Source organism: Pantherophis guttatus, chromosome 4, assembly GCF_059756535.1.
Source record: "Pantherophis guttatus breed Tessera chromosome 4, ASM5975653v1, whole genome shotgun sequence".
Taxonomy (NCBI): Eukaryota; Metazoa; Chordata; class Lepidosauria; order Squamata; family Colubridae; genus Pantherophis; species Pantherophis guttatus.
The window spans coordinates 20,666,522-20,795,264 of NC_142066.1; the positions used below are offsets into that span (position 1 = coordinate 20,666,522).

The window sequence follows — 128,743 nt, forward strand, 5'->3', positions numbered from 1 at the left end:
CTCTTGCTAGTGGGCCAGGAATGGGGATATCAGACATTGTAGCCCAGTTCTGTATATGAGCTATGATTGAATGCATATCACTCCTCCAAGTGAAGTGATCCTGAATCCCATCTAGGTTATCATAACTAAGCATGCCTTATGATCATTTTTCTCTCTGATTTGAATATAAGATAATATATTCTAATATATAAGACAATATCTAGATAAGACTTATTGTAAGCAGTTTAGTTTAGTCCCATAGCTTCTAAACTAAACAAGAGCCTGAAGATGACAGGGTTGTGAGCCTGACGAAACGTTGCTAGAAAGAAAAACTTTTAAGATACTGGTAGGATTTTAGCTAAGGTTTTAAAGGACCTTGCAGAGTGCTCTGTAAGGATTTTTGGAAGATTTTAAGCTAGGATTTTAACCAGAAGTTTAAACATTTTAACTAACTTATTTAACATGACGCGGGAAAACACCCGATATTTTAATTTTTTGCATATATACACATATATCAATTTAAAGATCAAACCTTACAAATGAAGTTGAATTAACTATTATGAATCCAGTAACTATATATCTCAAATTGATCCCAAGATATAAATCTTAAATTAAATCAAGTTAAGCAAATTAATTTCAACTTGTCAATCAATCATATCTTCACAGAATCTATATTATCTATATCTATATCTAATATTATAAAGTATAATTATACTTTATGAAGTATAAATTTTATCAATATTAATACCATCTAATATTCCTTGCAAATATTTATGATTAATGTAATTAATATAATTATTAATGCCAGATATAAAAATTAATTCACAGTTGTTCACTTAATCACTAAGAAATTGTAAAATACATTAAGTATACATTAAAATTCTGACAACCAATTTCTTGGGGGTATAAATCTTGTGTCTTCTCTGGTGTCTTCTTTCAAATACAACTCTCAACTCCTCCCAAGTTTCTTGTACTTTGGTCGTGTAAATAATATACAATATTATGGATTTTATAAAATTCATAAATAAGTGAAGGCGTTATATGATCTATGCAGGAACCAAGAGTTTTTTCTTCCTCCTTACATTTTACTTTCACCTCAGTGCTCTTTAAATCCTCTGCTCAAAAGTTCAAGTAAGACCAAAAGAGATTCTTTCCTTTCTTTTTGCAACTCCAACACTCAGCCAATCCGCTCCTCTTGCTATGCTGAGTCACAGCAATGTCGGTCCTCACTTCTTCTTCTCCTTTCAGATCCATTCCTGTCCTTTTCTATCTCTTCAGTGTCTCTCTAGTGTGCCAGTTCTCTCACCTTCTTTGTAATCCTCAGTTCTTTCCAGCTGTCTACAATCGTGCCTCCTCTTCATAGTTTTCACATTTTCTCTTCTTTGCTGCCTTGACAGTTAAACGCATTCTGCTGACTCATTCCTCCTTCTGCCAAATCGCCGCTCATACTCTCCACTGGAAAACTTGTTAACTCACAAAGACCGGACTCAATCTTTCAAAATGATCTTAAATCTTGTGGTAATTGAAGTAATTGCTTGAAATGACACCGTCTGTTGAAAAAATCTTCTCTTCCCTTTACTCACTGGCTCATCGCAGCCTCAGGTCTGCCATAGCCAGCTGACAGACACATTCATGCTGGATCGACAGGGATGTCCATTAGTGCAACGAATGATTGCCCTTCACTTCGCCATGCTCTGGACTCCCATTCTAGTCCGCAATGCCCTCCAGGCTTTTGCACCCTGAAAGGTCCCCAAAATGTGAAAAGTTCAATGTTGGAGAACAAAGACCATTCTCCTTCTACTGCACCACTGCGATACCACCTACGGAACCCCAAGTACTTATCAGTCCCTTCCAACTCTATTCTGATTGATTGATGGATTGGTTGGTTGGTTGGTTTCCTGCCATTAAAGTAGAATCATCTGCTTATTTGAGGTTGTTGATATTTCTCCTGGCTAGCTTAATTCTGGCTTGTGATTTATGCAGCCTGGAATTTCATATAATTAATTCTGCATATAATTTAAATGAACAGGGTGACAATATATATCTTTGTAGTACTCTTTCCTTATTTTGAATCAATCAATTGTTCCATGTCTGGTTCTAACTATTGCTTCTTGAACCTGCATACAGGTTTCTCATGTGGTCTGGTACAGTGATGGATTTCTACTGGTTCGCCCTAAATCGGGTGAACTGGTAGTGGCAGCGGAAGGCTCCGCCCACTCACCTGGATGGTTCTGCCCCTATATCCTCTGACTTTTTAAAAAAATCATGTGTACTTGTTGTAGCGCGGGAATAACGAGAGGCACAAGCAAGCTAATGACAACAGCTCTTTAATTCAGGGTAAGACTTCAGCAAAGAAACACAGGCAACAGTCCTCTTTATATACTTTTCAGAGGCAACCATTAACCAATCAGAATTCACTTAGCATTTGAATTTCCCGCACAAAATAGATACATACATAACACCCCTCCACTCCCAGAAGGCACTTATCCTATCTATTTACATATTTACGTACAAAATCATGCAGGTGACCAGGGCGTGTCTTAGTCCTGGTTGACCTGCGCAGTTCAGTTGTTGGCGAGGCATCGAGCCAGTCAGAGGGACCTCCTGTCTCTCCTGGCTCCGCCAATGGAACCTCCTGGATTTCTCCGGAGGTGTGGCTATCCCTGGCTGGGAGTGTCAACTCGCTGGGGCGGCGCTGGAACTCTGTGCTGCCAGATAAGTATTCCAGCTTACTCGGGCTTGAGGTAGCTGTGTCAGGAAAACTTGGGTAGTTAGGACTCACAGTGATTGAGGTTTCGTGTTGTAATCGTCTACACAATTGATCTATATGTCTCCTCCAAGAGGAGGAGACATATACCATGCCCTATATCGACTGTATATGATTTTGGACCGGTAATTCCTACGATGGTTCCCTCTACCCACAATGGCCCATTGGTGTAGTTTCTGGCAAATACTGGTGTTCCCACCTGAAATTGTCTTAGTCCTCCCCCTTCCCCTTTGAAGCTATCGGGGAAGTAATTTGGATGCAATCGATCGAGAATGCACCTTAGCTTTCGACCCATTAAAAGCTCGGCTGGGCTGTGGCCCGAGGTAGGGCACGGGGTAGCATGCTGTACAGCTAAGAACTCATCTATCCTAGCCTGCCAGTCCCCTGCATCGAGCTGGGAAAGTGCTTCTTTGGCCGTTCTCACAAATCTCTCTACAAGGCCATTCGAAGCCGGATTAAAAGGAGCAGATAAAGCATGTCTAATCCTAATTTGGCCAGGTAGCCCTCGAATTGAACCACCGTGAATTGGGGCCCATTGTCCGATACCAGGGTGTCTGGCAACCCGTGTGTTACAGTTTTCTGAGTACTTTGATTACGGCCTCAGAAGTTGTAGATGGCATTAGAGCAATCTCTAGCCACTTCGAATATGCATCCACAATAATTAGAAAGTTCTGGCCGTGGAATGGGCCAGTGAAATTGATGTGAATCCTCCCCCATGGTCCCTTTGGCTTTTCCCATTCCCGAACGGGAGCTATAGAAGGATCTGGGCAGGATTCCTGGCAGGGCCTGCACTTCCCCACCCACTCAGTGACGTCTTGGTTGATATGTGGCCACCAAACATAACTGCGAGCTAGGCCTTTCATGCGAACTATACCAGGGTGTCCCTCATGCAGCATTTCTAAAACCCTGTGCCTTAACCGTGAAGGGATGACCACCCTGTCACCCCACAATAAGCAACCCCCCAACATTGACAGTTCGTTTTTCTTGTTAAAATACAATTGAAAATCCCCACTGTCCACCTTTGTAGGCCAACCCCGCATTACCCAGCCCATTACAGTGCACAAAACAGAGTCTTTGGCAGAAGCCTTTGCCATCTCGCTTGAAGAAATGGGGCCTGGGGACATAACGTCAATGAGTAAAACTGGGGCTTCTGGAGTCGGGTTGTCTAACAGTTCGGGCAAGGGGCATCGGCTGAGGGCGTCAGCATGTCCCAGAGTTCTGCCCGGCCGGTGGAGCAGTCTATAGGAATAGGCGACTAAGAAAATGGACCATCTGGTCATCCGAGGAGAAAGAGCAGCCGGGGTCGGTTTATCTCCAGCCAAAAGTCCCAAAAGAGGCTGGTGGTCAGTAATGAGTTCAAAAGTTCGGCCAAACAAGTACTCGTGAAACTTTTTGACCCCAGCTACAGCCGCTAATGCCTCCCTGTCCAGCTGGCTGTAGTTCCTTTCGGCACTAGATAAAGTGCGAGAGTAATAGGTGATGGGCGCCTCTAACCCATTCGGCAGTCTATGGCTCAACACTGCACCTAGCCAAAGGGGGACGCGTCACACACTAAAACTAGCGGCAGTTCTGTATTCTATTGAATGAGGAAGCTGTCCTCAGACAAAAGTTTCTTTACAGCATTGAATGCAGCTGCTTCTCGTTTGCCCCACACCCAGGGAACATTTTTTCCTGTGCAGTGGCTCCGCAATGGTGGCTTTTTCTTTTAAAAACATGGTGTAGAAGTTAAGAAGCCCCAAGAAGGCCTGCAGTTCGGGCTTTGATTTAGGGGTGGGTGAGTTCTGGATGGCCCTGACCTTGCTTTCTGTTGGGTGAATGCCTGTGCCGTCGATTCTGTAGCCTAAGAATTCTACTGATGGAACCGCAATCTTGCATTTAGCTCGTTTAAGTCTGAGTCCCGCTTCTCTGAATCTGGTTAGGACTTGTCTAACCCTTTCTCCTAGATGTGTCTCGTCTTGGCCACTAATTAGAACGTCGTCAAAATATGGGACGACTCCTGGGAGGCCTTGTAGAAGGCGCTCCATGGTACTCTGGAAGAGCCCTGGGGCGATGCTAACCCCAAACTGTAGTCTAGTGCATTTAAAGGCACCTCTGTGAGTTACTATGGTCTGTGATTCTGCCGTAGCATCATCTACTGGCAGCTGTTGGTACGCCTGCACAAGGTCTAATTTTGCGAATAGCTTGCCAGGCCCCAGGGAGTGTAGTAGATGGTGGATGATTGGAACGGGATAGGCACTCTGCTGCAACGCCTTATTTATCGAACACTTGTAGTCAGCGCAAATTCTAATTGACTCGTCCGATTTAACTGCCGTGACTATTGGGGTTTCCCATTTAGCGTGATCTATGGGAACTAACACTCCTTGCTTAATGAGCTTGTTGAGCTCTGCATCAATTTTGGGCTTTAAAGCAAATGGAACCCGTCTTGCCTTTAGCCTGATTGGCACTACGTTGGGGTCTAAATTAAAGGAGATAGGGGTCCCCACGTACTTGCCTAGAGTCTCCTCAAAAACATCCCGAAACTCGTGGAGAAGGGTTTCTTTGAGAGATGATCCACCGATGCTGTGGACGCCCATGAAGCCCATGCCGAGGGCTCGGAACCACGCCATGCCCAGGAGACTTGGTAGCGGCTTGCTTACGATGGTCAAGGGTAGCTCTTTCTGGAACTCACCATAGGTGACCTGGAACGTGCCCACGCCTTTTACAGGAACTCGGTTTCCCTGGTGAACTTTTTGTCGAGACAGCTGGGCTTTCTGGAACTTAGGCAGGAGTGCTTTGAGTGTTGTCCAGGACATGATAGACAGTGTAGACCCGGTGTCGATTTCCATTTCGCATGGTCTGCCTTCGATTTCTACTTTCGTGTAGACTTTCTCGTCATCGGTTGTGCTGGCTTGGCCGATTCTCGTGCTGTAGGTCTCCCGCTTTTGATTCTCACACCGTTTTCTCACGCCGTCATCTTTGATTGGCTGTTTTGAACGAGCTGGTTCTGGTTGGTCGCGGTAGTCACGTGGCTTGCGACTACGCAGAAATTGAGCTCTGCAAACTCATGCTAAATGGCCTTTCCTGTCGCAATGCCTGCAAATGGCATCTCTATATTTACACGATTGTCTCTCGTGATCCCCGCCACAGCTAGAACAGTTCTCGTGGTGGCAGCTTTGTTCGCTCTTTTTCTTCTCCGTGTGGAAGACGTCCTCATCCGAATGTTCCTCCGTGCCTCCTCTCTGTGGAAGGGGTCTGTTTTCAGGGTGTCTTTGCCTAGCAGTGGCCGCTATAGCGCTTCAGAAGTCTTCGTTGATGCCTTGTGTGCTCGGGCTTCATCAAGCGCGCTGGCAAGCATTAGATCTGGCTTAGCCAGAAGGCGCCTTTGTAAACAAGTGTCTCTAACGCCACAAATCAATTGCTCGAGTAACGCATCGTTGAGGTCTCTGTAGTAGCAATGTGTGGCGGCTTTTCAAAGTGCGGCCACATATGCACTAACCGGTTCTCCTTCCCTTTGTACACGTTGCCGGAGCTCATAGCACTGTACAAATTTCGAAGGAACTGGAGCGTAGTGGGCTCTCAGGTTTGCTTGAAGTACGTCCCAGGGGACCGTCTGAACTGGGGTTGGCTCACAGAGGGACTCGGCCATCTTGAATACGTCTGGCCCGCAGTGGCTTAAGAACAGGGCTCTTTTTCGGTTCGCTGAGAGCCCCTGCATCTCGCTTGCTTCCAGGGAGCACATGAACCTGGTTAGATACGATCCCCACTTCTCTCGGGTCAGATCGAAAGGTTTGGGCGGGACGTAGGCAGACATCGCAATATGTCTCCGTAGTCCGTTCTTTACCCTGGCTGGAAGTCAGAGCTCTTTTAGTTTGCTTCTTGTGGCCTCAATCCCACCTTCATCGCCAATGTTGTAGCATGGGAATAACGAGAGGCACAAGCAAGCTAGTGACAACAGCTCTTTAATTCAGGGTGAGACTTCAGCAAAGAAACATAGGCAACAGTCCTCTTTATATACTTTTCAGAGGCAACCATGAACCAATCAGAATTCACTTAGCATTTGAATTTCCCACACAAAATAGATACATACATAACAGTACTCCTTAGTTCTCGGTTCACATACTGCTGAAGCCTAGCTTGTAGGATTTTGAGTACAATCTTGCTAGTGTGCGAAATGAGGACAATTATATGGTAGCTTTAAGCATCTTGGTATTTATTATATATTTATATTTAAGCCAGCCATCTGGCTTAATTAGCTTTCACAATTAAACTACAGAGCTTAATTTTATTTTTATTTTTTTCCTTTTTTTATTTTGCAATTCTATGTTAATTTTATTTCAGTAATCTGATAAATTATCTTTTCTGCTTTGTTAGAATGATTGTTATGTTGTTTGTTTGATACTGGCCTACAACTTAAACAAAAAAGGGTTTATATTATCTCCCTCACTTGATTTGTTTCTCTCTGATTGCCTCTGTGTTTCAGGTTCATTCTTTTCTGAGAAGTGTCAGATTCAACAACAGTGTTGGTGAAAAGATCTCCTTTGATACAAATGGAGAATTCATTGGTGGATTTGATATTATCAACTGGGTCACATTCCCAAATCAGTCATTTGCAAGGATTAAAGTTGGAATGGTAGATCCCACAGCTCCAGCAGAGAAGTTCTTCAATATTTCTGTAGATTCCATCACATGGCCAGAAGATTTTAATCAGGTTAGCTCTTTGAACCTACATTTGTCTACCTTCATTTAAATATAATTATTGATGAAAGTCTCAGAGCATCATCTCTGAATAACCCAGGTACAAATCTCCTGGGGAAGGAAAAATATCACTACATTTTCTAACAATTGCTATTGAATATTAGGAAATATAATGTCCGTAGCTCCCTTTTAACTATGGACAGTAGTTTTCATGGTTTTGAAGTAAAAGCTAAAAGCCAGCACACTAAATCTCATCAGTTACCTGACATCAAAATTCAGAAGTTGAGAAAACCAACTTTTTAACTACTGAGCACATAAATTTTCTTTGAAGAGTGGTGATGATGGTTATTGAAGGCTATAAATGCAATTATTGTAGATATTTAATTAATTATAATTTAAGAGCAATTACATCTAAAATTATTTCATCCCACTACTTAATTTTTAATCTGTTGATTCCACAAAAACTCTACAAGTACTTCCTTTCCTCTCTGTATCTTAATATATTCTTCTTGATTCATTGGTAGGCATTACCTTTATCTTTGTGTAATGATCCTTGTGAGACAGGACACAGCAAGGCCAAGAAAGAAGGGAAGTTGTTTTGTTGCTATGATTGCCATCTATGTCCAGAGGGGAAAATATCCAAGGAGAAGGGTAGGAAATTTCCAAATATATTGGGATTAAGCCAACACTATAATTTCCTATATCAACTCACCTGCATTATTTTTCAGATGTAGATGACTGCTCTCCATGTCCAGAAGATCAATATCCAAATCCGGGGAAAAATATGTGCATTCCAAAGCGGATCACCTTTTTGTCCTATGAAGAACCCTTAGGGATCAGTCTGACTGTTCTTTCCCTTTGTTTTTCTTCAATGACATCCTTGGTAATCACAATCTTCATGAAACATAAAGATACTCCCATCGTCAAAGCCAACAATCGGAATCTCACTTATATACTCCTAGTTTCCCTTCTCCTCTCTTTCCTTTGTGTCTTTCTATTTGTGGGGAGGCCCAATACGATTGTGTGTCTCCTCCGACAATCAGCTTTTGGCCTTATCTTTTCTGTGGCAGTTTCTTGTGTCTTGGCCAAAACCTTTGTTGTGGTTCTAGCATTCATGGCTACCAAACCTGGTTCCAAATTGAGGAAATGGGTCGGGGGAAGAATGATAGGTTTCATTCTACTCACCTGCTCCCTTGTTCAAATATGTGTTTGTGCTGTGTGGCTGATAACATCCCCACCATATCCAGATTTTGATGCACATTCAATACCTGAAGAACTTATCCTGGAGTGCCATGAAGACTCAGTCATGTTCTACTGTGTTTTGGGCTTTATGGGTTTTCTTGCTCTGGTTAGCTTCTCTGCTGCTTTTCTAGCCAGGAAGTTACCTGACAGTTTCAATGAAGCCAAATTCATCACCTTCAGCATGTTGGTCTTCTGCAGTGTTTGGTTGTGTTTTATTCCAACCTATCTAAGCACAAGGGGAAAATATACACTGGCTGTGGAGATCTTCTCCATGATCTCCTCTAGTGCTGGCTTATTGGTGTGCATCTTTCTTCCCAAGTGTTTTATCATTGTTATGAGACCTGAACTGAACGATAAACACCAGCTCATGAAGAGAAAGTTTTAAGAAATCTTTATGTTTGCCTGATATTCTTTCTATGTACATGTTGGAGAATTTCCCCAGTTCGACATTTAAGCTAGAGAACAATGTACAGAGACAGTGGTGTTCTATATTGCCCTGTCCCCTGAGATTTGGATAGCTAGGAAAGTTTTTTTTTTCCTTCTGGAAGACAATTATAACTGCGCTCTATAAAAACATAAATAACAGCACAAATTAATGTATTGACATATTTACTGACATTATTGATTTATTGAAATATTTTAGTATGTTATGGTGAGCTGTGATTAAATGTATTGATTAAATGTGAATTGTAAATTTGTCTTTGTTGGTCATCTTAATTCATATGCAGTAGAATGTATAAAAAGAAATGCAGTTTAATACAAATGAGTTTTTTTTAAACAGGGAAGGTCTACGATTTTTATTCTGAAGCAATTGGACAGATGGAATTCCGTGATGCATACCATTTGCAGTAGTCTCCTACAAAACATCGGGTAAATTCAAAAACTGGCCATATGTCTTCTTCTCAATAGCAAAGATCAAAGAAATTTCAGGCACAAAAAATAATTCTAGTAAATTCAAATAAATTCCATCAGAAGTCCAACACATGCTCATATCCAATTTGCATAATAGTCTCCTTTTAAGAGATTCAGTCGAGTATGATGACTGTGTAGAACAGCATATTTCATGGTTATAAGTCTGTTTGAGTAGTTTTGCAGCACTTGAATGAGAGGCACACAGTGAGTCAAAGTGCCAGTTGATGACTCCAATGGGTTTAACTGTTTATGCATGCTGGCAGTAGAGGTATGCTCTGGATCCCATTGGTCAAGAACTTTTGGCTGACAGGGTACAGAAGAAGAATATTTTCTGCTGTGGCTTCTGTACTTCAGAATATCATGCCTGCTGAGGTGATTAATTAGTTGCTACCTTCTCCTTGTACATACTTTACTCCCCTCTGCCATCTTTCTTAATTGCATTTTAACTGAATTTTAAATTTTTGCTGTTTCAGGATTTTTTATCATATTTTAATCACATGACTATAAACTGCTTAGGGTCATCTTGGCAAGATGGATGGCATAGACATTTAGTAATAAATAAATCTCATCTTGCTAATCTTATTTTCCAGCCTGATGTTTCATTTTGTTGGCACGCTGTTTGCCTTTTTCCTCAATCATGCAAGTTCACTGTGGAAGAATCAGCCATTCTCAATGGACAATAAAGGGTACCACTGCTTCTTGGGCACTAGGTTTTTAAAGACTTTTATGGATGAGTATATGTTAAAAACACATAAGCAAATTCAAAATGTCAGAACAAAGCTTGAAGCAAAGTTTGATTCACTGGCAAGGGAACTCCAGGAAGAATTCCAATGTCTGAAAGGAGATATGAAACAGGAGAAAGCCAGAGTAGATTGTATGGAGCATAAATTGGAAAAGACAAACTCTTTATGTGAAGTTGAATTGAAAGAGATAATAATTCTTAAAGCTCAGATTAAAAATTAAGGATGGTGAAGGCCTTGGCCCAGTTAATTAATAAGGAGGAAAAAGAAAGGGATATTGATTTGGACAAGATTTAAAGAATAAATTCCAGATTCACCGTCACAAGAAAGTTACTAAGGGATGTTCATTGTATAAGAAGAAGTATAAGAGATCAGGTTCTGGACTGCCATTTTAAACACAGGTTGAGAATAAAAAATATAGATATTCTTGTTCTGAAGGAAATTCCAGTTTGAATTCCTTACTGACATCTTGAAGCAGAGAAAAAATTATTCCATTAGGATAAGTTGGAAGGAGTGATACTCACCTACCATGAGACTGAATTCAACACAGAAAGCTAAAGACTTTGATCAAACATAAATTAATTTCAGCTCCAGATGGAGCTGAATGGGTATAGGAAAAAAAATCAGCGGTTGAGCAAGCTCAAAATGGTGGCATTGAAGAAGACGATGTAGCAGAAAGAAAAAGAAGGAAAGAAGAAGATGTGGCCAAGATAGTTGTTCCGGAATCTACTATGTTGCTCAAAGATGGAGATTAAGTTTATCATATGGAATATTAGTGGAGCAAATGCCCCATCTAAGCATAAAAATATTTCATTATTTGAGGAAACTTAATATTGATAGAGTCTGTCTCCAAGAAACACATATCAAGAAACAAGATAAGAAATATTTGACAAATAAACAACTAGGGGATGAATTTATATCAGCTGGTGTAAAAAAGATCAATGCAGTTGTCTTATATATAGAACCAGTTTAAACCCATGCTACTTATAGCAGATGAATATGGTAGATTTGTAGTAGTGGAAATTGAACTCATTGGAATAAAGTCGATAGTGATGGATGTGAATAGGCCAAATGATAATAGAAGCAATTTTTTGAATATTTAATGGACCAGTTACTTCCCTTTTCATATGGAAACTGGCTTATGATCGGGGATTGGAATTGAATGACTACACCAGCGTCGGATAGAACATCTATCAAAGAGATTAAACCCTCACAGGGTAAATTATCAAAGACTTTCTTTGAGATGATGGACAATCTAATATTAGTAGATTCATGGAGATATAAAAATGGAGATGCCAGAGAATATATCCTTTTTTCTGAAAGACATAAATCTTTTTCAAGGATTGACATTATATGGCTATCTAACAATCTCGCAAATAAAATTCTGAAAGTGGACATTCTGCCTAAATCTTTTTCTGATCATAATACTGTGTTTCTTGGAAAGAGCTCTGAAAAAGACTTTTCAGATATCAGAAGAAAATGAAGTCAGGAAAAGCCCCAGGCCCAGATGGTTTTACAAGCCCATATTATATGTGCTTCGATAATGAACTTCTCCAACTAAAGGACACAATCAGCGGTGGTATTCAGCCAGTTCTGACCAGTTCTGGCAAACCAGTAGCAGAAATTCTGAGTAGTTCAGAGAACCAGGAAATACCACCTCTGGCTGGCCCCACCCCGATCTATTTGCTGCCTCCTGAGTCCCAGCTGATCGAGTCCCAGCTGATCTGGGTCTTCTTTTGTTGCCCTGCACAGGAGAATGGAGCTGGAAAGCAATTTAGTGAGGTGGGGTGGGAATGGAGATTTTACAGTAACCTTCTCCCTGGAGTGGGGTAGAAATTGAGATTTTACAGTATTCTTCCCCTTGAGTGGGGTGGAAATGGAGAGTTTGCAGTATCCTTCCCCTGCCATGCCCACAACGCCATGACCACAGAACCATTAGTAAAAAATTTTGAATCCCACCCCTGGACACAGTTGAATGATATACTATAGGGGGAAAGATACCCCAGACATGGAAAGAAGCGAACATTGTGTTGCTACCCAAGGAGGGTCAGCATGTTACAAAGACAAAGAATTGTAGACCAATTTCATTACTCAACAAGGATTACTAACACTTTACAGCCATTTCAGCAGAAACACTAAAGAAGATTTTACAGGCATATATAAATGAATACCAAGTGGGTTTTCTGCCAAGAAGACAGCTAAGTGATATTGTGAGGATTGTCTTAAATATTATTGAATACTTAAAATATCCCAGTAAGAAACAGGCAGCTTTAATATTTTTAGAAGAATAGAATAGAATAGAATAGAATAGAATAGAATAGAATAGAATAGAATAGAATAGAATAGAATAGAATAGAATAGAATAGAATAGAATAGAATAGAATTACAGTAATGCCCTTACACATACATATATTTATATCTCTATTTTACTTTATGGATTTAATGATTTTATTTTTGTATCTTGTGGCTCATGTGTTTCTGCCTCTGCAAGTCCTCACATGTTTTGAAGTTGTTTACATATGTGACTGTCTTACTATCATTATGAAATTAGTCACTTTTCTAAATCCTATGGGACTCCATGAAAATAGGAGCAATAACACAGAATAATGGTATTTATTATCCCCATCCTATTCCAACCCATGAGTGGGAGGCCCAAAACTCTGTGAGTTGATTTGTTAGTATGTTGCACTCCCTAGATTTGTCTGAAAAACAGAAGGCAGAACTGTCTGATCTACTTCAAAGATCTTGTAGCAGACAGAGGTATTTGTACACAGAAAGAAGACACTCATGGAAGATGTTAGTATTGGTGGAGTTACTCTTAATAGTATTGCCTAGTGTGGTGTGCAAGAATCCTAGCCTTCAATGTGACCTTAATGAGCCTCTTCCTATTCAGCACACCTATCATCAGCTCGGAGACATTAATATTGCTGGCATTATTTCTGCCTTCTTTGCAACTTCTAATCCAATTAAGTTCATTCAAGATCCTTCTCAGGCATTTCATGATGGAGTTATGTAAGTACATCAATAATTTATTGTCAAGATCTGAGCTTTGCTGGTAAATCACATGATGCTCTATTTTCCTCTAATGTCAAAAACTCCAGAAAAGGACATCTAAACTAGGATGTCTAGGTTTATTTTATGTAAAGTCATATTTTTCTTCAGTTTGCAGTTAAAGTTGAAATAGTCGCAATAGGGATCAAATTTCCATTTATAACAAATCACATCTAAATATCTATTAATATACAGGTATGTATGGCTATATTTATGAAGCTGTAACTAAAATTGAGAAAGGCTAAGCACATATTTCCCATGATAAATTTTCTCGTTGATATTTCTGGAACCAAAATGTAGCAATTTCCTTCTGCATATAAGCTATTCTTAAACACTGTGGTTTCGTAGTGGACAATTCTCATATATTAGAACATAGAAATAAGAATTATTAAATACAATCCACAAGATATGCTGGACTGAAGGATTGCAAGGCACATAATGTGAAACAGGCCTTTCTTAATATATTTTTTAAAATTGTTTTACAGAATAGTTTTTCAGAATTACCAGCATATCCTGGCTTTAGCATTTACTATAAAACAGATTAATGAAAATCCCCAGATCCTACCCAACATCACGCTGGGCTTCCACATTTTTAACAGCAATTTTAGTCCAAGCTGGACTTACTTTGCCTCAATGCTTCTGCCTTTCACTCAGGGAAAATTCATCCCTAACTACAAGTGTGGGATCACAAATACTTTGGCTGCAGTCATTGGGGCACCTGATATCTCTCTTCACATGGCAACTATATTGTGCAACTACAAAGTTCCTCAGGTAAGATTTGTTGTAGAAGTACCTTATGCCATTGCTCTAAAGACATCTATATGCTTCTCTCTGTATAAAGGAGAGACCCTTTGGATAAGTAGATATTATTTTTGCTTGATGAAGTTGGAATAATAGTATGAGTAGTCATAAGCCTGAACAGATGGTGAGGCTATTTGACATAGCAAATTCTAGATATTGAACTAAAGTTCAAATCTGAAATATTCACAATGAGGCTACTTCCACAAAAATGTATTTAATGATACTTCAAGAGTGACATCTTGTCGATATTTTCTAATAAACACAACTAGATGCATAATGTCTCAGTATATAAAGATACCCAAAGACTCAAATGAATGTAGACAGTTTCAGAGGCTCACATAGACCTTTGCAATTGCATATGTTTATCTTTCTGTAGTTGATATATGGCTCTGCTCCAGTCATGGATAAAGACACTCAAGCAGTTTTCTTCCAACAAATGTTTCCGAATGAATCCCATCAACGTAAGGGCCTCCTGCAGCTATTGGTGTATTTTAGATGGATCTGGATTGGAATTCTTATAGTAAAGGATGAAAAAGGAGAGAAATTCCTCCGGGAGATGCTCCCCACATTTTCTGACTATGGCATCTGCATTGAATTCATAGCAGAGTTACCAAATGTAGCATTTTACAGTGATTTTACTGATACCATGGATGAAGGATTGCATATATACCATGTTCTCATGAACAGCACAGCCAATGTGATAATCTTATATGGTGAAACTCAGTCCATATCAGTCCTGAGAAGTTTCCTCCAGTTTTCTGAAGTGGAGGACATTCCAAAGAAGACTAAGATCTGGCTCATAACAGCTCAGACAGATTACACTTCAGTTGCCATTCATAAATTTTGGGATATCCATTTCCTACATGGGGCTTTATCTTTTGCAGTTCACACAAAGGAGGTCCAAGATTTCCAAGAATTTATTCAAAACTTGAATCGAAACAACAACAACCAGCATGATCATTTTCGAAAAGATTTTTGGGAACAGGCATTCGATTGTTTCTTCCCAAACTCAAAAACTGAGACCTCTGAGAAGAAATGTACTGGACAGGAGAGGCTTGAGACTCTTCCCACATCTGTGTTTGAGACACTAATGAGTGGTCAGAGTTACAATATTTACAATGCAGTCTATGCTGTGGCACATGTTTTGCAATCTCTGCACATATACAAATACAGAGAAACAGCAATCGTGAAAGGAGGGAGGAAACAGTTTCATAACCAAATGAGATGGCAGGTAAGTTTGTGGTGCAGAAACCACCATATCTGCAATGGGAAGATGTGTTTTTTTGAGGGATTGACACTAGGTTTAAATGTGAGATATAGAGTAACAGATGAACCAACTGAAAACATTTTATGCTTATATTAAAATTGTAAGTTGTAGTCTAAAAAATTGTAACCACATCTCTAGAATATACTTCTGTCCATAAAATTAACCGCCTCTAAAGCCCAAAATTTAGAATGGCATATGGCGATTCCTCCAAGCTGCTTATTTCTTGTTTCTTTCTTTTTTTAAATATACTTTATTGATTTTTTAAAAAAAAATTAAAAAAGAAAACATCAAATCTCTATTAACATCCGAGGTATCGTGCAATTACATATTTACATTATATACATATCAAATATCTTCAAATCTACCATTATTGAAAATAGACATACCCTTACAATCTCATTCTATTATTCCACCATTTGTACCACCTTTCCCATACTGCCTTGAATTTTGAATTCTCATCATCTTTAAGAGCACTTGTTAATTTTGCCATTTCTGCGTATTCTAGAATTTTGTTTATTATTATCACCTCTGGAGGAGTTTGTTTGTCCTTCCAGTATTTTGCAATGGTTAACCTGGCCGCTGTTATGACATGAATGATTAGATGTATCTTATCTTTGGAGAGTCCATCTCCCATCATTCCTAATAAGAAGATTTCAGGGGAAAATTCTATATCTTCTTCCACTATTTCTCGTAGCCAGTTTTGTATTTTTGTCCAAAACTTTTTTGTCTCGGGGCAGGACCACCACATATGAAAGAAGGTGCCAACCTCCTTTCCACACTTCCAACATATTGCTGAAGCACTGGGAAATATTTTTGCTAATCTAGCTGGGGCTAAATACCATCTATGAAATATTTTGTAATGGTTCTCCCTATAAGTTGCTGATTTAGTCAAATTATAATGTCTATTCCAGGCCTTCTCCCAGTCATTGAAATTTAACCTATAACCAATGTTTTTTCCCCAAATATTCAATTGTTTTCTGGCTATTCCTTCTGCTCTGTCTTCGCCTAATAAAAAGTCATAAAATCTCGCTAGCATTTTCTTTTCAATCCCCAACATGATTTTGTCCAAATTGTTATACTTCACCTCTATACCAAATTGATCCCTATCTTTTTGATATCTTGAGCTTATCTGTAAGTAGCTCCACAAGTCTAGATTGAAGCCTTGATTACTTAATATTTCCCGTGATTTAAGAATACCATTATCATCTAATATGTCTTTATACGTGCCGAATTTTAAGGTATCTCTTTTGTTAGAGGCAGTCAGAGCCTCCATAATTGAAAGCCAGTTCGGTACTTTCACATAATATTGTTGCCTAATTTCTTCCCATGTTTGAATAAGGGTCTCTCTTAATTTGTGTTTGTGGAAATACGAGTTCTTTTTGTTCTTTAAGTCCCATAAATAAGCGTGCCAGCCTGCCTGTAGATCGTGGCCTTCTAACGTCAAGATTCTCTTGTTTTGTAATGTAACCCATTCTTTGATCCATACTAATTTAGCCGCCTTCTGATATACTTCCCAATCGGGTAATCCAAAGCCACCCATGTTTCTTTTCCCTTGCAGTGTTTTGTATGCAATCCTTGCCTTCTTCCCTTCCCTTAAAAATTCTTGCACCTTTTTTTCCAGATCTAAGAAATGTTTTTTATCAAGATTCACTGGTATAGTTTGGAATAAAAATATAATCTTGGGGAGAATGTTCATTTTAATTGCTGAGATCTTATCTGTGAAAGACAATTTTAGCTTCTTTCATCTATCTATATCCTGCTTTATTTTTTGTAATAATGGAATGTAGTTATCCTCCTTTAAAGAGGAATATTTTGAGGTAATCCATATTCCCAAATACTTTATTTTCTTCACTATCTGAAGATCTAAGGACTTTTCTAGCTCTTTCTTATTTGCCTCTGTCATGTTTCTTGCTAAAATTTTAGTTTTGGTTTTATTAAGCTTGAAGCCGGCGACTTCTCCATACTGTTGTACTTCCTGGAGTAATTTGGGGCCAGATTTCAAGGGATCTTCTGTTATTAAGGCCACATCATCTGCAAAGGCTTGTGTTTTGAAAATTTCTTTCTTAATTTGTAATCCTTTAATTTCTTTGTTATGTCTGATCTTTCTAAGTAGGATTTCCAGCGCCATTATAAAAAGTAGAGGGGACAAGGGGCATCTCTGTCTAACTCCCTTTTGTATCCAAAATATCCGCGTTTTGTCCCCGTTTATTAAAATGCTTGCTCTCTGTTTATGGTAAATATTTTCAATCATCTTTCTAAAATTTGTCCCAAATCCCATTAAATCAATTTGGTTGACCATAAATTTCCAGTTCAAATTATCGAACGACTTTTGGGCGTCCAAAAACACTAACACCAGCTGTTTTTCCGGGTGCTGCTCATAATATTCTATGACATTTATTACAGTCCTCACATTATCCCTCATTTGCCTCCCTGGGAGGAATCCCTTCTGGTCATTGTGAATCCAGCCATTTAGAATTTTTCTTTAGTCTTTCCGCAATTATACTTGTAAATAATTTGTAATCTGAATTTAACAAAGAAATAGGCCTATAATTTGCTATCTGTTTCGGATCAGCACCTTCTTTCAATATGAGTGTAATATAAGTTTCTTTCCAAGAGTCTGGGATTCTTGTACCAACTAAAATCTCATTAAACATTTCTAACAGTTCTAATTGTAATTCTTCCTCAAATTTTGTATAGATTTCCCCCGGGAGACTATCTGGGCCTGGTGTTTTATTTTTCTTGATTTTGGTAAGAGCCAATTTGAGTTCTTCTATTATGATTTTGTTGTTTAACATTTCTTTCTCTTCTTCCGTTATCTGTGGTAGGTTAGCTTCCATCAGGTATTGTTCAGTTTTGTGTGGGTCAATCGCTTCCTCTTTATATAAGGCTTCATAAAATTCTCTCGCTCTTTCTAACTTATCCTCTTCTTTTGTCAATATATCGCCATTGGAAACTTCTAATGTAATAATTTGATTTTTTTCCTGTTCTTTTTTTAATCTGTATGCCAGCCACCTTCCCGACTTGTTGGCGTTCTCAAAGTGGTAGTGTTTTATTCTTTTGATATTTTGCGCCAACTCCTCCTGATCCAGAATATTGAGATTATGCCTTGCCATCATCCATTTTTGTTTGGCCATCTCGTCTCCCGGGTTTTGTTGTAATTTACTATCCGCTTCTTCTAGTTTCCTGTTATAATCCTCTCTAACTTTCCTTTCTTCCTTATTTTTGAATGCCATATATGATATCGCTACTCCTCTCAAATACGCTTTCATGGTATCCCATACAATTTCCTTCGCCATGCCTTGCTTGCCATTCTCAATAAAGAAGCGCTTCATTTCTTCATTTAATTTTATTATAAACTCTTTTTCATTCAAAAGGTTAGTCCTTAGACTCCATCTCTGTTGCTTTCTCTTGTTAGTATAATGCCAGTTTACTTCAAGAAGTTTATGATCTGCCCAAGTATTTGTACTTATATCCACTTTCTTAATTTCTAGACCTAATTTTCTAGTAGTCCATGCCATGTCAATTCTGGACCAAGAGTTCTGTGAAGTTGAGTAAAAGGTGTATTGGGAGGTTATTTCTTGTTTCATACCTATAGACAAAATCTTGCCAGACTGAACTCTTTAACATATGTGTCTACTACATAATCTGTGAATTATTCAGGAAGGGGAGTTTTCATTTTCTTTCTCTCACACATACTTTTAGAACTGAGTTGCCTTTTACTTGTCTGAAATATATCCCCTTCCTTTGGAGAATTCACCTCCTTAGTACATTCCATAACTCTTCCATTCACCTGATGTGCAGTAGTTACTTTTTCTTCTGTCTTTGGAATAATTGCTTTTAATCATGCACAGTTCTTTAATTAATTAATTTAATTTATTTACTTTATTAAATTTTTATACCGCCCTTCTTCCGAAGGACTCAGGGTGGTGTACAGCCAAAAATAAAACCCACAACTATATGAAAGTTAAAAGACAATTTAAAAATATTAAATAATTTGGCCGAAAGAGCTAAAATTGAAACCACCCATTAAAATAGCATTTAGGCCAGCCCTGCTTGGTGAAACAATAGCGTTTTGAGGGTGCGGCGAAAGGTGCGAAGGTCGGGGATCCTAGAAATCTCTAGGGGCAGCTCATTCCAGAGGGCAGGTGCCTCCACAGAGAAGGCTCTCCCCCGGGGGTCGCCAGTTGACATTGTTTGACCGACAACACTCTGAGGAGTCCCTCTCTGTGGAAGCGTACTGGTCGATGGGAGGCTATCGGTGGCAGAAGGCAGTCTTGTAAGTACCCAGGTCCTAAGCCATGGAGCACTTTAAAGATGGCAACCAACACCTTGAATCGCATGTGGAAGACCACCGGGAGCCAGTGCAGCTCGCGTAGGAGCGGTGTTACATGGGAGCGTCGAGTCGCTCCGATAATCACCCGTGCGGCTGCATTCTGGACCAGCTGGAGCCTCCGGGTGCTCTTCAATTGAGCCAATTGAGGTTGGCACCGAGTCAGAGGCCGCAAAGGCATGACGTGATCCAAAGCTTCAGTGGCTGCCCTATCCCAGGTGGCCACTAGTTCTTCACTCGAGCCATGAGCCAGAGCCTCAGGGAATGGCCCAAGCTCCATCAGGAAGCTATCAGGGTCCATCAGGTGCCTGGGACAGAACCATCTAGTTGGTTCTGTCTCTAGGGGTAGCAGTTCAAAAGTCCATACAAAGGAGAGAATGATCAGACCATGACAAGGGTTCGGCGACTAAATCCCCTATTTCTAGATCATTCTGCAGAGACAAAAATCAAATCCAGAGTGTGTCCCCCCATGTGGGTAGGGCCTTGAACTAACTGGGTCGGGTCCAAGGCCGTCATGGAAGCCATGAACTCCCAGGCTGCCATTGACATTTCACCGACAGATGGCAGGTTGAAATCCCCCATAACCATAAGCTTAGGAATATCAACCGCCTCCCCGGCTATCAAGTCACGCAGTTTGGGCAGAGCTGCTGCCATGCAGCAGGGAGCCAAGTATGTAATCAGCAGGCCCATCTGCACCCCATGACCCCACTTCACAAGGAGGGACTCTGAGGTACAGTGGCCTCCTTCGGACATAAACTTTCTTTAATAATAACCACCACTCCCCCGCCCCTACCGTGGGCCCTTGGCTGATGGAATGCCTGGAAACCTGGTGGGCACATTTCAACAAGGGGAACCCCCCCTTCCGGACCCAACCAGGTCTCGGTAACACCCACCAGGTTCGCTCCCCCCTCCTGAATAAGGTCATGAATGAGGGGCATGAAAGTACAACCATGCCTGCTTTTTTAGGCATTTCCAGATGAGGTCTACAATTCATATGTGGAAGAGGAAGAACTGATAATTATATTGTGACATTCCTACTAGGAAAGATTCAAGATGCTGAGATATTCCCTTTCCATCAGGCGTCGGGTCCCCACCTCTTCACGTACCATTAGAAAGTCATCTGTATTTGTACGCAGAGAAAATAACAGCAAAACACCCATAGTTTTAGAGCAAATGAATGGAGAAGAATGAGAACAACATTATATGCTTCCAGGAAAAGGGTTATAGTGTTTTTAACATCTCAGGTGGCTTCATAAAAGAGGACCAAGGTAGAATGTTATTTTGAGCCTACTTTTTATGAGACATATCTACTCACAAGTGATGAAAGAATCATAGATTTAAAAGTGGATATTTAAGCCATCAGAACTAGCTCTTGCTTAGTGCAATATTTCAAATTCCAGCATCTCAGCAGTTGTTGATTCTGCCTCTCTATGAACACATCAAGTGAAAGAAAGGGCATTGTCTTTTCATCATCAGTTCTCACTGCTTAATCTCTTCTATTGAGACTTTATTTCGTGGGTAGAATATAGTTTCTAAAAATAATTTTCCAGATTTATTTTAGATTTTACATTTTAAAAGTAAGTTTGTCTTTCATTATATTGTACATTTTACAGATCATCCTTACATAACTATGTAATTAGAGGCTCAATTTCCTTTAGTAAGTGATAAAATATGCTGTCATTTGACCATGAACTTTAGCAAAAGCAATTCCGGCAGTGCCCAGTTACCAATGTTAAACAAGGACTGCACAGGTTTTTAAGCACCTCATGGACTACAGCTTCCAACTTATTTCCAGCTTGTTTGAGAAATGCCAGCAAGAAAGGTTTCAAATCATAATCATGTAACATTGGGATGCTGCAAAAGTCAGAAATCCAATGGCCAATTCCCAGTTTTGTGATCATGTGACCACAGGGGTGTTCCGACAACTGGAATTTCAAGGAAGTCATAAGGTCCATACATTCTGCAGCATTGGAATTTCAAATGATTGCCGAACAGGCAACCATTGAATGAGGACCACCTGTACTTAAATATTTCTGTGTTGTCTCGTACGTACAGACCTCAAAGACATTTTCAGCCCCAAAAGATAGACCAGACTGAGAAATCAACATTATGTAGGTCAGGACTAATTTTATTGCAAGAGCTATAGAACTGAATCTTGCAATGTGCTCAGCCCTCCATTACATTCTCTTTGTTTGATATAGAATGGATTCTCTGAAATGTTTTCTCAATTCATATTTCTTGGTCAAGGTTCAAGCTCTTCTTATTTGACTGTTGCCTTGATAGTGTCTCTCCCTCCTGTCATTTAAGACCATTTATATGATCTTCAGGAATGTAAATATTTCCACATTCATAACACATTAGCTGGAGGAGAAGGAGCCTGGCTGCCTTTGTCTCTTGGTAGCTGACCAGGAATGGGGATATTAGAAATTGTAGCCCAGTTCTGTATACGAGCATGATTGAAGGCATACCATTCCTCCAAGTGAAGTGATTCTGAACCCTGTCAAGGTTACCATAACTAAGCATGTCTTATAATCATTTTTCTCTCTGATTTGAATATAAGATAATATATTCAAATATATAAGACAATATCTAAATAAGACATATTGTAACCAGAAAGGGGTTTGTATGTGTATATGTATGTATATCAGTGGTGTGTTGCTATCAGTTCTCCCCGGTTCTTGCGAACCGGTAGTGGAAATTTTGAGTAGTTCAGAGAACTGGTAAATACCACCTCTGCCTGGCCCCGCCCCCAATCTATTCACTGCCTCCCAAGTCCCAGCTGATTGGCTAGAATGAAAAAATCAGGGCTCACTTGACAAAGTAGAGGTTAAAAAAAAAAAGACACCTTAGCTTTAAATTGAGAAGCCAAGAAGCCTCCCAACTGATAGGCTAGAACTGATCCACTCCTTGTAAACTGCTCAGTGGTGATAGATTGGCAATTGAGGCCAAGCTGCCTGAAAATGGTTTCTGATGCTCTTGGTGGTGGCAGAGCGGCAAAAAACTGTTTAAACTCTTGCCGCGGCACTTTAAAGGACTGCCCTAGAGCTGATCAGCGGTAAAAGGCAGTGTGGTGGTAGACCAGTGCACTCCAAAAACAAATGCGTAGACCGGTGCACTCCAAAAATAAATAGGTAGACCAGAATGCTCCAAAAACAAATGGGTAGACAGGTACGGCTCTTCAAGCATTTAAAAGCCTGGTAGACAAGTACCTCTTCTAAATCCTAAAGAATTGTTTGTCACATGACCATCAAACCACGCCCACAAAATAAGCTATGCCCACAGAACCAGTAGTAAAAAAAATTAGAACCCAGCCCTGATTTATATGTATATGTATATATATATAGATAGATCTTTTTAGTTAGATTTTGTTTTATCTTGTTAGTACTTTAGTCTGGTGGATTTTAACTGTAATAATTTAAATCAAATTTTAGCATGGCTACAAGAAGTATAAGAATCTTTATTAGTAAAAAGAGTAGTCAACTCTTATAGCCCTATATATTCTCTTCTTGTTGTTTAATCATTAAGTTTAGTCTGAGTCTTTGTGACCTCATCGACCATCACATCCCAGCCCCCCCATCCTCCACTGTATTTCAGAATTTGCCCAAATTAATTAATTAATTAATTAATTAATTTTTGTCAAGCATGTATTAGATAACAGATATCATTATAAACCTAATTACGAATATATGAAATGGATACAAAAAAAAAGGGAAGATTAGGACAGGGATGGTAGGCACACTGGTGCGCTTATGCACACCCCTTAAAGACCTCTTAGGAATGGGGTGAGGTCAACAGTAGACAGTCTAAGGGTAAAGTTTTGGGGGTTTGGGGAAGAAACCATAGAGTCATGTAGTGCATTCCAGGCATTGACCACTCTGTTACTGAAGACGTATTTTCTGCAATCAAGTTTGGCGTGGTTTACCATAAGTTTGTATCTATTATGTGCTTGTGTATTGTTGTGTGTGAAGCTGAAATATTAATTAACAGGTAGGATGTTGTAGCAGATAATTTTGTGTACTAACCTTAGGTCAGACCGAAGGCAGTGTAGTTCTAAGTGGTCTAACCTCAAAATTTCAAACCTGGTTGCATAAGGTATTCTGTTTTGAGCAGAGGAGTGGAGGACTCTTCTCGTGAAATATCTCTGGACTTGTTTGATTGTATTAATGTCCAATATCCAGTGCGGATTCCAGACAGATGAGCTGTATTCAAGAATTGGTTTAGCAAAAATTTTGTATCCCCTAGTTTGCAGTTCAATATTACCAGAGAAGAAGCTATGCAAGATTAGGTTAACAACTTTTAATGCTTTTTTTTGGCAATGCTGTTACAGTAAGCTCTGGCACTTAGATCTTTTGAGATGAGTAGTCCAAGGTCCTTGACAGAGAGAGGGTCATCTACAAGATCGTATCCACCCAGCTTGTATTTTGTGTTTTGAATTTTTTTGCCAATGTGTAAGACAGAGTATTTGTTGCTTGAGATTTGGAGTTGCCAATTATTTGACCATTCTGACAGATAGTCAAGGTTTTTTTGTAGGGTAGCAGCATTTTTGGTGGTGTTGAATAGTTTTATATCATCAGCGAAGAGAACGCAGTTGCTTATAATATGATCGCATAAGTCATTTATGTAAAGTATAAAGAGTGTGGTTCCTAAAACCCTGCCTTGGGGGACACCGCTCTTAACTGGTGCAGGGTTTGATAGGGCGCTTCCTATTTTGACTACTTGTTGCCTGTTTGATAGGAACGCAGCTATCCACTTAGGCAGGGATCCAGAAATGCCATAAGATTTTAGTTTTAGAAGTAGCTTGTCATGTACTACTGAATCAAAGGCTTTACAGAAGTCTATATAAATTGTGTCTATTACTTTACTCTAGTCGAGTTGTGAAGTCCATATGTTTTTGCAGTGTAAGAGTTGCAGATTGCAGGACAATTTTTTCCTGAAGCCAAACTGCTTGTTAGAGAGTAGGTTGTTTGTCTCTAAGTAGAGGGTAATGGATTGGTTTATGATTGATTCCATGACTTTGCATGTGATGCAACATAATGAGATTGGTCTGTAATTTTCAACTAGGCTGGGGTCACATGTTTGAAGATAGGAATGACCATGGCTAGTGACCATAAATTGGGCAAGGAGCTGGTTATGAAAAAATATTTTATAGATTATGCTAAGAGGTTCTGCTATGGTGGTTGAGAGCTTTTTTAAGTAGGCACATAATCCATCATAATACTACCTTAATTCTGGCTTGTGATTTATCCAGCCTGGAATTCCATATAATTTATCCTGCATATAATTTAAATGACAATATACAGTTTTTTAGTACTCTTTCCGTATTTTGAATCAATCAGTTGGTCCATGTCTGGTTCGAACTAAAGGCTTTAACATGGTCAATGAAGCAGAAGTAGATGGTTTTCTGGAACTACATTGTTTTCTCATAATCCAGCAAATGTTGGCAATTTGATCACTATATCCTCTGCCTTTTTTTAAAAAAAATCATTTGTACTTCATAGTTCTCAGTTCACATATTGCTGAAGCCTAGTTTGTAGGATTTTCAATACAACCTTGCTAGTGTGTGAAATGAGCACAATTATATGGTAGTTTAAAGCATTCTAGTATTTATTATATATTAATTACAAGTCATCTGGCTTAAGTAGCTTTCACAATTAAACTACAGAGCTTCATTTTATTTATTTATTTGCTGTATTTATTTTCCAATTCTATGTTAATTTTATTTCAGTAATCTGATAAGTTATCTCTACCTATTTGTTAGAATGATAGTTATGTTATTTGTTTGATACCTGTCTACAATTTAAATAAAAAAGTGTTTATATTATCTATGTTTAAACAAACATTCATATGTATATTTTGAATATATGAATTATTTCTCCCTCCCCTTGTCCTGTTCTCTCTTTCTTCCTCTCTGAATATCAATGTATTTCAGGTTCATTCTTTTCTGAGAAGTGTCAGATTCAACAACAGTGTTGGTGAAAAGATCTCCTTTGATACAAATGGAGAATTCATTGGTGGATTTGATATTATCAACTGGATCACATTCCCAAATCAATCATTTGCAAGGGTCAAAGTTGGAGCGATAGATCCCACAGTTCCAGCAGAGAAGTTCTTCAATATTTCTGTAGATTCCATCACATGGCCAGTAGACTTTAACCAGGTTAGCTTTTTGAATCTACATTTGTCTGCCTTCATTTAAATATCTTTATTGATGAAAGTCTCAGAGCATCATCTCTGACTAACCCAGGTACAAATCTCCTGGGGAAGAAAAAATATGAGTACATTTTTTTTAACTTTTCTAGCAATTGCTATTCAATATTGTATCCTTTCTTGCCTGCCTATTAATTATGGACAATGGTTTTCATAGTTCTGAAGTAACTGCTGCAAGTCAGCATTCTGTCAGCATTCCAGAAAGTCCTCAGCTCCAAGTAAAAATGCCAAGGCTGGCATTTCTCAAAGTTGTCAAATTGGGGTTTCCTGGACAGTGCATCGGCCAGTAGGTTTCTCCCCCTCCCCTCCCAGGATGTATTTTAGCTTGAAGTTAAAGCGTTTAAAATACTGACCCTAGTGAACCTGCTTGGGGGAAAGCTTCCGAGGGTTTTTTTTTTTTAATTGAAAAGTTTTAAAATGTTTTACTAACAAATTCCTCCCCTTCCCCCACCCTTTCCCCTCTCCCTCCCCCCCCCCCGACTTCCCAGAGCAAAATACAGGGTATTGCATTTAACAAACATAATCTAACATAAGCAAACTAACTATAAACTCTTAACTTCCCCTTACTCTTTAATTCCGCCATAGATACTAAGATATCAAAGTAGAAGAAAAAAATAAAAAAAAGGAAATCATCCGAATAGTTCACTCATAAGCTATTTGCAACTTTTTAGTCCCGTATTTGTTTTGTATACAGTCAATCCATCTTCTCCATTCCAGTACATATCTTTCATTCGAACGGTCCTTCAAATATGCAGAAATTTTAGCCATCTCCGCCAGATTGGCTACTTTTAATGTCCATTCTTCAACAGTAGGTATTTCTTCCTTCTTCCAGTATTGCGCCACCAAAAGCCTGGCTGCCGTTATCAAATTCAAAATCAAATTAGTCTCTAAAACTGTACATCCTTCAATTATACCCAGTAAAAACAACTGTGGAGTAAATTTTATCTTCCTTTTAAGAATATTTTGTATAATCCACCATATCTTAATCCAAAATGCCTTAATTTTCTTATAAATCCACCATACATGAAAATACGTTGCATCATCACATTTACATCTCCAACATGTAGGTTGTAAATTCGGGTACATACAGGCTAACTTTTGGGGATCTAAGTGCCATCTATAAAAAATTTCTCTTAAATTTTGGGTTTGAGTAAACTTCACATTTCTAACCCATATTTTCTCCCATACATCCATAGATATTGATTCCCCAAAGTTTTGTGCCCATTTTATCATACAATCCTTCACTAGCTCAGTTTCTGAATCTATTTCTATCACTGCATTATACAACCTTTTAATATGCATTGGGCTTTGGTCTCTAATTTGTTTTATTAAATTTTCCTCATTTTGCACAATACCAATTTTCTGATCTTCTTTCCATCTAGTATACAATTGCCCATATTGAAACCAGGTTTGAATTTTCCTTTCTTCCTTTAATACCTCTAAAGATTTTAATTGCAATATACCTCTTTCCAAAATAAGAAGCTCTTTATAGGTAGTCGCATCTTGTTTCTGCTCCACACTTATATTTTCTATCATATGTCTAGGTATTGTCCAAGCAGGTAATTTGTTATTTAATTTATATTGGTACTTTTTCCATATACGTAACAATGCATTTCTTAATATATGACTTTTAAAATTCTTATCCACCTTTTTATCATATAGTAAATATGCATGCCATCCATACAACAAATCATACCCTTCAATATTCAATATTCTCTCTTCTGTTAAATTAATCCAATCACTAATTGCTGAGAGCACAACTGCCTCATAATACAATTTAAGTTAGGCATTTCCTCTTTCACGTATATCTTGCATTATTTTCCATTTTATCCTTGGGGTTCCGAGGGGTTTTAATGCCTCAAGGTTTTTATGATCAGTCCATGCCTCAAAAGGCTTCTTAACCCCCTCTAGGAAGTGTCTCCAGGATAGGAGAGTCCATCACACAGCAAAAGCTTCCTTCTCCCACACCACCCACATGTGTTCCATGTCCGTTACTTTTTTGGACACATACGCACAAGGCATTAATTTGTTTTGGGCATTCCTCTGCAGTAGGATGGCTGCGACCACTACGTCACTGGCATCGGCTTGGACTATGAAGGGTTTGTCTGGGTTAGGTTGTTGGAGGATTGGCTTCACTGCAAACTGCTGTTTTAACTGTTCAAAGAATTTCTGACAGTCCATTGTCCAAGCTAGGGGTTGGCTAGGTTTTGAATTGGTTGGAGATGGACCGGTGTTTAGTAATTCCATCAAAGGGAGTGCAACCTCGGCAAAGGAAGGGATGAATTGTCTGTAAAAATTTGCAAACCCCAGGAAGTTCTGAAGTTTCTTACTTGTTTGTGGGGGTTGCTAGTCTAGCACAGCCTTCACCTTTCCCAGGTCCATTAGGATCTCTTGATTGGATATCCAGTAACCCAGATAGTCCAAGGACTCCTTGTGGAACTCACATTTTGACAGCTTCACATAAAGTTTGGCTGCTAGGAGTTTTTTCAGCACCTGTCTGGCTAGTTTGATGTGTTCTTCCATGTTCTCACTGAATATAAGACTGTCATCAAGGTAAACCAGGACCCCCTTATATAGGTGCTCATGCAGAACCTCATTGATCAGCTGCATGAACACTACAGGGGCCCCTTGAAGCCCAAAAGGCATGATTCACAATTGGAACCTGCCTAGCAGACAGTTAAATGCCATTTTCTGTTTGTCCCCCTCCTTTATGTGGACTCAGTAGTAGGCTTCCCTTCAATCTACCTTGGTGAAGATTTTGCCTTTTGATAAGATACCCTTTCATTAAGGGTAGGGGGTAGGTGTTTTGTATGCAAACAGCATTGATGTTTCAAAAATCAACACACAATCTTAACCCCCCATCTTATCTTTAAACAAGTCAAAACCCCAAATCAAGCCCCTTCACCCATTAGTCTGTCACATGGTGCAGTCATCATCCGTCCCAACTGGAGTCATCCCTGCAACCACTCCTCTTCTAGATGCATAAACACCGTGACCTTGACTGAAGGGAAGAATGCTATTATGTCTAACTATATGCACTTTCCTAAATCCCCCCTCTTACTTTCCCAGGCACATGGACTGGGCAGCATCGAAGCTTCTGGTGTTAATATGGCTTCCAAAGCTGACACGTTCTAGATTTCATCAGTCTGCTGACTTCAAAATTCAGAAGTTGAGAAAACCAAATTTAATTATCCAGCATAGAAATTGTCTTTGGACAGTGGTAATCACGGTTATCGGAGGCCATAAATATCAATAATTGTAGATATTTAATTATTATTTCAGACCAATTATATCTAAAATTCTGTCATCACACTACTTCGTTTTTCATCTATTGATTCCATATTAACAGTATCTCTCCAAGCACTTCCTTTCCTCTCTGCATCTTAAAACATTCTTCATTCATTCATAGGCAGTACCTTTATCTTTGTGTAATGATCCTTGTGAGACAGGACATAGCAAAGTGAAGAAAGAAGGGAAGTTGTTTTGTTGCTATGATTGCCGTCTATGTCCAGAGGGGAAAATATCAAAGGAGAAGGGTAGGAAAATTTTTCAAATATAATGGGATTAAGCCAACACTATAATTTCCTATATCAACATACCTGCATTCTTTTTCAGACATAGATGACTGCTCTCCATGTCCAGAAGATCAATATCCAAATCCTGGCAAAAATATGTGCATTCCAAAGCAAATAACCTTTTTGTCCTATGAAGAACCCTTGGGGATCAGTCTGACTGTTCTTTCCCTTTGTTTTTCTTTAATGACAACCTTGGTCATCACAATCTTCATGAAACATAAAGATACTCCCATCGTCAAAGCCAACAACCTGAATCTCACTTATACACTCCTAGTTTCCCTTCTCCTCTCTTTCCTTTGTGTGTTTCTATTTGTGGGGAGGCCCAATCCGATTGTGTGTCTCCTCCAACAACCAGCTTTTGGCCTTGTCTTTTCTGTGGCAGTTTCTTGTATCTTGGCCAAAACCTTTGTTGTGGTTCTAGCATTCATGGCCACCAAACCAGGTTCCAAATTGAGGAAATGGGTCGGGGGAAGAATGATCAGTTCCATTCTTCTATCCTGCTCCCTTGTTCAAATATGTGTTTGTGCTGTGTGGCTGATAACATCCCCACCATATCCAGATTTTGATGCACATTCAATACCTGAAGAACTTATCCTGGAGTGCAATGAAGACTCAGTCATGTTCTACTGTGTTTTGGGCTTTATGGGTTTTCTTGCTCTGGTTAGCTTCTCTGCTGCTTTTCTAGCCAGGAAGTTACCTGACAGTTTCAATGAAGCCAAATTCATCACCTTCAGCATGTTGGTCTTCTGCAGTGTTTGGTTGTGTTTTATTCCAACCTACCTAAGCACAAGGGGAAAATATACATTGGCTGTGGAGATCTTCTCCATGATCTCCTCCAGTGCTGGCTTATTGGTGTGCATCTTTCTTCCCAAGTGTTTTATCATTGTGATGAGACCTGAACTGAATGATAAACATCAGCTCATGAAAAGGAAGTTTTAAAAAATCTTTATGTTTGCCTAATATTCTTTCTATGTACATGTTGGAGAACTTGCCCACTTCGACATTTAAGCTAGAGAACAATGTACAGAGACAGTGGTGTTCTATGTTATAATGTATAAGTGGAATTATCCACTTATACATTGAAGCCAGAAAGCCATGTGCAATTAGATTGGACTTCTATGATCCCCTGTCCCCCAAGATTTGAATAGTTTGAAACTTTTTCTTTCTGGAAGTCAGTTATAACTGGAGACCATAAAAATGTATAAATAAATAGGACAAAAGATGAGGTTTCAGTATGTGATAGACAAAACTGACTAAATATGTAGATTAAATGTGAACTATGTCTTCATTTTTACTGGTCATCTTAATTTATATGGAGACCAGAATGTGTAAGAAGAAATGAGGATTAAACACAAATGAGCCTTTCATTTAAACAGGGAAGGCCCATGAATTGCTACTGAGGCAATTGGACACTGGGAATTCTCTGGTCACCTACAAAACATGGGATAAATTCAAAAGATCTTCCAGCTGGCCACATTTCTTCTCATTAGCAAAGACAAATGAATCTCTGGCACAAAAACAATTTTAGAAAATCCCAATAAATTCCATCATAAATCCAATACATGTTAGTATCCAATTTATATAATAGTCTCCTTCTAGGAAATTCAATCTAGTAAAATGATTGTGTAGAACAACCCATTGCAGGGTCATAAGTCTGTTTGAGTAGATAGAGTTTTGCAACACTTAAATGAGATGGTGATTCAATCTATGTTGCAATCTATTGCCATGATCACCAATGTCAGATACAAACCTTCCAAAAAATTGCACTGATGGATGAAAAGTTACCAAAGAAAGTGGTGCAAAATGATACAGCTGATTACAGATGTGCACCTCAACTTAAACAAATATCAAAGGGAAAATTTCAAGGAGCAACCAGAACAGACCATCATACCAAAGCATATAGAGAGACCGGTGGCCAACATCAAGACTACTTCCCAGACACTTGCTGGAAAAAGGAAAAACAAACCACAAATAACACTACTCAAACAAAACCCAGAATAAAATAAGTACTGGAGCCAAACAGGTGGTCAATTTATCCATCTGCCCTCTATCTACTACAGAACATAAAGTTTTATGGAAAGCCTTTATTTTCTCCTAACTTCATTTTTGCTATCTAAAATAATATTTTTTTCATATGCTTCTATTTTGCCTACATGGAAAAAGAAGTAGTATGCCCTTGGTGTTTTCTGTGGGCATTTTTGAGGGCTGCTCTGTTGTCTATCTCAGTTAGTTGTCTCTTCTTCCTCTGGTCTGTGGTGTGATAGTTTGTCTGATTCTTTCTTGGTTTCTGCGGGAGTTCCTGTGGTTTTAAATTCTACTTCTAAGCCTGCAAAGAATTCTATTTGATTAGCATCATCTCTGTTGAGTTTAGTTAGAGGAAAGTAGATAAACTGAGTTGCAAAAGCTGCTACTTGCAAAAAAGGAAAGGAAAAAGAAAAGGAAAAATGATCATCCCACAAATGGTGAAACAAAACCCTGGTTGGTTAGCTAAAGTTTTATCATTTATTTACTATATTAAAAGCTCATTACAAATCCCCAAGGAAGGGACCACTTCTATTGAAATGTCAAAAAGGACAACAAAGCCAATCCAACTCAATCAGCTAACAACTGTCCTAGCAGCTAGCAATTCATAATTAGCAAATGGAACAATCCAGGTTAAGGCCAGGTTTTTCTATTGTGGACCAGCATCCAACAGTCTTGCACCAACAGTCTGCAAAATACATTAACCCTCCTGAAGAGGTTCTCTGTGCTATTTTCATAAATCTGAAAGTAGAATTTGATTGACAGATTGTGGCAAAACTAGCTGCTTCCTTCCTGCAACTAGCTTTGTTGTTGCTCAGACTTTCTAAGGCCCATTCGACTTCACATTCCAGGATGTCTGGCTCGAGGTCAGTGACCACCCCATTGTGGTTATTAGGGACATTAAGCTTGTTCTTGTATAATTCTTCTGTGTAATTTTGCCACCTCTTCTTAATCTCTTCTGCCTCTGTTACGTCCCTGCCATTTTGGTCCTTTATCATGCCCATCTTTGCATGAAATGTTCCCTTCATATCTCCAATTTTCTTGAAGAGATCTCTGGTCCTCCCTATTCTATTGTTTTCTTCTATTTTTTGCACTGTTCATTTAAGAACGCATTCTTATCTCTTCTAGCTATTCTCTGGAATTCTGCATTCAATTAAGTGTACAGGTGAAACTCGAAAAATTAGAATATCGCGCAAAAGTTCATTTATTTCAGTAATGCAACTTAAAAGGTGAAACTAATATATGAGATAGACTCATTACATGCAAAGTGAGATAGTTCAAGCCTTTATTTGTCATAATTTTGACGATTATGGCTTACAGCTCATGAAAACCCCAAATTCACAATCTCAGAAAATTAGAATATTACATGAAATCAATAAAGCAAGGATTGTACATAGAACAATATCGGACCTCTGAAAAGTATAAGCATGCATATGTACTCAGTACTTGGTTTGGGCCCCTTTTGCATCAATTACTGCCTCAATGCAGCATGGCATGGATCAGCCTGCGGCACTGCTGAGGTGTTATGGAAGACCAGGATGCTTCAATAGTGGCCTTCAGCTCTTCTGCATTGTTCGGTCTCATGTCTCTCATCTTTCTCTTGGCAATGCCCCATAGATTCTCTATGGGGTTCAGGTCAGGCGTGTTTGCTGGACAATCAAGCACAGTAATCCCATGGTTATTGAACCAGGTTTTGGTACTTTTGGCAGTGTGGGCAGGTGCCAAGTCCTGCTGGAAAATGAAGTCAGCATCCCCATAAAGCTTGTCTGCAGAAGGAAGCATGAAGTGCTCCAAAATCTCCTGGTAGATGGCTGCATTGACCCTGGACTTAATGAAGCACAGTGGACCAACACCAACAGATGACATGGCTCCCCAAATCAACACAGATTGTGGAAACTTCACATTGGACTTCAAGCATCTTGCAATGTGTGCCTCTCCATTCTTCCTCCAGACTCTGGGTCCTTGATTTCCAAATGAGATGCAAAAGTTGTTCTCATCAGAAAAGAGGACTTTTCTGATGAGCGACAGACCAGTTATTTTTTTCTTTAGCCCAGGTAAGACGCTTCTGACATTGTTTGTTGTTCAGGAGCAGCTTGACAAAAGGAATACGACATTTGAAGCCCATGTCCAGGATCCGTCTGTGTGTGGTGGCTCTTGATGCACTGACTGCAGCCTCAGTCCACTCCTTGTGAAAGTCCCCAACACTTTTGAATGGCCTTTTCCTGACAATCCTCTCCAGGCTGCTGTCATCCCTGCTGCTTATGCACCTTTTTCTTCCACACTTTTCCCTTCCACATAACTTTCTATTAATGTGCTTTGATATAGCACTTTGGGAACATCCAACTTCTTTTGCAATTACTTTTTGAGGCTTTCCCTCCTTGTGGAGGTGTCAATGATGGTTTTCTGCACAACTGTCAGGTCAGCAGTCTTTCCCATGATTGTGATTCCTACTGAACCAGACTGAGAGACCATTTAAAGGCTCAGGAACCCTTTGCAGGTGTTATGTCTTAATTAGCTGATTAGAGTGGGACACTTTGAGCCTAGAATATTGAACCTTTTCACAATATTCTAATTTTCTGAGATTGTGAATTTGGGGTTTTCATGAGCTGTAAGCCATAATCATCAAAAGTATGACAAATCAAGGCTTGAATTATCTCGCTTTGCATGTAATGAGTCTATCTCATATATTAGTTTCACCTTTTAAGTTCCATTACTGAAATAAATGAACTTTTGCATGATATTCTAATTTTTCAAGTTTTGCCTGTATCTTTCTCTTTTTCCTCTGCCTTTTGCTTCCCTTCTTTCCTCAGTATTTGCAAAGCTTCCTCAGATAGCTGTTTTGCTTTTTTTACATTTCTTTTTCTTTGGGATGGTATTAGTTGCTACCTCTTGTACAATGTTGCAAACTTCCATCCATATTGCTTCAGGCACTCTGTCTATCAGATCTAATTCCTTAAATCTATTTGTCACCTCTACTGTATATTCATCAGGGATATGATTTAGTGCACATCTGAGTGGCCTAGTGCTTTTCCCTACTTTCTTCAATTTAAGCCTAAATTTTGCAATGAGAAGCTCATGATCTGAGCCACAGTCAGCTCCTGGTTTTATTTTTACTAACTGTATAGAGCTTCTCTATCTTTGGCTGCAGAGCACATAGTCAATCTGATTTCTGTGTTGACTGTCTGGTGATGTCCATGTGTAGAGTTGTCTCTTGGGTTGTTGGAAAAGATTATGACCATCATATTCTCTTGACAAAATTCCAGAACCTGAGCTCTGCTTCATTTTGTAGTCCAAGGCCAAACTTCCTGTTATTCCGGTTATCTTTTGGCTTTCTATTTTAGCATTCCAATTGCCCATGATGATAAGGACATCATTTTTTGGTGTTAATTCTAGAAGGTGTTGTAGGGCTTCATAGAACCGATCAACTTCAGCCTCTTCAGCACCAGTGGTTGGGGCATACTGTGTTTTCCCAAAAATAAGACCCTGTCTTATATTTTTTGAACCCTGAAATAAGGGCTTGACCTTATTGTCGGGGGTGTGTGTCTTATTTTGTGGGTGCAGGAGACAGCGAGCGTGATCATCTCATGGCTTCTGCTGTGTTGCGCTGCTGTGGTAACGCAACCCAGCTGCTCGTCAGCTGTTCACTGGGCAGTTGCCTGCTTCCCATCCATCCATCCCCCTTGTCTGAAAACTCCTGCCCCACTCCCACCTCTCTGCCGGGCAACCCCCGACAGCCCCAGATGCCCAAAGCCTGTGCCCGCCTGGCTCCCTTTTCCACAGCACTGGCTCTTTATTGACAGGAGGTGGCATGTGGGCTGGGGGAGAAGCAAGACGTACTCTCTTCTCCCCCCCCCCTTGCCAGGGGCTGCCGTCGTGTATATCGCTGTTGTCTATAGGCAAACACTTAGGGTAAAACCAAACTTTTCACAAGTTCAAGAAGTTTGATTGAATTCGAGGTTTTTTTTACCTTACGTGTTTGCCTGCAGACAATGGCAAGACACATAATGGAGCTGCAAGGCAGGTAAGACAGCTCCATGCACCCCAATGGTAACAGCAGTCTGGCTTCTGCCCTTTCCTGCTGTCTCTTTGTCGAGGGGGATGGCAGGTAGGGAGGGAGAGAAGCGAGAGGCATGGAATGAGACAGAGCTCGCTCTTCTTGCCATCTCTTCTTCCTCTCTCTCTGGACATGGCAGGGCTTCCTGTCCCTGCCCAAATTGGATGCAATTTGGGGATGGCAGGTGGGGAGGGGTGAGGCCAGGGATACACGAGATTACTTGCCTTGTAGCTCTGTCGTGTGTCTCACTGTTGTCTGCAGGAAAACACGTTGTAGGGTAAAACCAAACTTCTCATGAGTTTGAGAAGTTTGATTGAACTCGTGAGGCTTCTTTTACCCTACAATGAGTTTGCCTGCAGACAACAGCAAGACATGCAACGGAGCTACAAGGCAGGTAAAACACATTTCACATCTCCCCAGCCCCACCCCTCCCCACTTGCCATCCCCAAATTGCATCCAATTGGGGCAGGGACAGGAAGCCCTACCATGCCCAGTGAGAGGGGGAGAAGAGATGGAAAGAAGAGTGAGCCCTGTCTCACTCCATGCCTCTCACTTCTCCCCCACCCCCTCAATAAAGAGCCGGGCACTGTGGAAAAGGGAGCCAAGCAGGCATGAGCTTTGGGCATCTGGGGCTGCTGGGAGTCACCCGGTGGAGAGGCGGGAGCAGGGCAGGAGTTTGCAAGGGATCGTTTCCCCTTTGCCTTCTCTCCCAAAAGCGCTCCTTGGGCGCAGCCACTTCTGCAGCAGGAGACTTGCGCCTTGCACCGGCCTTTTAAAGGGTACCATAGCAGCAGCTATCCACAATTTGTTAACCCTTATTTCATCCTGATCCACGTAGCCCAGTACAGTCGGGATGAAATAAGGGTAAAAAAATTGTGGATAGCTGCTACTACAGTACCCTTCGGAAGGACGCACAAGGCACATGAGGCACATTGCTTGGCCTCCTGCTGCAAAAGTGGCCGCAATCCATGACAAAAATGGCTGTGCTTGCTGGAGGGCTTATTTTGGGGGGGAGGGCTTATATTTATGCCCACCCCAAAGACCAGGCTTGGCCTTATTTTCAGGATATGTTCTATTTTTGGGAAAACACGGTAGACTTGGACTACACTGATGTTGAATGGTTTGCCTTGAATTCAAACTGAGATCGTTCTGTCATTTTGGGGATTGTATCCCAGTACTGCTTTTCCTACTCTTTTATTGACTATGAAGGCTACTCCGTTTCTTCTGAGAGATTCTTGCCTGCAGTAGTATACCTGATGTTCATCTGAATTAAATTCACCCATTCCTGTCCATTTTAGTTCACTGATTCCTAAGATGTCAATGTTCAGTCCTGTCATTCCTTGTCATGTGCAGTAGAATGTATAAAAATAAATGCAATTAAATACAAATGAGAATTTCTTTAAACAGGGAAGGTCTATGTTTTTTTTCTGAAGCAATCATACTGAGGGAATTCCCCAATGCATACCACTTGTAGTGTTCATCTACAAAATATGGGGTAAATTCAAAAACTGGCCTTATGCCTTCTTCTCAATAGCAAAGATCAAAGAAATTTCAGGCATGAAAAATAATCCTGGTAAATTCAAATAAATTCCATCAGAAGTCCAATACATGCTAGTATCCAATTTGCATAATACTCTCCTTTTAAGAGATTCAATCAAGTATGATGACTGTGTAGAACAGAATGCTTTATGGTCATAAGTTTGTTTGAGTGGATAAGAGTTTTGCAACACTTGAATGAGAGGCACACAGTGATTCTAAGTGCCAGTTGATCACTCCAATGGGTTTAACTCTTTATGCATGCTGGCAGAAGAGGCATGCTCTGGATCCCATTGGTCAAGGACTTTTGGCTGACATGGTACAGAAGAAGATTCTTTTCTTCGGTGGCTCCTGTACTTCAGAATATCATGCCTGCTGAGGTGATTAATTAGTTGTTACCTCCTCCATGTATAACCCTGTGAGGGTTTAATCCCTTGATGGATGTTCCATTCAAAACTGGTGAAGTCACTCCATTCTAATCCCCCATCATAAGCCAGTTTCCATATGAAAAGGGCAGTAACTGGTCGATTAAATAATCAAAAATTTGCTTCTATCATCGTTTGGCCTATACACACCCACCACTATTGATTTTATTCCATTGAGTTCAATTTCCACTAACGTGTTTCCCCGAAAATAAGATCCTGTCTTATATTTTTTGAACCCCAAATTAATTGCCTGGCCTTATTTTTGGGGATGTCTTATTATTTTGGGGATTATGGAGCAAGACGGGGCTCCTCTTGACATCTTACCTGATTTCCAGCTCTGCCTCCCTAACCCTAACCAGAGGAAATGGCGGGGACCAGCTGTGCATGTGTGCATGTGCTCAAAAGCTTGATTGGGCTTATTATCAGGGGATGTCTTATTTTAGGGGAAATAGGGTACTACAAATCTACCATATTCCTCTGCTATAAATAGCTTGGGTTTCAATTGGGGCTTTATATATAAGACAACCCCATTGATCTTTTTACACCAGCTGGTATAAATTCATCCCCTAGTTGTTTATTTGTCAAATATTTCTTTTTTTGTTTCTTGATATATGCTTCTTGGAGACAGGCTATATCAACATTATGTTTCCTCAAATAATGAAATACTTTTTTATCCTTAGATCAGGCATTTGTTCTACTAAGCAAAGGAAGCAGCAAGTGACACTAAGCAAAATAACATCAGATACCTGTACAATTAGCACAGCCTCCCCCCCCTCCAGGATGTTTGCTTTCTCCACTTCTCTTCTATCTATATACCAATGACTGCATCTCAAACGATTCATCTGTTAAACTACTGAAGTTTGCAGATGATACATCATTGATTGGTCTCATTCAAGACAACAATGAATCCGCAGACAGACAGGAGGTTGAACAACTAGCCTTGTGGTATGACTGGAACAATCTGGAACTGAACACACTCAAAACCATAGAAATGGTGGTAGACTTTAGGAAAAGCCTTCCCATACTACCACCTCTTACAATACTAGACGACACAATATCAACAGTAGAGACCTTCAAATTTCTAGGTTCTATCATATCTCAAGACCTAAAATGGACACCTAACATCAAAAATCATCAGAAAAGCACAACAGAGAATGTTCTTTCTGTGCCAACTCAGAAAGCTCAAACTGCCCAAGGAGCTGCTGATACAGTTCTACAGAGGAATTATTGAGTCTGTCATCTGCACCTCTATGACTGTCTAGTTTGGTTGTGCAACCCAACCAGACAGACACAGACTTCAGAGGATAATTAGAACTGCAGAAAAAACAATTACTACCAACCTGCCTTCCATTGAGAACCTGTATAATGCATGAGTCAAAAAGAGAGCTGTGAAAATATTTACAGATCCCTTGCATCCTGGACATAAATTGTTTCAACTCCTACCCTCAAAATGATGCTATAGAGCACTACACATCACTCTGCTAAACAAATATTTCCCTCAGCACTGTCAAACTATTCACATTAGACAGCATTACCATTGCTATCGGTCTTCTCATTGTTCCTGTTGTCCATTTCCTCCCACTTGTGACTGCATGACTATAACTTTGTTGCTTGTATCCTTGCAATTTATATTGATATTGATGGTTCCCTAGTATGATTTGATTGCTTATTGTACCATATGATTGTCACTGGGTGTTGTGCCTTGTGATTCTTGATGAGTGTATCTTGTCTTTTTATGTACACTGAGAGCATATGCATCAAAGACAAATTCATTGTTTGTCCAATCATACTTGGCCAATAAAGAATTCTATTCTATTCTATTCTATTCTATTCTATTCTATTCTATTCTATTCTATTCTATTCTATTCTATTCTATTCCATTCTATTCCATTCCATTCCAATATTCCATGTGATAAATTTAATCTCCATCTTTAAGCAACATAGTAGATTCCTGTACAACTTTCTTTGCCACTTCTTCTTCCTTTCTTTTTTTCTCTGCTATGTCATATTCTTCAATGCCACCCTTTTGAGCTTGCACAACCACTATCTTCTTTTCTATACCCATTTCTCCATTTGAATCTGAAATTAATTTATGTCTGATCAAAAACTCCTTAGCTTTCTCTATAGAATTCAGTCTAAATATTTGTTCATGGTAGGTGAGTATCACCCCTTCCAATTTATCCCAATGTAATAAAAATTTTACAATGTAATAAAAGCATATGCTTTCCTTTTTGTCAAAATTCTAACTGGAATTTCCTTCAGAACAATAATACCTATATTTTTCATGCTCAACCTATGTTTAAAATGGCAATCCAGAAACTGGTCCCTTGATATTCTTCTTACAAAATGAACTACAACATCCTTTAGTAACTTTCTTGTGATGACAAATTTGGAGTTTATTCCATAAATCTTGTCCAAATCAATTTCTATTTCTTTTTCCTTTTTATTAATTAACTGGGCCAAGGCCTTCACCATCCTTAATCTGATATCTTCTCCTGGTTCTTCAGGTATTCCACAAAATTTTAATTGAGATTCTTTAATCTGACCTTCCAATTCAGCTTCACATAAAGAGTTTGCCTTCTCCAATTTATGCTCCATACAATCTACTCTGTATTGTTAAAAATGAAACCATTCACCCCCTCCTCACAGCAGTCTCAGAACTTTGTGCAGAGAGTTCTTGTTTAAACTCTGAAAAACAAGTCTGTAGAGTCAGCTAATAATATAAACTTATCTGAAAGCTTTAAGCCAAAAATTACAAAAGTATTTTCAGGAATAGTTTCCAAAATGCTTTAGTTTCAAGTTATTTCTAGCTTCTTTGTTTGGCTCAGATATTTCCAGTAGGTTCTAACAGGTTCTGGAGAACCAGTAGTAGAAACTTTGAGTAGGTTGGAGAACCAGTAGCGGAAATTTTGAGTAGTTTGGAGAACCGGCAAATACCACTTCTGGCTAGCCCCAGAGTGGGATGGGAATGGAGACTTTGCAATATCCTTCTCCCAGGAGTGAGAAGGAATGGGGATTTTGCAATATCTTTCCCCTGGAGTGGGTTGGGAATGGAGATTTTGCAGTATCCTTCCCCTGGAGTGGGTTGGGAATGGAGATTTTGCAGTATCCTTCCCCTACCATGCCCACCAAGCCACGCCCACCAAGCCAAGCTACGCCCTCCAAGGCACACCCACAGAACTGGTAGTAAAAGAAATTAAATTTCACCACTGCCCAGATTCTCCCCCTTGCCATCCCAAAGCCTCAAAAATGACAACAGCTCCACAAAAATGGAAACAGCAGGCTGCAACTAAAGAAAGCCTCTTTCATCATGAAAGGTAAATATGAAAAAAAACAAAAAACAAACAAACTAGTGCCTAAAAAGCAGAACCCTTTAATATGATATCTTCTCCTGGTTGTTCAGGTATTCAACAAAATCTTAATTGTGATTTTTAATCTGAGCTTTCAGAATTATTATCTCTTCCTATTCAGCTTCACATAAAGAGTTTGTCTTCTCCAATTTATGCTCCATGCAATCTACTCTGGCTTTCACCTGTTTCACATCACCTTTCAGACATTGGAATTCTTTCCAGAGTTGCTAGCAAATCAAACGTTGCTTCAAGCTTTGTTCTGACATTTTGAATTTGCTTATGTGTTTTTAACATATACTCATCCATAAAAGTCTTTAAAAACCTAGTGCCTAAAAAGCAGTGGGCACCCTTTATTGTCCATTGAGAACGGTTGATTTTTCCATAGTGAACTTGCTTCATTGCCCTGCCCTAGTCAGGGACTCACCCGGTTACCTCTTTTTCTTCAAGAAGCAGTCTGAGAGTGCCCGGCTGCCCAGGGGAGCAAAAGGGTCAATTTCCAAAGCCTCCCCCTATTCTGCAGGTGTAGGGTTCTTCTGGCTTAGAAAACACTCTAATCCTTAAATGGTGGAGGTTCTGGAGGAGAGCTAAGAACTCCCCTGATTTCAAAAGTGGGAGGTTCTACCAGAAGTGTCTTTGGTAAGGATTTGATATTCAGATATGCAAATAATATAATATAATATAATATAATATAATAATATAATATAATATAATATAATATAATATAATATAATAATATAATATAATATAATATAATATAATATAATATAATATAATACAATACAATACAATACAATACAATACAATACAATACAATACAATACAATAATATAATATAATATAATATAATATAATATAATATAATATAATATAATATAATATAATATAATATAATATAATATAATATAATATAATATAATATAATATAATTTATTTATTGGTTCGATTTATATGCCACCCTTCTCTGGAGATTCAGGGCGGCTTACAATGCGCTAAGCAATAGCCTTCATAATTTTGTATATACCTGCTTAGAAGGGCTTTCGCCCCCCTCCAAGTGGTGTTCTTTTTTTGATACAAAGTCAGCTTATTGCCCCCACAAACCGGGTCCTCATTTTACCTACCTTGAAAGGATGGAAGGCTGAGTCAACCTTGAGCCTGGTGAGATTTGAACTTGCAGTAATTGCAGGCAGCTGGTGCTATTTAACAGCACTTTAGTTTGCTGTGCCACCAAGGCTCATAATATTTATTTATTTTATTTTTATTTTATTTTTTAATTTATATACCTGAGGACTCAGGGCGGTGCACAGCCAGAATTAAAAACATGAAATACAAATATTAAAAACAATTAAAATCTATATAAATTTGGCCCAAAATTTAAAAAACCACAAAATTTAAAAAACCACAAACCAATTAAACATTTAAAAATTTTTTAAAAAATTTCTTCCTAAGCCAGCCCGGCTTGCTGGAAAAAGTGGGTTTTAAGGGCACGGCGGAAGGCACTAAGGTCTTGAATTCTCCTTATCTCTGGGGGCAGCTGATTCCAGAGGGTAGGTGCCCCCACAGAGAAGGCTCTCCCCCTGGGGGTCACCAGCCTACATTGTTTGGCTGATGGCACCCTGAGGAGGCTCTCTGTGGGAGCGCACGGGTCGCTGGGAGGTCGTCGGTAGCAGTAGGCGGTCTTGAAGATAGCTAGGCCCTATGCCATGCAGCGCTTTAAAGGTGATAACCAACACCTTGAAGCGCACCCGGAAGACCACCGGGAGCCAGTGCAGCTCGCGCAGGAGTGGTGTTACATGGGAGCGCCATACTGCTTCCATCACTACCCGCGCTGCTGCGTTCTGGACCAGCTGGAGCCTCCGGGTGCCCCTCAAGGGGAGCCCCATGTAGAGAGCATTGCAGTAGTCAAGGCGAGAGGTGACGAGGGCGTGAGTGACTGTGCACAGGGAATCCCGATCAAGAAAGGGCCGCAACTGGTGAATCAGGCGAACCTGATAAAAGGTCCCCCTGGTTACAGCCGTCAGATGTTCCTCCAAGGACAGCTGCATATCCAGGAGGACTCCCAGATTGCGAGCCCTTTCTGTGGGGGCCAAGGACTCGCCCCCAATAGTCAGTGATGGAGTCAACTGACTATATCGGGATGCCGGGAGCCACAGCCACTCAGTCTTGGAAGGGTTGAGCTTGAGCCTGTTCCTCCCCATCCAGATCCGCACAGCCTCCAGGCACTGAGACATCACTTCAAGGGCATCGTTGGGGTGGCCTGGGGTGGAGATGTACAGCTGGGTGTCATCAGCGTACTGATGGTACTCCACCCCAAAACCACAGATGATCTCGCCCAGCGGCTTCACATAAATGTTGAACAGAAGGGGTGAGAGGACCGATCCCTGCGGCACTCCACAGATGAGAGGCCTCGAGGTCGACCTCTGCCCCCCTGCCAACACAAACTGCGACCAGTCAGAGAGAAAGGAGGAGAACCACCACAATACGGTGCCTCCCACCCCCAACTCTTCCAGCCGGTGCAGCATAATACCATGGTCGATGGTATCAAAAGCCGCTGAGATGTCTAACAGGACCAGAACAGAGGAGCAACCCCTGTCCCGAGCCCTCCAGAGATCATCAACCAACGCGACCAATGCCATTTCCGTGCTGTGCCCAGACCTGAAACCCGACTGGAATGGATCTAGATAAGATGTTTCCTCCAGGAATTGTGGAAACTGTCGCGCGACCACAGTCTCAACAACCTTCGCCATGAAGCGAAGGTTGGAGACAGGACGATAGTTGGCCAATATTGCCGGATCCAGGGACGGCTTCTTGAGGAGAGGCCTCAACACCGCCTCTTTCAAGGCAATATGATATGATATGATATGATATGATATGATATGATATGATATAATATAATATAATATAATATAATACAATACAATACAATACAATACAATACAATACAATATAATATAATATAATATAATAATATAATATAATATAATATAATATAATAATATAATATAATATAATATAATATAATATAATATAATATAATATAATATAATATAATATAATATAATATAATATAATATAATATAATATAATATAATATAATATAATATATGCACATATATAATATATGTACAAAATTGGAAAAATAATAATACACCAATGGAAGAAAATTTGTTTAGAAAAGTTTTGGAGTATGCAGAGATGGATAAGCTCACAAAAGAAATAAAAGAAAAGGAGGAAACAGAATACTATATGGCAGGGGTGAAATCCATCAGGTTCTGACAGGTTCTGGAGAACCAGTAACAGAAACTTTGAGAAGAGAACCGGCAGCGGAAATTTTGAGTAGTTTGGAAAACTGGCAAATACCACCTCTGGCTGGCCCCAGAGTGGGGTGGAAATGGAGATTTTGCAATATCTTTTCCCAGGAGTAGGGAGGGAATGGGGATTTTGCAGTATCCTTCCATGCCACTCCCATCAAGCCATGCCCACCAAGCCATCACCCCATGCCCACCAAGCCATGCCCACAGAACCGATAGTAAAAAAAAAATTGGATTTCACCACTGCTATATGGTATGGGAGAAATGGTATGACTGGTTAGAGGAGAGGTATGAAGGGCAAGGAAAGAGTAAATGAGGAAGAGATAGGAGTTGAAAAGTAGTAACAAACAAGTGGAAATGGAACAGACATAGAATGTATGATTGAAATTGAGTACATTGTTATCTTCATGTATATAAATCAATATTAGAATCATATGTATAAATGGTAAATTGAAGTAAGGGAGAAAAATGGATATGTAAGAAATGTTTACTGATGCGAAAATATTGAAAAGAAGAAGATTGTAAAAAATTCTTTTTTTGTTTTAAAAAAACCCTGTTTAATAAAAATTATTTTAAAAAATAAAATTAAAAAAAATGCTAAATCCAATCTGAACATCTGGTGATTGTGTGACCAAACATAGTAATACTCAGTGAGGCAGTTCCTTGAGTGCCAGTGAGGTACTACCTTGATGTAGTTGTGCTCTGAGGAAGGTGAGATCAAAGCCAGAGGTTCAATATTTCTGGACAGGTGTCATCAGAAGAATCAGACAAAAAGGGTCTGTCCCATTAAATATAGTGAAACGTAAGAAACAGAAACCCATACGTCATTGCCCGTGTCAACAAGGACCATGCTAAGGTTTTGTACTTACTGGACATCTTGTGAAAAATGGCCTACAGGACTGTGGACTAAGCAACCAGGGCCAGCATCTGCAGAACTACTGGAAGGAAAGGTGTTTACACATCACAGTGTTGACACAGTGACTGAAATTAAAGCAATAACGATCTATTAATACAGATCAAGTCCAGGAATTACAAGATATTTGAAATGAATGCACCATTTCTGGAAAATAAAACAATATCTAGAACTGGAAATAACAAAACAGAGGCTAGCAGATGAGTGATGATTTATAAGGGGAGGAACAGGCTCAGGCTCAACCCATCCAAGACCGAGTGGCTGTGGTTTCCGATGTCCCGATATAGTCAGTTGACGCCATCTCTGACTATTGGGGGCGAATCACTGGCCCCCACGGAGAGGGCTCGCAACTTGGGCGTCCTCCTGGATTCACGGCTGTCTTTAGAAGAGCACTCGACGGCCGTGACCGGGAAGATTTTCTATCAGGTTCGCCTGATTCGCCAGTTGCGTCCCTTTCTGGATCGGGACTCGTTACGCACGGTCACTCATGCCCTCGTCACCTCCCGCCTGGACTATTGTAATGCTCTCTACATGGGGCTCCCCTTGAGGAGCACCCGGAGGCTCCAACGGGCGCAGAGTGCGGCCGCGCGGGTGGTAATGAGAGTGACATGGAGCTCCCATGTAACACCTCTCCTGCACGAGCTGCACTGGCTCCCAGTGGTCTTCTGGGTACACTTCAAGGTTTTGGTTACCACCTTTAAAGTGCTCCATGGCTTAGGACCTGGGTACTTGCGGGACCGCCTACTACCACCAATAGCCTCCCACTGGCCGGTACGCTCCCATAGAGAGGGGCTCTTCCGGGTGCCGTCAGCCAAACAATGCTGACTGGTGGCCCCTAGGGGGAGAGCCTTCTCTGTGGGGGCACCTACCGTCTGGAATGAGCTCCCCCCAGAGATACGGAGGATCCCGGATCTGCGCACCTTCCGCCGCGCTGTGAAGACTTTTATTCCATCAAGCAGGCTTGGCCTAATCTCCTCCCTCTTTTAATATATAAATTTTAAATCTGTTCTTAAATTATTGGGGTGTTTTAATTTGTCTGGGCCAAAATGATTTAATTTGATTTTAACTGGTTTTTTAAATTTTTGTATTTATGTATTTTATTGCTTGGTTGTTCACCGCCCTGAGTCCTTCGGGAGTAGGGCGGTATACAAATCAAATAAAACTAAACTAAACTAAACTAATATGAAATAAAGTATTCACAGAAGCTGAATTGGAAGAACTGAAAAGGTCTACTCAGAGCAAAGAAAGCTAAGCCTTTTCAGAGGTAACTCATACAGTAGAGGCAAACCAGGAAGAATTGACAATGCAGGAAACTATGCTTAATGCATTGTAAGCCGCCCTGAGTCTCCAGAGAAGGGCGGCATATAAATTAAAGGGAAAAAAAAACCTAGCACAGCTATAGAATTGCTTTCATTTGGAAACCAAGTACCCTATTCTCTGCCTCAAAAAGAATAAAGTCCTGTAACTGAAGAACCAGGAGAATTGAATCAAAGAATAATTGAGCATCTAGAAGAGCACAAAAACCTAAGAATAAGGTTGCCTGCATTGAAGTTTGTTCCAAATAAACAACTAGAACAAGTGTTAAGAAACACCAATATCAAATATAAGCACCAGCTCACTGTAAGAAACAACCCAACTAATCTAGAGCACAGTTGCAGTTTTAACTGAATACCTAAGATGCAAAATCAACAAAGAAGAATAAAGCCAAACAGTGTGCCACCAAAATGAATGATAAGGCTGGAAAATAAAATTAGCAAGCTGAGATTGATTTATTACTAAGTGTCTATGCCATCCATCTTTCCAAGATAATCCTAAACCATTTATATTCATATAATTAAAATATGATAAAGAGTCTTAAAACAATAAAAATGCATATATTTCAAATTTGGTTAATATTCAATTAACCAAGATGGAAGAGGGGAGTAAATTATGCATGAGGAGAAGGTAGCAACTGATTAATCCATTAACCACCATCAAGACACCAGTCCCTCATTGGGGTTCTTGCCCATCTTTCAACCTTTCAAAGGGCCAGAAGGTTGGATGTGGATCTCACCTCAGCAGGCATGATATTCTGAAGTAAAGGAGCCACAGCAGAGAAGACTCTACTCCTGTACTCTGTCAGCCAAAATTCCTTGACCAATGGGATCCACAGCATGCCTCTTTTGCCAGCATGTGTGAACAGTTAAACCCACTGGAATGAGATGGTTCCTCAGATAACTTGGTCTCAAATTCTTTGCAAATTTCAGCCAGGGCTCACTGAGACATCTCATTAAGTGGCACTGTGTGCCTCTCATTCAAAACTATCTGTAGAACTATTACAAAACTGCTATAAAACTATCTACTCAAAACAGATTTATGACCATTGAACCTCTACACACTTATTCAAGTGTTGCAAAACTCTTATCTACTCAGAGTTATGACCATGAAACATGCTGTCCTACACAATCATACTTGGTTGAATCTCTTAAAAAGAGACTATTATGCAAATTGGAAACTAGCAGTGGTGAAATCCATTTTTTTTACTACCGATTCTGTGGGGTGGCTTGGTGGGTGTGGCTTGATGGACATGGCAAGGGAAGGATACTGCAAAATCTCCATTCTCACCCCACTCTTGTGGGAAGGATATTGTAAAATCTCCATTCCCACCTCACTCTGGGGCAAGCCAAAGGTGGTATTTGCCGGTTTTCCGTACTGCTCAAAATTTCCGCTACCGGTTTTCTGAACTGCTCAAAATTTCCACTTCCGGTTCTCAAGAATCTGTCACAACCTGCTGGATTTCACCCCTGGATACTAGCATGCATTAGACTTCTGATGGAATTTAATTGAATTTACTAGAATGATTTTTTTTTGCCGACTGCAGTCCTTTTTACACATTCTACTGCATATAAATTAAGATGACCAGTAAATTTACAATTTAATTGATACTTTTAGTCAGAGCTCACCATAAGATACTAAAATAGGTCAATAAATCAATAATGTCAATAAATATGTGAATACAATAATTTGTGCTGTAATTTATGTTTTTATAGAGCCCAGTTATAATTGCTTTCCAGAAGAAAAAAAAAACTTCCAAGCTCTTCAAATCTCAGGGGACAGGGCAATATAGAACATCACTGTCTCTGTACATTGTTCTCTAGCTTAACTGTCCAAGTGGGGAAGTTCTCCAACATGTACGTTTAAAGAATATCAGGCAAACATAAACTTTTCTTAAAACTTTCTCTTCATGAGCTGGTGTTTATCGTTCAGTTCAGGTCTCATCACAATGATAAAACACTTGGGGAAAAAGATGGACACCAATAAGCCAGCACTGGAGGAGATCATGGAGAAGATCTCCACAGCCAGCATATATTTTCCCCTTGTGCTTAGATAGGTTGGAATAAAACACAACCAAACACTGCAGAAGACCAACATGCTAAAGGTGATGAATTTGGCTTCATTGAAGCTGTCAGGTAACTTCCTAGCTAGAAAAGCAGCAGAGAAGCTAACCAGAGCAAGAAAACCCATAAAGCCCAAAACACAGTAGAACATGACTGAGTCTTCATTGCACTCCAGGATGACTTCTTCAGACATTGACTTCATATCAAAATCTGGGTATGGTGGGGATGTTATCAGCCACACAGCACAAACACATATTTGAATAAGGGAGCAGGATAGAAGAATGAAACTGACCATCTTTACCCCAACCCATTTCCTCAATCTGGAACCAGGTTTGGTAGCCATGAATGCTAAAACCACAACGAAGGTTTTGGCTAAGACACAAGAAACTGCCACAGAAAAGATGAGGCCAAAAGCTGGTTGTCGAAGAAGACAAACAATTGTATTGGGCCTCCCAACAAATAAAAAGACACAAAGGAAAGAGAGGAGAAGAGAAACTAGGAGTGTATAAGTGAGATTCCGGTTGTTGGCTTTGACGATAGGGGTATCTTTATGTTTCATGAAGATTGTAATAACCAAGGTTGTCACTGAAGAAAAACAAAGGGAAAGAACAGTCAGACTGATCCCCAAGGGTTCTTCATAGGACAAAAAGGTGATCCGCTTTGGAATGCACATATTTTTGCCGGGATTTGGATATTGATCTTCTGGACATGGAGAGCAATCATCTATGTCTGAAAAAGAACACAGTGGAATTGATACAGTTGATTACAGACAGTGTTGTATCCCAATGTCTTAGTCCCATTATATTTGGAAATTTCCTACCCTTCTCCTTTGATATTTTCCCTTCTGGACACAGATGGCAATCATAGCAGCAAAATGACTCCCCTTCTTTCTTGGCCTTGCTGTGTCCTGTCTCACAAGGATCGTTACACAAAGATAAAGGTAATGCCTATCAATGAAAGGAGAAGAATATATTGAGATACAGAGAGGAAAGGAAGTGCTTGGAGAGTTTCTGTAGAATCAACAGATTTAAAATGAAGTAGCGGGATGACATAATTTTAGATGTAATTGCTCTGAAATTATAATTAATTAAATCTCTACAATAATTGTATTGATAGCCTTCGTTAACCATTATCACTCTTCAAAGACAATTGCTATGCTAATTGGTTAAAGTTGGTTTTCTCAACTTCTGAATTTTGATGTCAGCAAACTGATGAGATCTAGTGGTTGCAGCTTTTACTTCAAAACCATGTTAATTATGTCCATAATTAACAGAGAACCCGTAAAGAATACAATTGCTAGAAAAGTAAAAAAAATAAAAAATCAGGGGTGAAATTCAGCTGGTTCTATCTGGCTCAGGTGAACTGGTAATGCCGACAGTGGGCAGCTCCGCCCACCTGCCCAGACATCGTCATGTCCCGTTTTAGACTCTCTGTGCATCCTCAGATTTGCGAACTGGTAGTGAAGGTAAGTGAATTTCACCCCTGGAAAAAATGTACTGATATTTCTTCACCAGGACCTAGGTTAGTCAGAGATGATGCTCTGAGACTTTCATCAGTAAATATATTAAAATGAATGGAGACAAATCTAGATTCAAATAGCTAACCTGGTTAAAGCCTACTGGCCATGTGATGAAATTTACAGAAATATTGAAGAACTTCTCTGCTGTGGGATCTATCACTCCAACATTGGCCCTAAGAAAGGATTGGTTTGGGAATGTGATCCAGTTGATAATATCAAATCCACCAATGAATTCTCCATTTTTATCAAAGGAAATCTTTTCACCAACACTGTTGTTGAATCTGACACTTCTCAGAAAAGAATGAACCTGAAAAACACTGATATTCAGAGAGGAACAAACAGAGAACAGAACAAGGGGAGGGAGAAATAATTCATATATTCAAAATATACATATGAATGTTTGTTTAAACTTAGATAATATAAACACTTTTGTATTTAAGTTGTAGACCTGTATCAAACAAATAACATTTATTTTATTTATTTATTTATTATTCCAATTTATATACCGCCCTTCTCCTGAAGGACTCAGGGTGGTATACAGCCAAAAGTAAAAGCACACAAATATAAAATTTAAAAATGATTTAAAAGCATATTAAATAATTTGGCCCAGCTATTCAAATAAAACTCCTGTTTTAAAATTTTTAAAAATTTAAAAGTTAAAAAATTATGCCAGCCTGGCTTGTTGGAATAAAAACATTTTGAGGGCACGGCAAAACGAGCACAAGTTGGGAATCCTCCGTATCCCGGGGGGCAGTTCATTCCAGAGGGCAGGTGCCCCCATAGAGAAGGCTTTCCCCCTGGGGGTCACCAGTCGACATTGTTTGACTGACGGCACCCGGAGGAGCCCCTCTCTGTGGAAGCATACTGGCCGGTGGGAGGCTATTGGTAGCAGCAGGCAGTCTTGTAAGTACCCAGGTCCTAAGCCATGGAGCGCTCTGAAGATGGTAACCAACACCTTGAATTGCACCCGTAAGACCACCGGAAGCCAGTGCAGCTCACGCAGGAGAGGTGTTACATGGGAGCACCATATCGCTCCCACAATCACCCGCGTGGCCTCATTCTGGACCAGTTGGAGCCTCCAGGTGCTCTTCAAGGGGAGCCCCATGTAGAGAGCATTACAGTAGTCCAGGCAGGAGGTGACGAGGGCATGAGTGACCATGCGCAAGGAGTCCCAGTCCAAAACAATCATTCTAACAAAGAGGTAGATATAACTTATCAGATTACTGACATAAAATTAACATAGAATTGGAAAATAAATACAGGAAATAAATAAATAAAATAAAATAAAATTAAGCTCTGTAGTTTAATGGTGAAAGCTACTTAAGCCAGATGAGTTGGAATAAATATATAATAAATACTAAGATGCTTGAAAGTACCATATAATTGTGTTGATTTCACAAACTACAAGCTAGGCTTCAGCAATACATGAACTGAGAACTAAGAAGTACAAATTATTTTTTTTAAAGGCAGAGGATATAGCAATTAAATTGCCAACATTTGCTGAGCAAAGTACTTCCAGAAAACCATCTACTTCTGCTTCATTCATGATGCTAAAGCCTTTAGTTAAAACCAGACATAGAACAACTGATTAATTCAAAATAGGGAAAGAGTCATTTAAATTATATGCAGAGTTAATTACATGAAATTCCAGGCTGGATGAATCACAAGACAGAATAAGCTGATATTATTTTAAATGCAGGAAACCAACCAACCAACCAATCAGAAGAGGTCTTCTAATCAAACCCTCTGCTCAAGCAGAAGATCCTATACCATTTCAGACAAGTGACTGTCCAATCTCTTCTTAAAAACTTCCAATGATGAAGAAGCCCCAACATCTGATGGCAAACTGTTCCACTAGTTAATTGTTCTGACTGCTAGGAAGTTTCTCCTGAATTCCAGGTTGCTTTTCTCTTTGATTAGTTTCCATCCATTGTTTTTTGTCCTGCCCTCTGGTACTTTGGAAAATAAATTGACCTACTCCTCTTTGTGGCAGCCTCTCAAATACTGGAATACTGCTATCATGTTCCCTCTAGTCCTTCTTTTATCTAGACTAGTCAAACCCTGAAACCATTCTCCTTATGTTTTTGTCTCAAGGCCTTTGATCATCTTTGTTGCTCTTCTTTGCACTTTTATCTTGATCAAGAACCTCTTGATGAGAGTAAAATGAGAGAGTGCCAAAGTAGGCTTGAAATTCAACATTAGAAAACTAAGATCATGGCATCCAGTCTCATCACTTTCTGGCAAATAGAAGGAGAAGAAATGGAAGCAATGACAGAATTGTTTTTTTGGGATCCAACAGATGCACTTGCTTCTTGGGAGGAAATCTATGGCAAACCTACACAGCATATTAAAAAGCAGAGACATCACCTTACTGATAAAAGTCTATGTAGTGAAAGCTATAGTTTTCCCAATAATAATGTTTCACTGTGAGAGTAAGACCATAAAAGACCATTACAATTTATATTGATATTGTTTCCTGATGGCTTATTTGTACCCTATGACTATCATTAAGTGTTGTACCTTATGATTCTTGATGAATGTATCTTTTCTTTTATGTACACTGAAAGCATATGCACCAAGTCAAATTTCTTGTATATCCAATCACACTTGGCCAATAAAAAACAAATCTAAATCTGAAATATTTATGCCTTTGAATTGTGATGTTAGAAAAGAATATTCAGAGCCTCTTGGTCTGCAAGGAGAGTAAATAAATTCTGAGTGTCCTTTGGAAGACTGATACTGAACAGATACTGAGCTCAAATACTTTGGACACCTAATGAGATTAGAGGACTCATTGGAAAAAACCCTGATATAGGAAAGATTGGAGGCAAAAGGAGAAGAGGACAGCAGAGAATGAGATAGTTATATAGGGTCATCAATGCAATGAATATTAATTTGGGCAAATTCTGGAAGACAGTGGAGGACAGTGGGGGTCTGTGATGCGATGATTGATGAGGTCATAAAGACTCAGATCCAATTTAAGGCAACAGTCAAATAAGAAGAGCTTGAACCTTGACCAAGAAATATGAATTGAGAAAACATTTCAGAGAAGCTATACTATATCAAACAAAGAGGATATAATGGAGAGCTGAGCACATTGCAAGGTTCAGTTCTACAGCTCTTGCAAAAAAAATTACTCCTGACCGACATGATGTTGATTTCTCAGTCTGGTCTATCTTTTGGGGCTGAAAATGTCTTTGAGGTCTGTACGTACAAGACAACACAGAAATATTTAAGTACAGGTGGTCCTCATTCAATGGTTGCCTGTTCAGCAATCATTTGAAATTCCAATGCTGCAGAATGTATGGAATTTATGACTTCCTTGAAATTCCAGTTGTCGGAACACCCCTGTGGTCACATGATCACAATACTGGGAATTGGCCTTTGGATTTCTGACATTTGCAGCATCCCAAAGTTACAGGATTGTGATTTGAAACCTTCCTTGCTGGCTTTCCTCAAGCAAAGTCAATGAGGAAGCTGGAAGTAAGTTGGAAGTTGTAATCCATGAGGTGCTTAAATACCTGGGTAGTCCTTGCTTAACAATGGTAAATGGGAACTGCTGGAATTGCTTTTGCTAAGCTTCATGGTCAAATGACAGCATATTTTATCACTTACTGATGGAAATTCAGGCTCTAATTATATAGTTGAGTAAGGACAATCTCTAAAATGTACAGTATAATGGAACACAGATTTACTTTTAGAATATAAAATCTAAAATTAATCTGGAAAACTATGTTTAGAAACTATATTCTACCCACGAAATAAAGTCTCAATAGAAGAGATTAAGCAATGAGAATTGATGATCAAAAGGCAATGCCCTTTCTTTCATTTGATGTGCTCAAAGAGAGGCAGAATAAAAACTGCTGAGATGCTGAAATTTGAAATCTTGCACTAAGAAGGGCTAGTGCTTAAATATCCATTTTTAAATCTATGATTCTTTTATCACTTGTGAGTAGATATGTCTCACAAAAAGTAGGCTCAAAATATAATTCTACCTTAGTCCTCTTTTATGAAGCCACCTGAGATGTTAAAAACACTTTCACTCCCTTCCCTGCTTTTCCTAGAACCCTGTTCCTGGAAGCATATAAGGCTGTTCTCATTCTTCTCCATTTGTTTGCTCTAAAACTATGTATATTTTGCTCTTAATTTCTGTGTATAGAAATATGGATGACTTTCTAATGGTCTGTGAAGAGGTTGTACTATCTACAATCAAAGTACTGCCTGTGATTAAAAGCAATTATTCCAAAGTAAGCATCTAGAAGAAAAAGTAACTACTGCACATCAGGTGAATGGAATAGATCACCTCATTCTATTTATTAATAGACTGAACTTATGGCAGAATTATGGAATGTAGTAAGGAGGTGAATTCTCCGAAGGGAAGGGATGTTTTTCAGACAAGTAAAAGGCAACTCGGTTCAAAAATTATGTATGTGAGAAAGAAAATGAAAACTCCCCTTCCTGAATAGTTCACAGACTATGGAATGGATACATATGTTAAAGTGTTCAGTCTGGCAAGATTTTGTCTATAGGTATGAAACAAGAAAGTAATTATATGCCATTCTAAATTTTGGGCTTCAGAGGCGGTTAATTTCATGGACAGAAGTATATTCTAGGAGGTGTGGTTACAATTTTGTAGAATACCACTTACAATTTTAACATAAGCATAAAAAGCTTTCAGTTGGTTAATCTATTACTATATACAGTATCTCACATTTAAACCTAGTGTCAATCCCTCAAAAATTATTGTTCACTAAAGTTTATGGACACATCTTGCAATTGCAGATATGGTGGTTTCTGCACCACAAATTTACCTGCCACCACCCTTGATTATGAAACTGTTTCCTCCGTCCTTTCACGATTGCTGTTTCTCTGGATTTGTATATGTGCAGAAATTGCAAAGCGTGTGCCACAGCATAGACTGCATTGTAAATATTGTAACTCTGACCACTCATTAGTGTCTCAAACACAGATGTGGGAAGAATCTGAAGCCTCTCCTGTCCAGTACATTTCTTTTCAGAGGTCTCAGTTTTTGAGTTTGGGAAGAAACAATCGAATGCCTGTTCCCAAAAATCTTTTCGAAAATGATCATGCTGGTTGTTGTTGTTTGGATTTAAGTTTTGAATGAATTCTTGGAAATCTTGGACCTCCTTTGTGTGAACTGCAAAAGATAAAGCCCCATGTAGGAAATGGATATCCCAAGATTTATGAATGGAAACTGAAGTGTAATCTGACTGAGCAGTTATAAGCCAAATCTTAGTCTTCTTTGGTATGTCCTCCACTTCTGAGAACTGGAGGCAACTACTCAGGACTGATATGGACTGACTTTCACCATATAAGATTATCACATTGGCTATGCTGTTCATGAGAACATGGTATATATGTAGTCCTTGATCTACCGTATCAGTAAAATCACTGTAAAAGGCTGCATTTGGGAACTCTTCTATGAATTCAATGCAGATGCCATGCTTGGAAAATATGGGGAGCACCTCCTGGATGAATTTCTCTCCTTTCTCATCCCTTACTATAAGAATTCCAATCCAGATCCATCTAAAATACAGCAATAACTGCAGGAGGCCCTTATGTTGGTGGGATTCATTTGGAAACATTTGTTGAAAGAAAACTGCTTGAGTGTCTTTATCCATGACTGGAGCAGAGCCATATATCAACTACAGAAAAATAAACATATGGAATTGCAAAGGTCTATGTGAGCCTCTGAAAATGTGTACATTCACTTGAGTCTTTGGGTATCTTTATATACTGAAACATTATGCAACTAGCTGTGTTTATTAGGAAAGATCAACGAAGATGTCACTCTTGAAGTATCAGTAAATACATTTTTGTGGAAGTAGTGTCATTGTGAATATTTCAGATTTGAGCCTTAGTTCAGTATTTGGAATTTGCTATGTCAAATAGCCTCACCATCTGTTCAGACTTATGATTACTCATACTATTATGCCAACTTTATCAAGCAAAAGTAATATCTAGGAATCTGAAAGGTCTCTCCTTTTTACAGAGAGAAGCATATATGTGTCTTTGGAGTTATGGCAGAATGTATTTCTACAGCAAATCTTACCTGAGGAACTTTGTAGTTGCACAATATAGTTGCCATGTGAAGAGAAATATCAGGTGCCCCAATTACTGCAGCCAAAGTATTTGTAATCCCACACTTGTAGTTAGGGATGAATTTGCCGTGAGTGAAAGGTAGAAGCATTGAGTCAAAGTAAGTCCAGCTTGGACTAAAATTGCTGTTAAAAATGTGGAAGCCCAGCGTGATGTTGGGTAGGATCTGAGGATTTTCATTAATCTGTTTTATAGTAAATGATAAGGCCAGGATATGCTGGTAATTCTGAAAAACTATTCTGTAAAACAATTTTTAAAAAATCATTAACAAAGGCCTGTTTCATATTATGTGCCTTGCAATCCTTCAGTCCAGCATATTTTGCGGAATGTGTTTAATAATTCTTATTTCTATATTTTAGTATGTCAGAATGGTCCACTTCCAAACCACAGCATTTAAGAATAGCTTATATGCAGAAGGAAATTTCTACATTTTGGTACCAAAATGTAGGCTAAACAGCCTATTTTAGATGTTCCTTTCTGGTTTTTTTGCCATTAGAGGAAAATATTTCAAGCATCATGTGATTTACCAGCAACGTTCAGAGCTGACAATAAATTAATGATATACTTACATAAGTCCATCATGAAATGCCTGAGAAGGATGTTGACTGAAATCAATGGGGTCAGAAAATATCAAGAATGCAGAAATAATGCCAGCAATATTAATGTCTCCAGGCTGATGATAGGTGTGCCGAATAGGAAGAGGCTCCTGAAAGTCGCATTGAAGGCTAGGATTCTTGCACGTCACTTCAGGCAATACTATTAAGAGTAACTCCACCAATACTAACATCTTCCATGAGTGTCTTCTTTCTGTGTACAAATGCCTCTGTCTGCTACAAGATCTTTAAAGTAGATCAGACTGATCTGCCTCCTGGAGATGTTTTTCAGACAAAACTAGGGAGTGTAACATACTAACAAATCAACTCACAGAGCTTTGGGCCTCCCACCCATGGGTTGGAATAGGATGGGGATAATAAATACCATAATTTTGTGTTAGTTGCTCCAATTTTCATGGAGTCCCATAGGATTTGGAAGAGAAAAGTGACTAATTTCATAATGATAGTAAGACAGTCACATATGTGAACAACTTCAAAACATATGAGGACTTGTAGAGGCAGGAACGCATGAGCCACAAGACAAAAAATAAAATCATTAGATCCATAAAGTGAAATAGAGATATAAATATATGTATGTGTAAGGGCATTACTGTAATTCTTTTTTTGTTTGTTTGTTTGTTTTACAAGTTTTATTGGTTTTTTTCTTTTCTCCTCTCCCACCTTCACCCACATCTTTCTCTTTTCTTTTTGAACAGAGTGTTGGTCGTTTCTTATCTTATACAACTAGTCAAATTCAAATACATTTTACTCAATTACAATTTTTGTCAATATCGTCTTTCCCCCTTTCCTTTTTTTTTTTGAATATACCTCAGTATTTCTATACTTGCATATATAAACACTTTCTTCATTTATCCCTAAGTTCTAACTTTGCTAGTTGTACCTATTTATTCTCTTTTATTCTTTAACAATTCATTCTTTTTCCTAATATATTTATATTTGTTTGTTCAGAGCTGCCTTTCTTCCACTTCATCATTTTTTATTGTACAGCAATCTTTCTCCTCAAACCCAGCCTCTCCCTCTTCTCCTTCCAACTTTCTTTCCCCACCTTCTTCTCTTCTCTACTTCCCCTTCCCTTCTCTGTATCATTCCAATTTTAGTATATGTGCTGCCGAAGCGAGCACAACTATAATTCTATTCTATTCTATTCTATTCTATTCTATTCTATTCTATTCTATTCTATTCTATTCTATTCTATTCTATTCTATAAATATTAAGACTGCCTGTTTCTAATTATGATATTGTAGGTATTCGGTAATATTTATTCTGTTTTGTTCCGTTCTGTTCCGTTCCGTTCCATTCCATTCTTCTAAAAATATTAAGGCTCCCTGTTTCTCATTATGATATTGTAAGTATACAATAATATTTAAGACAGTACTCAGAATATCTCTTAGCTATATTTTTGGCAGAAAGCCCACTTGGTCTTCATGTAAAATCTTCTTTAGTCTTTCTGCCAAAATGGCAGCAAAGAGTTTGTAATCCTTGTTGAATAATGAAATTGGTCTACAATTCTTTGTCTTTGTAACATCTTGACCTTCCTAGGGTAGCAACACAATGTTGGCTTCTTTCCACATCTGGGATATCTTTTCCTCCTGTAGTATATCATTCATTGTGTCCTTTATTTGTTGGAGAAGTTCATCATCAAAGTACTTATAATATTGGCTTGTAAGACTATCTGGGCCTGGAGCTTTGTGTGGCTTCATTTTTTTTTAATGGCTTCTGATATCTCAAAAATATAAAAAAATATAAAAATAAAATAAAATAAAATAAATAAATAAATAAATAAATAAATAAAAGCAGTTATCTGATCATTGATACGTTGCCTCTGAATTTCTGATAGTTTAGGCTTCATCTATTTTTGACATATCAAACTCCTGTCTTTTGTACAAATTTGAATAGAAATTATGAAAGGACTTTTTAATAAGTTCATTGTCTGTTATTACATTACTGTCTTCATAAATTTTTCCAATCATTTGCCTTTCCTTTCTTAATTTATATGCCAACCATCTCCCTGGTTTATTTGCAAACTTGAAGTGTCTCTTGTCTGTATAGTTCAACTTTGTTTATATTTCCTGTACTGTTAACATAGACAGTAGTTGCCATAACAATTTGATATGGTATAAAATTTTAAGATCCATGGGTGTAATTTGCAGTTGAGTTTCTTTCTTGCATCCAATATCCTTTTCCTGGGATTTTTTCCTCTCTAAACAATTGTGCTGTATAAAATAGCCCCTCATAACCACTTTACTAGCATCCCATGCTGTCGTTAAGCTTGTTTCTTTGCTTAAATGATTCTCAAAGTACTCTTGCAGTTTCTTTTTACAGTCTTTTACAATCCTTTCCTTTTCTAAAATAGTTTCATTTAATGTCCATCTAAAACTCGAGCTCTTTCCTTGGAATATTGCATTCAGTTTTGGTTGCCATGATGTAAAAAAGATGTTGAGACTCTAGAAAGAGTGCAGAGAAGAGCAACAAAGATGATTAGGGGACTGGAGGCTAAAACTTATGAAGAACGGTTGCAGGAACTGGGTATGTCTAGCTTAATGAAAAGAAGGACTAGGGGAGACATGATAGCAGTGTTCCAATATCTCAGGGGTTGCCACAAAGAAGAGGGAGTCAAATTATTCTTCAAAGCACCTGAGGGTAGAACAAGAAGCAATGGGCGGAAACTAATCAAGGAGAGAAGCAACTTAGAACTAAGAAGAAATTTCCTGGCAGTTGGAACAATTAATAAGTGGAACAACTTGCCTGCAGAAGTTGTGAATGCTCCAACACTGGAAATTTTTAAGAAGATGTTGGATAACCGTTTGTCTGAAGTGGTATAGCGTTTCCTGCCTGGGCAGGGGGTTGGACTAGAAGACCGCCAAGGTCCTTCCATTCCTCTTAAAACCAGAAACATAAGATTATAATCAGAAAAAGATTTAGGAAGAATGTCCACTTTCAGAATTTTATTTCTGTGATTGTTAGATATTCATATAATATCAATCCTTGAAAAGGATTTATGTCTTTCAGAAAAAAAGGTATATTTTATCCATTTTTATATCTCCTTGAATCTATTAATATTAAATTGTCCATCATCTCAAAGAAAGTCTTTGATAATTTACCCTGTGAGGGTTTAATCCCCTTGATAGATTTGTATCCAAAACTGGTGTAGTCATTCTATTCCAATCCCCCATCATCAGCCAGTTTCCATATGAAAAGGGCAGTAACTGGTCCATTAAATATTCAAAAAAATGCTTCTATCATCATTTGGCAAAATACACACCAACCACCATTGATTTTATTCCATTGAGTTCAATTTCCATTACTACAAATCTACCCTATTCATCTGCTATAAGTAGCTTGGGTTTAAACTGGGGTTTCATATATAAGACAACTCCATTGATCTTTTTTACATCAGCTGATATAAATTCATCCCCTAGTTGTTTATTTGTCAAATATTTCTTATCTTGTTTCTTGATATGCGTTTCTTGGAAACAGACTATATCAATATAAAGTTTTCTCAGATAATGAAATCTGAGCCTTGCCAGAGATAATTCATACTGTAGAGGCAAACCAGGAGAAATTGGTAATGCAGGAAACTAACACAGCTATAGAATTATTTTTTCATTTGGAAAAGAAAAAAGAACAAAATCCTGTAACTAAAGAACTGGAAGAATTGAAGCAAAGAATAATTGAGCATCTAGAAGAGCACAAAAACCAAGGAATAAGGTTCCCTGTGTTGATGCTTGTTCCAAAGAAACAACTAGCACAAGCATTAAAAGACACCAATACTGTAATATCAAATGCAATATTTGTAATATCAAATCAAATATAAGCACCAGCTCACTGCAAGAAACAAACCAACTAATGTGCAGCAGAGTTCCAGTTATAACTGAATACCTAGGATTCAAAATGGACAAAGAAGAAAAAGCCAAACAGTGTGCCACAAAATGAAACATCAGGCTGGAAAATAAGGTTAGAAAGCTGAGATTTATTTATTACTAAATGTCTATGCCATCCATCTTACAAGATGACCCTAAGCAGTTTATATTCATATGATTAAAATATGATAAAGAATCCTGAAACAACAAAAAATTGACATATTTAAAATTAAATTAAAATTCAATTAACCAAGATGGGGGAAGGGAGTAAAGTATTCACAAGGAGGAGGTAGAAACTAATTAATCACCTCAGCAGGCATGATATTCTGAAGTACAGGAGGCACAGCAGAAAAGACTCTTCTCCTGTATCCAGTCAGCCAAAAGTCTTGACTAATGGAATCCATGCCTCTTCTGCCAGCATGCAGAAACAGTTAAACCAATTGGAGTCATCAACTGGCACTTAGAATCATTGTGTGCCTCTCATTCAAGTGCTGCAGAACTATCTAGATTTATAACCTTCAAACCTCTGGTTCTACACATTTATTTATTTATTTATTTATTTATTTATTTGTTTGTTTGTTTGTTTGTTTGTTTGTTTGTTTGTTTGATTGATTTCTATACCGCCCTACTCCCGAAGGACTCAGGGCAGTACACAGCCAAACAATAAAAACATACATTTAAAATTTAAAAGTAGAATAAAATCAAATTAAATAATTTTGGCCCCGACAAATTTAAAACCCCAATCTATTTAAAACCAATTTTAAAATTGAATATATAAAATACTAAAAAATGTTTTAAAATTAAAAATCTTCTATAAAAGAGGGAGAAAATTAGGCCAGGCCCGCCTGGTGAAATAATAAGGTCTTTAAATCGCGGCGGAAGGTGCGCAGATCCGGGATCCTCCGAATCTCTGGGGGGAGCTCGTTCCAGATAGTAGGTGCCCCCACAGAGAAGGCTCTCCCCCTGGGGGCCGCCAGTCAGCATTGTTTGGCTGACGGCACCCGGAAGAGCCCCTCTCTATGGGAGCGTACCGGCCAGTGGGAGGCTATTGGTGGTAGTAGGCGGTCCCACAAGTACCCAGGTCCTAAGCCATGGAGCACTTTAAAGGTGGTAACCAAAACCTTGAAGTGTACCCAGAAGACCACCGGGAGCCAGTGCAGCTCGTGCAGGAGAGGTGTTACATGGGAGCGCCATGTCACTCTCATTACCACCCACGCGGCCGCACTCTGCGCCCGTTGGAGCCTCCGGGTGCTCCTCAAGGGGAGCCCCATGTAGAGAGCATTGCAATAGTCCAGGCGGGAGGTGACAAGGGCATGAGTGACCATGAGTAACGAGTCCCGATCCAGAAAGGGACGCAACTGGTGAATCAGGCGAATGAAAAATCCTCCCGGTCACAGCCGTCAAGTGCTCTTCTAAAGACAGTCGTGAATCCAGGAGGACGCCCAAGTTGCACGCCCTCTCTGTGGGAGCCAATGATTCGCCCCCAATAGTCAGTGATGGCACCAACTGACTATATCAGGACGTCGGAAACCACAGCCACTCGGTCTTGGATGGGTTGAGCCTGAGCCTATTCCTCCCCATCCAGATCCACATGGCTTCCAGGCACTGGGGCATCACTTCAAGGGCATCGTTGGGGTGGTTTGGGGTGGAGATGTACAGTTATTCAAGTATTGCTAAACACTTATCTACTCAAACAGACTTTTGACCATAAAACATGCTTTTCAACACAGTCATCATACTCGATCAAATTTCTTAAAAGGAGACTATTGCAAATTGGATACTAGCATGTATTGGACTTCTGATGGAAATTATTTGAATGTGCTAGAATTATTTTTTGTGCCAGAAATTTCTTTGATCTTTGTTATTGAGAACAAGGCATATGGCCAGCTTTTGAATTTACCACATGTTTTGTAGGTAACCACTACAAGTGGTATGCATCAGGGAATTCCCTCTGTCCGATTGCTTCGGAATAAAAATCATAGACCTTCCCCCATTTTAAAAAAATCTCATTTGTATTTAACTGCATTTCTTTTTACACATTCTACTGCATATAAATTAAGATGATCAACAAAGACAAATTTACAATTCACATTTAGTCAATACATTTAATCATAGCTCACCATAACATACCAAAATATGTCAATAAGTCAAAAATGTCAGTAAATATGTCAATACATTAATTTGTGCTGTAATTTATGTTTTTATAGAGCCCAGTTATAATTGCTTTCCAGAAGAAAAAAAAAAAACCCTTCCAAGCTATCCGAATCTCAGGGGACAGGGCAACATAGAACACCACTGTCTCTGTACATTGTTCTCTAGCTTAAATGTTGAAGTGAGGAAGTTCACCAACATGTACATAGAAAGAATATTAGGCAAAGAAAAAGATTTCTTAAAACTTTCTCTTCATGAGCTGGTGCTTATCATTCAGTTCAGATCTCATCACAATGATAAAACACTTGGGAAGAAAGATGCACACTAATAAGCCAGCACTGGAGAAGATCATGGAGAAGATCTCCACTGCCAATGTATATTTTCCCCTTGTGCTTAGGTAGGTTGGAATAAAACACAACCAAACACTGCAGAAGACCAACATGCTGAAGGTGATGAATTTGGCTTCATTGAAGCTGTCAGGTAAATTCCTAGCTAGAAAAGCAGCAGAGAAGCTAACCAGAGCAAGTAAACCCATAAAGCCCAAAACACAGTAGAACATGACCGAGTCTTCATTGCACTCCAGGATGACTTCTTCAGACATTGACTTCATATCAAAATCTGGATATGGTGGGGATGTTATCAGCCACACAGCACAAACACATATTTGAATAAGGGAGCACGTGAGTAGAATGACACTGACCATCCTTCCCCCAATTCCATTTCCTCAATTTGGAACCTGGTTTGGTGGCCATGAATGCTAGAACCACAACAAAGGTTTTGGCCAAGACACAGGAAACTGCCACAAAAAAGATGAGGCCAAAAGCTGATTGTCGAAGAAGACAAACAATCGTATTGGGCCTCCCAACAAATAGAAAGACAGAAAGGATAAGTGAGATTCCGGTTGTTGGCTTTGACGATGGGAGTAACTCTGTGTTTCATGAAGATTGTTATTACCAAAGTTGTCATCAAAGAAAAGCAAAGAGAAAGAACAGTCAGACTGATCCCTAAAGGTTCTTCATAGGACAAAAAGGTGATCCGCTTTGGAATGCACATATTTTTGCCAGGATTTGGATATTGATCTTCTGGACATGGAGAGCAGTCATCTATGTCTGAAAAAGAATGCAGCTGAGTTGATATAAGAAATTATAGTGTTGACTTAATCCCAATATATCTGAAAATTTCCTACCCTTCTCCTTTGATGTTTTCCCCTCTGGACATGGACGGCAATCATAGCAACAAAACAACTTTCCTTCTTTCTTGGCCTTGCTGTATCCTGTCTCACAAGGATCATTACACAAAGATAAAGGTAATGCCTATCAATGAATGAAGAAGAATATATTAAGATACATAGAGGAAAGAAAGTGCTTGGAGCGTTTCTGTGGAATCAGCAGATTAAAAATGAAGTAGCGGAATGACATAATTTTAGATGTAATAACTCTGAAATTATAATTAATTAAATATCTTCAATAATTGTATTGATAGCCTTTATTAAACATCCTCACTCTTCAAAGACAATTTCTGTGCTAATTAATTAAAGTTGGTTTTTTCAACTTCTGAATTTTAATATTAGCAAACTGATGAGATTTAGTGTGCTAGCTTGCAGCTTTTACGTCAAAACCATGAAAACCATTGTTCATAATTAACAAGTAGCCAGGAAAATATATTTCCTAATATTCAATTGTAATTGCTAGAAAAGTAAAAAATAAAATAAAATAAAATACTGGTATGTTTCCTTTTCAAGGAAATTTCTACCTTGGTTAGTCAGAGATGATACTGTGACACTTTCATCAATAAAGATATTTAAATGAATGCAGAGAAATCTAGATTAAAAAAACTAACCTGATTAAAGCCTACTGGCCAGGTGATGGAATCTATAAATATCTTGAAGAAGTTCTCTGCTGGACCAGTGGGATCTATTACTCCAACTTTGACCCTAAGAAAGGATTGGTTTGGGAATGTGATCCAGTTGATAATATAAAATCCACCAATCAATTCTCCACTTTTATCAAAGGAGATCTTTTCATCAACACTGTTGTTAAAACTGATACTTCTCAGAAAAGAGTGAACCTGAAACACAAAGGCAATCAGAGAGGAACAAACCAAGGAAGGAGAAAAAATATTATATATTCAAAACATACATATGAATGTTTCTTTAAAGTTGTAAGCCATCAAACAAATAAATAACTGCCATTCTAAAACAGAGATAGGAGTAACATTTCAGATTTCTGAAATAAAATTAACATAGAATTGCAAAATAAACAACCATAAATAAAAAATTAAGCTCTGTAGTTTATTTGCAAAAGCTACTTAAGCCAGATCACTTCTAATAAATATATAATAAATATTAGTATGTCTAAAACTACCATATAATTGCACTCATTTGACACAGTAACAAGATCATATTCAAAATCCTACAAGCTAGGCTTCAGCAGTATGTAAATCGAGAACTATGTAGTACAAATGGTTTTTTGAAAAGGCAGAGGAACTGGAGATCAAATTTCCTTCATTTGCTGGATTTTGAGAAAGCAAGGTAATGCCAGAAAACCATCTACTTCTGTTTCATTGACCATGCTAAAGCCTTTGAATATGTGAATCACAACAATCTGTGGCAAATTCTCAAAGTGTTGGGAGTACCAGACCACCATAACTGTCACCTGAGAATGCTAAAGTCAGCTCTAACTGATTCAGCTTGGCCCCTCACCTGCTTCCTGCCATTAAAGACCAGAAATGGAGGGGGTGGAGGATTAAAGGGAAATAAAGCTGTGTTTTTATGTAATGGGAAATCAGGAGGGTGGAATGATAGGTGATAAAGACCAGAGCAGCCAGATCCTGTTTTTACCAGCATCCCAAGGCCAAGCACCCTGAGAAATATATTGATTATCCCAAAATATCTCAGCATTCTCAAAACATTTTGGTGAGCTGTGGTTGGCTGGAAATGAACTGGTTACAGAGGGGTAAGAACGGGCTCTGGGTGAACCTTTTTTGTATCTTGCAAATGCTGGACAATTTAGAGCTGGCCTTACATTACTGCAACAAATAAAAAAGAACCCTTTGCTTTACCAAATGGAGTCAAAGGTCTTCCTTTCCTAAGGGATCAGTTTGGAGCAGATCTGACATCTGCATGAGAGCCAAGAAGCAACAGTTAGAGCCAGACATGGAACAGTTGATTGCTTCAAAATAGGGTAATAAGTACAACAAGGCTCTATATTGTCACCTTGCTTATTTAAATTATATTCAAAGTTCATCTTGTGAAAAAAACGCTTTTAGGAGCTTCTGACGATCAGGCAACTCAGCGGGGATCGCCAGAGGCTTTTAAAGGCATTTTTTTTCCCTACAACCTCTTCAGCCGAAGAAGTTGCATAAAAAAATGCTTTCAGAAGCCTCTGACGATCCCAGCTGAGCCGCGCGATCATCAGAGGCTTTTTTTTTTTTACTTTTAAAAGCATTTTTTCGGCCAAGGAGGTTGTAGAAAAAATGCTTTTAAAAGTAAAAAAAAAAAAAGCCTCTGATGAGGTGGGCGGGGTAAGCAAGCGGTGACCGGGCCAGGGACCGGTTCGGGGGCTTGGCTAGCCAATGTTATTACTGAACTACTATGAATTTTTACTACCGGTTCTTGCGAACCGGGTGCAACCCACCACTGGAGAAGAGGATAACAAAGGAGGAGATGGTTAGGTAGTATCAGCAGCACAATGAACATTAATATGGGCAAATTCTAGAAGACAGTGGAAGACAGTGGGGGCTGGGGTGCTATGGTTCCTGGGGTTGCAAGACTCAGACAAGACTTTGTGACTGAATACCAAAACAATAACTCAGATAGCACAGCAACACTAAAGTACAGGTGTTCATTGTTTAATGACTGCTTGTTCAGCAACCATCTGAAATGGTAACAGTGCAGAACAAGTGGTACTTTTGACTTCCTTACTTTGCTCATATGATCACAATCCTGGAAGTTAGGAATTGGCCTGGATTTCTGACTGTCATGGCATCCCACAGTTACTTGATTGCAATTTGCAATCTATCTTGCTGTCTTTCCACAAGAAAAGTCAATGGGGAAGCTAGAATGAAATTGGAAGTTGTGATCACATGAATTCCATGCTTTACAAACTATGGAATCCTCACTTAATAATGGGAACTGGGGTCTGCCAAAGTTATTGTTGCTAAACTTCATGGTCAGGTGATGTCACAACGTCTAACTGCATCACTTAGCATTAAGTAAGGGCTGCCGGTAAAAATTACAATATAATGGAAGATAGACTTACTTTTTAGAAAGTAAAATCTATAATTAATTTAAAATAACTTTAGGAAACTATTATTCTACCTAGGAAATAAAATCTCAGTAAAAGAGGTTAGGCATTGGGAATTGAGGACCGAAGGGAAATGACATTTCTTTTATTGGGTACATTAAAGTAGACACAGAGTCAACATTTTTTTTTTGGTACTTAAAAGGTCCTTAAAAGGACTGTGGGATTGTGTGTGAAGCCAGGAGATCCCCTCAGATGTCTGGCTACCAGTCCATCTGTTACTCATTTAGCACCACCCAGGAGGCATGTGTGGCTTAAGGGTTACCACGGACATGAGTAACTTTGCCTTTGTAGTCTTACAAGCCATATTGAAAGCAGCTATCAGAATAAATTGAAAACATCTGTTGTATTTGTGGATTTCACAGCAGCATACGATAGAGTATGGAGGGAGGGCCTATTAAGCAAATTCCTCCACGCTGTCCCCTGTAAGACTATGGGCCGCCTAATAAATAACATGCTTTCAGCAAGGACCTTTCAAGTCATCATGGGTGACAAAATCAGCAAGCAAAGACACCTGAATAACAGACTCCCTCAGGGCTCCGTGCTGGCCCCATCTCTATTTAACTTATATATTTCTGATATGCCACCCACACTATCAACAAAGTTCTCTTATGCTGATGACCTGACATTAGCATAAAGCCACAAGGACATTGAAGCTACAGAAGGCTTACTTACAGCCAACCTTACAACTTTGAGTACATACTTCTACCAATGGAGGTTAATCCCAAGCGTAAGTAAAACAGTTACATCATGTTTTCACCTTAACAACATATTGGCAAAAAGAGAATTCAATGTATACCTAAACAACAAACTGCTTCCATATGAGGCAACATCAAGATACCTGGGGGTCACCTTAGACAGGACTCTGTCTTTTAAAAAACATATTCAGAATATGGCTGCCAAGGTTAACAGCAGAAATAACATTCTACAAAAACTATGCGGAACAATTTGGGGAGCTTCAGCCCCAACTCTTTGATGTGCAGCCGTTAGGCTTTGCTACTCTGCAGCGGAATACTGTGCACCTGTATGGATAAACAGCTCACATACAGGACTTATTGATGTTCAACTCAACCATACGATGAGGCTAATTACTGGGTGCATAAAATCTACATCTAGTTACTGGTTACCAGTTCTTAGTCACATACTTCCCCTGCACTTACGACGACAAGAAGCTCTCATTCGGGAGTATAGTAAGATCCTGTTAAATTTCTCTCTACCCATTCATGGCTACATTCCTGATCTCTTAAGATGCCAATTAAAGTCAAGAAATCTACCACTCTTGACAGCGCTTAAGCTGCTGGCTGATCATCAGAACACCACACAAAAGTGGATGGAAGCGTGGAGTAGCTATTCCTTCCAATATATTTCTGAGCATATTAATCCTAACAGTATATCTCCAGGATTTAATCTACCCGGACACATATGGGTGACATACAATAGAATTAGAATGACTCAAGGGGTGTGTGCCGACTCCTTGTAATGGGGAAAGACACCTTCAGCACAATGCGATTGTGCCCCCCCCCGACAGACTATCCAACATATAGTGAGGGAATGCTCTAACAGAAGGTATCCAGGAGATTTTAGGGACTTCCTCTGCATAACAACGACAGCTATTGACTGGATCTCCAAACTCGACATTAAACTCTGAAATGTTATTTCTGTTTTCCTCTTAGGTTTTCTTACTGCTCTTTTTCTAATTGTTTTAACCTGTAAAAATGAAGTGTTTTAATATTGTGTGTGACTAGCCATACACTAAATAAATAAATAAATAAATAAATAAATAAATAAATAAATAAATAAATAAATAAATAAATAAATAAATAAATAAGAGTCAACATATGCAGCAACTTAAATAAATAAATAAATAAATAAATAAATAAATAAATAAATAAATAAATAAATAAATAAATAAATAAGAGTCAACATATGCAGCAGCTGCTGGAATTTGAAATCCTGCATTGAGTGGATCTTGAACTTGATGGCTTAAATGTCCATCATTTGAAATCCATTATTGTTTCATCCCAAAGCAGTATATATGTCTCACAAAAAGTAGGCTCAAAATAACATCCCCCCTTGGTCCTTCTCAGTACACTACAGTCCTCTTTTATTAAGTGCCCTGAGATATTAAAAACACCTTCCCTCCCTTCCCTTCTCTTAGAGCTGTGTTCCTGGAAGCATATAAGGCTAATCTCATTCTGCTCCTTCCATTTGCTCTAAAACTATGTATGTGTTATTGTGAATAACAGGGTGTAGAAATGGTCTATGATGAGGTCAGAACCCTAAGCCTCATAGAAAGGGAACATGAGCCATGGTGGCGCAGTGGTTAGAATGCAGTACTGCAGGCTACTTAAGCTGACTGCCAGCTGACTGCATTTTGGCAGTTCTATTCTCGCTGGTTTAAGGTGACTCAGCCTTCCATCCTTCCAAGGTTGGTAAAATGAGGACCTGGATTGTTGGGGGCAATATGCTGATTCACTAAACTGCTTAGAGAGGGCTGTAAAACACTATGAAGTGGTATATAAATCTAAGTGCTATTGTTATTTCAGCATGCTGAATCTTGTAAGATTCAGTAAGAACGTCAAAATATATCAGTTCTTCCTGTTCCACACATGGATTGTATGGGAAGATCCTCATCAGGAAATGCCAAAAAGTATGGGCATGATTGTACTTTCAACAATCTGTGAACTATGTCTCACTCAATGCAAACATTCCAGATAAAGTATATATAACAACAAAAATAAAAAATAATAAAAAAATACAGCTTTAACATATGATGGGGAGGGAGTAAATCACCTCCTTTCATTTATTTATAGACTGGATTTATGGAAAAAGAATAGAATGTAGTAAGGATGTGGAGTCCCAGGATGGAGGGGATGCATTTCAGAGAAATAAAAGACAATTCCATTTGGATATTATGTCTGTGGGAAAGAGGAGCATCATAGACCCTCCCTAATAATTCACAAAGCAAATTGTACTGTAGGTACAGAGAGCAGAATGCTCAGATTGACAAGAGTTTATCTATAGGTATAAAACAAGAAGAAATCAGAAGAATTACCATCTGTCATTTTTGGTTTTGCGCTTGACAGGAAGTTAATTTCATGGAGGGAAGCATATTCTAAGGAATTTTGTAGAATGCCATTTACAATTTTAATATCAGTATATGAATATTTTATTATTGAAAAGTTTTACAAAAAAGAAATACAAAAAAAAACTTTCCCCCATGTTTCCCCCACCCTTTCCCCCCTTCATCCCACCCTCCCCCCCAACTTCCCAGAGCAAAATACAAGGTATTTCATTTAATCAAACATAAACTAGATTAATCTACTTATTCTTAAAGTACTGCCTCCCCCACTGAAACCTTAACTCCACTACAGACAACCAACGTATATGAATATTTTGATTACTTATTCCATTATTACATCTCACTTTTGGATTTTCAGATATCAATATCCCTGGAAAATATTGTTTGCTAGAGTTTATGAACACTACAGATATGGTGGTTTCTGCACTATTCTGCTAACAGACCTACCTGCCACCACACTTGATTGTGAAAATGTTTCCTTCTTTCTTTCATCATTGTTGTTTCCTTTGATTTGAATAGAGAGAGAGATTGCAAAGCATGTGCCACAGCATAGACCGCATTGTAAATATTGTAACTCTGGCCACTCATGCGTGTTTCAAACACAGATGTAGGAAGGGTTTCAAGCTTCTCCTGTCCAGTACATTTCTCCTCAGACTCCTCCATTTTTGAATTTAGGAAGAAACAACTGAATGCCTGCTCCCAGAAAACTTTCCAAAAATGATCATTCTGATTGTTGCTTGGATTTAGATTTTGAAGAAATTCCTGGAAGTTTTGGATCTCCTTTGTGTGAATAGCAAAGGATAAAGCCCCATGCAGGAAATGGATATCCCAAGTTTTATGAACGGAAATTGAAGTATAATCTGTCTGAGCTGTTATAAACCAAATCTTTTTTTTCCCTTGGTATATCCTCCACTTCTGAAAACTGGAGGAAAGTTCTCAGAACTGATAAGGACTGAATTTCACCATATAAGATTATCACATTGGCTGTGCTCTTCATGAGAACCTGATATATATGTAATCCTTCATCTATGGTATCAGTAAAATCATTGTAAAAAGCTACGTTTGGTAATTCTGCTATAAATTCAATGCAGATGCCATAGTCAGAAAATGTGGGGAGCACCTCTTGGAGAAATTTCTCTCCTTTTTCATCCTTTACTACAAGAATTCCAATCCAGATCCATCTAAAGTACAGCAATAACTGCAGGAGGCCCTTACGTTGGTGGGATTCATTCGGAAACATTTGTTGTAAGAAAATTGATTGAGTCTCTTTATCCATGACTGGAGCAGAGCCATAGGTCAACTACAGAAAGATAAATGTATGGAATTGCAAAATTCTACTGTATGTGAGCCTCTGAAAACATATATATGTTGGGTACATCCTTGGGTATCTTTGATTTTATTTAGTGAAATTATGCAACTAGTTGTGTTTATTAGGAAATATCAACCAAGATGTCACACTTGAGGTATCGGAAAATACATTTTCCTGGAAGTAGTCTCATTGTGAATGTTTCAGATCTGAACCTTAGTTCAATGTCTGGAATTGGGGCATGTTTTGTTGTGTAAATATTCCATTGTGTGTTCAGAATTACAATTGTTCATGCTGCTATTCTGATCCGATCAAGCAAAAAACAATATCTATGTCTCTCCTTTTTACAGAGAGAAGCATACCAATGTTTGTGGAGGTATGGCAGAATAATAATGTATATTTGCATCCCATCTTACCTGAGGAACTTTGTAGATGCACAGCACAGTTGCCATGTGAAGACAGATGTCAGGTGCCCCAATGACTGCAGCCAAGGTATTTGTAATCCCACACTTGTAGTTAGGGCGGGGAGGCTGGCGGCGGCGGCGGCGGCGGTGCTGGCGGCGTGGAAATGGCGGCTGCCGGGTCAAGGAAGAAGCTGCCACAGTTTGGAGCGTGGGAGCGTCGGAGAGGTTGGCAGTTGCTGGCTTGCTTTGTTGGATCTCCTGGGCGACCGTGGGGCGTTATCCGGCCCCTTGGTCATCCCAGAGGCCTCCATGAGGATTTATGGAGGCTGGGCGAGGCTGGACGAGGCAAGCAGCATGGTCCCAAGGAAGATCCGGGAGGGGTTGGGGAGAGCTGGACTATGACTGAGGGGTTTTCCCCCCTATGGCATTTGTTGCCTTTGCTCTCCTTTTTCACCCCCATCCCCCTGAATGTGGTGATGCCATGCCGTGTATGCCTGCTGAACAATCATCTCCGGGTCTAGATGCCATCTTGACCTCCCCGGAGGTAATGACGATTATGATCTCCGCTGTCTGAGCCTGTCTGGATTATGTGGACTGACCTGACCCCATTCTTCCCCTCCGTTGAATGGAGGTTTACATCTGGGGATTCAAGTCTTGGTGGAGTGGGTCTATAGCTGCTGTCTCATCTCCGGCTTTTTGGACGATCGTGGTTGACCAGCCCCCGTGAGAGGAGGGCTGGGTCACCCTTTGCCGGACCGAAACAGCATTTTACTCCCGCCATTGCCGTGAGAGGGCACTGAGGTCTCACATGCTCCATTGGAACTCTATTGAAGCCTGGCATTTCACTCCTTCTGACTGTGATAACATCAAATTGGCCCCTGGTTATTGGCCATGGACTATCACCTCCCTTTGATGTTTGATGTACTCGGTGAATGACCTTCGTGCCCTGCGAGACTCCCCCCTCTCGCAGGTCTGGCCCTCTTCGTTATCGAGGGCCTATCTTGATGACGGGCGTTGGAGCCCCGAGAGATGGCATGCGGCTAAGAAGAGTTTGAGGGGTTTTTTAAGTGGGTTTTTTTAGTGAGTTTTTAACAAAAATTTTAAGGGGTTCGGGGGGGATTAGGGTGGGTTCTGGGGGAAATCCACCGGGTTCAAGACCAGCCTTAGCGAAGGGCTGCGACATTAGGGACGTAGAACCGGAGGTCGGGGAGGGGGTTGGAGTTCGATTTGAAGAGGGCTGTTCCATCAGCACAGTGAGTGGGAGGGACAGATATGGCGGAAGCTGGGGACCACATCATGTGCGGGGAATGCGCACTCGCTATCTTAGAGCGATTGCGCATTCCGGTCCCCAATGCTTTTCTTGTTCCCCAGGTTGTCCAGATTCTCAGGGCCAGAGCCTCCGGCTGATGTTGTGCAACGCCAGGTCCGTTGTTAATAAAGCCCCCCTCATTCACGATCTTATTCAGGAGGGGGAGGCGGACCTGGCGGGTATTACGGAGACCTGGTTGGGCCAGGAGGGGGGAGTCCCCCTCGTGGATATATGCCCACCAGGCTTCCGTGCATTTCATCAGCCGAGGGCTCAGGGCAGGGGCGGGGGGGTGGCGGTTATTATAAAGGAAGGTCTGGATCCAAGGGAGACCACTGTTCCACAGATAGCCGGATGTGAGTCCCTCTTTGTGAAGTGGGGTCGTGGAGTACAGATGGGCCTGTTGGTCACGTACCTGGCTCCCTGCCACGTGGCAACGGCCCTGCCCGAGCTCCTTAACGTTATAGCCGAGGTGGCGGTGGGCACCCCCAGAATTGCCATCATGGGGGATTTCAACCTGCCATCTATCGGTGAAACGTCTGAGGTGGCTCGAGAGTTCATGGCTTCCATGACGGCCATGGACCTTACTCAGTTAATTCATGACCCCACTCACACAGGAGGACACACTCTGGACCTAGTTTTTGTCTCTGGTCAGTGGTTGAGTGGCCTTGATATAGGGGATATAGCCATCGAACCCTTGTCATGGTCTGACCACTCGCTCCTTCGACTGGACTTTCTAACCGCTGCACCCTGCCGCAGGGAGGCGGGACCGACCAGGTGGTTCCGCCCCAGGCGCCTGATGGACCCTGATAGGTTCCAGATGGAGCTTGGGCCATTTCCTGAGATTCTGGCTCATGACTCGGCTGAAGACCTGGTGGCCGCCTGGGATAGTGCGGCTGCCGGGGCCTTGGACCGAGTCGTGCCTTTGCGGCCTCTGACCCGGCACCGAACTCACCTAGCTCCTTGGTTCTCCGAGGAGCTTAGGGAGATGAAGCGCCGGAAAAGACGCCTGGAGAGTAGTTGGAGGACCAGCCGCTCCGAACCTGACCGAACACTGGTGAGGTCTCATATTAAGACCTACCTAGTGGCGATAAAAGCGGCGAAAACTAGCTATTTTGCCGCTCTTATCGCGTCATCAGATAATCGCCCGGCCGCCCTGTTTAGGGTGACCCGCTCCCTCCTCCATCTGGAAGTGCGGGATGACCCCTTGCAGGGTCGAGCTGAGGATTTTGTGCAGTATCTGCATGACAAAATCGCTCAGATTCGGGAAGGGCTGGCCTCTGACTGGGTATGTCCAGACGGGATGACTGAGGCAGGTCTTGAGAGTGTTATCTGGGGGGAGTTTGATCCTGTGGCTCCCGAGGACATGGACAGGGTCCTGGGACGGCTGAACGCGACCACATGTTTATTGGACCCGTGTCCCTCCTGGTTGGTACTGGCTTCCCGGGAGGTGACACGAGGCTGGCTCCAGAAGATTGTTAACGCTTCTTTGAGTGAGGGGGTCCTGCCGGCCGCTTTGAAAGAAGCGGTGGTGAGGCCCCTCCTCAAGAAGCCTTCTCTGGATCCGGCTGTTTTGGCTAACTATCGTCCAGTCTCCAACCTTCGCTTCATCGCGAAGGTTGTTGAGAGTGTGGTGGCGCAACAGCTTCCCCGGTACCTGGATGAAGCTGTCTATCTAGACCCGCTCCAGTCCGGCTTCCGGCCTGGGCACAGCACGGAAACGGCATTGGTCGCATTGGTGGATGATCTCTGGAGGGCCCGGGATAGGGGTTGCTCCTCTATCCTGGTCCTGTTAGACCTCTCAGCGGCTTTTGATACCATCGACCATGGTATCATGTTGCACCGGTTGGCGGGGTTGGGGGTGGGAGGCACCGTTTTGCGGTGGTTCTCCTCCTACCTCTCTGACCGGTCGCAATCTGTGTTGACAGGGGGGCAGCGGTCGACCCCGAGGCACCTTGCTTGTGGGGTGCCACAAGGGTCGGTCCTCTCGCCCCTTCTGTTCAACATTTATGTAAAGCCGCTGGGTGAGATCATCCGTGGCTTCGGGGTGGAGTTCCATCAGTACGCTGATGACACCCAGCTGTACATCTCCACCCCAGGCCACCCCAATGATGCCCTTAAAGTGATGTCCCAGTGCCTGGAGGCCGTGCGGGCCTGGATGGGGAGAAACAGGCTCCAAGTCAACCCCTCCAAGACCGAGTGGCTGTGGCTTCCGGCGTCCCGATATAGCCAGCTGACGCCATCGCTGGCTATTGGAGGCGAATCACTCGCCCCCACGGAGAGGGCTCGTAACTTGGGCGTCCTCCTGGACGCACGGCTGTCGTTAGAAGATCATTTGGCGGCCGTGGCCAGGGGGGCTTTTTATCAGGTTCGCCTGATACGCCAGTTGCGCCCCTTTCTAGATCGGGACTCCCTACGCACAGTCACTCAGGCACTCGTCACTTCCCGCCTGGACTACTGCAATGCTCTCTACATGGGGCTCCCCCTGGGGTGCACCCGGAGGCTCCAGCTGGTCCAGAATGCGGCCGCGCGGGGGATTTTGGGGGCGACGAGGCGCTCCCACGTGACACCTCTCCTGCGCGAGCTGCACTGGCTCCCGGTGGTCTTCCGGGTGCGCTTCAAGGTGTTGGTGACCACCTTTAAAGCGCTCCATGGCTTAGGGCCGGGGTACTTACGAGACCGCCTTCTGCCACCAATAGCCTCCCACCGGCCAGTACGCTCCCACAGAGTGGGCCTCCTCAGGGTGCCGTCCGCCAGACAATGTCGGCTGGCGACCCCCAGGGGGAGAGCCTTCTCTGTGGCGGCGCCCGCCCTCTGGAACAACCTCCCCCCAGAGCTACGTACAATAACAGACCTCCGGATTTTTCGTCGGGCCCTGAAAACCCATTTATTCCAACTAGCTGGGCTGGCTTGAGTCAAATTTTAAATGGATTTTAAATTGGAATGTTTTAATTACGGCCAAAATTATTTAATTATTTTAAACAGTTTTTAGATTTTGTATGTTTGTATGTATGTCTTGTTTTTACTTGGCTGTTCACCGCCCTGAGTCCTACATTGGAGAAGGGCGGTATAGAAATTTAAACAAATAAATAAATAAATAAAAATAGGGATGAATTTGCCCTGAGTGAAAGGCAGCAACATTGAGGCAAAGTAAGTCCAGCTTGGACTAAAATTGCTGTTAAAAATGTGGAAGCCCAGCGTGATGTTGGGTAGGATTTGAGGATTTTCATTAATCTGTTTTATAGTAAATGCTAAGGCCAGGATATGCTGGAAATTCTGAAAAACTATTCTGTAAAACAATTTTAATAAATACATTAAGAAAGGTCTGCATCACATTATGGTATGTTTCTTTGTTTCTATACAGTTCGAAAGCATGTAAAAAATGCAAGTAGAAAAATAGGGACCATCTTTGGTGGGAAGGTAACAGCATTCCGTATGCCTTTGGTGTTTAGTCATGCTGGCCACATGACCATGGAGACGTCTTTGGACAGTGCTGGCTTTTCAGTTTGAAATGGAGATGACCATCGCCCCCTAGAGTCGGGAACGACTAGCACATATATGCAAGGTGAATCTTTACCTTTACCTTTAGGAGGAGGAAGAAGTATGAGGATTGTTCTCCATCTTGAGTTTTTAAAGATATAAAGATGGAGATCTGAATAAATTAAATAATGATAATGGGACAGTGAAGAAGATGCACTAAAGTTAACATATCAGGAAGACCTAATGAGTACTGGAGAGACCAAAATGGACTACAAGAAAAACCAAATGAAAACCTAAAAAGAGACATGGAAAGAGAAAGCATTGCATGGTCATTGCATTAAAACAAATATCAGGGTAACAGATAATAGCATTACATGGAATGACTATGAGAAGGAAATTTGGAGAAAGAGGTAGAAGTGCTAATTCTGGCTGCAAAAAACATTGGAACTGATAAATTTCTCATCAGCCAATTGCAAACGGCAGCTTTACTTGGAGCAGCTTACATTTGGTGATGATAACTATAACACCATGTAATATTTAAATCTGTCTATGCCTGGTTTTTGGGAAGGATTTGATATGTTTGTTTGTTTTTTATTATTATTTTATTGGATTTATATACCGCCCTACTCCTGAAGGACTCAGGGCGGTGAACAGCCACAGAATAAAACACATAAATACAAAAATTTAAAATAGAATAAAAACGAATTAAATAATTTGGCTGAGACGAATTTAAAATACCCAATAATTTAAAAACAAATTAAAATTTACATTTAAAAGGGGAAAAGATATGTAAATAAAAATGCCAAATCCAATCTGAACATCTGGTTGTTCTGCGACAAAACATAATAATCCCCAGTGAGGCAGTTCTTCACTGCATAAACAGAGGGATAGAATCAAGATCATGTGAAATGTTAATACCGCTTTATAATGCCTTGGTAAGGCCACACTTGGAATACTGCATTCAGTTTTGTTCACCACTATGTAAAAAAGATGTGGAGTGTTAAGTCCTCGCAGTTCCGACTTCCCCAAAACCTGCCCTGTTGCTACTCGGCTCTGATTGGCTAAGACATGAGCAGCCAAATAGCAGGAAAATGCAGCACTCCTATTGGTTCCTCCCATCTGACAGCTCCCTATTTAAGCAGTTGTCAGACGGCAACAAGTTGTCAATGTGTTCGCTCACGCGCAGTTGCCTTATTCTGTGAGTTAATGTTCTGTTAGAAATAAAGCATTGTTGTTACCTAAGCCAAACCTCCGTTATACCTTCCTAGTTCTCCATATAGAACAGGAGATTGTAGAAAGAGTGCAGAGAAGAGCAACAAAGATGATTAGGGGACTGGAGACTAAAACATATGAAGAACAGTTGCAGGAACTGGGTATGTCTAGTTTAATGAAAAAAAGGACTAGGGGAGACATGATAGCAGTGTTCCAATATCTTAGGGGCTGCCACAAAGACAAGGGAGTCAAACTATTCTCCAAAGGACCTGAGGGTAGAACAAGAAGCAATGGGTGGAAACCAATCAAGGAGAGAAGCAACTTAGAACTAAGGAGAAATTTCCTGACAGTTAGAACAATTAATCAGTGGAACAACTTGCCACCAGAAGTTGCAAATGCTCCAACACTGGAAGTTTTTAAGAAGAGATTAGATAACCATTTGTCTGAAGTGGTGTAGGGTTTCCTGCCTGAGTAAAGGGTTGCGCTAGAAGACCTCCAAGGTCCCTTCTAACTTTGTTAAATTAAAATTAAATGAATTTACAAGAAACATTTTTGTGCCAGAGATTTCTTTGGTCTTTGCTATTGAAAAGAAGACATATGGCCAGCTTTTAATTTAACCCCATGTTTTGTAGATTATGACTACACATGGTATGCATCAGAACAGAATAGAATAGAATTCTTTATTGCCCAAGTGTGATTGGACACACAAGAAATTTGTCTTTGATGCATATGCACTCAGTGTACATAAACGAAAAGATACATTTGTGAAGAATAATAAGGTACAACACTTAATGATAGTCATAGGAAAACAATTAATATAAATCTTAAGGATATCAGCAACAGGTTGACAGTCATACAGTCATAAGTGGGAGGAGATGGGTGATAGGAACGATGAGAAGATTAATAGTAGTGCAGACTTAGTAACTAGTTTGACAGTGTTGAGGGAATTATTTGTTTAGCAGAGTGATGGTGTTCAAGAAAAAAACTGTTCTTGTGGCTAGTTGTTCTGTTGTGCAGTGCTCTATAGCATTGTTTTGAGGGTAAGAGTTGAAATAGTTTATGTCCAGGATGTGAGGGGTCCGTAAATATTTTCACAGCCCTCTTTTTGACTCGTGCAGTATACAGGTCCTCAATGGAAGGCAGGTTGGTAGTAATTTCTGCAGTTCTAATTATCCTGTGAAGCCTGTGTCTGTCTTGTTGGGTTGCAGAACCAAATGAGACAGTTATAGAGGTGCAGATGACAGACTCAATAATTCCTCTCTAGAAGTGGATCAGCAGTTCCTTGGCCAGTTTGAGCTTCCTCAACAGGGACCTCCCTCTGTCTGATTGCTTTAGAAAAAAAATCATAGACCTTCCCTGTTTAAACAAATTTGTATTTGTATTTAACCACACTTCTTTTTACAAATTCAGTGGGGAAGTTCTCCAACATGTACATATAAAGAATATCAGGCAAACAGAAAGATTTTTTAAAACTTCCTTTTCATGAGCTGATGTTTATCATTCAGCTCTGGTCTCATCACAATGATAAAACACTTGGGAAAAAAGATGCACACCAATAAGCCAGCACTGGAGGAGATCATGGAGAAGATCTCCACAGCCAATGTATATTTTCCCCTAGTGCTTAGATAGGTTGGAATAAAACACAACCAAACACTGCAGAAGACCAACATGCTGAAGGTGATGAATTTGGCTTCATTGAAACTGTCAGGTAAATTCCTAGCTAGAAAAGCAGCAGAGAAGCTAAGCAGAGCAAGAAAACCCATAAAGCCCAAAACACAGTAGAATATGACTGAGTCTTCATTGCACTCCAGGATAAGTTCTTCAGGTATTGAATGTGCATCAAAATCTGGATATGGTGGGGACATTATCAGCCATACAGCACAAACACATATTTGAATAAGGGAGCAGGATAGAAGAATGAAACTGACGATCCTTCCCCCAACCCATTTCCTCAATCTGGAACCAGGTTTGGTGGCCATGAATGCTAAAACCACAACAAAGGTTTTGGCCAAGACACAAGAAACTGCCACAGAAAAGATGAGGCCAAAAGCTGGTTGTCGAAAGAGACACACAATCGTATTGGGTCTCCCAACAAATAGAAAGACACAAAGGAAAGAGAGGAGAAGAGAAAGTAGGAGTGTATAAGTGAGATTCCGATTGTTGGCTTTGACGATGGGAGTGTGCTTGTGTTTCATGAAGACTGTTATTATCCAAGTTGTCATTAAAGAAAAGAAAAGAGAAAGAACAGTCAGACTGATCCCTAAGGGTTCTTCATAGGACAAAAAGATGATCCGCTTTGGAATGCACATATTTTTCCCAGGATTTGGATATTGATCTTCTGGACATGGAGAGCAGTCATCTACATCTGAAAAACAATGCAGGTGAATTGATATAGGAAATTACATAGTGTTGGCTTAATCCCAGTATATTTGGAAATTTCATACCCTTCTCCTTTGTTATTTTCCCCTCTGGACATAGGTGACAATCATAGCAACAAAACAACTTTCCTTCTTTCTTGGCCTTGCTGTGTCCTCTCTCACAAGGATCATTACACAAAGATAAAGGTATTGCCTATCAATGAATGGAGAAGAATTTTTAAGATACAGGAGGAAAGGAAATGCTTGGAGAGATAATGTTAGTACGGAATCAATAGATGAAAAATATAGATGGATAGCAGGATGACATAACTTTAGATGTAATTTCTCTGAAATAATAATTAATTAAATATCTACAATTATTGTATTTATGGCCTTCGATACCATCATCACTGCTCTTCAAAGACAATTTCTATGCTACGTAGTTAAAGTTGGTTTTCTCAACTTCTGAATTTTGAAATCAGGATACTGATGAAATCTGGCAGGTTTTACTTCAAAAACATAAAAATCATCATCCATAATTAATGGAGGGCCAGTAAAGAATTCAATATTTAACAGCAATTGCTAAAAAAGTAAATAATTCTTACTGGTATCTTTCCTTTTCCAGAAAATTTGTACCTAGATTAGTCAGAGATGATATTGTGACACTTTCATCAATAAAGATATTTAAATGAAGGCAGATAAATCTGGATTCAAAAAGCTAACCTGGTTAAAGCCTACTGGCCATGTGATGGAATCTACAGAAATATTGAAGAAGCTCTCTGCTGGAGCTGTGGGATCTATCACTCCAACTTTGACCCTAAGAAAAGATTGGTTTGGGAATGTGATCCAACTGATAATATCAAATCCACCAATGAATTCTCCATTTTTATCAAAGGAGATCTTTTCACCAACACTATTGTTGAATCTGACACTTCTCAGAAAAGAATGAACCTGAAACACAGGCAATCAGAGGGGAACAAACCAAGGGAGGGAGAAATTATTCATATATTCAAAACATACATATGAATATATCTTTAAACAAAGAAAATATGAACACTTTATTTTATTTTATTTTTATTTTATTTTGATATTTGTATCAAACAAATAACATAACAATAATTCTAAAACAGAGGTAGAGGTAACATATCAGACTACTGAAATAAAATTAATATAAAATTGAAAAATAAACAATCAGCAAAAAAATAAAATTAAGCTCTGTAGTTTAATTTCAAAGCTACTTAAGCCAGATCACTTCCAATAAATATATAACAAATACTAGGATGCATACAACTACTATGTAATTTTGCTAATTTCACTTGCTAGCAAGATTATACCCAAAATCCTACAAGCTAGGCTTCAGCAGTAGGTGAAGAGAGAAGGACCAGCAGTACAAATTGTGTTTTGAATAGGCAGAGGAACTGGGGATCAAATTGCCAACATTTGCTGGATTATGGAGAAAGCAACGTAGTTCAAGAAAACCATTACTTCTGCTTGATTGATTATACTAAAGCCTTTGATTATGTTGATCACAACAATCTATGGCAAGTTCTTAAAGTGTTGGGAGTACCAGACTACCATAACTGTAACCTGAGAAGGCTAATGTCAGTTCCCCCTGATTCATCTGGGAACCTTACAGCTTCCTGCCGTCAAAGGCCGGAAGAGGTGGGGAGGAGGGAAGGGCAATAAAGCTGTGTGGGTGTATGTGATGGGAAATTGGGAAGGGGAATGACAGGTGATAAAGACCAGAGCAGCCAGATCTTGTTTGTACCAGCATCCCAAGGCCAAGCCTGAGAAATATGTGGATTATCTGCAAACATCTCAGCATTCTCAAAACATTTTGGTGAGCTCTGGTTGGCTGGAAAAGGAATGGTCACAGAGGTGGGGGGAAGAATGAGATGTGGGTGAACCTTTTTTTGTATTTTGCAAGCACGGGAGAATTCAGAGCTGGCTTCACATTACAGCAACCAGCAACTTTAGTAGAAAAACTCTTTGCTTTAGCCAAATGGAGTTGATGGTCTTTCTTTCCTAAAAGATTAGATTGGGCATGTCTGGCACTTGCATGCCAGCCAAGAAGCAACAGTTAGATCCAGACATGTAAAAACTGACCGGTTCAAAATATGGTAGTAAGTACAAAAAGGCTATATATTGTCACCTTGCTTATTTAAATTATATGCAAAGTACATCATGTGAAATGTCTGTCTGGATGAATCGCAAGCGAGAACTAGGATTGCTGGTAGAAATATCAACAACCTCAGATATGCAGATGATATCACTCTAATATCATGTGGAAGTATAATCACCTCCTTCCATTTATTTATAGACTGAATTTATGGAATGATAAGGAAGTGGCTTCCCAGGATGGGAAGTAAAAGTTAATTCAGATTGGATATTTTGTCTGTGAGAAAGAGGAGGAAAATAATTCACAGAGTAAATTGCAGATACAGATAGTAAAGTGCTCAGATTGACAAAATTTTATCTATAGATGTAAAACAAGAAGGAATCAGCTTAGAAGAATTACTATCTGTCATTCTTGGTTTTGGGTTTGACAGGAGGTTAATTTCATGGAGAGAAACATATTCTAAGAAATTTTGTAGAATGCCAGTTAAGGTTTTAATATCAGCATATGAATGTTTTGATTAGTTAATCCATTATTCTCACTTTTGGATTTTCAGACATCAATATCCCTGGAGAATACTGTTTGCTAGAGTTCATGGACACATGTTGCAACTACAGATATGGTGGTTTCTCACTACCCTGGTAACAGACTTACCTGCCACCACACTTGATTGTGAAAATGTTTCTTTCTTTCTTTCATCATTGTTGTTTCTCTAGATTTGGATATAGAGAGAGATTGCAAAGCATGTGCCACAGCATAGACCGCATTGTAAATATTGTAACTCTGGCCGCTCATGCATGTTTCAAACACAGATGTAGGAAGGGTTTCAAGCTTCTCCTGTCCAGTACACTTTTTCTCAGACACCTCCATTTTTGAGTTTGAGAAGAAACAGCTGAATGCCTGTTCCCAGAAATCTTTCCGAAAATGATCATTTTGATTGTTCTTTGGACTTAGAATTTGAAGAAATTCCTGAAAGTTTTGGACTTCTTTTGTGTGTACTGCAAAGGATAAAGCACCTTGTAGGAAATGGATATCCCAAGATTTATGAACGGAAGTTGAAGTATAATCTATCTGAGCTGTAATAAGCCAAATCTTTTTCTTCCTTGGTATATCCTCCACTTCTGAAAACTGGAGGAAAGTTCTCAGACCTGCTAAGGACTGAATTTCACCATATAATATTATCACATTGGCTGTGCTCTTCATGAGAACATGGTATATATGTAATCCTTCGCTTATGGTATCAGTAAAATCACTGTAAAAAGCTACATTTGGGAACTCTGCTACGAATTCAACGCAGATGCCATGCTCTGAAAAAGTGGGGAGTACCTCCTGGAGAAATTTCTCTCCTTTTTCATCCTTTACTATGAGAATTCCAATCCAGATCCATCTAAAGTACAGCAATAACTGCAGGAGGCCCTTATGTTGGTGGGATTCATTCGGAAACATTTGTTGGAAGAAAACTGCTTGAGTCTCTTTATCCATGACTGGAGCAGAGCCATAGGTCAACTACAGAAAGATAAACATATGCAATTGCAAAATTCTCTGTGAGCCTCTGAAAATGTATATATTTATTTGAGTCCTTGGGTGTCTTTCACCTTTTATACTGAAATTATGCAACTAGTTGTGTTTATTAGGAAATATAAACGAAGATGTCACACTTGAGGTTTCAGTAAATACATTTTTCTCGAAATAGTCTGATTGTCAACATTTCAAATATGAACTTTAGTTCAATGTCTGAAATTGGGGTGAGTGAAGCCATTCCTCCTAGAAGAATGAAATATTTTGAGAAATATTAAAAAAAAAGGCAGAATAAAAGATTTCCCCTAAAAGAGAAATACAAAATCTTAAGGGAGACAGAAACTCAGAGCTTCAGCTCCCTGCCCAAGCAGATATTTGGTGCCCATTGAGAAGGACAGAGCCAACCTATCTACAAAACAAAAGATCTTAAACTCCAGGGTGATGGGATTACAATCTTGCTTACTGTTGCCTTCTAGCAGAAAATACCGAATAATTATAACTCCGACCTCACGTTTTCTGAATAGTTTTTATCCCAGAGCTATAATTGCACTCAACAATGAACTAAAGGGCCATTATCAGTGAGCTGTTGGACAGCATTACTTGGTCTGTTGTGTAGATGTTTGAGTGGTTGAGGGGTGGGGAATTTGTGGTGGGTGGGAGTGTGTTTGCAGATTGTTATGTGTGTTGGTCATGGTCTTTGGGTGTTATGTGAATTTCGTTGTATGGGTATACTATGTATACATGTAAAATGACAATAAAGTTATACCTATACTTATTAAGACATGACTCTCCATGACATAAGAGGATTATCTAGCAGCAGAGCACACCACATTACAAATTAACCTGGGGAGATTGCATCATCCTTCAGGCTTTAACCAAACTTCTCAGACAACCTACAGGGTTAGCTATGACCCCTACAACAGACAATTGAATACATGTTCTTGCACAGGAACAGGAAGCTCAAGGGCAAGGCCCAGGACAAGGTATAAATAACTCTCATTTTCAACTCCATGTGGCCAGCTGTCCAGAACCACCCATGTGCTTCTGTTTCACCCTTTTTCCAATTAAAATCCATGTTTCCAGTGACTTCCACCCAGCTTGGAACTGAACTAGATAGATATTTCTTCCAACAGGGGCATGTTTTCCTGTGTCAAATATCCCCACCGTCTGTTCAGAGTTACAATTGTTCATGCTGCTATTCTGATCCGATCAAGCAAAAAGTAATATCTATTTATCCGAAAGGTCTCTCCTTTTTACAGAGAGAAGCATATAGATATTTGTGGAGCTATGGCAGAATGATAATGTTTATCTACAGCAAATCTAACCTGAGGAACTTTGTAGATGCACAGCACAGTTGCCATGTGAAGAGAGATGTCAGGTGCCCCAATGACTGCAGCCAAAGTATTTGTGATCCCACACTTGTAGTTAGGGATGAATTTGCCCTGAGTGAAAGGCAGAAGCATTGAGACAAAGTAAGTCCAGCTTGGACTAAAATTGCTGTTAAAAATGTGGAAGCCCAGAGTGATGTTGGGTAAGATTTGGGGATTTTCATTGATCTCCTTTACAGTAAACACTAAAGCCAGGATATGCTGGTAATTCTGAAAAATTATTCTGTAAAACAGAATTAAAAACAGCACATTAAGAAAGGCCTGCTTCACATTATGGCACTTACAATTCTTTCATACAACACGTTTTGTGGAATGTGTGAAATAGTTCTTATTTCTATGTTTCTGTACGTGAGAATGGCCCACTATCAAAACTGCAGCTTTAAAGAATGGCTTAAATGCAAATGGAAATTGCTACATTTTGATACCAGAAATAAAGAATGGGAAAACATATCATGGGAAATATGTGCTTTCCCTTCCTTAACGGTAGTAACAGCTTCATAAATTAAGCCATACATACCTGTATATTAATAGATATTTAGATGTGACTTGTTATAAATGGAAGTTTGATCTCTATTTTAACAATTTCAACTTTACCTGGAAACTGAAATAAAATATAACTTTACATAAAATAAACCTAGGCATCCTATTTTAGATGTTTCTATCAGACATTTTTGCCATTAGAGCAAAATATTTCAAGCATCATGTGATTTACCAGCAAGGTTCAGAGCTTGACAATAAATTAATGATATACTTACAGAAGTCCATCTTGAAATCCCTGAGAAGGATCTTGACTGAAATCAATGGGATCAGAATATGTTGAGAATACAGAAATAATGCCAGCAATATTAATGTCTCCAAGCTGATGATAGGTGTGCTGAATAGGAAGAGGCTTCCGAAAGTCACATTGAAGGCTAGGATTCTTGCACGTCACTTCAGGCAATACTATTAACAGTAACTCCAATACTAACATCTTCCATGGGTGTCTTCTTTCTGTGTACAAATGCCTCTGTCTGCAACAAGATCTTTGATGTAGACCAGACAGATCTGACTCCTGGAGATGTTTTTCAGACAAAACTAGGGAGTGCAACATACTAACAAATCAGCTCACAGAGCTTTGGGACTCCCAGCCATGAGTTAGAATTGGATGGGGACAATAACTACTAAATTGACACTAAAATTCAGTCCCATATGATTTGGAAGAGACAAACTGGCTAATTCCATAATGATAGTGAGACAGTCACATATGTGAACAACTTCAAAACATGTGAGGACTTGTAGGGGCAGGAACACATGAACAACAAGACAAAAAATAAAATCATTAGATCCATAAAGAGAAATAGAGATGTAAATATATGTATGTGTAAAGGCATTACTATAATTCTGTTCTATTCTGTTCTATTCTGTTCTATTCTATTCTATTTTTCTCTTGTCCAGTCCTGTCCTGTCCTTCCTATCCTATCCTATCCTATCCTATCCTATCCTATCCTATCCTATCCTATCCTATCCTATCCTATCCTATCCTATCCATACTTACACTACACCACACCACATTCTCTACCCCACTGCACTCCAACTCTGGTCCAACTAAGAGAGCCTTCAATTTTTTTCATTCATGAGTTCAGGATGAGACTGAAGAAAATATCCTATAGGTTCAATATAAAGGAAAAAAAGGACACAAGTTTGCATCATACAGACATCGAGGCAGGGAAAGATATAAATTCCAATTTCTCACAATACATTAGACTACAAAATATTGAACCAGTCAGGATCAAACTACTGGCAGTTGGCAGAATTAGACTCCCGTACTACATTCTAATCACTGTGCCACCACAGTTCAACAAGGCCTCACTTAATGATTGCACCACTTAATAATGAATGTTGGGGTCCCAACTGTGTTTGTATTTGCAGGCTACCTGAAGTTTTAGATCATGTTGACAAATGTCTCAGCTCACCACTAGAGGGCAGGGAAAGGGCCACAAAATCTGTCTTCTTCAAAGCCAGAAAGAAAGTTTGCAGGTTTGGAGAGGGGAGGATGAGGGGGAGAAACAAGTGAATAAAAGCAAATTTGCAAGACATTATAACAAACCAATCCCCAATTTATGTTCTGGTCCCTGCAATTTTGTAGATCTGATTTCTTGGGTTGGTTGACAGTTCCTATAACATTCACAGCAATCATAGTTCCTTTAACACCTAGCAAGGAAGAAATGCACACAAAGGTTATCAATCAAACTTTATTCTATGTCTATTTATTTAGAAGCATGTATATGGTGTCTACACCCCAGACTTTAAACTTCTCAACAAGTACCCCAAAAGAAACAAAGACGTTGGACATTGGTGGAAGACCATAAGAAAACATTCTGGAGGCATATTTGGAAAATTAAAATGAAGGATGGCTGGAGTTTTATGGTTTTGTTTTGATGCTATAATGGAAAAACAATCATGCTAAGTAGAACTTGAGTGGGGTTATTTACTTATTTATTTATTTATCAAATTTATATAGCCACCCATCTCACTTGCATGTGATTCTGGGAAATGTACATAATTGAAACACGTCAGATCATTAATATAATTAATAGATTAGTATTAAGGCATAAATAGGAGGAGGAAAAAGTATGAGGTATATTTGCCATCTTGAGTTTGAAAAATATAACTATGAATCAATTAAGTAATAATAATGGGACAGTGAGGAAGATGCATTGAAGTTAACATATCAGGAAGGCCTAATGAGTACTGGAGAGACAAAATTGGCCTACAAGAAAAACCAAAGGAAAAACTACAAAGAGACATGGAAAGACAAAGCATTGCATGACCACTGCATTAAAACAAATAGCAGGGAAACAGATAATAGCAAGACTCCTAGCAGGAAAGTTGAAGAAAGAGGTAGAAGTGCTAATTCTGGCTGCACAAAACCAAACCTTAAGAACAAATGCATTCAAAGCCAGAATTGAGAGGACAGCAACAAATAGCAAATGTCACCTCTGCAAGGAAGCTAAAGAAATGGGGGATCACCTGGCAAGAAGATTGCACAGATTGACCACAAACAACAGCTTGGCAAAGTAGCAACAATGGTGCATTGGGAACATCTTCAAGGAATATCATTTGCCTGCAAGCAAGAACTGTTGGGATCAATGGTGGGTTTTAAATTATTTTACTACTGGTTCTGTGGGTGTGGCTTGGTGGGCATGGCATGGCTTGGTGGGTGTGGCTTGGTGGGCGTGACAGGGGAAGGATACTGCAAAATTCCCATTCCCTCCCCACTCCTGGGAAAGGTTACTTCAAAATCCCCATTCCCTCCCCACCCCACTAATCTGCTCTGGGAAGGAATCAAACTCCCACTTCTTCATTTCCCCAAATAAAATATTACTCATAAGAAAGGGCTCCCAGAAAAGCAAGGAAAAATCAATCTGCTAACAAAGGAACCTGCCTGAGGCTCATTCCACATTCCTGCCAGCTGCATAAAGGAAACTTTGTAAGAAGAAAAAAGCTACCGGTGCTTAGAGATAATAGAAAATGGAAGCTGGAAGTTCGGCTCCATTTGCAAGCAGGCAGAAAACTCATTCAAGACAGGATATTTCACAATGGAAATCGCCCAAACCCTTTTAGAAACACAAAGCCCATGTTGCACAAACACCAAAACTTCAAAAACATAGAACCATATAAGAATCCCTCCTCTTATCTAGTTTGTTGTCCAGCTGACCCAGAAACAAACTGCTGAATGTCGCTTTGCTTCTGCAAGTAAAAACCTCCTTCCAGCAGCTGCTTCTTGGCTTGTCAATTTAAAGTGATGGCACCTTTCTTCTTCCTCCACCTCCTCCTCCTCCTCTTCTTCTTCTTCTTCGTCTTTGCCAAACAATCTCCCCGCTGAAAAGCGAGCCCTGATTTTTTCCTTCTAGCTAATCAGCTGGGAGACTGGGAGGCAGAAAATAGATTGGGGGCTGGGACAGGCAGAGGTGGTCTTTACCAGTTCTCCGAACTGCTTAAAATTTCCACTACCAGTTTGCAAGAACCAGTCAGAACCAGCTGAAACCCACCTCTAGTTAGGGTCATAAAATAGAGAAAGTCTTAGAAAATGAAGAAGTAAAATTGATCTGAGACTTTGGAATTCAAACAAAGAGGCACCTGCCACATAACACTCTAGATTAACAATTGTTGATAAGAAAGAAAAAAAAGCCTGGATAGCGGACATGGCAGTAGATGGAGGCAACAGAATAGAAGAGGAAGAATTGAGAAGATAATAAAATACAAAGACTGCAAAAACAAATAGAATGAATGTGGCAAAAAAAAGGGGGGGGGAAAGCAAAGGTAGTACCAATAGTAATAGGCACCTTGGGTGCAATCCCAAAACAATTGGAGTTCCCCTTGAACAACATTGGCACTGACAAGTTTCTCATCAGCCAATTGCAAAAGGCAGCTTTACTTGGAGCAGCTTACATCCGGTGATGATAACTATAACACCATGCAATATCTACATCTGTCTATGCCTGGTCTTTGGGAAGGATTTGATATCTAAATAAAAATGCCCAATCCAATCTGAACATCTGGTTATATGACAAAACATAATAATCCCTAGTGAGGCAGTTCAGCACTGCATAAACAGAGGGATAGAATCAAGATCATTTGAAATGTTAACACCACTTTATAATGCCTTGGTAAAGCCACACTTGGAATACTGCATCGAATTTTGGACACCATGATGTCAAAAAATATGGTGAGACTCTAGAAAGAGTGCAGAGAAGAGCAACAAAGATGTTGAGGGGACTCGAAGATAAAACATATAAAGAATGGTTGCTAGAACTGAATATGTCTAGTCTTATGAAAAGAAGGACAAGGGGTGACATGATAGCAGTGTTCCAATATCTCAGGGGTTGCCACAAAGAAGAGGGAGTCAAACTATTCTACAAAATACATGAGGGTAGAACAAGAAGCAATGGGTGGAAATCAATCAAGGAGAGAAGCAATTTAGAACTAAGGAGAAATTTCCTGACAGTTAAGACAAATAATCTGTGGAACAACTTGCCTCCAGAAGTTCTAAATGCTCCAACACTGGATGTTTTGAAGAAGAAATTAGATAACCATTTGTCTGAAGTGGTATAGTGTTTCCTGCCTAAACAGGGGATTGGATTAGAAGGACTCCAAGGTCCCTTCCAACTTTGTTAAATTAAAATTAAATGAATATACAAGAAATATTTTTGTGCCAGAGATTTCTTTGGACTTTGCTAGTGACAATAAGACATTGCTTCAGAAAAAAATTCATAGACCTTCCCTGTTTAAACAAATTTTCATTTGTATTTAACCATACTTCTTTTTACAGATTCTACTGCTTAGGAATTAAGATGACCAGTAAAGACAAATTTACAATTCACATTTAATTCATACATATAACCAGAGCTCACCATAATATACTACATTTAGAATTGCCTCCCAGGAGGAAAAGAAAGAAAACTTCCTTGGTATCCAATAAACAGGGGACAGGGCAACATAGAACATCATTGTCTCTGTACAGTGTTCTCTAGTTTAAATGTCAAAGTGGGGAAGTTCCCCAACATGTACATATAAAGAATATTAGGCAAAGAGAAAGATTTTTTAAAACTTTCTCTTCATGAGCAGGTGTTTATTATTCAGCTCAGGTCTCATCACAATGATAAAACACTTGGGAAGAAAGATGCACACCAATAAACCAGCACTGGAGGAGATCATGGAGAAGATCTCCACAACCAACGTATATTTTCCCCTTGTGCTTAGATAGGTTGGAATAAAGCATAGCCAAACACTGCAGAAGACCAACATGCTGAAGGTGATGAATTTGGCTTCATTGAAACTGTCAGGTAACTTCCTGGCTAGAAAAGCAGCAGAGAAGCTAAGCAGAGCAAGAAAACCCATAAAGCCCAAAACACAGTAGAACATGACAGAGTCTTCATTGCACTCCAGGATGACTTCTTCAGACATTGACTGTGCATCAAAATCTGGGTATGGTGGGGATGTTATCAGCCACACAGCACAAACACATATTTGAATAAGGGAGCAGGATAGAAGAATGAAACTGACCATTCTTCCACCCACCCATTTCCTCAATTTGGAACCAGGTTTGGTGGCCATGAATGCTAGAACTACAACAAAGGTTTTGGCCAAGACACAAGAAATTGCTACAGAAAAGATGAGTCCAAAAGCTGGTTGTCGAAGGAGACACAAAATCTTATCTGGTCTGCCAACAAATAAAAAGACACAAAGGAAAGAGAGGAGAAGAGAAAGTAGGAGTGTATAAGTGAGATTCCGGTTGTTGGCTTTGACGATGGGAGTGTCTTTGTGTTTCATGAAGACTGTTATTATCCAAGTTGTCATTAAAGAAAAGCAAAGAGAAAGAATAGTCAGACTGATCCCCAAGGGTTCTTCATAGGACAAAAAGATGATCTGCTTTGGAATGCACATATTTTTCCCAGGATTTGGATATTGATCTTCTGGACATGGAGAGCAGTCATCTATGTCTGAAAAAGAACACAGTGGAATTGATGCAATTGTATTACAGACAGTGTTGTACTCCAATGTCTTAGTCCCATTATATTTGGAAATTTCCTACCCTTCTCCTTTGAGATTTTCCCATCTGGACACAGATGGCAATCATAGCAGCAAAATGACTCCCCTTCTTTCTTGGCCTTGCTGTGTCCTGTCTCACAAGGATCACTACATAAGGATAAAGGTAATGCCTATCAATGAATGAAGATACAAAGAGGAAAAGAAGTGCTTGGAGAGTTTCTGTGGAATCAACAGATTAAAAATGAAGTAGCAGAATGACATAATTTTTTATGTAAGTGCTCTGAAATTATAATTAATTAAATTAATTAAACCGTCATCACTCTTCAAAGACAATTTTTGTGCTAATTAATTAAAGTTGATTAAAGTTTCTCAACTTCTGAATTTTGATGTCAGCAAACTGATGGGATCTAGTGTGCTGGCTTGTAGTGTTTACTTCAAAACTATGAAAACCATTGTTCATAATTAACAGGGAGCCAGGAAAGTATATTTCCTAATATTCAATTGCAATTGTTAGAAAAAAAAAGAAAAAAAAACTTACTGATATATTTCTTTTTCTAGGAAATTTCTACCTAGGTTAGTCAGAGATAATATTATGACACTTTAATCAGTAATGATATTTAAATGAAGGCAGAGAAATCTAGATTCAAAAAACTAACCTGATTAAAGCCTACTGGCCACGTGATGGAATCTACAGAAATCTTGAAGAACTTCTCTGCTGGAGCTGTGGGATCTATCATTCCAATTTTGATTCTAGCAAAGGATTGGTTTGGGAATGTGATCCAGTTGATAATATCAAATCCACCAACAAATTCTCCATTTTTATCAAAGGCGATCTGTTCACCAACATTATTGTTGAAACTGACACTCCTCAGAAAAGAATGAACCTGAAACGCAGAGGCAATCAGAGAGGAACAAACCCAGGGAGGGAGAAATAATTAATATATTCAAAACATACAGATGAATGTTTTTTTAAACAAAGACAATATAAACCCTTTTTAATTTTTGTTGTAGGCCAGTATCAAATAAATAACATAACAATCATTCTAAAATAGCAGTAGAAGTTATATATCAGATTGCTGAAATAAAATTAACATAAATTGCAAAATAAACAACCATCAAAAAAAATTAAGCTCAGTAGTTTAATTGCAAAAGCTAATTAAAGCAGATTACTTCTAACCAATATATAATAAATACCAGGATGTATAAAACTAACATATAATTGAACTCATTTCACACACTAGCAAGGTTATATTCAAAATGCTACAAGTTAGGCTTCAGCAGTATGTGAACTGAGAACTAAAAAGTACAAATGATTTTTTGAAAATGCAGAGGAACTGGAGTTTCAAATTTCCTGCATTTTCTGGATTATGAGATAGCAATGTAGTTTCAGAAAACCATCTACTTCTGCTTAATTGACCATGATAAAGCCTTTGATTATGTGTATCACAATAATCTGTGGCAAATTCTTAAAGTGTTGGGAGTACCAGACCACCATAATTGTCACCTGAGGAGGCTAATGTCAGCTCTGCCTGATTCAGCTTGGCCCCTCACAGGCTTCCTGCCATCAAAGGCTGGAAGAGGTGGGGAGGATGAAAGGGCAATAAATCTGTGTTTGTAGGTGATGGGAGATTGGGAGGGGGAATGATAGGTGATAAAGACCAGAGCAGCCAGATCTTGTTTGTACCAGCATCTCAAGGCCAAGCCTGAGAAATATGTGAATTATCTGCAAATATTTCAGCATTATCAAAAGATCTAGATGAGCTCTGGTTGGCTGGAAAAGGAGTGGTCACAGAATTGGTGGGGGAAGAATGAGTTGTGGGTGAACCTTTTTTGTTTCTTGCAAGCACGGGAGAATTCAGAGTTGACTTCACATTACTGTAACCAATATCTTTCGTATAAGAACCTTTGCTTTAACCAAATGGCGTCAAGGGTCTTTCTTTCCTAAGGAATCAGATTGGGGCAGGTCTGGCACTTCCATGCCAGCCAAGAAGAAACAGTTAGAACCAGACATGGAACAACTGATTGCTTCTAAATAGGGTAAGTACAACAAGGCTATATATTGTCACTTTGCTTATTTAAATTATATGGAAAGTACATCTTGTAAAAACACCGCCAACACTGCTACTGCCCTACAAAGAGACCTTGACTATGTGTCAGAATTGTCAAACAATTGGCAACTCCAAATCTCAACAAACAAATGTTCTGTCTTACAAATTGGCAAAAAAACAAAAAAACAAAAAAACCCCACCAGAACAGCAAGTGGAAGCTGGGTGGATACGACCTCGTAGATGACCCTCATTCTGTCAAGGACCTTGGAGTAGTCATCTCAAATGATCTAAGCGCCAGAGCTCACTATAACCCCATTGCCAAAAAAGCATTAAGAGTTGTTAACCTAATCTTGCGAAGCTAATTCTCTGGTAATATTGTACTGCAACCCAGAGCATGCAAAACCTTTGCTAGACCAATTTTTAAATACAGCTCATCTGCTTGGAATCTGCACTGTATATTGGACATTAATAAAATTGAGTGAGTCCAGAAGTATTTCACGAGAAGAGTCCTCCACTCCTCTGCTCAAAACAGAATACCTTATGCCACCAGGCTTGAAATTTTGGGCTTAGACCACTTAGAACTACGCTGCCTTCAGTCTGACCTAAGCGTAGTACACAAAATTATCTGCTACAACATCCTACCTGTCAATGACTACTTCAGCTTCAACCACAATAATACATGAACACACAATAGATACAAACTTAAAGTCCAAACTCAATTGTAGAAAATACGACTTCAACCACAGAGTGGTCAATGCCTGGAATGCACTACCTGACTCTGTGGTTACATCCCCAAACCCATATAACTTTAACCTTAGTCTGTCTACTGTTGACCTCACCCCATTCCTAAGAGGTCTGTAAGTGCATAAGCATACTAACCTGCCTACTGTCCCTGTCCTACTGTCCCCATTTATTTGTATTCATTTCCTTTATTCATAATCATGTTTATACTTATATGTTATCTTATGTTTAACAAACTAAATAAATAAAGAAAATAAAGAAATGAAAACAGTAACAGATTTTATTTCCATGGGCTCCAAGATCACTGTAGAGCCCCCTTTTTAAAAAGAAAAATATCCTTTTCAATTTTTTAAATTTCTTTTTTAATTATTTGTTCAAATTTTAATCATTTTTCAACTCTTAAATATCATTTTTAATTTTAATCTGCATTATTCATGAGCACCATTGGCCTTTCTCCCTGCCTCTCTTGGCCAATGGTGCTCATGAGTAAACTGCAGCTAGGAATCTCAAAAACGGCCAGGAATTAATGTTTGTGTGATAGCCGCTGTCTGGAGCTACTAAACAGGCAGCCAAACTAAGTGTCTGAAGGATCCCCATCCCATCACTGGGAGTCCAGGCAACTTGGCGATTGGTGAGTGGCTGGGCTCCTTGAGAGAAGGAGTTTGCAGGGAGCTGATGAACTGCTGGCTACAACACAATGTTCATTCTCATCTGTATTTGAGATTCCTAGCTAGGGCTGACTTTGGAAGCTTTTCTCCGCCAGAGTGCTTCCTGGACACAGCTTACAGCTCTGAACCCAAAGCAGCAGGAGCTGTGGGCTGCCTTGGCACCACCAGCTTTGGGCTCTTAGCGGTCCATGGAGGATGCACTCAAATTGGCACCAAGACCAGGATTCCAGGAGGGCGTGGGCGGAGACTTTTATGGCTTGCTTTCTGCCTTGCAGAAGCAGAGATGGGCAGGAGGCCCAAGAGCACACAGGCCTAGTACAGCGCTCTCCTGAGGGCTGCCTGCTCACCCCCCTCCACCTCACTTGTCCGGCCGGTGATCTCCCGTGAGCTTCACTTGCGAGCCAGGCCGGCTTCGGGAAACACATGGGAAGGGCTCTGGTGCTGCAATCTCCCGCATGCTTCCCATGAAGGCAGGCCAGCTTTTGGAAACACACGTGAAGGACTCCAGCTGACTTGGAATGGAAACATAGAAAAATGCCTGCTGAAGCAACTGCCTTTTCTCTCCAACTTCTGTTCGCAGAGAGAAGGAACAGGCAGAGGCACCAGCTGCAGTGGCAGTGGAAGGGGCTGATCACTTCACTGCGAGTGTGGTACCACAGCCTCACTTTTCCTGGCTCTCTTTTAGGGGCCCTGACCTTAGCCCCACTTCCTCCCCCACCACAGCCTGCTTACCTTCCACGGCACCTGGTCCAGAGTCCAGAAGGCAAGCTGACCAGAGTTTTTGGCAGCCCCCAGCCAGCCACTGCTGTTGGAAAGCAGCTGGCAAAGAAGCCTCTGAAAAGGCTTCTTTGCCAGCCACTTTCTCCCCGGGCTGCTGAAAAGTACCAGCGGAAAAAGCTGCTGCCATCATTGCTATGTTCTTCCCGCATGCGCATCCCATTGGACTTACAAGGCAATGGGATGCACGTGGGCAAAGAACATGGCAGCGATGAACAAGTGGTGAATGAGTGGCGACCGGGGAACCAGTTCAGGGGCATGGCCAGCCAACCATTGTTATTGGTTCGGTGACCTTGGCTAAATTTCCACCAATGGTTCACATGAACCGGTGCAAACTGGTAGCAACCCATCACTGTTGCTAGCTTTCCACAAGCAATGTAAATGGGGAATTTAGAAGGAAATTGGAAGTTGTGATTACATGAATTGCATGCTTTAAAAGCTATGCAATCCTCATTTAACAATGGTAACTGGGTTTGCCAAAATCATTGTTGCTAAACCGCATGGTCAAGTGATGTCACAACTTACACCTGCATCACTGAGCAATGGAAATTCAGGTCCATTATATCAGGTTCATAATAATGACCATCGTTAAGTAAGGGCTGCCTGTAAAATTTACAATATAATGGAAGGTAGACTTATTTTTTAAAAAATAAAATCTAAAATTAAGTTAAAAAATAATTTTAGGAAACTATTATGTTTCCCCAAAAATACGACCTACCCCGAAAATGTGACCTAGCATGATTTTTCATGCCACTCACAATATAAGCCCTACCCTTCCAAAATAAGCCCTAATTTAGAGAATCAGTAGGAGGGGTGGGGCAGTGGGGGTGGCTAGCATAGGAGTTGGTGAGTGTGTGCATGGGGCATGTCCGGAAACAGCTGCAGCCTGTGTGGGGCAAGGGAAAAGGAACATGATCCGTTCCACCACCTGTCTTTGCTTGCAGAGTGTGTGGCAAAACTGGAGGACCCCATTGGACAGTGGGGCCAAGAAGGCAAGGGCTGTGCCATGGCATCACCCCTTACCCTACCACTTGCTGGCTGTGTGAGGTGGTGTAGGCAGCATGCTCCACCGGCTGCAAGGGAGTGGTCCAGAGGTCATAAATCTGGGATGAACACCCCAGCAAGGCAGCCAAGTGCAGCACTTCCAGGAGGGTGAAGAGCTCCTGAGGCCAGAAGCAGCATAGGCAACTGCTTGGCAGCCAGTGGCTGAGAAGTGTTCTGGCAGCAGCAGACCCAGCAAACAGAGCATGTGGAGGCCAGGGCGCATCAAGGGGTTGCACCATTGTGGCCACAAGCAGTAAGTTTTGGGACAGAGATGGCTGGCAGGCTCGCCACCTCTTGTATATAAAAAAAATAAGATACCCATGAAAATAAGCCCAAGTGTTTATTTTGGGGCCTAAAGGAAAATAAGATCAAGTCTTATTTTCAGGGAAACACGCTATAGTCTACCTAGGAAATAAAGTCTCAGTAGAAGAGGTTAGGCAGTGGGAATTGAGGACCAAAGGGCAATGACATTTCTTTTATTGGATGAATTAAAGTAGAGCCAGAGTCAACATATGCAGGAACTGCTGGAATTTAAAATCCTCCATTAAGCGGATGCTGAATTTGATTGCTGATATGTCCATCATTTGAAATCTATGATTGTTTCAACCAATGGGAGTATATATATCTCACAAAATGTAGACTCAAAATAACATTCCACCTTGGTCCTCTTTTATTAAGTTCCTGAGATATTAAAAACACTTTCACTCCTTTCCCTTCTTCTCCTAGAGTGTTGTTCCTGGAAGCATATAAGGCTGCTCTCATTCTATCCATTTGCTCTAAAACTATGCATGTATTATTGTGAATAACTGGGTGTAGAAATGCAGGTGACTCTCAAATGGTCGATGAAGGAGTCAGAACCATGGGTGAAATGCTCCCTGTTTGGACCGGATCGCACGATCCGTTAGCAATGGCAGCAGGTAGTTCGGAGAACAGGTAGCAAAAATCCCTGGCCCCACCCCCGCCCATGCCCACCCAATCGCCCAGTCTCCACTTGCGTACTTGGTAACTTGCTGCTTCTTTCAGGCTCGTTCACTTTTCCTGCCTTGCTTCAGCTGCTGCAATCCATTGCATCCACTAGCAGCTCAATCTGCCTGCCTGCCTGCCTGCCTGCCTTGTGCCTTCAATTTGATAAGTAACTGGGAGCTTTAAAAAAATAGTTAATTGGGGTTTTTTTAGGAGTTTTTTTTTCTTAGACATAACAATTTAAAGTTAAAGAAGTTTTAAATTTAACAGACTTACCTGCCACCACACTTGATTGTGAAAATGTTTCTTTCTTTCTTTCATCATTGTTGATTCTCTAGATTTGGATATGGAGAGAGATTGCAAAGCATGTGCCACAGCATAGACTGCATTGTAAATATTGTAACTCTGGCCACTCATGCGTGTTTCAAACACAGATGTAGGAAGGGTTTCAAGCTTTTCCTGTCCAGTACACTTTTTCTCAGACTCCTCCCTTTTTGAGTTTGGGAAGAAACAACTAAATGTCTGTTCCCAGAAATCTTTCTGAAAATGATCATTTTGATTGTTCTTTGGATTTAGATTTTGAAGAAATTCCTGGAAGTTTTGGATCTCCTTTGTGTGAACAGCAAAGGATAAAGCACCGTGTAGAAAATGGATATCCCAAGACTTATGAAAGGAAATTGAAGTATAATCTATCTGAGCTGTTATAAGCCAAATCTTTTTCTTCCTTGGTATATCCTCCACTTCTGAAAACTGGAGGAAAGTTCTCAGACCTGCTAAGGACTGAATTTCACCATATAAAATTATCACATTGGCTGTGCTGTTCATGAGAACATGGTATATATGTAATCCTTCATCTATGGTATCAGTAAAATCACTGTAAAAAGCTACATTTGGGAACTCTTCTATGAATTCAACGCAGATGCCATGCTCAGAAAAAGTGGGGAGCACCTCCTGGAGAAATTTCTCTCCTTTCTCATCCTTTACTACAAGAAATCCAATCCAGATCCATCTAAAATACAGCAATAACTGCAGGAGGCCCTTACGTTGGTGGGATTCATTCGGAAACATTTGTTGGAAGAAAACTGCTTGAGTCTCTTTATCCATGACTGGAGCAGAGCCATAGGTCAACTACAGAAAGATAAACATATGCAATTGCAAAATTCTACTGTATGTGAGCCTCTGAAAATGTATATATTTATTTGAGTCCTTGGGTGTCTTTGACGTTATATACTGAAATTATGCAACTAGTTGTATTTATTAGGAAATATCAACCAAGATGTCACACTTGAGGTATCGGTAAGTACATTTTTCTGGAAATAGTCTGATTGTGAGCATTTCAAATTTGAACTTTAGTTCAATGTCTGAAATTGGTGTGAGGGAAGACATCCCTCCTAGAAATATTTTGATAAATATTAAAAAAGGAAGAATAAAACATTTTCCCTAAAAGAGAAATAAAAAATCTTAAGGGAGACAGAAACTCAGAGCTTCAGCTCTCTATCCCCAGCAAATATTTGGTGCCCATTGAGAAGGACTGGGCCAACCTATCTACAAAATGAAAGATCTTAAGCTCCAGGGTGATGGGATTAAAACATGACTCTCCATGACATAATAGGATTATCTAGCAACAGAACTCACCACATTGCAAAATCACCTGGGGACATTGCATCATCCTCCAAGGTTCAACCAAATTTCTCCGACAAACTACAGGGTTAGCTATGACCCCTACAACAGTCAATAGAATACATGTTCCTGCACAGGAACAGGAAGCTCAAGGGCAAGGCCCAGGGCGAGGAGGGAGGCGTGGCAAATGCGGCAGCACCATGGACTCTTTAGGTGCTCCTAAAGAATAGTCGATATCCCCAAAGTCCCAGGGTCTTTTGTGATGTAAGTTGTCCTGTAGGGACAGCCAACAAGAGAAGCACGCACTGGTCAATCGAGGGGGGATGCAAACCCCCTAGGAAGACTAGAAGAAGCTCCTCAAATTGGACACAGTGGGAAAGTGACCAGAAAGTCGCTAAAAAGCTGTAGGAGAAAGTATATCCACCTGTGACATCGAGGTGAGACTGACTTGATTTTATCACTTGAAAGTTTTTCTTAAACTAACTGGATGATCAAAGGATGGAGAATAGAGGCTGAGAGTGAGGAGTGGGTGCGGGTGTGTGCTCGCAACCACATCTGGAAAACTGGGGCGGCAAGGAACATATGAGCCCATTAACTTTTTTTCTGTCAAACTTTTACTGAAAAAAAAAGAAGATTTGGAGACTTTAAAAACAATTGGATATTTGGACATTTGGATATTAAAGCTTTGAATGACTGAATGGATTGCCTATTATTTATTGGTTAATCTTTAGTGAGATTCACAGCCTTTGAGGCTGGTTAATAGCTCAGCAGCTCGAGTCCTAACCAAGGACCTAGGAACTGTTAAGGTATCGTCAGAGGATGTAAGCTGTTCCGAGTAAGGTGGTTTTTTGTAGAGTCAAAATGTTCAAGTCCGGCAAATTTAGAATTTCTAAATAGCAGGGTAGCCCTTTGGGTATTGCTCCGAGGGCTCCAATTACAATCGGGACAACACACGATTTCTTTTTCCACAGTCGCTCAACTTCAATTTGTAAGTCCCGGTACTTTCTGATTTTTTCTTGCTGCTTATCTTCAATTCGTGCATCACCAGGTATTGCAATGTCAATGAACCATACTTTTTTCATTTCAACTATTGTTATGTCAGGTGTGTTGTGGATCAAGTGCCTGTCAGTCTGAATCCTAAAGTCCCACAAGATCTTCAGTTTCTCATTCTCTAAAACTTTCTCAACCTGATGTTCCCAGTGGTTTTTGCTGTACTCAAATCCAAACTTCTGGCACAATTTCCAGTGAATGATCTTAGCAACACGGTCATGGCATTGTAGGTAGTCAGTGTGTGAAATTTTGCTGCACCCACTGATCAGGTGGTCAACTGTCTCTTCTTTTTCATTGCAGAGGCGGCATTTGGTGGTAACATGTTGAATTTTTGCCTTCATACAGTTTGTGGCTAGGGCTTGTTCTTGAGCTGCCAAAATAAAGCTTTCTGTTTCTTTTTTCAGTACTCCTGATCTTAACCAGTTCCAAGTTAGTTTCTGGTCAGCTTTGCCTTCAATACTTTTCAAGTATTGGCCATGCAGAGCTTTGTGTTTCCAATTTTCAGCTCGCTGCTCAATTACTTCTTTCTTATATTCTGCTTTTGTTTTAGTTGTCTTTAAAAGGCCTCCTTTATTTACTTCCTTAATCATTGGTTCTTCACTTTTCTGGATGTAACCATTCAAGCTGCATTTTTCTTCTTCCACAGTCTGCTTTACTTGTAGGAGTCCTCGACCACCCTCTGCTCTTGGTAAATATAATCGGTCAACATCACTTTTAGGGTGCAAGGCATGATTCATTGTCATAAGCTTCCTTGTTTTTCTGTCCAAATTGTCTAACTCCATCTGGGTCCAGTCAATTATTCCTGCAGAGTATCTAATCACAGGTATAGCCCAGGTATTTATGGCTTTTATGATGTTTCCTCCACTCAATTTGGACATTAATATCTTACGAATTCGTCGAATGTACTTGGCTGAAGTTAATTCCTTGACTTTATTATGCATTAAGTCAGAGGCTTCTAAAATCCCCAAGTACTTGTAGCCTTCTTCTGATTTTACTGCCTTTATCATTTCTTCATTCTCTAGTTCTATTCCATCCTCTTCTATGATCTTGCCTGCTTTGGTTGCTATTGTTGCACATTTGTCAATTCCAAACTGCATACCAATGTCTTGGCTGAATTCTTTTGTGTTTTCAATTAATAAATTCAGTTCAGCTTTTGTTTTACCAAACAGCTTCAAATCATCCATGTACATCAAGTGCGAGATTTTCAGTCCTTTCTTTGCAAGTTCGTATCCATAGTTCATCTTCTTCAAAATGATTGTCAGTGGTAGCATTGAGAGTATAAAAAGTAGGGGTGAAAGGGAATCACCCTGGAAAATGCCTCGTTTAATTTCAACTTCACCCAGTTCTTCTTCATTAGCCATAAGTTTCATTTTCCAGAGGTTCATTGAAGATTCCATGAATTTTTGTATGTTGCTGCTGATGCCTAATATTTCCAGGCATTTCTTGATCCAGCTATGGGGAACTGAATCAAATGCTTTCTTATAGTCTATCCAAGCCATGAACAGGTTGGTTCGTCTTTTCTTTGAGTTCTTTAGGATTAGCTTGTCGATCAGCAATTGATCCTTTGTTCCTCTTGATTTTTTTCTGCTCTACAGGAAGCAAGTTATTTCTTTCCAGGTATCCATAGATTTGGTTTGCAATGATACCAGTAAGAAGCTTGTATGTTGTTGGCAAGCAGGTGATTGGCCTATAGTTTCCAGGGTCCTTTCCTTTTTCTTTATCTTTTTGGATCAAAAATGTCCTTCCAGTTGTCATCCATCCATCATTTTCAGGTGTTTTTAGGATCTGGTTCATCTGGGTTGCCAATCTTTTGTGCAGACTTGTAAGTGCCTTTAACCAGAAGCCATGCAGCTCATCCGGTCCAGGTGCACTCCAGTTCTTCACTTTTCTTGACTGCACCATTGCTTTTGTTATTTTCACGTCTTCCATTTTATGCATTTTAATAGAGTCCTCAACCTGTTTGATCCATTTTGCATTTCTGTTGTGCTTCTTGTTGTTTTCCCACAAATTCTTCCAGAATTTCAGAGCTTTCTCTTTATCAGGCTTTTCATTTGTTGTTACTCCATTTCCATTTTCTAAATTCTTATAAAACTGGTGCTGATTTGCTCTGAACTGTGAGTTTTCCTTGAACTGAGTTACTCAGTTTTCATACCTTTTAATCTTTTCAGCGATGGCAACAACCCTCTGCTTCAGCTCTTCAATTACTATTGCAATCTCCTTATTCCTTAGATCGTATCTTGCTTCCAGGCTGCTTTTGACCTGCTTGTTCTTTAGCTGACCTTGCCTTAGGTTCTTCAAGTTGCTCAAATCTCCATGTACTTTTTTTATCTTCAATTCTAACCGAATTTTCCACTTAGGCTTCCCCTTCTTGCCTCTTTGGTTCTTTTGTATTTTCAACCCCAGTTCTTTGGTGGTTATGACAGCTGCTGCATACATCAGTTGGTTAGTTTCGGCTAATGTAGTGGTTCGAATAGTTTGCACAGCCTCATTGACCATTTTTAGTACATTTCTCAATTCTTTCCGGTTCACTTGGTTCAGCTTTGGCAAACGTGTTCTTTCATCATCTTCCATTTGGTGCTTTATTTTTCCAGCTAATTGAGCACTATCTGTTGGTGTTTGTTCTTTAGTGCTTCCTTGTTCTTTATCTTCATCCATTTCAGTATCCTCTTCTTCCCTTTCTTCCTCAATTTGCTTTTGAATCTGGAAATCATTCTTGATGTTACTCCTCTTTGTTGTTGTACTCAGACCATTAATTGCTTTCTCTTCTATTGCTATTAATTCTTCTGTAGTGAAAAAGAAAAACTGGGGCGGCAAGGAACATGTGAGCCCATTAACTTTTTTTCTATCAAACTTTTACTGAAAAAAAAGAAGATTTGGAAACTTTAAAAACAATTGGATATTTGGACATTTGGATATTAAAGCTTTGAATGACTGAATGGATTGCCTATTATTATTATTATTATTATTATTATTATTATTATTATTATTATTATTATTATTATTTTAATGGACTGTTACGATGTTGATTGCTTAGAAGATACTTTGTTTTAAAGTGAAAGTATTGGAAGCGTTGTTTAAGGTGGAAAATTAACTTGTAGTGCCATCTAGTGGCAGAAGAAAATAATAAAAAAGACACATATATTTTAAAGAAAGTCTAACAGATACCTGACCTTGACATTTTAACCAAAAAGATAATAAAACAGCTATGGAAAGTTGAGAATATACTTTAAAAGTGTTTTGGAACTTTTTTTTTTTATATTGGCCTTGTGGAATGTAACTCTTTATTTTATTTCATTTCCCCTTTTTTCTGAGTTGTTTAATATTTATTTATTTATTTATTTATTTATTTATTTATTTATTTATTTATTTATTTAATTTCTATGCTGTCCTTCTCCCGAAGGACTCAGGGCAGTGTACAGCCTAATTAAAAACACAAAGACAGACAAAATTTAAAAATAATTAAAATCATTAAATAATAGGCCCAATTTATAAAACCCCAAATTTAAAATCCCATTTAAAACCAATTAAAATCTTTACATTGATAGCCCAGCCTGGTGGAACAACATGGTTTTGAGGCACAGTGAAACACATGGAGATCAGAGATTTTACGCATTTCTGGGGGCAGATCATTCCAAAGGGCAGGGTCTCCCACAGAGAAGGCCTTCTCCCTGGGTGTCGCCAGCCGACATAATTTGGCCGATGGCACCCTGGGGAGACCCTCTCTGTGGGAGCGAACTGGCCGGTGGGAGGCTACTGGTGGCAGAAGACGGTCTCGAAGGTATCCAGGTCCAATGCCATGGAGCGCTTTAAAGGTGGTAACCAACACCTTGAATCGCACCCAGAAGACCACTGGGAGCCAGTGCAGCTCGCGCAGGAGGAGTGTCATGTGGGCACAATGAGTTGCACCCATAACCACCCGCGCAGCCGCATTCTGGACCAGTTGGAGCCTCCGGGTGCTTTTCAAGGGGAGCCCCATGTAGAGAGCATTGCAGTAGTCCAGTCGGGAGGTGACAAGGGTGTGAGTGACTGTGCGCAAGGCATCGCAGTCCAGAAAGGGCCGCAACTGGCGGATCAAGCGAACCTGATAAAAAGCCCCCCTGGCCACGGCCGTCATATGTTCTTCTAAAGACAGCCATGTGTCCAGGAGGATGCCCAGATTGCAGGCCCTCTCTGTGGGGGGTAAAGACTCACCCCCAATAGTCAGCGATGGCACCAGCTGACTATATCGCAATGCTGGGAACCACAGGCACTCGGTCTTGGAGGGGTTGAGTCTGAGCCTATTTCTCCCCATCCAGACCCGCACGGCCTCCAGGCAGCGAGACATCACATCAAGGGCATCGTTGGGGTGGTCTGGGGTGGAGATGTATAGCTGAGTATCATCAGCATACAGATGGACTCTCACCCCAAAACCACAGATGATCTCACCCAGCGGCTTCACATAAATGTTGAACAGAAGGGGCGAGAGGACCGACCCCTGCGGCACTCCCCATGCAAGGTGCCTCGAAGTCAACCTCTGCCCCCCTGTCAACACGAACTGCGAGCAGTCAGAGAGAAAGGAGGAGAACCACCGCAAAACGGTTCCCCCTATTCCTACCCCCCTCAATCGCTGCAGCATGATACCATGGTCGATGGTATCAAAAGCCGCTGAGAGATCTAACAGGACCAGGACAGAGGAGCAACCCCTGTCCCGAGCCCTCCAGAGATCATCCACCAACGCGACCAATGCCATTTATGTGCTGTACCCCTGCCTGAAGCCCGACTGGTATGGGTCCAGATAGATAGCTTCATCCAGGTGCCTGGGCAGTTGTTGTGCCACCACACTCTCAACAACCTTCACCACAAAACGAAGGTTGGAGACCGGACAGTAGTTGGCTAATTCAGCCAGGTCCAGGGAAGGCTTCTTGAGGAGGGGCCTCACCACTGCCTCTTTCAAGGCAGCAGGAAAGGCACCCTCACTCAGAGAAGCACTTATAATCCCCTGGAGACAGCCTCGTGTAACCTCCCGGGAGGCCAGTACCAACCAGGAGGGACACGGGTCCAATAAACATGTGGCAGCACTAATCCTACCCAGAACCTTGTCCATATCCTCGGGAGCCACAGGATCAAACTCCTCCCAGATAATATTCTCAAGACCTACCCTCGTCTCCTCCCCTGGACTTACCCAGTCGGAGTCCAAGCCTTCCCGAATCTGAGCGACTTTATCATGCAGGAATTGCACAAAATCCTCAGCTCGACCCTGCAAGGGATCTTCCCGCACTCCCCCCCGAAGAAGGGAGTGGGTCACCCTAAACAAGGCGGCTGGGCGGTTCTCTGCAGATGCGATAAGAGCAGAAAAATAGTTAGATTTTGCTGCTTTTATCGCCACTAGGTAGGTCTTGATATAAGACCTCACCAGTGTCCGGTCGGAATCGGATTGACTAGTCCTCCAAATGCTCTCTAGGTGTCTTTTCTGATGCTTCATCTCTCTCAGCTCCTCAGAGAACCAAGGAGCCAATTGAGGTCGGCATCGGGTCAGAGGCTGCAAAGGCACAACGCAGTCCAAAGCCCTGGCGGCCGCACTCTCCCAGGCAGCCACCAGGTCTTCAGTTGAGTCGTGTGCCAAGGTCTCAGGAAATGGCCCAAGCTCCGTCAGGAACCTTTCAGGATCCATCAGACGCCTGGGACGGAACCATTTAATCGGTTCTGTCTCCCTGCGGCGGGGGGAAACGGCAGGAAAGTCCAAGCGAAGAAAAGAATGATCTGTCCATGACAAGGGTTTAATGTCTAAATCCCCTCTACCAAGATTATTCAACCACTGACCAGAGACGAAAATCAAGTCCAGAGTGTGTCCCCCTGTGTGAGTGGGGCCCTGAACTAATTGGGTCAGGTCCATGGCCGCCATGGAAGCCATGAACTCCCGAGCCACCTCTGATGCCTCACCTGCAGATGGCAGGTTGAAATCCCCCATGACAATAAGTCTGGGGGTATCAACCGCCACCCCGGCAATAATGTCAAGCAGCTCGGGTAGGGTCACTGCCATGTGGCAGGGAGCCAGGTACGTAGTCAGCAAACCCATCTGCCTCCCATGGCCCCACTTCATGAGGAGGGACTCACATCCAGCTATCTGAGGAACAGTGGTCTCCCTCAGACTAAGACTTTCCCTAATAATCGCCGCCACTCCCCCACCCCTCCCCTGGGCCCTTGGCTGGTGAAATGCACAGAAACCTGGTGGGCACATTTCAATGAGGGAACCCCCCCCCCTTGTGGCCCAATCAGGTCTCCGTAATACCTGCCAGGTCTGCACCCAGGTCTGCACCCCCTCCAAAATAAGATCATATTTATAGGGTCATGGGTAAGGCGTTTTAAATTGGGGAGCCATTTTGGATTTAATTCTGTTTTAAATGTATTTTAATGTTTATATTGTATGTTTTTTAATTTTGGCTGTTCACCGCCCTGAGTCCTTCGGGAGAGGGGGCATTATAAAAATCTAATAAATAAATAAATAAATAAAATAAATGAGGGGGGCTTTGTTAACAACAGAACTGGCATTACATAACATCAGCCGCAGACCCAGGGCCTGAGGCTCTGTGCAACCCAGGACCCAAGTCGCGCATTGGAGGCCGGAGTGTGCAATCGCTCGTAGACAGCGTATGCGCACCCCTGGAACATGATATGGTCCCCTGCACCCGTCGTATCTGCCCCTCCCACTCACTATTTCAATTGCATTGCCCTTCCCAACACCTCATTGTTCCCCAGACAAATTTCCTTCCGTGATCCCTCTGCTGCGCCCAAGTGACCCATCATCCCGCCCAGTGGCTATATGAACCCCCCCCCAGGTCCATCTCTACAACCCCCTCCCCTCCTCCCGGGTCCCCTTAAAATTTTCCTTAAAAATCCCGATAAAAAACCCCTCAACCTCCTCTTCACTGCATGTCATCTCTCGGGGTTCCAAAGCCCATCATCAAGATAGGCCCTTGATAATGTGGAGGGCCAGGCCTGCGAGAGGGGGGAGTCTCGCAGCGCTAGAAGGTTGGCTTTTAAAAGCATAATCCGAACCAAGGACAGGAAAGGAGAGCCAGTTAGGGGTTCCTCCATAGTCCAGAGAGATAACCGTGCATAAGATCACAAATATCCATCGTAGAGCTGGACTCCACTGTCCTCTCACAACAGGGAGAAGGTCCAATGCCCTTTGATGTTTTTCTTTCACCCAACGGAGGGCCATATCCAAACCATCCTCTCACGATGGTTAGTCTCCCTAGAGATGGTTACACCAGGGATGATGTTCTGTCTCCTCCGTTGGGTATAAAAAGTCCCTCGGCTCCCCCATAGTAGTGCTTGGTCTCTCCTTCCGGCGAGAGGCGTAAATTTTGCTTTTAGAACTAAAAAAAAGGTCTTTAAGTTTGTCTTTTTACCTTTTACTTTTGTCTCTCTTTTTTTGGTTGGAGATTTTCTTTATGGAATTCAATAGAATTGGTTTCCTCTTTTTAAGTATTGCCATTCTGTGGATTGAGAATTGAAGAGTCAGAAGAAACTTGTTTTTTTTTTTAATTTTCACTTTTTTTTTCTTTATAGACACTTGTTTTTGATTTTGATCTTAAAATTTTTATTTTTTTCCTTTTAAAACAGTTGGATTACATTTTTTTTATTTTTTTTATTTCCTCCCTCTCCTTGTTTTTTTTTCCCCCCTTATTTTTTCTTTATATTTTTGAAGGGAAGGGATGATTTGAGAATTTTTACTTTTTTCTTTTTCTCTATTTCTCTATTAATTTTTTGCATTTGGATTATAATTAAACCATAAGTGGATTATCAATTAGTTACATTAAGCTTTTGGAGAAGTGGAAATGAAGAAATGAAGAAATATACACAGCCAACATCAAATCCCTCAATGGCAGAAATGCAGAAAACTCCCGAGATGATGGAGTTGTGCAAATTTATGCAATCATTCCACGATGATATTAAACAGGAACTGCAAGAAATGAAAGAAATAACAGGGAAGAATGAGGAGAGAATTAAAAAAGTAGAAGAAAAAGTGGAAATGACAGAGAAAAAAGTTGAAAATCTGGTTTCCCTGGACAAAATCCATGAAAGGACAATTATCTTGCTTGAAATAGAATGCTCTGAATTTTACTTAAGATTCCAAAATATAGAAGAAGAAAAAGGAGAAAATTTATCACAAATAATTGCAGAGATTTTGGCTGAAGCCTTGGAACAACCTAAAGAAAAGATTTTAAATGAGATTGATGAAGCCTTTAGAATCTATACTAGATATGCAGTAAGGAATAAACTACCAAGGGAAGTACATGTAAGATTTACAAAGAGAGAGATGAAATCAGAGATACTTTAAGCAGTAAGGACCACAGCACTGAAACACAAGGATAAAGAACTTGTGGTTCTACGACAAATACCTAGAAGAGTTTGAGATTTGAGGAGAGAATTCCAATTCTTAACAAGATTTTTAATATCCAAAGGAGTGAGTTTTAGATGGTTAATACCTGAAGGGATTATGGTGACATGGAGAGAACAAAGACACAGACTTGATTCAATTGAGAAAGCGAAGTTATTTTATCAACAACTTTGTGGATTAATGGAAGAAGATTTGGGAGCTGTAGACATTGCAAAAGAGAAAGATGAAGAAAAGGATAAAGAGGAAAAAACAAAAGAAGAGAGGGCTCAGAGAGAAGGCCAAGAGCCAAAGACCCAATCAAACAAAGAGAGATGAGGGCAATGAAATTAAAACCTAGTAATAAGTAAACATGGGAGAAGAAATAAAAACAAAATCCTTAAATATAAATGGATTAAATGCAGCGATAAAAAGAAACAGACTATTGACTAAATTAAATACTCTGAAGATGGACATTATATATTTACAAGAAGTTCGTATTAGAAAGCAACACATAAAATTATTACAATATCCCAAATTAGGAGTTTTATTTACATTACTGATACAACCAAGTAAAAGAGGTGTGGCATTATATATAAAAGAAAAATTAGAACCTAAATTAATTTTTGAAGATGAGGAAGGCAGGATTTTGATGGTGGAAATAAAAATGAACTTTAAATTTTTAAATATGATCAAAACAATATACTCCGACCAAACCGCAAAAATATGGATAAATGGAGAGACAACAGACCAATTTAAAATATCCAAGGGAGTGAGACAAGGATGTCCTCTCTCTCCTATATTATATATATTAGCATTGGAACCACTGTTGAATGAAATTAGGAATGACAATGAAATAAAAGGCTTAAGAACAAAAAACCAGGAATATAAATTACAAGCATTCGCGGACGACGTAGTATTTATTTTAGAACGACCAAAACAATCAGGAATGAAATTACTAAGGAAGATAGAACAATACGGCGAAGTGGCAGGATTGAAAATCAATAGACAAAAAACAAAACTACTAACTAAAAATTTGACAAAAATCCAGGAGAAAGAATTGGAAGAGACGTTAGAAATACAAACAACAACAAAAATAAAATACCTAGGAATTTGGGTTACCAATAAGGTATTATCCCTTAAAGAAGATAACTATAATAAATTGGCCAAACAAATTCAAAAGGACTTAGAGGCATGGAGTAAATTGAGACTATCACTATTAGGCAAAATCACTTCAATTAAAATGACAATTTTACCGAAATTATTATACCTATTTAGAACAATACCGATAAATCCAGGAAAATCATATTTTAAAGATCTTGATAAAATGACATTAAAGTATATATGGCAAGGAAAAGGAGCGAGGATTAAACTGAAACACCTGCAGGACACCAGAGAGAGAGGTGGCCTGGGATTACCAGATTGGCAAATTTACTATAATGCAACAGCACTAACTTGGATTAAAGACTGGATGACACTCGAAGACAAACGAACGTTAGCATTAGAAGGATTTGACCTGTCGAAAGGCTGGCATGCATTTTATGGGAGGAAAAACCCAGGCAACATGAACACTTCAGGAGACATTATATCAGAGGAGCATTGGCAAAAATTTGGACCGAAATAAGGAGAAAACACTACGACAAAATCCCAAGATGGTTATCAACCATGGAGGCCCAAATTTATCCGAACACAATGGATATAGACAAGATGAAAACCTACGATGAACTCTTGAACACAGAGGGAGAAATGAAAACAAGAGAGGAATTGAGACAGCAGGGCACGGACATTGACTGGTGGCCATATTTACAGATAAAATCAAGATATAAAATCGATATGAAAAAATTTGGAATCCAAAAAGAAAGAAATGAATTAGATAAAATTATAATGCAATCAGACGATAAATTAATAACTAAAATATATAATTATCTATTAAAATACAAATTGGAAGAAGAAGTGGTGAAGGAAAATATGATTATTTGGGCTAAAAATTTTGGATATAATATTAACTTAGAAAATTGGGAGAAAATGTGGAAAGTAAATACTAAGCTGACAATGTCTGTGCCCTACAAAGAAAATACATACAAGATGTTCTATAGGTGGCATCTCCTCCCTGCACGTCTGGCAAGGATGTTCCCCAATACTAATCAGAACTGTTGGAAGTGTAGAACACATAAGGGGACTTACTACCACATGTGGTGGCCATGCCCAAAGGTTAAAAAATTTTGGAAAACAATTCAACATCAGCTGGAAGAAATTACCACCCAGAAAGTGCCCCATCGACCGGAAACATACTTATTAGGAATACTGACAAAGGACTATAAAAAAGAGACACAATATTTGATAATACACATTCTGACTGCAGCTAGAATCACTTTCGCACAAATGTGGAAACTGGATGATACGCCATCAGAGGAAAAAATAATACAAAAAACAATGGAATGTGCAGAAATGGACAAACTTACCAAAGAAATACAGGGAAAAGAAGACTCAGATTACTACTTAATTTGGCAAAAATGGCACAATTGGTTAGATAAAAAGAACACGAAATAAGGGAATACCACCCAAGGATACAAAAATAAGGACATAAAATGAAATATCATTATATACACATTGTTATATGATGAAGGATAAATATACATAGATACATAGATATATAAATTACCGAAGTAGCTCTATTTTCAAAGTTCAAGTTGTATGACTTGATTTTACTGTATAGTTAGTTTATGTATAGTTTGTTTAAATGTCTACGTCTGTATATATATGTTTGTTTATTATTAACAAAAAAATAAATAAATAAACAGTTCATTTGATAGCTTCAGCTTTGCATTTGATAGCATTTGATAGCTTCAGCTTTGATAGCATTGTATGCACCAAATGAAAAGCAGGAAGAATTTTATCGTCGATTGCACAGTAAAATTATAGCATTGAACTATGAAAATGTATGTATAATGGATGATTTTAATGCCATTACAGACCCAGATTTGGACTATAAAACTCTGAAGACAAATAAAAAAACTAGAAGAACATTACCAAAATCCTTTTTTACAATGATAGAAGAATTAAGTATCCAAGATATTTGGAGACAAAAACATTTGAAGGAGAGTCAATATACTTTTATTCAAATAGACATCAATCATGGTCAAGGATAGATATGGTATGGATGTCAACTGGACTTATAGAAGAGGTGCAAGAAGTGAATATTGGTTCAAATATTTGGGCTGACAATAGTCCGATGACAATAGTATGGAAAGGGAAAAAGAAAAAGACAAGATGGACTTTGAATACAACAATATTAAATGAAAAAGAATTCCAGGAATTTGTGGGAAAGGAATTGGACATTTTTAAAAAATTAAATAAAAAGGAAGATACATCATTCCAAAATGTACGGGACACAATGAAAGCATATATTAGAGGACTGGCAAAAACATATTTGGGGAAAAAGAACAAAACAAAATGGCAGAAACAAGTAAGATTGGAAGAAGAATATAAAAGCTTGGAAAAAAAGTTTCAGAAAGATGAAAATAAAAAATAAAAAAAAATAAAAAAATGATAGAACTGAAGAAGCATGAAATAATCTTAAATGAACAAGAATCATTAGCAAACCAATTGAGAACATCAAAACAGATTTTTTTTTGAAAATGCAAACAAACCAGGAAGATGGCTAGCATATAAACTAAGAAAAGAAAAAGAGAAAAAAGTTATAAAATATCTACAAGAAGAAGGGAAATTACAATATAGAACTGAAAAAAAAAAAGAAAGTAATCCAAGAATATTATGAAAAACTCTATTCACAGGAAAAGATCCCCGAGGAGGAGATACAAAACTATCTGGAAAAATCAGATTTAATTAAAATATCAGAACAATTTAAAGGAATGTTAGATGAAAGAATAACAATGATGGAATTAACAGAAGCAATAAAAAGACAAAAGAATGGAAAAGCGTCTGGACCAGATGGCTTACCAGCCGAGTTGTGTAAAACATTGGAAGAAGTTATTAGTAATGTAATGTTGGACTTATTTAATGAATTGTTATTAGAGGCTAAAATGCCAGATTCATGGAAAGAGGCATATGTGACACGCATACCTAAAGAAGATACAGATTTACAATTGATTAAAAATTATAGACCAATCTCATTATTAAATATAGATTACAAGATTTTTGCTTCAATAATGGCAAACAGGTTGAAAAAACTGCTAAACGAATATATCCACAGTGATCAAAATGGATTCTTACCAAAAAGGCAAATTAGAGATAACATGAGGATGATTTTGAATACCTTGGATTATTATGAGACTCACCCAGAAAAACAAATGGCGTAGATGTTTCTAGATGCACAAAAAGCTTTTGATAATATGAACTGGCAGTTGATGATAAAGCAATTACAGAGAATGGATTTTGGGGAGAGATTCATAAACACTATAAAAACAATATATGACAATTTGCCAAGATAATGATGAACGGAGAAATGACAGGAACGATTAATATAATGAAGGGCACCAGGCAAGGATGCCCTTTATCACCATTATTGTTTATTTTGACTCTAGAAGTATTAAACAGGAACATTAGACGGAGTGATGAGATAAAAGGAATGAAAGTCAAAAAAGAGGAATATAAATTACAAACGTTTGCCGATGACTTAGTTTTTATTATAGAGGAACCACAAATAACAGGCCTTAAATTACTAGAACAGATAGAAGGTTATGGAAAAGTATCTGGTTTGAAAATAAACAAAGACAAAACAAAAATGTTGGTGAAGAATACAACAGAAAAACAAAATAGAGAGATAAAAGAAAATCTAGACATACAAGTGGTGAAAAAAGTGAAATATCAAATTGTGCAACAATAAAAGAAGAAAACTACTATAAGTTAAAGCAACAAATTGAAAAAGACTTGGAAAAATGGAAGAATCTTCAACTATCACTTATGGGTCGGATTGCACTGATAAAGATGAATATATTACCAAGACTATTATTTTCATTCCAAACTGTGCCAATAAAAATTGAAAAGACTTACTTTCAATATCTTAATAAGATCATAAGGAAATTTATATGACAAAGGAAAAAAGTAAGAATAAGTTTAAGAATGTTGCAAAACACAAGATTACGAGGGGGATTTGGTTTACCAAATTGGGAATTATATTATCAGGCAGCAGTATTGACATGGTTGAAAGAATAAATTGAATTAAGAAATACAAAGTTGTTAACACTGGGCATGATTTACAACTGGGATGGCATGTCTTTTTATGGCATGGTAGAAGTAAGATACACACATACTTTCATAGACATTATGTAAGAAATGCATTGTTATTGGTATGGGAGAAGGTTAGAGATAAATTTTATGTGAAAATACCAACATAGTTATCAATAATGGAAGCTTTCATACACCCAAATGTCTTTAATTCTGGAAATATTGTTAGATATAATGAGTTATTAACAGACAAGGGGGAACTGAAAGAGAAACGAGAATTGGAATAACAGGGAATTGAGATAGATTGATACATGTACAGTATATGCAGATAAGGTCAAGATATGAAAAAGATGCTAAACTATATGGTTTTTATATGGAAAAGACTGAACTGGATAAGATACTCATGGGAACAGAGGAAAACTTAATAAAAATGTTTTAGAATTTTTTGTTGTATATTGAATTGGAGGAGGAGCAAGTAAAAGAAACGATGATGGCCTGGGGTAGAAATTTTGGTTATCTAATTGAGTTTGAAAAATGGCAACTACTATGGGAAAGGAACTATAAATTAACAATGTCCACAGCATATAAGGAAAATCAATATAAAATGTTTTATAGATGGCATATGCCACTGGAGAAGTTAGCAAAAATGTTTAAAGATAAATCAGCTAAGTGCTGGAAATGTCATCAAACACCAGGATCTTATTACCATATGTGGTGGACTTGTCCCAAAGCAAAAAATTACTGGTACAAGATTAAAATCTGGCTGGAAGAAATGATACAACAACCTATTGAATTTAAACCAGAGTTGTTCCTACTGGGTATCTTTCCAGAAAAAATGAGTAAGGAAAATGTATATTTGATTATACATGTAGTAACAGCTGCAAGAATTGTGTATGCTCAAAATTGGAAATAAGAGAAAATACTGTTGGAAGAAGAAGTAATAAAAATTTTTTTAGACTGTGCAGAAATGAATAGACTAACTTTGCTGATTAGAGATAAGGAGGAATCAGAATATTTTAAAACATGGAATTATTTTTATAGTTGGTTGGAAAAGAGATACACTGTAAATGACTGATACTATAATTGTGTACAAATGATAATTATAATATTGATTTAGAAATGAAATGTTAGAATAGTTTGGATGAATATGAAGATAGAAGAAACTTAGGGAAGATGGAGAAGAAGCCTAGAAGAAAACACAGAGGTGTCAGGGAAGATTGATATATTAAATGTTTGTTTGTCTTAAAAAATAAAAATTAAAAAAAAATTACCAAAAAAAAAAAAAAGTGGGGGCAAGGCCCAGGGCAAGATATAAATAACCCTCATTCTCAACTCCATGTGGTCAGCTGTCCAGAACCACCCATGTGCTTCTGCTTCACCATTAAACCCTCTTTCCAATCAGCCTCATATTTCCAGTGTCTTTCACCCAGCTTGGAACTGAACTAGATAGATATATCTTCCAACAGGGGCATGTTTTCCTGTGTCAAATATCCCCACCGTCTGTTCAGAGTTACAATTGTTCATGCTGCTATTCTGATCCGATCAAGCAAAAAGTAATATCTACTTATCTAAAAGGTCTCTCATTTTTTACAGAGAGAAGCATATAAATGTTTGTGGAGCTATGGCAGAATGATAATGTTTATCTACAGCAAATCTAACCTGAGGAACTTTGTAGATGCACAGCACAGTTGCCATGTGAAGAGAGATGTCAGGTGCCCCAATGACTGCAGCCAAGGTATTTGTAATCCCACACTTGTAGTTAGGGATGAATTTGCCCTGAGTGAAAGGCAGCAACATTGAGGCAAAGTAAGTCCAGCTTGGACTAAAATTGCTGTTAAAAATGTGGAAGCCTAGCGTGATGTTGGGTAAGATTTGGGGATTTTCATTGATCTCTTTTACAGTAAACACTAAAGCCAGGATATGCTGGTAATTCTGAAAAATTATTCTGTAAAACAGAATTAAAAACAGCACATTAAGAAAGGCCTGTTTCACATTATGGCATTTACAATCCTTTAGTACAACACATTTTGTGGAATGTGTGAAATAATTCTTATTTCTATGTTTCTGTATGTGAGAATGGGCCGCTATCAAACTGCAGCTTTTCAGAATGGCTTAGATGCAAATGGAAATTGCTACATTTTGGTACCACAAATAAAGAATGAGAAAACTTATCATGGGAAATATGTGCTTTCCCTTCCTTAATGGTAATAACAGCTTCATAAATATAGCCATACATACCTGTATATTAATAGATATTTAGATGTGATTTGTTATAAATGGAAATTTGATCTCTATTCCAACTATTTCTTTCTTTCTTTTTTTAAATAATTTTTATTTAACATTTACATCTTTAACATCCTTGTTACATTTTTACAGCTTTCCAATACCGGCAATTTTGATAATGTCTATTTTATCTTTTAACCAACAATATACACATACATTTTAAACATTACTTACTAATTTCTATATTCATTACAATTTTTTTTTACACTTTATACCTATCTATTACATAATAACTATTTTGCTCCTCTCTTACGTTTATACATTTATACATTAATTTTGGATTCTTTCTCCAACCAGTTATACCATCTATTCCATGTCTCATAATAAATAGTTTCCTCTCGGTCTTTTTGTTCCATTGTTAATTTATCTGCTTCTGCACCTTTTTTACGATCATCGTATTTGATGGAGCAAATCTGTGTTTCCAATTTTGGGCAAATGAAATTCTGGCGGCTGTAATTATGTGAAGTATAAGGTAATAAATTTCTTTCCTAAACTTCTCTTTTATAATTCCCAATAAAAAAATAGTTTTGGTTTCATAGCAATTTTTCCCCTGTCATTTCCTCTAACCATTTTTGGATTTTTAACCAATATGCCTTCACTTTGGGACATGTCCACCACATGTGAAAATATGTCTCATGTTGATGATTGCATTTCCAACAATTTGGTGCATTTTGGGGGGATATCTTGGCCAATCTCGCTGGGGGTAAATGCCACCTATGAAACATTTTGTAAATATTTTCTTTATAGGTGGCTGACAACATCATCTTATAATTTGTTCCATTTTGAATTGAAGGAGGCATTTATATATTTTGGTAATTATTTTCTCATCAGTCCCAGTTAATATTTTATCCATTTCTTGTTGATCAGTTTGGAATCCATATAGTTCTGATTCTTTTTTGTATTTTGCTTGTATTTGTAGATAGGGCCACCAATCAATTTTAATTCCTTCATCCAATAATTTTTGTCTAGATTTTAAATTCCCTAGTCCATCTAATAATTCCTTATATGTTACTATTTTATTAAGGTCAATCAAATTAGGGTAGACCAAGGCTTCCATTGTTGATACCCATCTTGGGATTTTTGGATAGAAGTTCCTTTTAATTTTCATCCAAGTTTCTAATAATACTTCCCTCACTTGATGATTCTGGAAATATTTATGGGCTTTGTCTTTCCCATCCAAAATAAAGGTATGCGAACCTTTCTGCAAGTCATGACCCTCAATTGTTAAAATTCTTCCATTCTTTAGATTTATTCATTCCCTGAGCCATGACACTACTGCTGCCTGATGGTAGAGTTCCCAATCTGGGAGGCCAAAGCCACCCTTACTTCCAACTATTTCCACGTTACCTGGAAACTGAAGTAAAATATAACATTAGATAAAATAAACCTAGGTATCCTATTTTAGATGTTTCTATCAGGAATTTTTCCCATTAGAGAAAAATATTTCAAGCATCATATGATTTACCAGCAACATTCAGAGTTTGACAATAAATTAATGATATACATACATAAGTCCATCTTGAAATCCCTGAGAAGGATCTTGACTGAAATCAATGGGATCAGAATATGTTGAGAATACAGAAATAATGCCAACAATATTAATGTCTCCAAGCTGATGATAGGTGTGCTGAATAGGAAGAGGCTCCTGAAAGTCGCATTGAAGGCTCAGATTCTTGCACATCACTTCAGGCAATACTATTAACAGTAACTCCATGAATACTAACATCTTCCACGAGTTTCTTCTTTCTGTGTAAAAATGCCTCTATCTGCTCCAAGATCTTTGAAGTAGACCAGACAGATCTGACTCCTGGAGATGTTTTTCAAACAAAACTAGGGAGTGCAACATACGAACAAATCAACTGACAGAACTTTGGGCCTCCCAGCCATGGGTTGGAATTGGATGGGACACTAAATACCATGATTCAGTGTCAGTTGCTCCTATTTTCATGGAGTCCCATAGGATTTGGAAGAGACAAACTGGCTAATTCCATAATGATAGTGAGACAGTCACATATGTGAACAACTTCAAAACATGTGAGGACTTGTAGAGGCAGGAACACATGAACAACAAGACAAAAAATAAAATCATTAGATTGATAAAGAGAAATAGAGATGTAAATATATGTATGTGTAAAGGCATTACTATAATTCTGTTCTATTCCATTCCATTCCGTTCCAAAGAGAAATAGAGATGTAAATATATGTATGTGTAAAGGCATTACTGTAATTCTATTCTGTTCTATTCTATTCTATTCTATTCTATTCTATTCTATTCTATTCTATTCTATTCTATTCTATTCTATTCTATTCTATTCTTCTCCCGTCCTGTCCCGTCCCGTCCCGTCCCGTCCCATCCCATCCCATCCCATCCCATCCTATCCTATCCTAACCCTTCCATTCTTACACTACACTACACCACATTCTCTACCCCACTGAACTCTACTCCATTCCAGCTTTTTTTATGCAATTATTTGTGGGTTTTCATGGAATACATTTTCATCATGGGTTGATTGCTTCACTTTTTTTAATGTATTGTTATTTTTTTGATATAGTCATTGGTATTTTCATTATTGATTCTTGTACATCATCAATGTTTTTTTTTTCTGGAGACTCATAGGAAGACATGTGAAACATCACATTAAAGGCATTACTGTAATTCTATTCTATTCTATTCTATTCTATTCTATTCTATTCTATTCTATTCTATTCTATTCTATTCTATTCTATTCTATTCTATTCTATTCTTCTCTTGTTCAGTCTAGTCCAGTCCAGTCCAGTCCAGTCCTGTCCTCTCCCGTCCCATCCCGTCCCATCCCATCCCATCCCATCCCACCCCACCCCACCCCACCCCGTCCCGTCCCGTCCCGTCCCGTCCCATCCCATCCCATCCCATCCCATCCCATCCCATCCCATCCTATCCTATCCTATCCTATCCTATCCTATCCTATCCTATCCATACTTACACTACACCACACCACATTCTCCACCCCACTGCACTCCAACTCTTGTCCAACTAAGAGTGCCTTCAATTTATTTCATTCATGAGTTCAGGATGAGATTGAGCAAAATATCCTATGGGTGCAATATAAAGAAAAAAAAGGACACATGTTTGCATCATACAGATAACAAAGTGGGGAGAGATATAAATTCCAAGTTCCTACAATCCATTAGACTACAAAATATTGAACCAGTCAAGATCAAACTACTGGCGGTTGGCAGAATTAGCCTCCAGTACTACATTCTACTCACTGTGCCACCACAGTTCAATGATGCCTCACTTAATGATTGCACCACTTAATAATGAATATTGGGGTCCCAACTGTGGTTGTATGTAGACAGCTACCTGAAGTTTTAGATCATGTTGACAAATGTCTCAGTTCACCACTAGAGGGCAGGGAACGGGCCACAAAATCTGTCTTCTTGGTTCCTATAACATTCACAGTTCCTATAACATTCACAGCAATCATAGTTTCTTTAACTCCTAACAAGGAAGAAATGCTCATGAAGGTCATCGATCAAACTTTATTTTATGTCTATTTATTTAGAAGCATGTATATAGTGCCTACACACCAGACTTTAAACTTCTTAAGAAGTATCGCAAAAGAAACAAAGACATTGGACATTGGTGGAAGAGGATAAGAAAACATTCTGGAGGCATTTTTTGGAAAATAAAAATGAAGGATGGCTGGAGTCTCATGGTTTTGTTTGGATGCTATAAGGGAAAAACAGTCATGGTAAGTAGAACTTGAGTGGTGTTATTTATTCATTTATCAAATTTATATACCCACCTATCTCATTTTCCTGTGATTCTGGGAAATGTACATAATTAAAACATGTCAGATCATCAACATAATTAATTGATGAGTATTAATGCATAAATAGGAGGAGGATGCACTGGCTCAGTAGCTAAGATGCTGAGCTTGTTGATCTAAAGGTCGGCAGTTCAGCAGTTCGAATCCCTAGTGCTGCATAACGGGGTGAGCTCCTGTTACTTGTCCCAGCTTCTGCCAACCTAACAGTTCAAAAGCTTGTAAAAAATGCAAGTAGAAAAATAGGGACCATCTTTGGTGGGAAGGTAACAGCATTCTGTATGCCTTTGGTGTTTAGTCATGCTGGCCACATGACCATGGAGACGTCTTTGGACAGTGCTGGCTTTTCAGTTTGAAATGGAGATGACCATCGCCCCCTAGAGTCGGGAACGACTAGCACATATGTGCAAGGTGAACCTTTACCTTTACCTTTAGGAGGAGGAAGAAGTATGAGGATTGTTCTCCATCTTGAGTTTTTAAAGATATAAAGATGGAGATCTGAATAAATTAAATAATGATAATGGGACAGTGAAGAAGATGCACTAAAGTTAACATATCAGGAAGACCTAATGAGTACTGGAGAGACCAAAATGGACTACAAGAAAAACCTAATGAAAAACTAAAAAGAGACATGGAAAGAGAAAGCATTGCATAGTCATTGCATTAAAACAAATATCAGGGTAACAGATAATAGCATTACATGGAATGACTATGAGAAGGAAAATTGGAGAAGGAGGTAGAAGTGCTAATTCTGGCTGCAAAAAACATTGGAGCTGATAAATTTCTCATCAGCCAATTGCAAAAGGCAGCTTTACTTGGAGCAGCTTATATTTGGTGATGATAACTATAACACCATGCAATATCTAAATCTGTCTATGCCTGGTCTTTGGGAAGGATTTGATATGTTTGTTTGTTTGTTTGTTTGTTTGTTTGTTTGTTTGTTTGTTTGTTTGTTTTATTGGATTTATATACCGCCCTACTCCCAAAGGACTCAGGGCAGTGAACAGCCACAGAATAAAACACATAAATACAAAAATTTAAAATAGAATAAAAATGAATTAAATAATTTGGCTGAGACGAATTTAAAATACCCAATAATTTAAAAACAAATCAAAATTTACATTTAAAAGGGGAAAAGATACGTAAATAAAAATGCCAAATCCAATCTGAACATCTGGTTGTTCTGCGACAAAACATAATAATCCCCAGTGAGGCAGTTCTTCACTGCATAAACAGAGGGATAGAATCAAGATCATGTGAAATGTTAATACTGCTTTATAATGCCTTGGTAAGGCCACACTTGGAATACTGCATTCAGTTTTGTTCGCCACTATGTAAAAAGGATGTGGAGTGTTAAGTCCTCACAGTTCCGACTTCCCCAAACCTGCCCTGTTGCTACTCGGCTCTGATTGGCTAAGACATGAGCAGCCAAATAGCAGGAAAACGCAGCACTCCTATTGGTTCCTCCCATCTGACAGCTCCCTATTTAAGCAGTTGTCAGACGGCAACAAGTTGTCAATGTGTTCGCTCACACGCAGTTGCCTTATTCTGTGAGTTAATGTTCTGTTAGAAATAAAGCATTGTTGTTACCTAAGCCAAACCTCCGTTATACCTGCCTAGTTCTCCATATAGAACAGGAGATTGTAGAAAGAGTGCAGAGAAGAGCAACAAAGATGATTAGGGGACTGGAGACTAAAACATATGAAGAACGGTTGCAGGAACTGGGTATGTCTAGTTTAATGAAAAAAAGGACTAGGGGAGACATGATAGCAGTGTTCCAATATCTTAGGGGCTGCCACAAAGACGAGGGAGTCAAACTATTCTCCAAAGGACCTGAGGGTAGAACAAGAAGCAATGGGTGGAAACCAATCAAGGAGAGAAGCAACTTAGAACTAAGGAGAAATTTCCTGACAGTTAGAACAATTAATCAGTGGAACAACTTGCCTCCAGAAGTTCTAAATGCTCCAACACTGGAAGTTTTTAAGAAGAGATTAGATAACCATTTGTCTGAAGTGGTGTAGGGTTTCCTGCCTGAGTAAAGGGTTGGGCTAGAAGACCTCCAAGGTCCCTTCTAACTTTGTTAAATTAAAATTAAATGAATTTACAAGAAACATTTTTGTGCCAGAGATTTCTTTGGTCTTTGCTATTGAGAAGAAGACATATGGCCAGCTTTTAACTTAACCCCATGTTTTGTAGATTATGACTACACATGGTATGCATCAGAACAGAATAGAATAGAATTCTTTATTGCCCAAGTGTGATTGGACACACAAGAAATTTGTCTTTGATGCATATGCACTCAGTGTACATAAAAGAAAAGATACATTTGTGAAGAATAATAAGGTACAACACTTAATGATACTCATAGGAAAACAATTAATATAAATCTTAAGGATATCAGCAACAGATTTGTCAGGGCATTTATTAATCCCATGTTTGGCTCTGGGACTAATTACCCTTGTTTAGAGGAGATGAATCGAGGCTTATTCCAAGTTGCAATAATCTGAAAAGAAACGCGAGGAAAAGTTTCTAATAAAACTCATTTATTTGTTATAAAGAAAATAAAACACCTCACTAACTAAGAAAAGTTAATTGCTACATTTTTGAAAGTAATTCGGGCCAGCTGCCTTTCAGCAACCGGCACCCGTGGCAAGAGAACAAAGGAAAGAGTGTGAAGGAATGGAATGTGGGTGGATGGACATGCGTAATAGCTTTTGATAACAATTCTTGGCAAGGTACGGAGAGTCAGATAGTCCAGAAATAATGAGCTCAGCTGGTAAATAAAATAACGCAGTGACATTCCCCTTCTTTGCCAGTTGAGCGAATATCAGTACATCATCAAATAAGGCACATCTTCATACGCAGATACTCGTGTTGAGCTGCTGGAAGTGGTTTGTTGAGCATATCAGCAATTTGATCATGTGTAGATACATATTGCATTTTGACAAAACCTTTTTTCACTAAATGCTTTATATTTTGATAACGAATGTCAATGTGTCTGGACCTAGAACCTGTAAAATGAGATTCAGAAATATAAACCACCGATTCATTGTCTTCCATCACGGTGATCGGTCGGATCGGGTGTGTCCAGATATCTGTGACTAAAGCATCAAACCAAGTTAGAGAATTACATGCATCTGAAACACAAGCATATTCAGCTTCAGTAGATGAACAAGAAACAAAATTCTGTTTACGTACTTGCCAATAAACAGGACATCCATTTAAGAACATCATATAACCTGAAGTACTTTTACGTGATTTCTTATCACTTGCCCAATCAGAATCTGCATAACAACATAATTCTGCATAATCAGTATGTGTTGGTTCTAACAATAATTTCATGTGTTTGGTGTATTTTAGGTATCTCAATAATTTCTTAATACATGTCCAATGAAACTGTTTTGCCTTACCTACGTGTCGAGATAAGAGATTAACACTAAGTGCAATGTCGGGTCTGGTCCAACTACTAATGTATAACAGTGACCCAATGACTGGACGATAAAGTGTTTGATTCTTGAACTCAGGACTTTCTTCTTGTGTCAAGTTGTGAAAATCTGTTTGCATGGGTGTCTTTGTTGTGTTAGCATCTTTCATGTTGCAATGATGCAAAACTTGTTCAATTTTATCTTCTTGTGAAAGACTAAACCCCTTCTGTGTTTTTTCAATCTGAACACCTAAATAAGTGCTAATGTGACCTAATGATTTCAATGTGAAGTATCTCTGCAAAGCTTTGGCAAAAATTTCACTCATTTGCTTATTTGGACCAATATAAACAATATCATCAACATAAACAAGAACTATCTCATATGCATTGTTAGATCTTTTTGTGAACACGCACTCATCAGTTTCGGACTTAATAAAGCCCATTGAATTTAGTTTGTCAGTAAGACATAAGTACCACATTAAACCAGATTGTTTCAGACCATAAAGACTTTTGTTTAGGAACCAGGTATCCCCTTCTTGCTGTCGGAATCCTGGAGGACTTCTCACGTAGATCTCTTCGTCTAGGTCTGCATGTAGATAAGCCGTGTCAACATCAAACTGGAAAACTTCTAAACCAAGGATAGTTGCAGTTGCTAAAGCAATTTTTACACTCTCAGTTCTGACTGTCGGTGAGTAGGTATTTGTGTAGTCCTCAGGATAACGTTGAGCGAAATCCTGAGCTACAAGTCTGGCCTTGTACATTGACTCACCATTTGGTTTCTTTTTGATTCTGTAGACCCATCGAGTGCCAATGACCTTTTTGTTTGCTGGAGGTTTTGCAGGTGTAAATACTTTAAGTTTCTTTAGACTGTCCATTTCAGCCTGCATTGCCTCATACCATTTGTCTTGCTCTGAATCAGGGAGCTGCTTGATTTGTGTGAAATTATCAGGTGGAAGTGTGACATTGCAAAACAAAGGTAAGGGTGCTTTTGTCAGTTGCCAAGAATATCGTTGTGGAGGGATTCCTTTTGTGGCCCTCTTGGAACGTCTCGGAACAACTGTCCAATCTTCTTCTGCTTCGTCCTCGTCCTCACTTTCGTCGCTAGCATCAGCATCCGCGGCTTGCGAAGACAGAACATCGGGTTGAGAAGAATCAGTGGAATCTTGATTGTCAATCTGTGTGGGATCAGCAGTATCATCTCTGGGAAAATAAACTCCAGGATCATTGGAATGAATCCTGGACCAGTCAATATCTTCTTCAAAATTAGCAGATTGGGAAATCACAATTGCATGTTTAGAGTCAATAAATCTGCTCCATTTTGAGTTATCATCAATACCCATAAATCTCAGTCTCTTTGCTGCTGGACTTCCTTTTCTTCTTTGAGCTAAGGGAATGTTCACCATAGCATATGAACCAAAAATATGAATGTTTTTAAGATCGGGCTTGTAGCCATACAACATGAAGAAAGGAGTCTGATTTGTTACACTGCTCCAAGTATGGTTTACAATGTAATTTGCATACTTGATAGCTTCACCCCAGTATATCGTATCAAGGTTGGCGTCTTCTAGGAGACAACGCATCATGGTTTGCAGTACCTCTCCGTTGTGAGCCGGTGTGTCAGGGGGCGAAGTCTGATGAAGAATTCTATTCTTACGCATCCAGTCCTGGAAACGCTGAGACATAAATTCGGCACCACGATCACTCTGGATTCTGGCGATGCGAACTTGGTGTTGGGTAGAAACAAGGGTTGCAAAGTCTTTAAAGATCTGAAAAGTCTCTGATTTTTCTTTCATAGGATATACATATCCATATCTAGAGTAATTATCAACAATTGTTAGAAAATATTTTCTACCACCAAATGATGGCGGGAAAGGACCAACTATGTCAATGTGAACCAAATCAAAAATGCATGTTGACAGGCGTGTAGCGTGTTTGGGAATGGCTGCTGCTTTGGATTTGGCTTTCTTGCATACAGCGCAATCCAAAAACACCTTACACCCCTTTAGATCCAAACCTTTTGCGAACTCTGGCATCTTCCTAAGAACACGGAAACTGGCATGCCCCAATCTTCTATGCCATTTGTGGATACACCTGGAATGCAAAGGTTTACCAGTTAGTGAATTCTCAACATTAACATTTTTATGCGGAACCTCAGGCTTGCTCTGAGCAACCTGTTTACCAATTCTCTTTTTGTTGGCTTTAGGAGCCTTAGGAATAGCAACAGGATCTCTCTCTGGAGCATCTCTATCTGGGCCTGTGCTCTCCCTTTTTGGAGTTTGCATACTTGCCTGTGTTTGTGGTTTAGGCTTTGGCTTTAAGTAATAAACACCACCAATTAATATGGTTTCAGCAACAATATCTCCATCTTTAACTATGTAACTTGCTTTTTCAAGGTGGTGAACTTGGAACTTTAACATTCTAGACAAGTGACACTGACTAAGCAAATTACTGGTTGCTGTTGTTTTGTAATAAACATCAGGAATGAATGCATCGAGCTCTTCAACATAAACAGTTCCTTTTCCTTTGACCTGACAAGGATGATTGGAAAAAGAATAAAGTTCACGTAGCTCTGGTCCAGGCTCGTGCATTTCTGTGAAAAGTTCCTTTCTGTAGGTAACATGCAATGCTGCACCACTGTCCAAAGTCCACAGGAGTCGTCTATCGTACTCTGGTTGAGGTTGTGGATCATTGGTTAAAGCTAATGTGGCGAGTGGAGTTTGTGGATCACGCCGGGGACCACGACGACCTTGTCTTCCGCCTCTGCCTCTGGAGTCTGTTCCTCTGGGCTGGTATGTGACGGGAGCTGGAACTCGTTGGGGACAATCCCGGGTGGTATGTCCCACACGATTGCAGGTGTAGCATCTTGGCATCCTTGGAGCGTAGGTCCTTCCTCGGAAGGGGCGCCTAGCTGGAGCTCTTGATGCGGGTGGTCCTCTCAAGTGTGGTGTGGCCAGCATGAATGCCTCTTCTTCAATTAAAAGTCTACAGACATTGTTCACTGTGCGTTGAGCAATTGGGACTTGGTTAATTTTTGTAACAGCATCTTTCCATTCATAATTCAAAGAGTTAATAATGATGCTGATCATTTGAATATCTTCAATGTTATGGCCTCTTTCTCTCAATTCTGTTCTCAGACCTTTCAGTTTGGTCAAATGTCCTCCAATTTGTTCACCAGGTTTCAATCTCGAACCGTGGAGTTCAGACATGAGTAAACATGAAGATTCAATTGAGATAGGCCTGTAGCAATTTTCCAATTCAGCCCAAATTTGACGGGCTGTTGTATTTGGTGGAAAAGTGACCTGCAGTTCAGTATCCATGGACATCAATAATGTTGTGCGAACCCTTATCTCTAAATCTCTTATTGCATAAGTCCAAGGTGGAGCAGGTGGGTTAAATACCATACAGTGCGTGCCTTCTCTAAGAAGCAATAATGTAATCTCACTGACCCAGGCTTTGTAATTGTGTCCTGACATTTTTAGTTTTGACTCACCAGTTAGTGGAGAGACAGAAAATGCCTGGTAAGGAGCCTGCACTTGGTATGCTGGCTGTGCTGGCAGGAATGCCTGTGGTATTTGCTGTGCCTGTTGTGGACCTAAAAATGGTCTTGGTTGTGCCATTGGAGGCGGGCCAGGAGGTGGCCCTATTTGCACTTGTGGCTGGGGCACATATGCAGGCATTTGTAGCTGCTGTGGCTGATGCACTGGAATCTGCTGTATTCCAGTTGCCATTTGTGCTTGCTCTGCAATATTGGCATGACCTGCTGGAGATGCAGTCATTTGCCTTTGCTGTGTTCCATCTAAAAAGACACCAACACCGCCAGGGGGTGTTTGAGTTTGGGCCTGTGGAAACACTTGTGGCATTTCAGCTTCTTGTAGTAAATTACTTTTGCCAGCAGATGGTGCTGCACCTTTGGCTTCAGGCAGCTTTGCATACGGGGCATTGTATGCTTTAGAGTAGGAGTGGTTATGTAAGACATGTGTAACTTGATCAGGGAGATTTTCATGTGACGTATGCAGTGCTCTTTGCCTTAATTGGCCTGACACAGAATCCACCAGGGGGAGTGTTTTTGGCTCTGAGCAAGAAGACAATATGGCGCTTTTTGAAAAATTTAAGTTATCTCCCATATCTTGCTCAAGCATAGATATAGCCATTTTTGCCTGGGATAGCTGCTGTTCATAGAGTTTTATACGGTCACGATAGGCTTTCATAGCCAGCTCATCCAGGGTGAGCTTAGAGCTTCGAGGAGAATAATGAATTGTTTCTCTCTCTGCGTGGGAGGAATTTTGCTCAGCAGTTTGCTTTAGCCTTGCATCGAGCGTTACAAATTCAGAAGGTTCTGGGAAGACAGGTTGAGAGCTGGCATAATTAGAAGGGGGAGTTACTGACCTCAGTCGTAGTGCTTCTCCTTCAAAAACAGCTTCTGTCTTATCTGTCTCCATTTCTGTTCCCACAGCTTTTTCTTGTTCCAGGCGTGTGGCTGTAGTAAGGGGCTGGAAATCTGAAAATCTCCTGTCTGCCACCTCTTCGTTGGAAAGATCAATCAAATCATTTACAAAGAGTGCTCTTGGTTTCACTTTGCCTTTTTTCTTCTGTTTCGGCATCTCAGCAATATAATTAGCGTACCTCAGTAGCTAAAAACTAATTGCCTATGCGCTCTTATCAGAAGTAACAAAACAAGGAAAAAAGCCATAAATCAAACCATCCTCTGCTACCAGATGTCAGGGCATTTATTAATCCCATGTTTGGCTCTGGGACTAATTACCCTGGTTTAGAGGAGATGAATCGAGGCTTATTCCAAGTTGCAATAATCTGAAAAGAAACGCGAGGAAAAGTTTCTAATAAAACTCATTTATTTGTTATAAAGAAAATAAACACCTCACTAACTAAGAAAAGTTAATTGCTACATTTTTGAAAGTAATTCGGGCCAGCTGCCTTTCAGCAACCGGCACCCGTGGCAAGAGAACAAAGGAAAGAG

The 128,743-nt window shown here is 39.5% G+C and overlaps 4 protein-coding genes, 1 long non-coding RNA gene and 1 pseudogene across 5 annotated transcripts; 2 read left to right on the forward strand and 4 right to left on the reverse strand.

Moving 5' to 3' along the window:
* The first annotated feature begins 7,354 nt into the window (after positions 1–7,354).
* LOC117672997 (uncharacterized) lies at positions 7,355–9,360 on the forward strand. The gene is made up of 3 exons (XR_015734314.1): positions 7,355–7,433; positions 7,945–8,071; positions 8,149–9,360. It is a non-coding gene; the product is annotated as an uncharacterized LOC117672997 (long non-coding RNA).
* Positions 9,361–13,108: 3,748 nt separating this feature from the next.
* LOC117672996 (vomeronasal type-2 receptor 26-like) lies at positions 13,109–17,060 on the forward strand. Its single transcript, XM_087893494.1, has 4 exons — positions 13,109–13,326; positions 13,851–14,136; positions 14,543–15,397; positions 17,055–17,060. Exons 1-4 carry the CDS (start codon positions 13,109–13,111, stop codon positions 17,058–17,060), a joined length of 1,365 nt encoding a protein of 454 aa, XP_087749620.1.
* Positions 17,061–48,360: 31,300 nt separating this feature from the next.
* Positions 48,361–56,956, reverse strand: LOC117672986 (vomeronasal type-2 receptor 26-like). The gene is made up of 6 exons (XM_087893495.1): positions 56,739–56,956; positions 56,123–56,408; positions 54,861–55,715; positions 50,135–50,356; positions 49,351–49,477; positions 48,361–49,259 (listed from the first exon to the last, which is right to left on the reverse strand). The coding sequence occupies exons 1-6, from the start codon at positions 56,954–56,956 to the stop codon at positions 48,361–48,363; spliced, it is 2,607 nt and encodes an 868-aa protein (XP_087749621.1).
* A 6,076-nt stretch (positions 56,957–63,032) lies between these two features.
* On the reverse strand, positions 63,033–71,935 carry LOC132711586 (vomeronasal type-2 receptor 26-like; annotated as a pseudogene).
* Positions 71,936–79,351: 7,416 nt separating this feature from the next.
* LOC132711585 (vomeronasal type-2 receptor 26-like) lies at positions 79,352–86,234 on the reverse strand. Its single transcript, XM_060690956.2, has 5 exons — positions 86,020–86,234; positions 85,202–85,487; positions 83,121–83,864; positions 80,330–80,456; positions 79,352–80,250 (listed from the first exon to the last, which is right to left on the reverse strand). The coding sequence occupies exons 1-5, from the start codon at positions 86,232–86,234 to the stop codon at positions 79,352–79,354; spliced, it is 2,271 nt and encodes a 756-aa protein (XP_060546939.2).
* Positions 86,235–90,847: 4,613 nt separating this feature from the next.
* Positions 90,848–118,249, reverse strand: LOC117659870 (vomeronasal type-2 receptor 26-like). Its single transcript, XM_087893496.1, has 6 exons — positions 118,044–118,249; positions 115,912–116,197; positions 98,313–99,164; positions 92,452–92,679; positions 91,839–91,965; positions 90,848–91,746 (listed from the first exon to the last, which is right to left on the reverse strand). The coding sequence occupies exons 1-6, from the start codon at positions 118,247–118,249 to the stop codon at positions 90,848–90,850; spliced, it is 2,598 nt and encodes an 865-aa protein (XP_087749622.1).
* Positions 118,250–128,743: the final 10,494 nt, after the last annotated feature.

What these genes read in the sequence shown, in the direction of transcription:
- LOC117672996 (XM_087893494.1), top strand. Translation starts at nt 13,109, where the DNA reads ATGTTAGTATTGGTGGAGTTACTCTTAATAGTATTGCCTAGTGTGGTG. An exon ending in GCATTTCATGATGGAGTTAT is followed by an intron (nt 13,327 to 13,850) that starts GTAAGTACATCA and finishes ATTGTTTTACAG; the next exon opens with AATAGTTTTTCAGAATTACC. An exon ending in GCAACTACAAAGTTCCTCAG is followed by an intron (nt 14,137 to 14,542) that starts GTAAGATTTGTT and finishes ATCTTTCTGTAG; the next exon opens with TTGATATATGGCTCTGCTCC.
- LOC117672986 (XM_087893495.1), bottom strand. Translation starts at nt 56,956, where the DNA reads ATGTTAGTATTGGTGGAGTTACTCTTAATAGTATTGCCTGAAGTGACG. An exon ending in GGCCAGTAGGCTTTAACCAG is followed by an intron (nt 49,478 to 50,134) that starts GTTAGCTATTTG and finishes TTTCATTGATAG; the next exon opens with GCATTACCTTTATCTTTGTG. An exon ending in GAAAATATCAAAGGAGAAGG is followed by an intron (nt 49,260 to 49,350) that starts GTAGGAAATTTC and finishes GTTCTTTTTCAG; the next exon opens with ACATAGATGATTGCTCTCCA.
- LOC132711585 (XM_060690956.2), bottom strand. Translation starts at nt 86,234, where the DNA reads ATGTTAGTATTGGAGTTACTGTTAATAGTATTGCCTGAAGTGACGTGC. An exon ending in GCATCTACAAAGTTCCTCAG is followed by an intron (nt 83,865 to 85,201) that starts GTTAGATTTGCT and finishes ATCTTTCTGTAG; the next exon opens with TTGACCTATGGCTCTGCTCC. An exon ending in GAAAATAACAAAGGAGAAGG is followed by an intron (nt 80,251 to 80,329) that starts GTATGAAATTTC and finishes ATTGTTTTTCAG; the next exon opens with ATGTAGATGACTGCTCTCCA.
- LOC117659870 (XM_087893496.1), bottom strand. Translation starts at nt 118,249, where the DNA reads ATGGAGTTACTGTTAATAGTATTGCCTGAAGTGATGTGCAAGAATCTG. An exon ending in GGATTTCAAGATGGACTTAT is followed by an intron (nt 116,198 to 118,043) that starts GTATGTATATCA and finishes TCTGTTTTACAG; the next exon opens with AATAATTTTTCAGAATTACC. An exon ending in ACAATCAAGTGTGGTGGCAG is followed by an intron (nt 92,680 to 98,312) that starts GTAAGTCTGTTA and finishes TCTGCGTTTCAG; the next exon opens with GTTCATTCTTTTCTGAGGAG.